This window comes from Polyodon spathula, chromosome 1, assembly GCF_017654505.1.
Source record: "Polyodon spathula isolate WHYD16114869_AA chromosome 1, ASM1765450v1, whole genome shotgun sequence".
Lineage (NCBI taxonomy): Eukaryota > Metazoa > Chordata > Actinopteri > Acipenseriformes > Polyodontidae > Polyodon > Polyodon spathula.
Genome location: NC_054534.1, coordinates 103,173,110 through 103,313,805, shown reverse-complemented (window position 1 = coordinate 103,313,805; position 140,696 = coordinate 103,173,110). Strand labels below are relative to the sequence as shown.

The window sequence follows — 140,696 nt, the reverse complement described above, 5'->3', positions numbered from 1 at the left end:
CAAAACATTGAAAACAAAATCTTATCGTGGTACAATTATACATGCAGGCAGTCTAGAAATATGAGTAAAAAATGGTATTGCTGACCTCTGCAGTATCAATGGCTAATGCATGCAGCCTTTTAGGGTTTACTTGGTTTTCCATCACACAGCCCTGAACTGCAGTTGTTCTTGGCAAGAGATTGTCCCTTTACTGATTACATTGCCTACTAAAGTCATTCAAGTCAAATATTTTACATTTTAAAATGTCAACACCTTTTCCATCGAAATAGAATAAAAAATTAAAAAAATCCCCCATTGTGCAATAAGAGCCAGTGAGCAGAAGAGAATGTTTTTACTGAATTGTCATTTTCCTCTTGCAGAGTCTTGTTCGTTGATTTGTCATTTTTTGTATTTGGTTCAGAGGAATTTGTATTGAAACCGTATGTAACAGAATCATTGGCTACCTGAATTATAGTGGCACTGGAACTGAAGCCGGCAGGAATTACCAGCTGGGATTGACAAGTGAGAATCTTAGTTTATGAAAAGTGAATAAATTAAATACACGATTAGTACATACTGCTGTCTCTTGCAGAAGTAAAATATGTTACTGTTAAAGCTGATTATGCTATTATGGTTGAAGTTAATCAGTTTCTTTAATAACCTTTTTTGAGTAAATCAGGGACTTTTATGTATGTATGTATGTATGTATGTATGTACTATGAGATTTGGGCAACAGTAATCACTAAATGCAGAAAAAAAAAATTAGCTTTGTCAGGCAATATAGGAAATCTTCAATATTGTTTCCAAAAAGCTAATAATTCGATTATTGATCTTTTTTTATTGTGATGAGAATCGTTTCCCAAACCAAAGAACCAACCAAGACCTGGGGTAGCATGTAACCCTTCTTGTAAATGCTGACACCTACTGGACGATTAAAACTAGTGCAGGCACATTCCGTACAGAGCAGCCTCATAATCCCATAATAAACCTACAGTAGGTGAAAGGTTATTGTCAAATGCAATCTTATATCGGAAGCTAAGAGGGTATTATAAAAGTTTGGTGTGTTCATGCTCACCATATAGAGTGTGACAGCCAGGTGGGTCAGTTAAATAGTTAAATTAAGTGTATAATGTAAATTATAGTAATACTAAACATAAGTTATAGTAGATGCTGGCTTTATACTGTAAAACACGGATTATATCCACATAACACTTTAAATATAGATGCATCATATTCATTGATGTGGACTATGTGGGAATTTTAATATAAATTAAGTGGAGCGACCAGGGCAGTGAAATCAACTGATGGCGCACAACTCTACCAAATTCTTTATCAATTAAAATAAACAAACAAAAACAAAAATTCAATACAGCTTTTGTAGCAGAAATCTGTAGGTGATTTCAGTCCAGTCTAGAATGCTGGCAGGCAGTCCTTCAGTTCATCAACAGCAGTGCTTTGCTCTGTGCTGGGACATGTTTGGTGATTTTGGATTCAAATTAGAGGCAGGGATTATTTGTGATTGCTGTTTGAAAGGCAATAGGAACCAGGTTTATACCTAACTGTAACCTTACAAAAGTTTATCCAGGTTAGATCATCAACTCTGTGTGAAAAACATAAACTTCGGGTCAATTGAGCTTTAGCTGGGTTAAAGCTTTTTACTAGTGCTTTGTCCTACTCCTAATGACTTTCCCAGGACTGATGATGTCATCTGCAACATCTTTGTTTTCTGCTGACGTTTAGGTATAAATCACTTCGCAAAACAAAAAAAAACAATGGAGAGATTTTTTTTTTACGAGAGTACGAGAAACAAGAAAACAGGTATGCCCAATACGAGAAACAAGAAAACAGGTATGCCCAAGTCAGCAGGGTACATCCTTGTCCAGGGCTTTCTTATTAGAAGCTTGTGCTCTGGGGTTTTCCACTCCTCCCTCTCCAGCAGGGGTAGGAAAGTGTCTGGCTGGAAGCTGGAATATGATAATGGGCCCTGGGGAAATAGTTCACACAGTGTTTCTAATGAGAAGTCCAAGGTCTGATATATTTAAAGCTAGTTATACTTTTGTCTCACTCTTGCCTCATGGAGTCAGGTGTTCACAGTGCTCAGATGGAGAAATCTGATCTGTTTGGATCAAGATGAAAGTTTCCTTCTGGGTTACTGATTCTACACCCCAGGCAATGTGGTACACTCCTGGCAATGTGGTTATTTAAAGCTGTATTCACACTGGGGGCATTAGAGGGGTTTGTTCCACACTCAGTACAATTCAGTTTGTTCAGAGTGTAGTGTGAACAAAAAGATTCACTTGGCAAATAAACCAAACTGAGTCCACCTGATGATTCCATTCTGGATGCTGAATAAACAAGTTAAAGGCTGACCTGTTTCCTGCTAGTACTTACCTTAAACATACACACACACATAATACTGACGACGAAGCAGATTTTTGAGATGAGCACCAAGCCAATCGAAAACTCAAATAAAAAGAGGAAATGTCTCCAGCCACAGCTAAAAGTAGGACTACCTATGGGATTCATGAGCTGTGAGAACACAACTTCCCCAGCTCTATCTCACTTTGTGTGTACAGAGTTCTTTTCAGTGCTTAAAAAACCCTGCTGTACTAACTGTGCATCATGGCAGAGTTGGGCCTTATAGAAGCATTTAATAGTGACAAGACAAGCTCCTGCCAGGAACATACTGAGAGGCTTGAGTGTTTTTTTCATGCAAATAACATTGCAGAGCCAGAAAAGAAGCGCTCTGGGCTACTGAGTGTGTGTGTCCCTGCTGCATACTCTACCTTGCGTTCTCTCGCAGTGCCCCCCTTGCATACACAGCTGCCTTATAATGATTTAGTGGACTGTTTGCAATGCCATTTTAACCCTTATCCATCCGCAATTGTGCAGCGCTTTCATTTTCACCAGTGTAAACAACAGCCAAGTCAGACTGGCAAGTTACATTGCTGAACTGAGAGAATTATCACAGTGCACTGTAAGTTTGGTAGGCGGTTGGAAAACATGCTGCATGATAGGATAGTCTGTGGTGGACAGAATGAAGCCCTATAGCACCGCTTGCTGGCTGAACTTCAGCAGACCAGCATCTGAAATAGGATCAATGAATGCCCATATCTGAAACAGCATCAATGAATGCCTGTATGAAACAGCATCAATGAATGCCCATATGAAACAGGATCAATGAATGCCTATATGAAACAGCATCAATGAATGCCCATATGAAACAGCATCAATGAATGCCTGTATCTGAAACATCATCAATGAATGCCTGTATGAAACAGCATCAATGAATGCATGTATGAAACAGCATCAATGAATGCCTGTATGAAACAATGAATGTCCATATCTGAAACAGGATCAATGAATGCCCATATGAAACAGCATCAATGAATGCCTGTATCTGAAACATCATCAATGAATGCCCCTATGAAACAACATCAATGAATGCCTGTATGAAACAGCATCAATGAATGCCCATATGAAACAGGATCAATGAATGCCTATATGAAACAGCATCAATGAATGCCCATATGAAACAGCATCAATGAATGCCCATATGAAACAGGATCAATGAATGCCTGTATCTGAAACATCATCAATGAATACCCCTATGAAACAACATCAATGAATGCCTGTATGAAACAGCATCAATGAATGCCTGTATGAAACAGCATCAATGAATGCCTGTATGAAACAGCATCAATGAATGCATGTATGAAACAGCATCAATGAATGCATGTATGAAACAGCATCAATGAATGCATGTATGAAACAGCATCAATGAATGCCTGTATGAAACAGCATCAATGAATGCTCTTATGAAACAGCATCAATGAATGCCTGTATGAAACAGCATCAATGAATGCTCTTATGAAACAGCATCAATGAATGCCTATATGAAACAGCATCAATGAATGCCCATATGAAACAGCATCAATGAATGCCTGTATGAAACATCATCAATGAATGCCCCTATGAAACAACATCAATGAATGCCTGTATGAAACAGCATCAATGAATGCCTGTATGAAACAGCATCAATGAATGCCTGTATGAAACAGCATCAATGAATACATGTATGAAACAGCATCAATGAATGCATGTATGAAACAGCATCAATGAATGCATGTATGAAACAGCATCAATGAATGCATGTATGAAACAGCATCAATGAATGCCTGTATGAAACAGCATCAATGAATGCATGTATGAAACAGCATCAATGAATGCCTGTATGAAACAGCATCAATGAATGCTCTTATGAAACAGCATCAATGAATGCCTATATGAAACAGCATCAATGAATGCCCATATGAAACAGCATCAATGAATGCCCATATGAAACAGCATCAATGAATGCCTGTATCTGAAACATCATCAATGAATGCCCCTATGAAACAACATCAATGAATGCCTGTATGAAACAGCATCAATGAATGCCTGTATGAAACAGCATCAATGAATGCCTGTATGAAACAGCATCAATGAATGCATGTATGAAACAGCATCAATGAATGCATGTATGAAACAGCATCAATGAATGCATGTATGAAACAGCATCAATGAATACCTGTATGAAACAGCATCAATGAATGCCTGTATGAAACAGCATCAATGAATGCTCTTATGAAACAGCATCAATGAATGCCTATATGAAACAGCATCAATGAATGCATGTATGAAACAGCATCAATGAATGCATGTATGAAACAGCATCAGTGAATGCCCGTATCTGAAACAGCATCAGTGAATGCCCATATCTGAAACAGCATCAGTGAATGCCCATATCTGAAACAGCATCAGTGAATGCCCATATCTGAAACAGCATCAGTGAATGCCCGTATCTGAAACAGCATTAATGAATGCCCATATACACTGTATACTCAAGCAGAAGAGACACTAACACCCAATCAACAGGCACACACTGTCAGCATGGATGATAATCAAGAGTATGTGCTCAACACTTTAAAAGAAGAAAGGACACAGCAAAGAAAGGTGCCATACCATGCTGAGGTCATCACAGATTGGAACATAACACAAGATGGAAGTTGACTCCAGCTCAGTTTGTTCACTCATCAATGATGACACATATCACCAACTATGGCCAGACAAGCCACCGAAATTCAGCCATGACAACTGCACACTGTGCCAATGGTCTCAAGCATCACTCAAGGTTTGGGGCAGAATTTTTGTGACGGTTGAGTAACATGAAGTAGAGATGGAGTGTCCAACAAGCAGCTTGCGAGCCATATGTTGCTAGCAAAGCAGTTTGATGTTGCTCTCAAGAGCCTACTGAAGACATAGGCTACAAGTATGTAGTTTAGCACTGACAGTTTATTCACTGATCTTAAAATGCGCATCATCTAAGCGTCAGCTCAGCAAAAAAAAAACCCCAAAAAACAAACAAGAAGCTTCAGCTCGGCATGCGTGTGCGATGTGAGTTAATCCTTCGCATGCACAGTGGCTATTTGTCTGGTCACGTAAGCAGCATGTTCATCGAGTATGTAGATTAGAATAAAGGTCCTTTCACACCAAGCGCTTTGTGTCAAAGTGTTAGCGTCCAGCGTAACAATTGTTTAGAATAATGTACAACTTGAAACCTTGTGTTTTTGTAGGTGCACGTTATATGTTGACCATATTACCAGTGCAGGTCTGCAGTACCAAACTGGAGGGGAAATGACTTTTCCAGCAAGGGAACGTTGAGGAACCTGTAAAATAGGATCAGAAACATTACTAACTGCTCTGTGGAATATTTTCCAACAAGCAGATTACAAACTAATGATTCAGAGGCTTGCCTCCAGGGGGCCCTAGACACACTGTTCAGGAGAACAGCGCCGCCTACTAGATTACCTATCACACTTACCCAAGTTTCTACAACTGTTCAGGAGCACAGTGCCCTCTGCTGGACTTGCTATAAGCCTTACTGGAGCTCCTACACTGTTCAGAGCAACAGTGCCACCTGTTGGACTGAACTTAGTACAACCTAGTGGAAGTAAAATAATTTGAGTTATGAGTGTTACTTACTGGGCAGCCCCAGTTCACTGAAGGACTTGGGCAAAACCAGACACATAGTCTGGGAAGGATTTTATGAAAGTTTATTAGTTTCTTTCTGCCACAAATATATTTTGTGTTGTGTAAAAATAAAAGTTTCATTTGACTTCTGGTGTCCTGCCAATTCACTAACTCGCACTCAATTACGTCTTGGATGTGTGTATGGTACAAGCCTCACGGTGAAATCTATTCTTGTGGCTTGCGTCTTAGTCTGAAATTTAAGAGGTTCATGCCAAGAAAAGGTTGGACACCCCTGAAGTAGAGCATATTGCCATTGTTCGTGATTGAAGGACAAGAGGCAAGTCTACTTAGACGTGATTGGTTCAACACCCTAGGCATCGCTCTTACAGGAGTACACCAAGTCCGTCAGCAGTCCATCAGCAGTCCGTTGCTTCAGTTTTGGAAAAGTACGCTGAAGTTTTCAAGGAGGAGTTGGGAGCCTGCCGCGTTCACCAGTCACCACTGAAGTGGACCCTACTGTCACTCCCAAATTCCTGAAGGCATGCCCTGACCCATTTGCATTGCGTCCCAAGGTAATTGAGGCTTTGGATCAACTTGTGAAGTAAGGAGTTTTATAGCTAGTGATCCATTCAAGATGGGCTACATCGATAGTTCCTGTCCCCAAGAAGAACGGTAGCCTGAGGTTCTGTGGGGATTATCGTTGCAGTGTCAACACAGCAGGCAGATGAGGTGCTGGCCCACTGTGATGAGAAGAAGCCTTTTGTGCTCGAATGCACCCTGTGGAGTAGCAGAAGTGCAGAGTCATGAGGAGCAAGCGGACAGGATGCACCAACCAGCTTTGCGTCACGAGCACTCATCTCAGCTGAAAGAAACCACGCCCACACTGATAAACAGGCCCTTGCTGTCATCTTTGCCATGAAGAAATTTCACCAATATTTTCTGGGACGTCATTTTGCCATGCTAGGAGCCTGGATTGAAAGTGCTGATAGCATTTGGGGGACAGGTTTATGTGATAGCTGCAACGCCCCTGACATGCACTTCAGAGTTAATGTTGAAACTCATGGAGCTGCAACTGTTCACTTGCATGCTCATTCTGGATGCGGAATAAACAAGTTAAAGGCTGACCTGTTTCCTTCCGAGTGCTTACCTTAAACATACACACACAAGACATAAAATATCCTGTCAAATAATAATAATGTGAACACAAATGAAAAAACATGGAAATGAACCAAAAAACAAACTCCATTTCATAAGTTCATACCCAAAACAACTCAGCAACATTGTGGTTCCAGGTAAGTGTGAACAGCATGCAAATTGATTCTTTATTTTAACCCAAAGAAACAGAAACGGGACTGTTTGTCACAAACCTACTGTGAACACGACCTACGTTTCTTGACTAATTTATTTAATTCTGGTTCCAATAAACTAGTGGAGTGGGCATTAAAAAATTATGTACTTGTAACCAGGTGCTAAAGAGTATTGAAAATCTATGGTGTCTTCTTTGACTTAATGAAATCTCAGTGTGTATGTATGGATTCCAGTTTTTACAGTATCAGCATCTTGGAACACGCAAGGACTCACACAGTATAGTGTTTTACAAATCCATGTAAAGTTTTGTTGAAACAGAAGCACAGCAAAAAAAAAAAAAAACACAGAATTACTGTGCACCTTTAAACTCTTATAGGGTAATGGTCAGCTGTTTTGTGTTGATAAACCTACCTTTATGTTTCAGAGAAAGGCTTCAAAATCACATACAGTATACAAGTGCTGTAAATCTTGATGGCTGAGAGCACATGATGCTAATATTCAATGGTTCATGCCACGTAATTAAACCCTTTTTTAAAAGAGATGTGTCAATATGTGTACTGTAACGTCTAAAAATACCTTAAAAAACTAAAACAAACAAAAAAGAACACATTGGTGGAAAGTTTGAATGTTGCAATAGAACCGTTTTTTCCTTTCTTTAATTTTGTCTCATTCATAAAAAGGTACAATGACATGCTGCTGCATACCGTTTCAAATCAGGCCTCAGCTTTCCCTGTTCCAAGATTTTTTAGAGTTATATCTTTCTTTGACCGAATGTGTGATAAATAGAGTACATGACTGAGCTACACATGAACTAGCCTAGGCAGTGCTATACTGCCCTCTGTGGGTGAGACATTGTACTACCGAAAAGTTTGTCAAGAACGTAGTTTTTCTTCAGAATTAATGATTTAGTGTTTAAAGTTATGGATAAACCTATGTTAAAAAAAAAAAAAAAAAAAAAGAATACAAAATAAAGCACAACCATATGATCAAGGCTCTGCAACAAGATAGGAAGGAGGGTCGTGACTCATCTGAAGAAAAAGCCTTGGAAGGAGTTTCAGATGCCTAGAAGCATTACAAATAAGATGTTCGGGAGATTCATTTACTGATATCCAAAATGATAAGCAGGGATGACACCCAGAGGGCACTGGTATGGGTGGTAGTCACACAGATATGGTATGTAATGGCTGTAGGTACAGGGGACCCATGTATCCCAATGTAATCCATGCATAACACCTAAGGGACGTTGTTTAAATTATATAGGCTTCTGTCAGGAAGATTTATCAGCCCCAGCTGGGCATGCACATCCCTGTAGATGGTGATATAGTTACAGTTTTAGATATGTCTAAAGAAACCCTTACCCAAATGTGATGGAAACTTTTGATAAAACTTGATTAGGTCAATCTTTAGTGCAAAGTATTAAGAATATCAGAATGTATGGTACACATTATAAGGAGATTCTTGTCTTTACATATGTACATTTGTCAGCTTCGATTTTCATTCACATATTATGAAACTGGGTTTGGTCATTCTTTAGCACAAGTTATTGAGCATTAAGTATATGGATAAGTCAGGCTGTCCTTATATATGCACACGCCTCACTGGCTTCCGCTGCCTCCTTAAGACTCACCCGTTTAAACTGCACTGTTAGCTCTCTTGATCTATCCCTTCACTATGTACTGTAAATAGCCTGACCGAAGCACCACATTGCTGTATCCTCTGCTAATGCACACTATTCTGTCTTTGTAGATATACATTGTTGGAATCCTAACTTGCTCCATCTTATTTCATATTGGACTTGAGTAGTATAATTTGCACTTACTGTAAACTATACAGAATTTAAATATTGATTTGACATTGTAACCCTGTACTACCTGCAAGTTACCTTGGATAAAGGTGTCTGCCAAATAATAATAATAATAACTACTTAGATTTTTACATTTCTCATCAGTCTGATTTATTAACGTCTATGAATTTTTCAAAAGGTCAATGAGTCTTATACAAAGCAGCAGCCACAAAACAACAAGTTTTGGATGAAAAAGCCAAAACCCAAGCCAGGTACCCTCTCAGCTCACTGATGGGATAATCTAAAACAATATCTTGTTAAAAAATCAAAACACATTTCTAATTTCTATTACAGGCTTTTGCCATAAAAGGCAAACATTATTTGTGTCACTTATATTAGCCTTTGACGGTAATTCCACTCTATGCCAAATGTTGTTGCATACAGTGTATTATAGCTGTGTAATTTTAGGCTTTGATAGGTCTGTGAATATCTGTTCTTGCAAACAGTTGTAACAACCTTGTATTCAAAAAGCATTTCGAATGATGGCACTGATGCAAGACACAGGGATACAACGAGGTACGAATGTGCAAATGTCTTCTGAATGGATAAAGTGTGTGACAAAGTCATAGTACAGCTATTATATGACAATTGCTTTGGTTGTGCCTTATTTTAAAGTCCTGTTTATTTAATAGAAAAGTCAAGTGCCTCTTTTCCTCTTGAGTTTCACTTACCAATCAGTCTGCTATTGCTGTGCTGAAAATAGACACGATAAAGAAACATTGCACCGCTGATCTCTCTATCTCTATTGCACTCGAATCCACCACCCTCTCTCCCTCCTCATCTACCAAGAACCTTGGTGTCACCCTCGACCCTCCCTCTCCTATTCTCAGCACCTCTACTCTGGCACGCTCCTCTTGCTTTTTCCTCAGCAACATACACAGCTCCTAGTTCAGGCCCTGGTACTGTCCCGCCTTGACTACTGCAACTCCCTCCTGGCTGGCGTCGCTACCTCTGCTATCCATTTTCTCCAGCTCATCCAAAACTCTGCTGCTTGCCTTGTCTTTTCCCTTCCTTGTTTCTCCCACGCTACACCGCTGCTCCACTATCTGCACCGGCTCCCTATCGCTGCTCACATCCAATTCCAAACTCCGGTACTCGCCTATCGCTGTCTTGACCTTTCTGCTCCCTCCTATCATTTCTCTATACACCCCCTTCTCGACCACCAGCAGATTAACTGAACCTCCCCTCCGCTCCCCTGCTTCCAGAGCCTCCACCCTTGCCCCTTGCTCTTATTGGGAAATCATTCTCATTCGTTTATCATACTTACTACATGTTCTTACTGGGCTTTACTCATATAAGCAAATATTTACTATAAGTTATAACTGCTCTTAGTCAAACTCGCTCTTATTTATACCTCAATGTATTCTTTATTTTGCTATTACTTAAATTTGTTCTTATTGTACTTTCATATCTGCTCTTCTCTGTATTATGATATTCTGTAATGTGATATTTTATAATGCAATACTTTGTACTGTGATATTTTGGAACAATTGTAAGTCACCCTGGATAAGGGCGTCTGCTAGAAACCTGTGTTACCTGGTTCCAGGGGACCTATTCACCGCAGAGATCCACACAAGAAATTATTAATAATAATAATAATAAAATAATAATAAGAAGAAGAAGAAGAAGAAGAAGAAGAAGAAGAAGAAGAAGAAGAAGAAGAAGAAGAAGAAGAAGAAGAAGAAGAAGAAGAAGAAGAAGAAGAAGAAGAAGAAGAAGAAGAAGAAGAAGATTTGGAATCCCAGTGAAAGTGAATGACAGAGAGATTGAATTTCCTGTGCACTACACAATGTAGAGTTCACAATACACCTTTGAGCAGGGATAGACGAAGCCTGGTATTAAGACTATTCTTGCTGTATTACGGTGCTCTTGTTTTATCATCATCAACTTAGACAGCAAACCCATAGAAAACCTGTGTGCAGCAGATCACTCATTTGGCCCCTCATTTACTAATTCAAGTAATAATTGGCTGAACCTATTTTTCTTCTGATTGTTCATTCACACAGGGGCCCATCCCTCCCACATTAGATCCCAAAACATCTCAAAGTAGCCTAGAGATCTGAGAAGCTGGAAAGAGTGTGGTCTTTGACATGTAAGACCAGATGCTGCCCAGAGAGGTTTGCCTGAGGTCTTGGCCTTGGAAAGCTTCTCTGCAGACAAGCCCTACTAAGAGGTGGGCGGTGGCTGAAAAGAGGAACTCTTGGAACATTGGAATGGCTGTGGAACAGTGCTGCGACACGGATTACCTCATTTAAGGCATGGCATAAAGGCAGTTTTGTAGAGTTGAACGCAAACAGACTGAATAAATAATAAAAAAAAAAAAAAAAAAATTAAAACACAGTGACAAATACAAAGAATAAACTGGAAGTAAAATAGATTTTTAATCCTCCCAGTAACACAAACCAGTGGGTTTAAAGAATGCAGTAAATAGTATGCTCACTTGAGGGCGCCAAAACATAAAAAAAAAGAAAAAACAGTCATCAGGTCAACAGAGCAACAGTTTATTAAACAGTAAATAGCTCCCGTTGTTCCTTTATTGTGTTGAATGGTTTTGTTTATAGGTGTCTCAATCTATGTTCCTGCTAAATTCACATCTGAGTGGACAGCTATCTGACTGTAAGTGTGGGCGATAGCTGTGGTCTGGGGCAGCAAAACAGGATAGATGTGAGCCAAACTGTCTGGTTCTGCACTCCTGCTCCAGATTGCAGCCCTTAGCCTTCTGAACAATGGAAGCTTGGGTGGTCTGAAAAAAGCATCCCTAGGTAAATAAAACAATCGTATATCCACTTACACTATAAGACACAGACTGTATTACAATGTGTTCAGTGATACCAGTGCATACTTTCTGTAGGAACCTGGGAATTTCCCACATTGTTTCAAACAGCGACTTGTTATACAAACCACCAGTGAGTGATGGTTCTATATTGGCATGTCTAAGCGTTGTCAGAAAATATTCCTCATATAAAAATGATACACTGTTATTATGCTGACAGCATGGAAAACTTCTGCGGTGCCAGCTTTGTTGCAGCAACCTTTAGAAAACATTGCCAAAAAAAATAATCTGAGACTTCAAAAGGTTTTGTGAAATGGGGAAACTTCTGTTGTAGCTTTACGTAGATTTGCAATGGTTTCAAAATAAAAGGCGATCCCATACGTTTTTATTATTGAAGACCCGAGCGAAGTCCAATAGGAACTGGGATGAAAGCACCAGAGATAATTTCACATTGGGCAAAAAGAAGATGGAAATGATTTCCTTTGCTCAAGGGCACATGCATTTGTGAGTCGGCTTTACTAACTAGCAGTGCCCACAGAGTGACAAAGAGTGGGGCAGCACAGGGGTAGCGAGTGCCAGTCTCCAGGCACTGTATAAAGAAATCTAAATAAACACTGTATACCCACTACTTCACAGCACATCCTGACTAGGCCTGTGATTGTAAGTTGCTGATTACTGCTGGGAATTCCTTAGGTAGCGTTGTGTTGCTCTGGAGGTAAAATAATCAGGTACTGTTTCTCACTGTGCTACAGCAGCAGGGTGTAAAGCGGCCACTGACTTGGTCATGGTGTAATGAATTTGCATCTCAGCCCTTTGAGTTGAACTGAAATGGCAAGGGCTGGATGTGAACCATATGGTTCAAAGGCGAACGTCTTGCCATTACGGGACGTGTCTTATGCTGATATGAATACTAGTAAATCAGAAAAATTAGATGGAGATGATCCATTATAATCTCCCCCTGCTTTGTCAAAGCCCATCCCCAAAAGCAAACTAAAGTGATCCTCCACCTGGGCTCAGGGTGTTTCGATGCTGGGCTTGTAACCACGACCACTTGCTGTCTCCATGGACTCTGGGCCACTTTTACAATCACGTGTGTTGCAAGGCAGCATATATGCGATAGCATAATAGTGCCAAGGTCCACAGATATCAAATGACCTGTTTTAACCACAGGACTCAGGATTTCTTCCTGTTGGGCGCCACTGTAATTAACTTGCATCTCAGTACATTGAATTTAATGGAAAAGAAAGGGCTGGAAGCGAAAGGCATACAGTTCAAAGACTAAAGTCTTGCTATTCAACTCGAGCTGAGAGTTAAGTAATTGAACAGTTTAAATTGGAGAGAAAAACAGGGCTAATATAATTAGGCAGTAACATGAGGCTCACAACTAACCCCATAAAAAGTTAAAGGAGAGGTTTTAAAAAACGACAGCAGCAACACAATTAATATAAATGTGAAGTTTTCTTTACCATTTAGGCCTTCATGGGTTACTCAAACTCGATCAAATCAAGCTAGACGAATTCCTGGCATGGCATTTCTTACTATTTTTTTTTTTTTTTAAATTAACAAGGGGTGCCAGACATTTTGTACAAAAGAACATTTTCAAGCAAGAGGAGTCTGTTTAGCCAATCAATGCCTGTCCAGTTCCTATAACTGACTGATATTCATTTGGTTCTTAAACGATCTCAATTATTTAACGCAAACATTGTGGCTTGCTAACACATTCTCCTCCCCTCTGTCCTGGGCTAACACATTCTCCTTCCCTCTGTCCTGTGCTAACACATTCTCCTACCCTCTGTCCTATGCTAACACATTCTCCTTAACCTCTGTCCTGTGCTAACATATTCTCCTCCCCTCTGTCCTGTGCTAACCCATTCTCCTCCCCTCTGTCCGGTGCTAACACATTCTCCTTACCCTCTGTCCTGTGCTAACACATTCTCCTGCCCTCTGTCCTGTGCTAACCCATTCTCCTTCCCTCTGTCCTGTACTAACACATTCTCCTCCCCTCTGTCCTGTGCTAACACATTCTCCTTACCCTCTGTCCTGTGCTAACACATTCTCCTCCCCTCTGTCCTGTGCTAACACATTCTCCTCCCCTCTGTCCTGTGCTAACACATTCTCCTTCCCTCTGTCCTGTACTAACACATTCTCCTCCCCTCTGTCCTGTGCTAACACATTCTCCTTACCCTCTGTCCTGTGCTAACACATTCTCCTTACCCTCTGTCCTGTGCTAACACATTCTCCTTACCCTCTGTCCTGTGCTAACACATTCTCCTCTGTCCTGTGCTAACACATTCTCCTACCCTCTGTCCTGTGCTAACCCATTCTCCTTACCCTCTGTCCGGTGCTAACACATTCTCCTCTGTCCGGGGCTAACACATTCTCCTACCCTCTGTCCTGTGCTAACACATTCTCCTTACCCTCTGTCCGGTGCTAACACATTCTCCTACCCTCTGTCCTGTGCTAACACATTCTCCTCCCCTCTGTCCTGTGCTAACACATTCTCCTCCCCTCTGTCCTGTGCTAACACATTCTCCTTCCCTCTGTCCTGTAATAACACATTCTCCTTACCCTCTGCCCGGAGCTAACACATTCTCCTTACCCTATGTCCTGTGCTAACACATTCTCCTTACCCTCTGTCCTGTGGTAACACATTCTCCTACCCTATGTCCTGTGCTAACACATTCTCTTCCCCTCTGTCCTGTGCTAACCCATTCTCCTTCCCTCTGTCCTGTACTAACACATTCTCCTACCCTATGTCCTGTGCTAACACATTCTCCTCCCCTCTGTCCTGTGCTAACCCATTCTCCTTACCCTCTGTCCTGTGGTAACACATTCTCCTCCCCTCTGTCCTGTGCTAACCCATTCTCCTACCGTCTGTCCTGTGCTAACACATTCTCCTCCCCTCTGTCCTGTGCTAACCCATTCTCCTTCCCTCTGTCCTGTGCTAACACATTCTCCTCCCCTCTGTCCTGTGCTAACACATTCTCCTACCCTCTGTCCTGTGCTAACACATTCTCCTTCCCTCTGTCCTGTGCTAACACATTCTCCTTACCCTCTGTCCTGTGCTAACACATTCTCCTTCCCTCTGTCCTGTGCTAACACATTCTCCTTCCCTCTGTCCTGTGCTAACACATTCTCCTTCCCTCTGTCCTGTGCTAACACATTCTCCTCCCCTCTGTCCAGTGCTAACACATTCTCCTTACCCTCTGCCCGGTGCTAACACATTCTCCTTACCCTCTGTCCGGTGCTAACACATTCTCCTTCCCTCTGTCCTGTACAAACACATTCTCCTTCCCTCTGTCCTGTGCTAACACATTCTCCTTACCCTCTGTCCTGTGCTAACACATTCTCTTCCCCTCTGTCCTGTGCTAACACATTCTCCTCCCCTCTGTCCTATGCTAACACATTCTCCTTTCCTCTGTCCGGTGCTAACACATTCTCCTCTCCTCTGTCCCGTGCTAACCCAATCTCCTCCCCTCTGTCCCGTGCTAACCCATTCTCCTTACCCTCTGTCCCGTGCTAACCCATTCTCCTTACCCTCTGTCCCGTGCTAACCCATTTTCCTTACCCTCTGTCCCGTGCAAACCCATTCTCCTCCCCTCTGTCCTGTGCAAACCCATTCTCCTCCCCTCTGTCCTGTGCTAACCCATTCTCCTTACCCTCTGTCCTGTGCTAACCCATTCTCCTTACCCTCTGTCCTGTGCTAACCCATTCTCCTACCTGCTGTCCTAAGTTAGTCGTCACCTAATTGTTTCTTCTGGTCCTGCAGAGTTGAAAGTATTGCCTAGGATTAACTTTGTAAACTGGTTGTAGGATTTTTCAAACTTCAATCAAGCCCCTCTTGCCCCTTTTTTGATCTATTTTAAATGTACTTCAAAAGCAGTCATTAAAGACTAATTTCAACAAGAACAAAAGCTACATTTACATTATTATATATATATATATATATATATATATATATATATATATATATATATATATATATATATTGATAATAAGTCATTAATAGTTTAAGTGAGTAACTGAAACCAGTGCACACACATACCAAGGGTGCTCATAATCGTATAATAATCACATACAATCTGGAAGCTTGTAAAGAAATGCAATCTAAAACATCTACTGTATAAGAGACTAGGAGTGATAAAAGGTTTTGTGTTCACCATGTAGAGTGTAGCAAACAGACAGATTTATATGGATTACAGACTATTAAAAATATATGATGCACCATAAATTTTCAACATACAAATTAAATATATGGATTACGGACTAAAATATATATTTAAATATATCCCATATCTATCTATCTATCTATCTATCTATCTATCTATCTATCTATCTATCTATCTATCTATCTATATATAAAGGGGCCAATTTCTATATGTGAAAAATATATGGTATAAAAATATATATCATACTTTCCTACCTTATATTAAAAATATATGTTTTTTCCATAAGGGGAAAGACATAATCGTTGTACAAGGGTCCCCAAGTATAGTAACTGAATATGAATTTGAGCAGAAATATTAACATTTCTATATATACTTTTGTCCTCACAACATAATGGCTTTAACTAATAAGTGATTTTCTAGATTTAAACTATTTTCAGCTATTAAAATGCAATATACTTTGTATAACCTTATGCAGAGTGATGTCTAAAATAGAAGATTATACTCTACAATGCTTCTTATATTATTTGGCATACCTGACCTACACATTTCATTAAGGTCCCCAATGTTTTCATTATGATTGTTACAGCACAATCATGCTCAGAAAGAAATTGGACATATTTTTGCTGAAATTGTCAGCTGTAAAAATTGAATGAGCCCTCTCAAAAATAAAATGTTCATAAACTAATTTTGATTTTTTTTTTACCAAACATTAACCATCTCTAAATCTTCAATGGTTCTTCAATGTTAATCCTCTCTAAATCTTCAATAGTTCTTCAATGTTAACCCTCTCTAAATCTCAATGGTTCTTCAATGTTAATTCTCTCTAAATCTTCAATAGTTCTTCAATGTTAATCCTCTCTAAATCTCAATGGTTCTTCAATGTTAATCCTCTCTAAATCTTCAATGGTTCTTCAATGTTAACCCTCTCTAAATCTTCAACGGTTCTTCAGTGTTAATCCTCTCTAAATCTTCAATGGTTATTTAATGTTAATCCTCTCTAAATCTTCAACGGTTCTTCAATGTTAATCCTCTTTAAATCATCAATGGTTATTCTATGTTAATCCTCTCTAAATCTCAATGGTTCTTTCAGTGTTAATCCTCTCTAAATCTCAATGGTTCTTCAATGTTAGCCCTCTCTAAATCTTCAATGGTTCTTCAATGTTAATCCTCTCTAAATCTTCAATGGTTCTTCAATGTTAATCCTCTCTAAATCTCAATGGTTCTTCAGTGTTAATCCTCTCTAAATCTCAATGGTTGTTCAATGTTAATCCTCTCTAAATCTCAATGGTTCTTCAATGTTAGCCCTCTCTAAATCTTCAATGGTTCTTCAGTGTTAATCCTCTCTAAATCTCAATGGTTCTTCAATGTTAACCCTCTCTAAATCTCAATGGTTCTTCAATGTTAATCCTCTCTAAATCTCAATGGTTCTTCAATGTAAATCCTCTCTAAATATCAATGGTTGTTCAATGTTAACCCTCTCTGAATCTTCAACAGTTCTTCAATGTTAATCCTCTCTAAATCTCAATGGTCCTTCAATGTTAACCCTTTCTAAATCTTAATGGTTCTTCAATGTTAATCCTCTCTAAATCTTCAATAGTTCTTCAATGTTAATCCTCTCTATATCTCAATGGTTCTTCAATGTTAATCCTCTCTAAATCGTCAATGGTTCTTCAATGTTAACCCTCTCTAAATCTTCAATGGTTCTTCAATGTTAATCCTCTCTAAATCTTCAACGGTTCTTCAATGTTAATCCTCTCTAAATCTCAATGGTTCTTCAGTGTTAATCCTCTCTAAATCTCAATGGTTCTTCAATGTTAATCCTCTCTAAATCTCAATGGTTCTTCAGTGTAAACCCTCTCTAAATCTTCAATGGTTCTTCAGTGTTAACCCTAACCCTAAATCTTCAATGATACTTGAAGAAAGATAAATAATATCATAAATGGATACAAAATGTGCACCATTTTGCAAACACACACACGTTTGCTTGCGCTTTATTAAGTCTTTAAAATGAAGCTCCTGCAAGTTATATAACAACTTTTTCAGAAGTCAAAAGTATGTGTGTGAAATGCTTTATGTCATTAACTTTATGTCTTATGCAGCAGGTAAAATTCTTATTTAGTTTTTTTTTTTTAATCCCTTGCTACAGGGAACTTGCTAACAGATGGAGTTGTTAACTCACCATGGTGCCAGACTACACCATTTTTGGTTTAGGTAAAATAAAACTGATAGTTTTACTAGTAGTTTACTAGTTACTAGTAGTAATTAACTCAAAGTGAATGAAGGACTCACAGGTAACAGTTTTATGTTTCTAGCACAGTATATAATACACAATGCCCTTTGGGGTAAAGCCCTTGATAAATCCTGCACATGGTATCTTCCCCAGGACCAGGTCCAGGTAAGTACAGCCTGTGTAAGGACTCCAGTCAAGGTTATACGTGTGTCATAAAGTTACATCAAGTTGCATCGTTGCATATCCGACCCCCTTGGACTGGGGTATTAGCGGATATGTGAAAAAGTCAGATTTGCGACATCTATAGAAAAATAGGTTAGTGAATAAAAACAACACGCAAACATTTTTTGCTTTAAAAGTAAGCAAACGTAAACGAGATTAACTAGGCTACAAATGCACAGTGTTGCTATGCAAAGCTTTAAAAAAAAAAAAGCAAAGAAACAAACAAACAAAAAAAACAAACGGTAAATGTACATTAACCTGCAACTGATGGCTTCTTTCTTCACTCTAGAAGTCCCTGCCTCCCTGGTTCTGCTTTCTTAATATCTCTGTCACGGTACTTTGCGCTCTTTCTTGATATTGCCAACAGCTGATGAGCAGCTTGGTTTGAATATTGCTTCACCTATTTTAAACCAAGGGCCGTTAAGCATTGCATTTATGAAGCTTGCTTTGTTTAATTCAAATGTATTTAAAAGCTACAACAATACACTACGAATATCTGCAAGCGTGCGCTTTACCATATAAACAAATTGCAAAAAAAAAAACATTCTCGACTTGTGTATTGAAACGTCACTGCTTCACGCCAATGCCATTACTCTCATAGCCTACTTTTAATATTTATTTGTTTAGCGAGGCAGTTAATTGATCAGGGCGGTTATGTGATGGTTGGATATGCGACATTCCACTGTGTGTGTGTGTGTGTGTGTGTGTATATATATATCTATATATCTATCTATCTATCTATATATATATATATATATATATATATCTATATATATATATATATATATATATATATATCTATATATATATATATATATATATATACAGTGGCTCTCAAAAGTCTTCAACTTTGGACTTTTCCACACTACTGTGTTACAACATGGAATCAAAATTGATTTAATTGGGAGTTTTTGCCACTGATCAACACAAAAAAGTCCTTAATGTCAAAGTGAAAAATAAAATCTACAAATTGTTCTAAATTAATTACAAATATAAAACAGAAAATAATTGGTTGCATAAGTATTCACCCCCTTTGCTATGACACACTGTGGCAGGCTGGCGAGTGGATAGAGGCCCAGAGACAGACTGCAGTTCAAAAAAATAACTATTTTATTATAAATAAACAAAAATAAAGTGCACAAGGGCAAAATAACAGATACTCAAACACAAATAAAGCAAAAACAAAACTCACAAAAATAAAGTTTCCAGGCTGGGCAATGCCTTCACTGGATTTAGAAAATTCAAAAACCACAAAACAAACACCAACCTGCTTCCTCAGCTCCCTCTCCCCAAATGAGAAGCAGAGGCCTCCTTTTATATCAGGTGGCTGGGCGCTGATTGATCGTTAATCAACCTAATCAACTAATCAACCCCAGCCACCTGAACATAATAAACCCAGGCAGGCAGGGGAAGTTAACCCCATCCCTGCCAATTTAAAGGGCAGAGCTTTGCTCTGCCACACACACCTAAATAAGCTCTGGTGCAACCAATTGTCTTTAGAAGTCACATAATTAGTTGAATGGAGTCCACCTGTGTGCAATTAAGGTGTTTCACTTGATTTCAGGTTAAATACACCTGTCTCTGGGAGGTCCCACCGTTGTTTATTACATTTCCTAACAAAAACTACATCATGAAGACGAAGGAAAATTCAAAGCAAATCTGGAATAAGGGTCTTCAAAAGCACCAATCAGGGGTAGGATATAAGAACATTTCCAAGGTATTGAATGTCCCCTGGAGCACAGTAAAGTCCATTATTAAGAAACAGAGAGAATATGGCACAACTGTGAATCTGTCTAGACCAGGCCGTCCTCAAAAACTGAGTATACAGGTGAGAAGGGCACTAGTCACGGAGGCCGCCAAGAGGCCTATGGCAACTCTAACGGAGTTACAGTCTTCCATCCCTGAGCTGGGAGACAGTGTGCATACAGAACATAGGAAAGGGAGATCGTGTCTAACTAACTTGCTTGATTTTTTTGAGGATGCAACATCGATAATGGATAATAGCAAAGCATATGACATGGTTTATTTAGATTTCCAGAAAGCTTTTGACAAAGTCCCGCACAAAAGATTAATTCTCAAACTGAATGCAGTTGGGATTCAAAGAAACACATGTACATGGATTAGGGAGTGGTTAACATGTAGAAAACAGAAAGTACTTATTAGAGGAAAAACCTCAGAATGGAGTGTGGTAACCAGTGGTGTACCACAGGGATCAGTATTAGGTCCTCTGCTATTCCTAATCTACATTAATGATTTAGATTCTGGTATAGTAAGCAAACTTGTTAAATTTGCAGACGACACAAAAGTAGGAGGAGTGGCAAACACTGTTGCAGCAGCAAAGGTCATTCAAAATGATCTAGACAAGATTCAGAACTGGGCAGACACATGGCAAATGACATTTAATAGAGAAAAGTGTAAGGTACTGCACGCAGGAAATAAAAATGTACATTATAAATATCATATGGGAGATACTGACATTGGAGAAGGAATCTATGAAAAAGACCTAGGAGTTTTTGTTGACTCAGAAATGTCTTCATCTAGACAATGTGGGGAAGCTATAAAAAAGGCTAACAAGATGCTCAGATACATTGTGAAAAGTGTTGAATTTAAATCAAGGGAAGTAATGTTAAAACTGTACAATGCACTAGTAAGACCTCATCTTGAATATTGTGTGCAGTTGTGGTCATCTCGCTATAAAAAAGATATTGCTGCTCTAGAAAGAGGGCAAAGAAGAGCGACCAGAATTATTCCGGGCTTAAAAGGTATGTCATATGCAGACAGGCTAAAAGAATTTAATCTGTTCAATCTTGAACAAAGAAGACTATGTGGCGACCTAATTCAAGCATTCAAAATTCTAAAAGGTATTGACAGTGTCGACCCAAGGGACTTTTTCAGCCTGAAAAAAGAAACAAGGACCAGGGGTCACAAATGGAGATTAGACAAAGGGGCATTCAGAACAGAAAATAGGAGACACTTTTTTACACAGAGAATTGTGAGGGTCTGGAATCAACTCCGCAGTAATGTTGTTGAAGCTGACACCCTGGGATCCTTCAAGAGGCTGCTTGATGAGATTTTGGGATCAATAAGCTACTAACAACCAAACGAACAAGATGGGCCGAATGGCTTCCTCTCGTTTGTAAACTTTCTTATGTTCTTATGTTCACAAAACTATCTTTATGGGAGAGTGGCAAAAAGAAAGCCATTGTTGAAAAAAACTGACTTCAAATCTCAGCTAGAGCTTGCCAGAAGGTATGTGGGAGACCCTGAGACCAAGTGGAAGAAGATTCTATGGTCTGATGAGACCAAAATAGAGCTTTTTGGCCTCAACGCTAAATGCTATGTTTGGCGCAAGCCTAGCACCGTACATCATCCTGAGAACACCATCCCTACCGTGAAGCATGGTGGTGGCAGCATCATGCTATGGTGATGCATCTCTGCGTCAGGGCCTGGAAAGCTTGTTAAGTTAGAGGGCAAAATGGATACAGCAAAGTATAGACAAATCCTAGAGGAAAACCTGCTGAAGTCTGCAAGAGACCTGGGACTTGGGAGAAGATTCATCTTCCAGCAGGACAATGACCCCAAACATATAGCCAAAGCCACACTGAAGTGGCTTAAAAACAAAAAGGTCAATGTCCTGGAGTGGCCCAGTCAAAGACTGGACCTCAATCCAATTGAGAATATATGTGGAAAGAGTTGAAAATTGCTTTTCACCAAAGGTCCCCATCCAGCTTGACGGAACTTGAGCAATTTTGCAAAGAAGAATGGGCAAAAATTGTCCAGATGTGCAAAAGTGTCCAGATGTGCAAAACTGGTAGAGACTTATCCAAATAGAGTCATGGCTGTAATTGCTGCCAAAGGTACATCTACCAAATATTGACTCAAGGGAGTGAATACTTTGTAATTAATTTAGAACAATTTATAGATTTTATTTTTCACTTTGACATTATGGAATTTTATTGTGTTGATCAGTGGCAAAAACTCCTAATTAAATCCATTTTGATTCCATATTGTAACACAATAAAATGTGGAAAAGTCCAAGGAGTATATATAATGTATATATACAGTGCCTTGCAAAAGTATCCAGACCCCTGACCAATTCTCTCATATTACTGAATTACAAATGGTACATTGAAATTTCGTTCCCTTCGATATTTTATTTTAAAACACTTAAACTCAAGATCAATTATTGTAAGGTGACATTGGTTTTATAATGGGAAATATTTTTAAGAAAAATAAAAAACTGAAATATCTTGCTTGCATAAGTATTCAACCCCCACACATTAATATTTGGTAGAGCCACCTTTCAATGCAATATCAGCTTGAACTCTTTTGGGGTAAGTATGTACCAGCTTTGCACACAGTGTCAGGGTGATTTTGGCCCATTCTTCTTGGCAGATTTGCTCCAGGTTGTTCAGGTTGGTTGGACGTTGCTTGTGGACCGCAATTTTCAAATAGTGCCACAGATTCTCAATGGGATTGGGATCAGGACTTTGACTGGGCTACTGTAGGACATTCACCTTTTTGTTCTTGAGCCACTCCAGTGTTGCTTTGGCCTTGTGCTTGGGATCATTGTCCTGCTGAAAGGTGAATTTCCTCCCAAGCTTCAGTTTTTTAACGGTCGGAAGCAGATTCTCTTGCAGTATTTTCCTGTATTTTGCTCCATCCATTCTTCCTTCAATTGTAACAAGATGCCCATCCCCTCAGCATGATGCTGCCACCACCATACTTACTATACAAACACTTGGATATTCTTTTGTACCCTTTCCCTAACCTATGCATTTGTATTACTTTATCTCTAACTTCTGTAGAATGCTCTTTGGTCTTCATTTTCCTTCAGATTCACAGCCTTACCAATGATCCTTCAACAGTGGGGTTTTGATCCAGAAAATGTGACAGCAACTTTAATGGTTCACAGGTGGAGGCCAATGGTAAGGTAATTGTGTCCTCGTTAGGGCAATTTCTTTCATCGGTGCAAACTGGGAACTTCCACAGCACAAGGGTTAAATACTTATGCAAGCAAGATATTTCAGTTTTTTATTTTTCTTAAAAATATTTCCCAAAATAAAACCAATGTCATCTTACAATAATTGATTCTGAGTTTCAGTGTTTAAAAATAAAATATCAAACAGAACGAAATTTCAATGTACCATTTGTAATTCGGTAATATGAGAGAATTGGTCAGGGGTCTGAATACTTTTGCAAGGCACTGTATATATATATACACACACACACACACACACACACACACACACACACACACAGTGGAACGTCGCATATCCGACCGTCACATAACCGCCCTGATCAATTAACTGCCTCGCTAAACAGATAAATATTAAAAGTAGGCTATGAGAGTAATGGTGTTGGCAGCAAACAGCTTCTGCGATAAAACAGAGGGAGCATTATGACAGTATCAGGAGTCCTGCACTTCTTCATAACAGAAACAATAGTTGAAATTGTGATAACCAATTGCTTGGAAATCTTCTTGTATCCTTCTCCAGCTTTATGACAATAAATAATTTTCTGCCTGTCGTATTCAGATAGCTCTTTACTTTTTCCCATATTGACTTATTGGTAATGACAGCAATCATCCTATGCCTAACCCTTTTATACTCCCTAAGACTGTTCACCTACAATCCAGCATTGTCTAGACTTTTCTAGAATTAGGTTCTGCATTGAAATTTCTAGAGCCTTGTAGACAATAGTATTATAGCATCAAGGGTATGAATATTTTTTGAATTAGCACTTTTGGAGTTTTGCAAAAAAAACAAAACAAAACAAAAAAATTGCCGAAATAAATAATTATAGACACCTATTTCTTGTAACTTTGTTTCCTCATCCATCATCCATATATATGTGTATACTATATATATATATATATATATATATATATATATATATATATATATATATATATGAAAAGGTTATTTTTTTACAGGTACACATAAGGTTTAAACTTTGTAACCACTTGGAACAAATATTCCTTTTTGACATAATCATGACATCATCCACAGACTTTCTGAAAATTAACAACTTTACTGCACTGTGTTTAAGATACTTTTCTTTTTACACAGCTGAAGAAGAGCTTTTGTCGGAAACGTCTTGCAAAAAAGAAAAAACCTTTTCATTTTTTTCATTTCTGTACACTGTGTGACAGGTAAGTTAAATCACCAATCAAAGTGTCATCAGTCAGATGGCCATTAGAATTCCCATTTCATGAATTCCACTGCTTTTCATTGTATGGATAAAACCCTACACAGGTCAGCTGGTGTCTGGAATCTGGAGGAGCTACTTAGCTGCATTATTTGTTTTTGTTCTTGATAAATGATCATCAGTGTTACAACCTCATGGCAGAAAAATGTTAATGACAGAACAACATACAGCAGGTTTCAGGTACAACAGTTAATGTTTACTATCGGGAGATTTAGGGTGGATTGAAAACTGGACAGCAGTCAATATAAATTAGGAAATTACATCCAACCCATAAAATAAAGAAGTTATTTATCAGTTTTAGAGGCGCCCTTATCCCCACTGGCCTTTGTTTCTTCTAAAGAGTTGACATGAAGGATCCTACAGTGGAAAAGGCGGATATAAAGCACGGTAGCTAGTCCACAAGGAAATTGGATAGTTTCTTCTAGCGTGTCCCTTTTTTGAGTAGCAGTTTTCAAACTGAGGGGAAGAGGGACATAAATATACACAAATATGAAATAGATCAGCAAATGACCTGGCTGCTTTTACATCAAGATCCACTCCACCTGGACCAGGTGCATTTATTACACAATCTATGGAGCACACAAAGAACCTCTGTGCATTCATAGCTTACTAATATGAATAAAGGTGGAATGCATTTATTAAAATCTGGTATGCACGCATTGGTAAAAAAAAAAAATACTATTATAGTAATCACCACTAACCGTTGATCAACTATGACACAGCCACCCACGTCTAACATTCAGAAGTCAGCTTCAGCTTTAACGGGTTTCCGGCTCTGTGTTGGATATTTAGCCTCTACATCACCTATAGTGGTTTGTGACTTTGTTAATATATATGTTACATCTCTACAGTCCTATCCCTGTTAACAAACTCAATACAAATAAATATACTAAGATTTCCCAGGAAAGCCAGGCTTTAATGGTTTTCTGCCAGAGGTTTCCTGTTTTTTATTCAGGGATTTTATGCCGATTGATGGTGAGCTTCATGGTGGGATTAGTATGGGCTTGCTGGAGGATATTTTGATAATAATGAGACTGGAATGTACTGCAGTGTACTGATGATTACACTTCAAAACAGGTGACAGCTAGCTTAACGTATATTTAAAAACATGCAGCGCAGTTAAACAGAAGTCTTTAAATTGAGACAATAGTGAAGACCGTGTGTGTATGTGGTTAGATTACTTATTATAGTTATTTAATCAGAGGCTGTAACCCTCAACTCCACAAACTACTTTGGGCTGTTTTAATTTTTTTATAACAGGTTTTAAATAAACATAACAAAAATGATGACTACTGAATCCTCAGACAAATGTTGTAAGACAGTATGTGAAAGTTATATGAGATGAGGTTGTGACTGTCAGATTAATTGTAAACCTGAGAGGTTCCATTTACAATTTGAATGAGATCCTACTGTACTTGATGATGAGCAGGGTCACGGACCCTACAGTAGCAGCCCGGTTAAAATGGCTAACTTGGCTACCTCTCACGGCGAAACATCATCACACTATAACAGCTGCCTATGAAGCCTGTGATGGAAATGTGATCATTGTGATAACTGCTGTTCAGTCTCCCAGTGGGGCAACAGCAATAATATTCTCTATCTAACAGATGGTCTCGGAGCATAAAGTTCTAGACAAAGTGACAACCTACTACTTCCCCAAGAGACTTCACATTTATACAAGATCAATAATAATACATACATAAATAAAAACAGTTGAAAGAGCTTTACAACAAACATGTATGTTCCAGCTAGTATATGTTTATTCTCATTTATATTAAACGCTGTCTAAATGACATGTGAGCAACATGTGTTGAAAACTTGATTATTTAGGCTGTATGAATAAGGTATTTGCTGATCATGAAGGTATCTTAAATATTAGATTGTACTGTCTGCAATACTATATAATGTAATGTAATAGGGCTTTATAAAGCACCTTTGATGGAGCATCTCAGCATGCGGTCAGTCAGGGTTTTTGTTTGAGATCACCTGGAAATGAGTTACAGCTGGTTTTGTTAAATCAATTTAAACAGAGAAAAAGAAACAAGACTACATTATACGGCAGATAACAAATTCTAAACGCAGCCGTGAATCAAAAGGCAACATTAATGAAATTCTGAAGGGCCCAGCTTGAATGTCAATGCTGAAATGACTAACATTTCTTCCGATTAAGCAAAGACAGACCGAGTGGGCTACACTAACAGGATAAACACTGACTTTAACACATACCAAAAAAAGATTAACACATTGGCTTCTTAAATCAAGACCACACCATAACACACAAGGGCAACACTTTCAGTTGCAGTGCATCTACACATCAATGTACGTAATTACTGGGTTATTGGAATCAATAAGACAAGTGAAAAGTGATCAAGTGCAGTACCAGAGGCGAAAATGCAGAGAGAAATAACATCATTTTAACAATATAAAACTCATAAGAAACAGCTCAGGATTCATCCTTCATGCGACATTGTTTTTTCTTAGCACTTTATACAATCCACAAGGATTGCATCAACTGCTTCATTTCAGGATAACAACAGAAAGGAGAGTGATTCCCTAGTGGTATAAAATGCTCTAAGCTGTGGCTTAGCCTGGTTGATCAAATCACAACCCCTCTGTGTCTCTGTTTGAACATTTGGCTGATTTCACTGACGTCTATGTGTTGCAAATCCTGACGAAGGTTCACAGCACCGAAACGTTAACTTGTGTTCACTTTTTAACCTCGATGTTGCACAAATAAAAGTAAATCCGAGGTCGGATAATCTCTGTTGCATGCATATTTATTTTATCCAGTGAACAGTGGAAGGTACTGTACCTGGACTTTACTGAATGTTGTCTCCCAAATGTACATAGCTGTACACACTGACTCACAAGTTATGTTGGAAGTTTCATAGAATAAAAAGTAAAAGGTCCTGCAGAGCCTTTCTAATGATTCTTTTGAACTGGAATAGTCATTTAATAACTGATGACATGCAGTACCATTGTATGATATTTTTTAGTCTAGCAAATGGATGTTTTCTAAGTTATGTCAAATAATTATAAATGACCAAAAAAAAAATGTATTTACCTAATGTTTAAGTTGTCAATATTAGTTTAAATATATTAAATATATTAATACATCATTAATTTTATTTCCCTGAACTATTTAAATCGACATGGTAACTGGCAATGTTATGTCACGTTAATGTGTATTTAATGAAAGAAGAGTGATAAGATAAAGGTTTTTTTTTGTGTGTTTGGTAATTTTACTCTCAAATGTATTTAAGTTATAATCATAATTTGAATGGGATAAATAAAATGTAGATACAAATATCACTAAAATGTAAATGTCATCTGCAATGAAATCCTTATATAAGGTATAATTCAAGTTTTAAAACAATTACAAAATGAGCTTTGAGAATCTAAACTTTGGCACCCTAAGACAGGAGGCCTAGCTTAGTTAGTAGGTCTAGACCACTTAGACAGGCTCCTAATGAAATCTGTCGGAACTTAATAATATCACCACAGACTGGAAGAATTTAGAAAGCTCCTTTTTATCTGCCAGAATTGATTTGTTTCGTTCACCTCCAGTAGCAGACAAAGCTACTTACCAAACTTGACGAGAAACAAAAACAAATCCCTCAGCCAGCCCTAGAAATGAAACTCAAGACCTGCTTATCTAGAAGCAGAATCCGCGTGGGCAACTAAATATCCCAATGATTAAGAACAACAAGTGTACAGAAACTGTGCTGAAATAGAACTGGAAACGCTAGTGTTGTCAGCACTGTGGCAAGGGAGAAGCCCTTCTGCTGTAAATAGGGTGTGCGTGGGAATTTAAGGTTGGCAGGGATAGGGTTAAATCTGTCCCTGCCAGCAATCACAGGTGTGGCCAATCCCCAGTTAGGTAATTGATGCTAACTGGGGAGTGGCCACATGTATATAAGGAAGGAGAAGTCCTTCGCCTGGTGGAGGGAATTAGGTGCGTTGGTGCGTTGGTGCGTTGGTGCGTTGGTGCGTGCGACAACTTGTAGTGAAGGCGATTGCCCAGCCTGCAGCTGGTTAGTCTGTTGTTTGAACCTATACTTTGGCCCTCGTGCCAGTTTGTTTGTTTTTGTTTATTTGTTGTTTTGTTTATTAAATATGCACTCTAGTGCTTAAACTGCGGCTTCCTTGTCTCTGAGCCTCTTTCCTGCCCTTCTCCAGCCTTGGCCGTGATGCAATCTTTTCACAGGACCCTAAATCACTGTGGACAGATCCAGAGTAATTAGAGAAAGTTCTATGTAACAAAATACACTTTATCACACTGCCACAGTTCTGTAAGAACTTAGTCCACTACCCGAGACACTTCATTTCCTTTGCCGTTAGACTGGTTCTAGTGTTAGAGTTAGGGTTAGGGTAATTTCCTTAGCCATTGGACTGGTTCTAGTGTTAGAGTTAGGGTTAGGGTAATTTCCTTAGCCTTTAGAGTGGTTCTAGTGTTAGAGTTAGGGTTAGGGTAATTTCCTTAGCCGTTGGACTGGTTCTAGTGTTAGAGTTAGGGTTAGGGTAATTTCCTTAGCCTTTAGAGTGGTTCTAGTGTTAGAGTTAGGGTTAGGGTAATTTCCTTAGCCGTTGGACTGGTTCTAGTGTTAAAGTTAGGGTTAGGGTCATTTTCTTTGCCATTGGACTGGTTCTATTGTTAGAGTTAGGGTTAGGGTCATTTTCTTTGCCGTTGGACTGGTTCTATTGTTAGAGTTAGGGTTAGGGTCATTTTCTTTGCCGTTGGACTGGTTCTATTGTTAGAGTTAGGGTTAGGGTCATTTTCTTTGCCGTTGGACTGGTTCTAGTGTTAGAGTTAGGGTTAGGGTCATTTTCTTTGCCGTTGGACTGGTTCTAGTGTTAGAGTTAGGGTTAGGGTCATTTTCTTTGCCGTTGGACTGGTTCTAGTGTTAGAGTTAGGGTTAGGGTCATTTTCTTTGCCGTTGGACTGGTTCTAGTGTTAGAGTTAGGGTTAGGGTCATTTCCTTAGCCATTGGACTGGTTCTAGGCTGTGCCTACTTTACAAATATTTGCAGGGTAATACAACACAAAGAGCATGAAAATGACTGCATTATTAAACTCAATCAGGTTAATTTGCTGTAGGGATGTTACCATACCGAAATGCCTATTAGTCATAATGCAGTACTTTAAGTACAATGGAACTGTGTAAAGATCTGTGCCAGATCTAGTTCACATCATACTTATCAGTAGCAAACCCAATACAAGATAAGAAAGTGTATATTTAAGTATGTAGCAGCACTGTGTTGAAATGTCCAATTAACCATCAAAGTCTAGCATGCAGCATCTGCATGTACAGTGGCTCTCAAAAGTATTCACCCCCCTTGGACTTTTCCACATTTTATTGTGTTACAACATGGAATCAAAATGGATTTAATTAGGAGTTTTTGCCACTGACAAACACAAAAAAAGTCCATAATGTCAAAGTGAAAAATAAAATCAACAAATTGTTCTAAATGAATTACAAAGTAAGTATTCACGCCCTTGAGTCAATATTTGGTAGATGCACCTTTGGCAGCAATTACAGCCATGAGTCTATTTGGATAAGTCTCTACCAGCTTTACAAATCTTGACACTACAATGTTTGCCCATTCTTCTTTGCAAAATTGCTCAAGCTCCGTCAAGTTGGATGGGGACCTTTGGTGAACAGCAATTTTCAACTCTTTCCACATATTCTCAATTGGATTGAGGTCCAGGCTTTGACTTGGCCACTCCAGGACATTGACCTTTTTGTTTTTAAGCCACTCCAGTGTGGCTTTGGCTGTATGTTTGGGATCATTGTCCTGCTGGAAGATAAATCTTCTCCCAAGTCCCAGGTCTCTTGCAGACTTCAGCAGGTTTTCCTCCAGGATTTATTTGTACTTTGCTGCATCCATTTTGCCTTCTATCTTCATGAGCTTTCCAAGCCCCGACGCAGAGAAGCATCCCCATAGCATGATGCTGCCATCACCATGCTTCACGGTAGGGATGGTATTCTCAGGATGATGTGCGGTGTTAGGCTTGCGCCAAACAGACCAAAAAGCTCTATTTTGGTCTCATCAGACCGTAGAATCTTCTTCCACTTGGTCTCAGAGTCTCCTACATGCCTTCTGGCAAACTCTAGCCGAGGTTTGATGTGAGTTTTTTTCAAAAATGGCTTTATTTTTGCCACTCTCCCATAAAGGCCAGTTGTGTGAAGCACCCGGGCTATTGCTGCCGTATGCATAATGTCTCCCAGCTCAGTCGTGGAAGACTGTAACTCCTTTAGGGTTGCCATAGGCCTCTTGGTGGCCTCCTTGACTAGTGCCCTTCTCCCTTCTAGACAGATTCACAGTTATGACATATTCTCTCCATTTCTTAATAATGGACTTTACTGTGCTAGGGGGATATTCAATGCCTTGGAAATGTTCTTATATTATACCCCTAATTAGTGCTTTTGAAGAACCTTATTTTGGATTTGCTTTGAATGTTCATTCATCTTCATGTTGTAGTTTTTGTTAGGAAATGTACTAACCAACTGTGGGACCTCCCAGAGACAGGTGTATTTAACCTAAAATTATGTGAAACACCTTAATTGCACACAGATGGACTCCATTCAACTAATTATGTGACTTCTAAAGACAATTGTTTGCACCAGAGATTATTTGGGTGTGCCATAGCAAACGGGGTGAAAACTTATGCAATCAATTATTTTCTGTTTTATATTTGTAATTAATTTTGAACAATTTGTAGATTTTATTTTTCACTTTGACATTATGGACTTTTTTTGTGTTGATCAGTGGCAAAAATTAAATCCTAATTAAATAATTACATCCATTTTGATTCCATGTTGAAGCACAATAAAATGTGGAAAAGTCCAAGGGGGGTGAATACTTTTGAGAGCCACTGTATGCTTGCCATTTGTTTTACAGTATGTTTAGTTTTTTTTCTTCATTGTAAACGTTTTACATGTACAGTATATTATACTGTTCTAATTGCAAATAAGATGTATTATTGAATACTATTGTAATCAATGCACTACCTAAAACTATATTATTATCAATACAATACTTTAAACTATATATGAACTGTTATTGGTGAGCTCCTGATGAAGTCAGCTTTGCTTATTGTCCCCATAGTTACTCAGTCTCTTTGAAGTGATATGAAAAGGGGTTGATTGCACTGCCGTGTAATAAAGCACTTTGAAACAGACACATACAGCCATCCGGAGTGTGACACATACTATATATTTCATGGGATGCCATCAGGTGGCAGTATGGAGCCATTAGGACCTAATTCTGTAACAGCTGATTCATGCATGGCTACTGCTCTGCTATAAACCTGGTACAAACAGCACAACATTCACTGACATGAAAATGTCTTTAGAAAAGTTTTGAATATGATTGCAGTTTTGTTTTAATCTACCATTTTGCATTTCTCAAGTTAAGTTTTAGTTTTACTTTCTGGGAAGCTATTTCGTGACAATTTTTTCTTTCTTTTCTTTCTTTCTTGCACTATAAATCAAATGTTTAAGACTTAACCATAAATCTTACCCAACAGACTTTTTTATATATTTACACTGCAATGTTAAACTTGCATTTTTGTGGGTTTGTATAGTCTAAAACTATTTAAACAAAAACTAAATTATTTTAATAATTTGTTATATTAATGTGTTCCAAACATCTGGTATTACAGTTTAGAGACACTCAGTGAAATATAGTCATTAATGGTCTGAATAAAACACACACACACACACACACACACACACACACACACACACACACACACACACACACACACACACACACACACACACACACACACATATATATATATATATATATGTACACATGTGCTGTATGTGAAAAATTCTGCAAGTATATATATATGGGCTAGGCAGGTGCTTAAAAGTGTTGTTGGTTTTTGAAAGGAGCTAACAAATGTATAGACGCTCGTTTTCTCCAATCTCGCTCTACAACACTCACTGCCACGCACTCAGCAGACTCTCCTCAACACAGACAGACAGACGCACAACACAGCATGAAAGTGAACACAGCACACAACTATTTACAAGCAAGTCCCACCCCTGAACAATTCAATGCAGCACCAAAGCATCCCATTCATAAGTCCTGCGGGACCTGACGCCCCCCGCTTAAACACTTCCCAGCCTAGGAAGAACCTGCTTCAGTCTATTAGCGATGGGTTTTGAGAGTGACGCAATGCAGAGTCCCTCTGGGATCTGGGCTCCCTTGGATCGCTATCCCTCGAGGCAGAGGCTATCCAGAGCAACCCAACAGCAACCTCAGAACCTGGCTGTTGTTTGGAGAGAGCTGGGTGCTGCAGCCATAGTGCTGGGTACTTTCTCTAAGCCGCGGCTCTCTCTCAGGTAGCGGCGGGGACTCTCTCTCAGGTAGAGGCGGTGTCTCTTTCAGGTAGCGGCGGAGACTCTCTCTCAGGCAGCGGCGGTGTCTCTCTCTCAGGAAGCGGCGGTGTCTCTTTCAGGTAGCGGCGGAGACTCTCTCTCAGACAGCGGCGGTGTCTCTCTCAGGCAGCGGTGGTGTGGCTCTCTCAGGCAGCGGCGGTGTCTCTTTCAGGAAGCGGCGGTGTGTCTCTCTCAGGCAGCGGCGGTGTCTCTCTCTCAGGCAGCGGCGGTGTCTCTCTCTCAGGCAGCGGCGGTGTCTCTCTCAGGCAGCGGCGGTGTCTCTCTCAGGCAGCGGCGGTGTGTCTCTCTCAGGCAGCGGCGGTGTCTCTCTCAGGCAGCGGCGGTGTGTCTCTCTCAGGCAGCGGCGGTGTGTCTCTCTCAGGCAGCGGCGGTGTGTCTCTCTCAGGCAGCGGCGGTGTGGCTCTCAGGCAGCGGCGGTGTGTCTCTCTCAGGAAGCGGCGGTGTGTCTCTCTCAGGCAGCGGCGGTGTGGCTCTCTCAGGCAGCGGCGGTGTCTCTCTCTCAGGCAGCGGCGGTGTCTCTCTCAGGCAGCGGCGGTGTCTCTCTCAGGCAGCGGCGGTGTGTCTCTCTCAGGCAGCGGCGGTGTGTCTCTCTCAGGTAGCGGCGGAGACTCTCTCTCAGGCAGCGGCGGTGTCTCTCTCAGGCAGCGGCGGTGTGTCTCTCTCAGGCAGCGGCGGTGTCTCTCTCAGGCAGCGGCGGTGTGTCTCTTTCAGGCAGCGGCGGTGTCTCTTTCAGGCAGCGGCGGTGTCTCTCTCAGGCAGCGGCGGTGTCTCTCTCTCAGGCAGCGGCGGTGGACTCTCTCTCAGGCAGCGGCGGTGTGTCTCTCTCAGGCATCGGCGGGGACTCTCTCTCAGGCAGCGGCGGGGACTCTCTCAGGCAGCGGCAGTGTGTTTCTCTCAGGCAGCGGCGGGGAATCTCTCTCAGGCAGCGGCAGTGTGTCTCTTTCAGGCAGCGGCGGTGTCTCTCTCAGGCAGCGGCGGTGTGTCTCTCTCAGGCAGCGGCGGTGTGTCTCTCTCAGGCAGCGGCGGTGGCTCTCTCTCAGGCAGCGGCGGTGTGTCTCTCTCAGGCAGCGGCGGTGTGTCTCTCTCAGGCAGCGGCGGTGTCTCTCTCAGGCAGCGGCGGTGTGTCTCTCTCAGGCAGCGGCGGTGTGTCTCTCTCAGGCAGCGGCGGTGTCTCTCTCAGGAAGCGGCGGTGTGTCTCTCTCAGGCAGCGGCGGTGTGTCTCTCTCAGGCAGCGGCGGTGTCTCTCTCAGGCAGCGGCGGTGTCTCTCTCAGGCAGCGGCGGTGTGTCTCTTTCAGGCAGCGGCGGTGTCTCTCTCTCAGGCAGCGGCGGTGTCTCTCTCTCAGGCAGCGGCGGTGTGTCTCTCTCAGGCAGCGGCGGTGTGTCTCTCTCAGGCAGCGGCGGTGTGTCTCTCTCAGGCAGCGGCGGTGTGTCTCTCTCAGGCAGCGGCGGTGTCTCTCTCTCAGGCAGCGGCGGTGTCTCTCTCAGGCAGCGGCGGTGTCTCTCTCAGGCAGCGGCGGTGTGTCTCTCTCAGGCAGCGGCGGTGTCTCTCTCAGGCAGCGGCGGTGTGTCTCTCTCAGGCAGCGGCGGTGTGTCTCTCTCAGGCAGCGGCGGTGTGTCTCTCTCAGGCAGCGGCGGTGTGTCTCTCTCAGGCAGCGGCGGTGTGTCTCTCTCAGGCAGCGGCGGTGTCTCTCTCAGGCAGCGGCGGTGTCTCTCTCTCAGGCAGCGGCGGTGTGTCTCTCTCAGGCAGCGGCGGTGTGTCTCTCTCAGGCAGCGGCGGTGTCTCTCTCAGGCAGCGGCGGTGTGTCTCTCTCAGGCAGCGGCGGTGTGTCTCTCTCAGGCAGCGGCGGTGTGTCTCTCTCAGGCAGCGGCGGTGTGTCTCTCTCAGGCAGCGGCGGTGTCTCTCTCAGGCAGCGGCGGTGTCTCTCTCAGGCAGCGGCGGTGTGTCTCTCTCAGGCAGCGGCGGTGTGTCTCTCTCAGGCAGCGGCGGTGTGTCTCTTTCAGGCAGCGGCGGTCTCTCTCAGGCAGCGGCGGTGTGTCTCTCTCAGGCAGCGGCGGTGTGTCTCTCTCAGGCAGCGGCGGTGTCTCTCTCAGGCAGCGGCGGTGTCTCTCTCAGGCAGCGGCGGTGTCTCTCTCAGGCAGCGGCGGTGTCTCTCTCTCAGGCAGCGGCGGTGTCTCTCTCAGGCAGCGGCGGTGTGTCTCTCTCAGGCAGCGGCGGTGTCTCTCTCAGGCAGCGGCGGTGTCTCTCTCAGGCAGCGGCGGTGTGTCTCTCTCAGGCAGCGGCGGTGTCTCTCTCAGGCAGCGGCGGTGTCTCTCTCAGGCAGCGGCGGTGTCTCTCTCTCAGGCAGCGGCGGTGTGTCTCTCAGGTAGCGGCGGAGACTCTCTCTCAGACAGCGGCAGCGGCGGTCTCTCTTTCAGGCAGCGGCGGTGTCTCTCTCAGGCAGCGGCGGTGTGTCTCTCTCAGGCAGCGGCGGTGTGTCTCTCTCAGGCAGCGGCGGTGTCTCTCTCAGGCAGCGGCGGTGTGTCTCTCTCAGGCAGCGGCGGTGTGTCTCTCTCAGGCAGCGGCGGTGTCTCTCTCAGGCAGCGGCGGTGTGTCTCTCTCAGGCAGCGGCGGTGTCTCTCTCAGGCAGCTCTCTCTCTCAGGCAGCGGCGGTGTCTCTCTCTCAGGCAGCGGCGGTGTCTCTCTCAGGCAGCGGCGGTGTCTCTCTCAGGCAGCGGCGGTGTCTCTCTCTCAGGCAGCGGCGGGGTCTCTCTCTCAGGCAGCGGCAGTGTGTCTCTTTCAGGCAGCGGCGGTGTTTCTCTTTCAGGCAGCGGCGGTCTCTCTTTCAGGCAGCGGCGGAGACTCTCTCAGGCAGCGGCAGAGACTTTCTCTCAGGCAGCGGCGGTGGCTCTCTCAGGAAGCGGTGGTGGCTCCTCTCAGGAAGCGGCGGTGTCTCTTTCAGGTAGCGGAGGAGACTCTCTCTCAGGCAGCGGCGGTGTCTCTCTCAGGCAGCGGCGGTGTGTCTCTCTCAGGCAGCGGCGGTGTGTCTCTCTCAGGCAGCGGCGGTGTGTCTCTCTCAGGCAGCGGCGGTGTCTCTCTCAGGCAGCGGCGGTGTCTCTCTCTCAGGCAGCGGCGGTGTCTCTCTCAGGCAGCGGCGGTGTGTCTCTCTCAGGCAGCGGCGGTGTCTCTCTCTCAGGCAGCGGCGGTGTCTCTTTCAGGCAGCGGCGGTGGCTCTCTCTCAGGCAGCGGCGGTGTGTCTCTCTCAGGCAGCGGCGGTGTGTCTCTCTCAGGCAGCGGCGGTGTCTCTCTCAGGCAGCGGCGGTGTCTCTCTCAGGCAGCGGCGGTGACTCTCTCTCAGGCAGCGGCGGTGTGTCTCTCTCAGGCAGCGGCGGTGTCTCTCTCAGGCGGCGGCGGTGTCTCTCTCTCAGGCAGGCGGGCGGTGTGTCTCTCTCAGGCAGCGGCGGTGTCTCTCAGGCAGTGACAGCGTCTCTCTCTCAGGCAGAGGCGGTGTCTCTCTTTCAGGCAGCGGCAGGGGCTCTCTCTCAAGCAGCAGCGGTGTGTCTCTCTCAGGAAGCGGCGGTGGCTCTCTCTCAGGCAGTGACGGGGACTCTCTCTCAGGAAGCGGCGGTGTGTCTCTCTTAGGCAGTGACGGTGGACTCTCAGGAAGCGGCGGTGTGTCTCTCTCAGGCAGCGGCGGTGTGTCTCTCTCAGGCAGCGGCGGTGTGTCTCTCTCAGGCAGCGGCGGTGTGTCTCTTTCAGGCAGCGGCGGTGTGTCTCTCTCAGGCAGCGGCGGTGTGTCTCTTTCAGGCAGCGGCGGTGTCTCTCTTTCAGGCAGCGGCGGTGTGTCTCTCTCAGGCAGCGGCGGTGTGTCTCTTTCAGGCAGCGCCGGTGTCTCTCTCTCAGGCAGTGGCGACACCTCAGCACCTCAGCCTTAACTTGCACGGACTCAGCACTGTTGCTCTGCTGCTGATGGAGCTCGTCGCCCAGTTGGGTCTCGCTCACCTCAGTTGGAAGCTCCTCACTGCCGGCTGCTGTTGGGTCCCGTTGATGGAGGGGGCACATGCTGTCTCCGTACCACCATGCACTCGTCAGTGCCTTGCTACTGGCCCAGCTCTGCTCTCTCCCAACTCGAGTGCTTATGGGGAGTTCCATCGAGGTGTTCGCTTAATGCTTTAGGCATTATTCCCCACAAGAACTGTCCGCGAACAAGAACTGTCCATGCCCTTTTCCTCGAGGTCCCACAGGAATTCCTCGATGGTCTGCCCCAGCTTCCTGTATTCACCTGCAAACACAAGCTGTTTTTTCTTCAAATCTCCTTCTGAGGTCTCCATATCCTGCTTACTTCTGACAGCAGTGTGACGACGGCTTGCCATGGGTTGAACGGGAAGAAAGAGACACTGCAACAGGATTTATTTGGTGCTAAAAAGTCTGTTTATTGCTCCAGCTACGGGCTAGGCTGGCGATTAAAAGTATCGTTGATTTTTGAAAGGAAGGTAATAAGTAGATAGACAGTCGTTCTCTCGACTCTCGTTCTCCAACACTCACTGCCACTCACTCAGCAGACTCTCCTCAACAGAGTCCTTAGGCGTGAAAGAGAGGACCTGGTTGGAACCAGGCTGCAGCAGCTACACAGACAGACAGACACACAACACAGCACGAAAGTGAACACAGCATACACCTATTTACAAGCAAATCCAGCCCCCCAGCAGTTCAATGCAGCACCAAAACGTCTCATTCATAAGTCCTGCAGGACCCGACACTACACTATATGCAGTGGCTACAGAAAGTCTACACCCCCTTGAACTTTTTTCTCATTTTGTTGTGTCAGTGCCTCAGAGTTTCATGCATTTGATTTTTTTTTCAACTTATCTACACACTATACTCCACACTGTTAAGGGGAAAAAGGTTTTATTGAGAAAGAAATTGTATATTAAAAATACAAAACTGAAAGATCATAATTGAATAAGTCTCCACCCCCCTAAGTTAATACTTGGTGGAAGCACCTTTGGCAGCAATTACAGCTGTGAGTCTGTTGGGATATGTCTTTATCAACTTTGCTCACCTAGATTTGACAATATTTGATCATTTCAAGCTCTGTCTAGTTCCTTGGGGAGCATTGATGGACAGCAATCTTCAAGTAATGCCACAAATTTTAGATTAGATTCAGGTCGAGGCTCTGACTGGGCCACTCAAGGAGATTTGCCTTTTTGTTTCTTAGCCACTCCAGTGTAGCTTTGGCTGTGTTCTGGGTCGTTGTCATGCTGAAAGGAGAACTTCCGTCCCAGTTTCAGCTTTCTTGCAGAGGGCAGCAGGTTTTCCTCAAGGACTTCTCTGTACTTTGCTCCATTCATTTTCCCTTCTATCCTGACAAGTGCCCCAGTCCCTGCCTATGAGAAACATCCCCATAACACGATGCTGCCACCACCATGCTTCACAGTAGGGATGGTGTTCTTTGGGTGATGCGCTGTTTTGGGTTTGCGCCAAACATAACGTTTTGCATTTAGGCCAAAAAGTTCCATTTTAGTTTTGTCAGACCACAAAACTTTTTGCCACATGGCTACAGAATCTCCTGAGTGTTTTTTTTTTTGCATAGTTGAAAAAGGGATTCAAGATGGGCTTTTTTGAGAAATGGCTTCCTTCTTGCCACCATAGCATAAAGAGCAGATGTGTGGAGCGCTTGGGACATTGTTGTCACATGCAAACTTTGACCAGTCTTGGCCATAGGAGCCTGTAGCTCTTGCAAAGTTGCCATTGGCCTCTTGGTAGCCTCTCTGATCAGTCTCCTTGCTCGGTCATCCAGTTTGATGGGACGGCCTAATATAGGCAGGGTCTTGGTGGTGCCATACACCTTCCACTTCTTAATAATTGTCTTGACTGTGCACCAAGGGATATTCAAGACCTGATATTTTTTTATACCCATCCCCTGATCTGTGCCTTTGCTTAACTTCATCTCGAAGTTCTTTTGAAAGCGCCTTGATGCTCATGGTTGAGTCTTTGCTTTTAAATGCACTACCCAGCAAAGGGAACCTACAGGAACTGCTGAATCTATTGTGAAATCATGTGAATCACTACAATTTAACACATGTGGAAGCCACTTAACTTGGTGTGTGATTTTAAAGGCCATTAAAAACAGTTGTTTAAACTTTTTATTTTTCAAATATTTTTATAATTGCACTAGTAGGCCTACTAGTCTCTCCCGAGTCAACGCAGGACTGGCAGCGATAAACCAGGTTGAAAAAAAAAAAAAAAGGCGATTTCAGATTAAAAATTTTGATCTGCGTCGAGGAGAACCCTGTATGCAACGATGCTCCACACCTTCCACTTCCTCACCCTTGTCTCCTGCCAAGACACCGCTTGGCGGGAGCCCCTCCAACCACCGGAGGGCGTCAGTCCCCAGTGGGAGGCCTTGTACTCCTTGCTGGTCCCAAGAGGGGCTGGGGACTTGGGATGGAGGGTGCTGCACGGAGCGCTTGCGTCAGGAGAGATCCTGTGTCACTTTACCCACTCGGATGCCGCCTGCCCTTTCTGCAGTCTGTCCGAGTCGGTATTTATTACTTGTGCGCCAGGCTACAGCCTTTCTTCTTGCTTTTGAAGAATCTCCTGCTGCAGTTCTGGCTGCATTTTTCCCCAACCCTGTTAATTTTTTGGCACATTGTTCGTGGCTCTACCAAGGTGAGAGACCAACTGGTGAATCTGCTCCTGGCTCTTGCTAGACTGGCCATCTACAAGACCAGGAAGCGTAAGATCATCGCGGAGGGTCTCTTTGATTGCAGGGCCATGTTCAGGGCCCTGGTCCGGTCCTGGGTTTCTTTGGAGCACGCCCATGCGGAGTCTGCTGGTGACATGTTGACCTTTGTCGACCAGTGGGCTCAGGGTGGCGTGCTCTGCACCACCCCACCTTTTTCTCTGAATATTTAATTTACAGTCTTTTGACTGTTTTTTCTTTAAATTAGTTAAATGCCAAGCTATTTAGTATCCTATTTTACGAGGATGCTAATTTGAATTTTTTTCTCCAGCCGTCTCTTGACTACTGCTACTGCTACTGCTACTACTACTACTACTACTACTAATAATAATAATAATAATAATAATAATAATAATAATAATAATAATGTGATGTGATGGACAGTAAATGTAATAAAATGAAAACAAAATATTTTTTTTATGACATCTTATTTCTTTTAACTTTTATCTGCAATTATTGTACTTGTTTAAGAAACCACATTACATTCTATCAAATGGAATGTAATAAAAGTTCATGTTCATGAAGACAAACTCTATTGCATTTTGATACCAACTTCTAACATCAATTGAGAATTTTTTTCTAATTAGGATATATATATATATATATGTATGTGTGTGTGTGTGTGTGTGTGTGTAAATGTGTATAGCATTTTTTTGTTAAAAGGGGTTATCACATATACAGTAGGCTAAGTAAAATGTGTACAGCTTAGCCCATTTATTTTGATTTAGCATCCCTTAGAAAAGCATGTCTTACATCTTATTTGCTATCATTTTCTCACCCTCGTTTGTTTCACCCATTTGACCAAAGCCTTGGGACGGCGCATTTACTCAACACCTCACACAAATTCCCAGCAACTGCCTCCCTTAACTGACGGACAAATGCAAGCGATCCAGCCGGAACATATTGTAGGGAGACACCATCGTTTGGTACCCACTGAGCGGAATGCCGCACTGTATGCATATTCCAAAAGACTTGGGTTCTTCCATACGCACAGTAGACGTACAGTACTTAATAATTTGAAGTCGCTGTAAAAAGACAACGCAAAGGTTCTACCTCCAGAATGTAAACGTATATCAAATTTAATGAAGCACGTCGAACATTTAAACATACGACTAGTAACCTACGCGATTAAATAGCACGATACAGATGAAAATGCAGCTTTAGTGAAACACACACTGTATGACTTCAGGCTTGCCAAAATAAATAAAAAAATAAAAAAATAAATATCTCTATTTTATTGTCTTACTTTGCACCTTGCCCTGTACAGTAGCGCAACTTAAAAGCGATATGTATGTAAACAATAATATCTAATTGGTATTGTTTATATTTCTAAATGATTGTATCAAACGACCCTAATTGTAGAAAATTGCTATGAAAATAAAACATTTTTTTTATTTCATTGTAAACCCTACTTGTAGCATATTGTATAATATATTATATATAAACTATCTAATATATATACTATATATATATATATATATATATATAATATATATATATATATATATATATATATGAAAAAACAAAACAAAAAACAAAAAACATGCCTAGCACTGTTCTCCAGACAAAACACTTGGCTGAATTTAATCTGTAGACGAATTTCAATACTCCAACAGAAACTGTAGAGTTAAATTGTGACTCTACGCTTCAGATCGCTGAGTTCTGATTGGGCAGAAGTTTTGAGCGGGGCTGGGCTGCAATCATATGCCGCTCTCCTGGAAGCAGAGTCTGCTGCTGATATTCCTGGAATTACTACAACACCTTTAACTTGATTTCGTCTCAAACACACACGCACGCGGGCGGAGGGAAAGGTGCACCAGTTTACACTCAAGAGAGCAGCTGGAATTCACGGAGATCTGACACGACTATTCCCACAGTGGGAATACTGCGGACCTCTGATTATCAGCACTGATGGAGGAGTGCACTGCACATTGGAAACGCATCCAGAAGCAGTTTTAAAGGAATTTGACTTTCAATAGGGGCTGCTTTAGCACTTTCACCTTGTGTTTTTACGATTCTGAGATCCCACAAGTACTGTACATTACGTATTTTAAACCTTTTAACTGTGATACAGCTGCAAGCAGAATAATTCAGCCTGCAGTAACCGCACGAGTTTGTGTTCAGCGACTCCAGGGACTAAGAATCAGCGGGAAGCATATGTATCTACTGGACTTAATGGATTTATTTTAAGTAACACAAGGAATGTAATTTAAATATGGAAATTGCAGAAGGACTGTAAGCGTGCACCGAGTGGATCTGCAGGTATGCGGTCCGTACATTCTTGTGCTGCGGTTTTACCCTAACTATTAGGTCAATGTTTTTTATTTACCGTGAAGCCTTTACCACACGTGTCGTTCACATTTGTGTTTTAAACAAAGCATGATTGTTTGACAACAGTAATCGTGTTGTTTATTAATGTACTACAATTGAATCTTGTCCTTGGTTGTCGGTGTATTTTATTAACCCTAATTTGACGGGTTATGTGATGGACATGCATGCAATTTGATGGATACGCAATAGTGGTCACCTGTTTACGTTGTATCATTAATAAAACAAAATGCGTGTTTCTGAAAGCAACGAAAGGGTCTTTGAGCTTACCTTGTAATATTGGCGAATGATGGAATGTGAAATAGCTTGTTGACTGTACACAAACTTAAGACTGAAGCGCTACCATACTGATGACAGACAGTTCATGCAACAGTTGGCTAACTGTTGACAAACCTAACAGGTTATGAAATAGTATTTTGGTATGTATGAAAGAAAATATGTATGCCATTTACAATTTTGTTTTTTAATGTTGTTAAAAAAAGTTTTACATGTAATTGCTTTATTTTATCTATTCTTCTGAGTTGTATAACCAGAACAATATCCATTACCGTATAGGGTGTATGTTTTACATATTTCAGACTCCCTGTTACAGGATATCAACAGGTGAGGGTATAGCCAGTTTGCTGTGTCTTTTCAGCAGGCGATGCTTTTCCTTGAAATATGTTATAATCACTTTAACCTATACAGTAGATGGACATAACATTGTTTCATGCATTTAGAATAGTGTGTGTGTGTGTGTGTGTGTGTGTGTGTGTGTGTGTGTGTGTGTGTGTGTGTGTGTGTGTGTCTGTTCCTCTGATAAATATAGCCAGCATTTGGCACAAAAGATACTCAAAGTGTAGGCTGTTGCATAAAGCAAATGTCCTGAAGGAGGATTATACATTTTTTTAACGCATTTCTATTAAGAGCTTTCGTTGCAAATTAGCAGCCAGTGACAATGTGTAATTACTGTACTTGCTGGGTTGCTTTGTGTCCTCGGGGCACGAAGACTGAAACACGGAGTTTACAAGAGGCAGGAATTCGGACTATGTTTCAAAAGCGGGTGTTTTAACGAAGAGCAGCTCATACTGATGTATCAATATTGCACAGTGTATCAGAGGGAATTGATTAAAAACGAAAGCTTTATGTTTGCATCTAAAACATTTGGATAGAGTTTTAAATGCGTGCCCAATGTTCTCACAAAGCAAGAAATAGCACATGAAGATGTAGATTTTGTACAGTGTACAAAATCTACATCTTCATGTGTTATTTACAGCCTACCAAAGTAGAAAAAAAAAATCTAACAAATGGGATTATATTTGTGCTAAGGAATATCTAAACAATATATTATTATTATTATTATTATTATTATTATTATTATTATTATTATTATTATTATTATTATTATTATTATTAATCTACTGTACTTCACATTACCCTCTATTATTATACTCAGTTTCATGTCTCTAGTCTGTTGCAGTAGGGATTTACAGATTAATATATGTAAATATAGCACTCGTGAAACTGTTGTTTTGCTCGCTGCATCCATGTATATAATAATAATAATAATAATAATAATAATAATAATAATAATAATAATAATAATAATAATGCAAAGTAACGTCATAAGTACACTAAAGAAAACGAATGCGTTCTGCATTGTAAAGAAAATCGAAAAGAATAACTTCCATAAGTAGAAACAGAAGATCATATGGATAAAGTAAGCGAGTCATTGGAATGAGGTTTTGTGAATAAAGCAGAATCTGTTGCTAGAAAGAGGTCTTCTTGGCACACGAATCTAAAGTTAACAGTGTAAGGATACATGACAAGTTTAGCGTGTTAGATTATTAAATACCGCGTGTATTGTTACAGTTTTCCGTGTCCTGAAAGGCTTTTTAACCGGTGACTTAACATTTGGAAAGTCATGCTAACACCCAGGTTCATTCAAATGTATTGTTTTTATTTTTATTTTAGATTAGAAAATCGGAAGTTTCTCAGTGTCAGGATGGAATTTGTACAGATTGCCCTTCTCGTTTTGGAGATAATTGCATTCACAGACTGCGCCAGGGGTGAGTAAAACATGAATGGCTATTTGAATATCCCTGCATATAGAAAGTGTTTATTGTTGCAAATTAGACACTCCGGAGCCCCTCTCTCTGCTTTCCTAATTGCGGAGATTTGTGGAGATTTTGTGGAGATTTGTTTGGAGATTTGTGCACCCCCCCCCCCCCCCCCCCCCCCCCCCCCCCCCCCCCCCCCCCCCCCCCCCCCCCCCCCCCCCCCCCCCCCCAAAAAAAAAAACCCACCTGTTTATTGTTTAGCAAGATCACTAATATGATACTTTTTTCTTAGTTCATTAAATCTGATTTCAAAATTGCCTTCATAGTAATATGCCCACAATTGTAGCGTGCAAAAAGTTGGGTGTCCATTGAGGTTACCCGTGAGCTGTGAACACATGGAAGGTTATGGAAATGTTCAGTGTTCTTGAACCAGATGTGAAGATTTCTAGCCAAGAAGACCAAAGAGTTGACTTCTCAAACTTATTTACTCCACAATGTCATTAACATCTTTATGAGAAGGATAAAACACACCTGATTCAGTTACCAGAGCAGAAATGAATGACATTTAACTGATCATTAGTCCTAAATTGTTTTGTAATTAGTAATTTGTAATTAGTGTTTTTACTTTAAAAAAAATGAAAATCTGGCCCAAAGTCTTTTCATTTTAAATTTGTGTGTATATATATATATATATATATATATATATATATATATATATATATATATATATATATGCAGACAGAAAAACATGTGCGGTTTTCACAATTTATAAAAAAAAAAAAAAAAAACATCCCTTATTCCACTTTAAGAAATAATGAGGGATTATATAAAACAGCAGGTACATCAGTTACTTGAAATATGTACTCGGGGACATAGTCACAAAATCTTTCTATCTCTCTGGCTACTTCATCTGTGTACCTCAGACATAACATATCCTTTGCAATATTGTGCTGTGGTGCCTAAACAGATTCAATCTGAAATGATTGAACAATGCTGCATTTACTAGAAAGGCAACCCTTTATTTTATTATTGCTTAACTGAATTTAAACAAAAAGTGAAATCTAATAGCGCAGGGTATTAGATTTTAAAAAAATTCATGAGTAAAAGAAAAAGTAGGGGAAAAATAATCCCAAAACAAAGGAGTCTTTTGCTAACTAAATCTGTTTTGAACTACCCAACCCCAAGAAAAGTGGCCTGGGTTATTGTTCCTTCCACTCTGGACTGGAGATACTGTATTTGAATATGCAGGTTTTAGTGCTTTAACATATTGCTGTAATGTAAGCATACCGGATACTAGCTATTAATAAAGGTGCTTTCGAGACAACATTGGAAAGATCCTTCTGCCTTGACTTTTATTCTGTACTCTAAGCTACACTCGCTCCGTCATTGAAATGGCTATAACCAAAGCACCCCCCCACTGAGACTAACATCTGTTGTCAACTACATAAAGCCAAGCATACAGGAAGCTGATTTGTGGCTGCTATGTGAAGCAGTCTAAAGTCATGCTTGCAGGGACATTTGTAGACTTGTCAAAAGGTCTTATTTATGGTTGTCTACATGGCAGAACCAAGAAGATGCAGTTAAGGGAAGGGACTCAGCTCATTTCAATTGTGGATATCTAAGCTATCATGCTGGCTTTGACTTTTTCTGTATGTGACGTACAGCGTGGGTGATATAGGGGACATATAGATCATTAAAATGTATTGCAGTATATAATGCAACACTGTAAAAGGCTGGTTCAAGGGAGGTAATAGCAGGTAAGATATACGTGTAGTATATGAGATTAGTGTGTTGACTCACATTCAGTTGTTGCTGTGAATTCCATGGTCTTTGGTTAAAAAATGAGAAATCTCCGTGGACTTTGAAACGCTCAAACAAAATACAAAGTAACGCTTTAAAAAAAATTAACGTCAAGGCCAGTCAAGGCTGTGTGTAAATGACAAAGTTTATTCTAGGTTTTACCTAATAAGAAGAAAAACAAGGGGTCATGATTTTCCTTCTTTAGTTAAAGCATCTCTAGATGGTGTCATTGGACTTGAGTTTGAGTGAAATCATAAAGAAGTTGTTCAAATAAACTCACGAAGAAGGGAAGAGAAGTATACATGTTTGCGGAGTTCAGAAGAAATGTTGGCTGCCACAGTAGCAAGTTAACCCTTCCTCTATTCCAAGTCAAATAAACACAGGCTGCTAGAAGCTTTTGGAGTCATGTTGATTACACAGTCCTGCCATTGTATCTTCTGTCCAGTACGACAACCCCTGTGTGCTGTACACAACCTAACTTCATTATTTAATTAAAATATTTCCAATTCTTCAGGAAGGAACAAATCCAGGCTATTTCCTCAGTGTAGCATTTGAACTTCACACACACACACACACACACGCACACACCAATATACACAAACACACACAAACATACATACACACACACGCACACACACGCAAACATGCACACACAAGCAAACACACACACGCATACACAAACACACACACACACACATGTGTACGCACACACACACACACACACACAAACACACACACACACACACACACACAAGAGCAGAGCAGAGAGATGCTTTAGGGGTTTTTTTTTGCATAAGAGTAGAAGTTGGCATTTTTTTTTGGTCTTGGCATGGCATCTTTTCCCTCATGCAAGTGAATATACTTAATGGAACATGTGTAAGGTTTGGATGTCTTATCCAGTGGTTTTTGAGGAATGAGTAATGCAAGTGTAACTAACTACTGTAGATTTGTCTTGGCTCCACAGGCGTTAGGGCGCATTTCTGAGATGACAGTGAGTGTAAAAATAATGGATGTTGCCTAAGACTAATTTCCCAGGATCAGGCTCATGTAATATCAGTCAATATCAATATCATTTATTATTATTTTTGCTCTCATGGTTATTTGGTATATTTAATAAAATCATAGCATATTTTACCTTTACCTGAGCAAGCCTGAGCAAGGTGGGATTTCTGTAACAAGATATTTATACCAATGGTGTAGTCCTAAATCTGAATGTACCGGAAGCCCACTAAAATATAGATTGTCTTACAAAGAATTATTATATGAATTCACCTTTTATTTGTAAACTGGACTTCTAGTAACACATATACTAGGAAATGCATTTATCTCACTTCTAAAAGCGTTTTCACAAAGTGTCTTTCTCCATCTTGTCAGAATGCTTTACTTCACGTGTCATCGTGTCAGTGGCAGCTTCACTGCCGTTCTGGGAGTTTTGTTTGTGTTTGAGTCCACTGTGGTAATTGATGCACTGTTGCTGTCATCTTTGTCAGCATTTGCAGCCTTCATAAAAAAGTTGTTTGTAATAGAAGAAGTTCCTGATTCTCTTTTCATTGCATTGAGAGGACTACTGAATCAGACAGTTGTGCGGGAGATGGGAGTCATGTGACTTAGCTTGCCTATATGCAAGTTGCAGCTCAACTACACCACTGCTTTAGACTCAGTAGAACGACTTGAATGATATGAGTAGACTAAATACTCATATTTCGGTTTAAGTTTAAATACTATTATTCTTGTGCATTTACAGAACTTTGTATTCCAAAAAAATATTATTTTAGTGAATTAGTTAAGGTATTTTTGTGTGCAGAACACGGTAAAAGTGCCTCAGCAGTTATAACTTTAAATGTGTCCTACTAAAACTTAACAGCTGATGTAGAATATCACTGATGACAGCAACTCAAATGTATTGGAATGGATAGCCTAGGCTGCACGCTAAATGAAACAAACCTTTCCCGGTTTCAAATATTTCACCTCAAAGCAGGGCATTTTGCTGTAAATCATTTACTCCCTTCACCCTAAAAACAACAGCGAAAAAGCAGTCCATGCCCTGTAAAGGCTTACTCGTTCTTCAAGATTTCTTCCCTTTACTCTTGTGTTTAGAATCACTTTTAAGCAGATGTGCTTTATCCTGTTGTTCTTAGTCTTTTGTTGTCTCCGTGTAGAGAGTTTTGACAACCTGTGAATTAACTCACTTTTGTGATTCTGACAGCTCTACAAAGCAGACCACAAAGACAGCGTCTGGGGACGATTCCTGGCTGTTCCTCAGTTAAAAGCAGCTGATATTTTAAAGAAGGGAGCCTCTTCTTTGCAGCAGCCTATGTTCAAGCCTCAGGCAATCCTACCACTTTGAACAGAAGGCTGACACTTTTCTTGGCTTGTATGTGAGACGTGAAGGGCCACAACCTTTAGTGCCATTGATTCAAGTGTTCAAAGTGTCCTCTATTTACAGCAGTACACAGTGTGTACAGACATTTCACCACACCCCCTGATGATCATTACCGTGTCAATAAACACATCAACCATTGTTCTCCACACCTACAAGTGGATTGACCCCATTTCAATATGCAGGTAGAATCATTGTCAACATCGTACAGTAGAGTCGGGCATCATGTGAGATAAATTTATGCAATAGTTATTAGCTAAATCAAATGACTGATCAGGGTCTTTTCACTGAGCTGGGATACAAGCCCAGCTTTCATCTCAATTTTAAAACAGAGCATTTGCTGAATAAATACAGTTGAAAATTACCTGAAAGACTAGTCCTTTCATTATGTAACTTTCTTTCTTTCTTTCTTTCTTTCTTTCTTTCTTTCTTTCTTTCTTAATAGACTGTGGACCTCATGATAATTTTGTCAGAGAACTTTTCTGTTGCCCACCAGAATGTAAACAGGGTGCCCCATCAACAAAGCATATAAATAATCAGGCTAATCAGACACACAGTGGAGGAATACCTTTTTGTCTGCTAGCCAAGTTCTCATCCGGGTGGGGGGTGGGGGGGTTAAGCTCAGCTTGTGAAAGCCGAAATATGTTTACCAGATCTCAGTTTCAATTTCAGTGTTTGTCTGTGTTTCTGCAGGGTTGTTGTGTTGGCTTTCTAATTAAATTCAGTTTTAGAGTAGTTTCTGTTCTTGACATGATTGATTTAGTCTGGCCAGTGCAGAATATCTTCTATTTATACTGTATGTTACTCTAATTTAACCCTTTAACTTCTGGAATCAGAAATACCATGTTTCCGATAACTGTACGGAATCTACACACGTGGTAAACCTGGACCAAACTGAATGCCATGTCAAATGGCTTTGAAGCTTTATTGTTGTTGCATGGTTCTGGACACCTTCATCACAAATAGTTTGGTTGGTAAGGAATTAAAGAAGTTAATCATTCAATAATTTCATCTTATTGTCCATGTGTACTTTGTGTATTTGTTTTTACTCTACTGTTAATGTAAATCTGAGGGGACATTGGGAACTTAATTTGTTCTCAAAGTGAGACACATTAGTACGGAAGTAAGTGCAGAAGATGTTTACTGTGATCTTTGTCTAAGTGTAAGTGCAGTGTGCAGTACAATGCAAGCCATTTCTAGGTTGTGGCCCTGTACTGCGTGCATGTAATGTATTTTTGTGTTAATCGCCGTCTGACCAACTTCTCCCCTTCCCCTTGGCAAAGGTATGTAAACATACTGAAACGGTGGGAAGTTGGCTCTTTTGAGCAAAAACATTTATTATTAAAGTATGGTTTTGTAATTTTTGTTTTTTGAAATAGTCAACAAATCTAACCACGATACAATAAGGATAAACAAAACAAATGTTTTGCATTTATGAAATCTTTCGCTGATGCTTCAAAATAGGGGTTGGAGTTGATTCTAATGTAACCTAAAGGCAGTAAAATGGAAGACCGCTTTCGGTCTACGCTTTCTGGCAACTAAATAAAGCGTGAGTTTAAGTTTAGTGAATTAGGCCTAATGTTTCTATATAAGGTGCAACATAAAGGCATTTTTTAATGATTTCTGGCATACTCCAGGAGGATTTGTTTTAGAATGGCCCCAAAAAAAAAAAAAAAAAAAAAAAAAGCGCCACATGTCTTTGCCTTGTTCTTGGTGTGTAGCGACTCACACACGATGATGTAAGTGTAATGGTCCCTGTGACATGCACGCAACACAGAGCAGGCACACACTGCCTCCATTGTGTTTAAACACTGCAAAAACTCACTAAGGAATCGGAAGGAAATCTTTTTTTTTTCCTCCCCCTGGAAGCATTGGTTCCTAATTACAGTATGTAGCTACATTTGGGCTTCTCAGGTCCGTCATGCAGTACTTTATGTTCCCATGGTGCAAACAACTTTTTAAGGGAAGCGCTTAGTTAACCAATAAGTTCAATAATTATTTTGCCCTCTCGTCTCATTTCTACGTGACTTGGAACAAAATAATGCTATTGAAAAAACAAAAAACAACAAAACACCCCCCACCTCAGCAGCACCTCCCCAGCCAGTCATTGTAAGATCTGTTTGGCAGTGATTGTTTTTCAGAGGGAAGCTCTGCTCTGCTGAAGACATGTGACATTTTAATGTATTTTAGGGGTTTTGCTGGGGATGCTTATACCACCAACGACAGGGTACCTCTTTGAAACAGATGTTTCATCCCAGGAGGGCATCCTGTATAAAAGTTCTTTGAAGAAATAAATACAAACAAGGATGGTACCTCCTTAGCCAAGCTAGAAGAATGGTAACTTCAATAAGCACCTTCAATAAAAGACAGTTGAGAGAGAGACTGAGAGAGAGAGAGAGAGAGAGAGAGAGAGAGAGAGAGAGAGAGAGAGTCATTTATTTGACTCCTGATATGACTCATGTTTACACGTCTTTCTGATATTCCTTCCCTCCCTCCCTCAAGTTTATTACCGCTGTTTGTGCAGAGGAAATGTATTAACATACTTTACCCCCCTCCCCTCCTCCTTCTTCCCCCTCCAGTATTGCAGGCCATGTTTACAGAATCTGGGTCCATTTAGAGAGAACAATGGGCTGATTATTAAGCCCTGCCCTCCTCTATTAGTCTGACACACCAGAGGTCATTAGTATTAAACACTTGCTCTCCCTTTAAAGAAGCTTTCTGCAGTTGGTTATTTATTTTCTCCCTGGTGCAGTTTTAGTCTCCGGCTGTAAAGTTCAATTTTTTAGGACCATGAAGTCCAGTGATTTTACTCTGCCACTGCACAGATGAAACCTGCATTGCAGAGTCCTGTTTTAGTATTCAGTCAGCACATTTAAACACTTCCTTTTCCCTAAAACCCAGGTAACCAAAAGCTGGGTCTTTAAAGGGTTAACATGAATCTGAATTAAACCACAAAAAGAGGAAATGCCCATGTTACTTTCCCATGAGCTTAGAAATAAAAGCAGTTAAGAAAATGGACAGGAAAGCTGAATCAGTGACAATAATGAGTTTGAAGTTTGATCTCTTTTTTTCCTGCTAGTGCCTGGAAATAACTCCAGCATTCATATTATAATGCTTTCATCTCAATCTGGGTTAATACACCTTTAAGACCCCCCCCCCCCCGCGTGAGCTGTGACTGACAAATGCACACTTTAATATCTGGGGTAACAAACACACACCATTGTTCTCAGAGGAAGTCTGTATGTGTGTATTAACTGTTTTGTTGTTGTTATTGTTATCTAATTTGGGTGCCAACAAATACAAGATAATTTTATTTTGCCGGCATGTAAATCATTGTTACAATTCCTTAATCTAATTTCCTAGAGTAAATAACACAGCAAAGACCATGTGGGGGAAGCGACTTGTTGCCTAGTAATCCACAGGATTTTCAGACCTGTGAAGCCAGGAACCACAACACGCAAAGCACCGAGGCCAGTGTATACAAACACACTGCAACCATCTGTATTACAATACAAGGCAGAACAGCAGAGGGAAAATATAAAGAGCACAGCAAGAGATGTGTTGAAACGTCCCCGTGTCAGGTAGTCCTGAAATAGTGTGATTGTCATTAAAAGCGTAATCCATAAATTAGTTATTTGTTCAGTTGGTGTTTATATTGTAACAGTTAGCATGCTAGCAGGTTCATTAGCGTACTTGTGGTAAACTAGAGAGTAAAAGTGTTAAATGCATTTGTATTGGCTCATTAGACAAGCTGTGAAGCTTTCTTTTTATTATTGCAATAAAGCTTCATTTACTGCGACCTAAACCAAGCAAGTTTGTCTGTCTGCCTGTCACACATACAGGTTTACTTCTGTCTAGAGAACTTCTTATCAAATTGTGACAAAACTTGGTTTCACATTTGGTAACATTCTTTTCCATCATTTCTCGAGGGAATCGGAGGATATTTGGAGCAACCTCTGCTTGTGTGCCTGTCTGTCTATTCATAAGAACACAAGAACATGAGAATTTCCGAAAGAGAAGTGGTCACTCAATTCAATACTGCATTTTTGGTTCCTAGTAGCTGACTGATCTCAAAATCTCACAACTGAATGCATTTCTTGGATTTTTTTTCTAACCAGCCATGATTTAAGTGTGGAAACGGAGGCAGGAGACGATCATTTGAATTCTCAGATGAGGACAATGAGCAGGGAAATGAGATTGCAGTTCACCCAATTCTGATCAGTTTAAAACTTGGATCAGAAGAGTAGCCAAGGGTTTAAATGACATTATTCTCCTTCCAAAAATAGTACAAATGTTCTGAACCCTCCCAGACTGAACAAACCAGCAACAAAAGAATTCCATAGTTGTGTCACTTTGTTTTTACTACTAGTTCAGCATTCGATTATAGTTCCAGTAACACTGCATAAAAAATTGCTTAATCAAACTTGAAGCTGCCTCTACCCTCTGGTAATTTGACAGTCTATTCCAAGATGCTGCAGTGTCATAAATTTTCTTTTGTAATAATTGTTTGCACAGGCTAGCTGATTTACAGATTGCAGAGAAGCTGGAAGGCAAGCTTTGTAAGCCTGGCTTATACAGTATGTAGACACCCATTGCTTCTGTTGCCTGTTTATCCCACGGTCACTGATGTGTTCTTTGTGTGGGCCTGCTCCAGAGTGAAGCCCTGCATTGCTGCCTCCCATTAGAAAGGAACGAGGTCAGGTCAGAGTTAGCGCCCTGCACAACCCCTAATCAGAGGCCAGTACAATAACATGTCAGGTCCACAGTGGGGGCTGTGGTTTCTTCCACAGCTCTCCCTTATCTTTTTTGTTTCCTCTTCCTTTCAATTGAGAAAAGCCACACCACCTCCCTCAGCTGTTCTCTCAGTCAAGTTACAAATGAGATGTTGAAAAGTGACCCTCAGACTTCAGACAGCGTCTTTTGTTGGCCTTTCGCTTTTGCTGTCGAGCTGATGATTTTTATAGCTGGTGGTTTTTTAGGCTTTTTCTGAGCTTGACTTTGTGAAGTGATTTGAACCCAGTTTAAGTCTTAACAAGAAATACGTTTTGGAACTGTCGCACTGTAGATGAAACGTATTCTGTTGTGAAACATGTCAACAAGATTATGTCAGCATATTTGATATAAAGCTAGCATCATGAACTTGTCTGTTTCATTTCTGTGAGTACAAGCCCCAAACTCTCATTCCTGTTATAACATAAAATGGGGGTCCTTCATGGTGGAGACAGCAATCCATTTTCTTTTATGTTTTCTATTTGGGCCCCCTTTTAACAGCTCTGTAATTGGTAGGTTAGTTTGTAGCTGTCCTTCCTAAGAGTAACTGTTAAAGAAACATTCCCTTAATGTATTCAACTGGTTTGCTGAAAAGCGTGTTTTATTTTTCAATTGTTTAAGGGTAAAGCTAGTACAGTATAAATGTGCTGTTGTTGTTTTTTTATGTAAGACAGCAAGCTTTACATAGTCCACGTGAAACACACTACACTTTGTATCAGGACCCTCCGCTCAGTTTGAACTACTGCATGAATTCAAAGTAAGGAGCGCTTACTCATTACAGGGCTGAAGCATTCCATACGTACAGATTCACATATGGATGGTCTCTGTTAACTGTTTGATTGCTGGGATCGTGACCTTTTACTTTCAGGAAACATCAGAGCACTTTTTGGCTTGCAGGTGCTTGATGATTCATTTTCATTCAGATTGCCTTATAATACAGTATTGCGGCAATTGAAAGAGACATGCATTTTAAAATAGTTGTGGAGCTTTTCGCCCGACCATGCTTTAGTTTGTGTGTGGAGTTATTTTAATCTTGCAAAACAAACCACACAATTATGCTTTGTTGGTTTACACATGTTTCTGAGGCAAAGATATTTTCATTTGTTGTTTTAAAACCTGGTTATTCAATTGCTAATCTACCTGCTAACTGCTTCTGGCTCTCGTCTTCTTGTGACATTTACTTTTTAAAGAAGTAAAAAATAAATACAAAAAAAAACTGTAATGGCTTTGACATCTGTAAGCTACAAATGCCCAGTTCCTCCACATTCACAGTGATAGTCTTCCCTGGAGGCAGACAGTCTGTGTTTTTTTAGCAAGTCGAGGCAAGATCTAGAGGAAGTGTTCCAAAATGATTCCAAGAACCCGGCACAGTGAAAGATTTAGGATAAAGGCTTCACTGAGAATAAAGAACAGGAGAACTAACCCTATTGAGTAATTTAAGCTGTAGTATTTGTATTATGGGTTAATATATCTACACAGTATATTCACATACGGCTATAGACAGTAAAGTTTTGCAATACCGAGAATTTTAGGATTGAGACATAATAAAAAATAAAAAATAAACTATATAAACATAATTTTAATCTTTTATTTAATATCACATAATCAAAGAAATTAGAAAATGATATTGCAAAAGTTGTAATAGTATAATATTTCATGTTAGATTTTGAAATGCCACATTTTTCCATTTTTGTCAGTTTTTCATTACGTATATGGAAAATTACAAAGCAGTAATTAAATATGTTAATGTGTTTAAAATGTTGTTCAGCAGGTTTCAAACCACTTTATGAAGAATATGACAGTTTTAAATGGGTGATGCAAAACGTCTGGCCATAGCTGTACATACAAACATACATAAATGCCTACATACATACAGTACACGCATACACACACACGTACACACATACACAATATCAACCCCTACCAAAATGAACATGACTAATAATGTAAACTGAAGCATTATTGTAAACTTAAATTTAAAAAAAAACTACACTGACAAACTTTATTTAAACTCAGTCTTTGCTGTGGACAGATCATTGTAACTCTCACATAGTCACGCTAATCAATTCCTCTGTATTGAAACAGTTTAACTTCTGTAATAAACTTGAGTGCTAATTGCCCTTCTACTTTAAATCTCTCTGAATGACATATTGTTCTCTAATTAAGTCATTTTAGAAGTCTAGTATTTTGTGGCTTAAACTGCATCTCCCATTATTTTGAAGAACAATTACGTAATTTATTGGATTATTTTTGCTTTCCACAATACTGGTAAAACAAGAAGGTTTGTCTACTTGTTTTAATGCATTTACCTCAGTATTTAGTCAGTAATATTGCTTGTCAGGCTGCAATGATAATATGCAACAGGTACATTAAACAGCCCACACAGGGGTCTTCTGACAGCTTCATCAAATCATTGTAAAACAATGGAGAGAGTCTTTTTAGGTCTTAAGGGCTGAGAGGGTTAAATGTTTGTCAGAACACAAATAAAAGGCTTGACTAGCCTCAGCAGAGGCTTACTCTAAAGAAGGGTGCCAAAAAGAGTTATTTCCATGGAGTTTGCAGAAAAGAATTTTTTTTCAACACGTCTTTTTTTCTTTCTGAATTATTCATTGGAAGTCTCCAGTGGTTTTGACTTCTTCCTCGTTTTTTGTTCCGTATTAAAAGGTTGATTGAAAGCGGCTAAGGCAGTGGTAATGCCTGGCTGAGTTTTAAGAAAACAAGCTCAGAGCTGGCTTAGATAACTTCACTGAATGGACCTTGCGTTATCACCCTGGCAAACCCCCATTAAGCTGGACGTTGGAAACCCAGCATTGTCTGCAGAGATTTTCTCTGTATAAGCCCTACATATCTGTGTGTGCCTTGCTTTCAGTCAGTTTCCTTGAAGAATTGAAAATATTTCCAGTTAGGCCGTGTATTTTAATGAGCATAACTTTTTAAGTCAATATGTCAATTACGGAACGTGTGGCTCAGTACTACTATGTTAAAAGAAGACTGAAAATGCTTTTTAATGACAAACCCCCTGCATACCCCATTTGAGTTGTGGGCAAAGGCATGTGTAACTTGCACCCTAACACTAGGCAGTCTTGGAAGCTAGCAGTGTAATGTGTGATGTAAGCTAGCAGTGTAATGTGTGATGTAAGCTAGCAGTGTAATGTGTGATGTGGAAAGGATCATGCTTCCTCAATGGCTACAGGTGTCAGTAGGTCATAATTAGTTGAACAAAGCCATAGTAGAGAGGTTGAACAATTACATTTTTTTTTTTTTTGGTTGGGATGTGAGGTGTTCACTGATCAATACTGGGATCAATTGCAATTTTTTTTTTTTTTGCTGGGAAGTAGGATAGAAATCGGCCACATAACAGAGAAACAACAGTGATCTAAAAGTATCTGCTGTGTTTGTGATTGAATCCCCCTCCCCCAGTCCCTCTATTTGTCCTACTCAACTTCATGACAAATCAGCTGTTTATGCAAAGCAATTCACCACCAGGTCCAGCTGTTGCTTATTTTCCTCAGCCTTAGGTTTTCCGCGAGGCCTACAGCTGTGCGGAGGTCAGGCCTGTAGCTTGCCTGCCTCCCTACACTCCCAGAAGGGAAGAGATAAGGGGACATCTTTTAGCTCACATACCTGCGGCCTCCGTGTAAATATGTCTTTGATTAAACTTTGAAGGGCAGAGACAGTGGCATACGTGCTTGGACTAGCTTCTGTACCAGCCAGTCCTGAGATTTCCTGGCTTAATATCTGTTTGAAAGAGCCACCACTTTCAGAAAGCAGGGGTGCCCATCTTAGCCCTGCATATACAAGAAAACACATTTGTTCTTCAATTATTTCAAGGAAACATTTTCTAGAAATGTATAATAATAATAATCTTTATTTTTATATAGCGCCTTTCATAGTGGACCACCATCACAAACAGCTTTACAAGATACAAGACTTGGGTGTGTGAACTATACATCATCTGCAAGTCACTTACAACAATGTCTCACCTGAAAGACAGAGCACAAGGAGGAAAAGTGACTTGCTCAGGGTCACACAATGAGTCAGTGGCTGAGCTGGGATTTGAACCGGGTTAGAGTTAGGTTAGGGTTCAAACCTGAAGATTATGTTAAAATATGGCTAGGCAAGGGTGGGCATGCAGCTCTCAACACCAACAACAAGCCACGAAACCCCCCTGATCCACAAGCAGAGGAGAACTTGAAGCATATATGGAGGCTACTGTAAATCGTTTCAGTACATTAGCTCTAGAAACAAAAATGCTGTCCCTCTTCTTTCATTGTAAGATCTGGGACCTTTTTGTTTACAGATTAACCCCTGGTGGTGCCACTAGGATGATAAGTTGTATAGAAGCACTTTATCTGCTGGTTGTGGTAGGTCTTGTTTTTTTGTGTTTTTACTCAGAGGTCATCAATTGTGCAAGTGTTTAATTTGGTAGCAGTTTAATTCAAACCAGCTGTTTTGTACATGCTGATGAGTCAGCATGAACAGCATGAGGGTTGGTTTTCTGGCTTTTACCCAGTTTTTTTGCAAGAGGAAATTTACTATTACTTAAAAAATTCAGTGTATGCATTTTTCATGGCAAGGTCTCATACTGGTCGTTGTTACTGTTTGCACAGGCCAGCGTGAGGCAGCCTGCTTCACAGCTGTCTGCCCTCCTCCTGATCTCAAGATACGCAGAAGGATTACAGGCACCTGAGTCACTAGCCATTGAGCGTTCCTTTATTTCATGTTGTTTATAAAAGCAAGCTACCGCTGGAATGCCCTGCAACATTTCAAGGATACTTGTAAGCAGACAACAAGAACGGAAACACAAAATTAAATACGATGGATTTATTACAAGTCAGGGCTGGAAGTGTGATATAATGTCTGTAAATTGTTAAGTCTGCTTACTGTAGGTCTCCTGTTTTCAGGCCAAAACAACAGATACACTTTGTTGAAAGGTTGATTGGCAACTGTTTGACATTTCAAGCCAAGAAAAAATTGAAGATCCAGTTAACTGTATGCTAACCGGTTTTACATTCTTGCTACATCATTGGATTCATTTAAAATATTCATATTAATTCATACAAAAATACAGAGCTGCCTTATATACATATGGCATCAAGCAATCGGGTGAAAGCACCAGAGCTTTCACATACGGTCTTTATTTGAATAGCGCCATACAATTAACAAATTAAATACAAAAGACGCAGGTCATGTAATTCTATTAGGGTTAGATGGAATGCGGCCCTAGGCCTAGGTAGCCTGATAGCCGTCTTTAACAAGTGTGCCTTGCTGCCATTCCTTCAGCTCGAGCACGACCGGCCTGTCCTGGAGTAGAAGTTAAAAAAAGATTGCATCTGCTAGGCCGTCGAGATTGTGTGCAGTTTGTCCTTGTCACTTCTTCCCTCCGCCGGGCTGTTTAAGATAAGCAGGCTGTGAAAAGCTGTGCTTAGCACCGTGTCGGTCTAATCAGAGGATGAGGGAGGAACTAGATGTGCTCCGCTGGCAGAGACACCAAGCTAAGCAGAGGAGTTGATTTGACTGATCCCTTCATGGGAGTTACCAACCTTCACATGCCACAAAGCTGCCTGCCTAACTAGTCCTGAATCATCAGGAAAACTTCCAATTCATTTTTAAGTCAAGAAATGTGTAATCATGCAGTCTGTTTTAACAATAAGTGAACAAGCTGAAGGTAATAGCTTTAGTGCCTTGAGATGAATGCGTGTATAGGGGTTCTGAGAACACACACTGATAACATGCCTGGCTCAAAGAGAACAAAGTCATTGTTATTGTTCATTTAAAGCAAACAAGCTAAGACGAAGTGTGAGGAATAGAACACTACTAGACAAAAACAATTCAAAACAGGAGTTCTGTTATAACAGCATATTGCAGCATTTCATTTACTGCATTCGTGTCTGATTGTTTGCGGCTGTTATCTCCAGGGCATCTTTGAAGATGTGTTGCATTATTTTAAAGAACTGATTTTCTTAATTACACTAGTTATTTTATCCCTAGCCACCTTTTCTTGTGTTATAAGTTAATAAGTACAGTTGATCCTGTCTGTTTTAGTATAAGAGTTTATTCTCATGAGCTAAATAAAAAGACACTCTTGTATCCTGAGACAGGGTGTACTTATTATATATCATTAAATGAAATGGTCAAGTTGCAGTCAGACCTTGTCATTCAGTGCTTGAATTGATTTTTTAAATTTGTCAATAAAATTGTATTTGAAAAATCTGGACAGCTTTACATGTACTGAATTAAAGTAAAACAGCAAAAACAAATGATAAAAAACCCAAGAACCAAAATAATTGTATCACAATGAAAGGGGGATAAGTAATATGGCTGCTCACAAAAAAAGAGTTTGTTCAGGTCAAATCAATGAGAAAGAAATAGCTAAAAAGGGGCATTTTTGTGCATGGCTTTTTTATCTCCAATTATTTTACCCATGATTTTTCCCAATTTAGAATGCCCAATTATTATTTTTCCCAAGCTCACTCTGCGCTTTGCGTATAGGGGTCGCTGCAGAGCAGTGAAGAGAAACAGTGTAAGCCAGATCTCACCTTCTCAACCCCAGGAGCGCCAAGGCCAATTGTTTTTAACCTCTGAACATATTGTATTCAATAATACATATTTTGCCATTTTACTTCATGTGTACATTTATCCTGATATGCAAGACCCCTTCACCACTGGGGATACTTTGTTTTTGTTCACAAAAACTCCCACCTCTAATTGTACTTACCTGGCAGGGATCATCCACTAGTTGATAAAAACACTTGAGAACACTGCACACACTACACCTATCTAGGCCTAGAAATCAGCGCGTCAGGGAGTTTCAACCTGACAGTGAATGCACTAAATGAGTTGGGGGGGGGGGGGGGGGGGGGGGGAGAAATTGTCACTTGGTAGAGCGGATGCCGGGATGTAATGACAGGTAGAACTGTGCAATGATGACAGATTTATTTCAGACAATATTCCCAGATAGTCTGAGAGCCCTTAGGCTGTCATCAGACATGTTGCAGGCCCTGTCTCTCTGCAGCAAATGAATGCGCACTGCTCAGCCCTGTGATAGGCAATAATAATATTATTACTGAACATCAATGTAAACCAGCTTAGTACCCTTATAAAAGTTCACCGTGGTAAAAGCACAGCAAAGTGTAATAAAGCATTGTAAAGGATAGTGAGGTACAGTATGGTAAACCCATATTAATAAACATGGCAAACCAGGGTAAACTAAAGTAAATAGAACCATAGGAAAAGCATGCTATAAATAAATAATGTATATAGAAAATAAATACTTTGTGCAGTGTTAAGGTTCCCATTGCATAGGAGTTAATCCATTCAGGTTTCACTGTGAAAGTAATTATGTGCTGTGTATGTACAGGCAGCAATCTCAGGTATTCCTGGAATTGCCCTAAGTGCTTTGCAACATAGTTTAATTTGGCATACCTGGTGCAGTATGCTTCCCTGCATTTCTCCTCTGTGAAGAATAGTGCTTTCACATATTCATATTGTAATCTTTGCATGTACATAATGTATGTTAAAGTAACTATCCCAATGCCTGCATGAGCTAAGGTAGCTGTGGGGCTGGGATTGCAACACCTCAATGATCTAGTTTGATTGGTGACAGAAGGCTATGCCACAGAACCCTAACTGGTACAGTGTACTTGGGCACTAACTGGCTATCTTGCTGTTGGGCTTCGGCACAAGTATGTCAAACATTAACTTACAGGGCGACAAACGCACAGACAGGCGTCCTTGCAGTATGAAAGTTACCTTTCCAAAGAGGCCTTAGTGTGGTGATACAGCCACTTGAAATGTCTTTGTATCCTGTATCCCGTTGTTTGTATTAGGCTTGTGCATGATGGAAATGCTGTCACAATAAGATTAGCTTCACTGCTTTATTCTTATTTACTCACATATCATATAGAGAAGCACGCTTATTTGAACCCCACTCAGAGGCCAGTGGGGTACATTGGGTAGGGATATGTATTATCACTGTTTGTTTTTTTCATTATGATAGACTGTGGAAGATGCAGAAGGTAAAAGGCTTTTTTTTTAAAACATGTATAAATACAATGTGCTCATCATAACAAATTCTGTGATTTAATTATCAATGTACTGCTGGTTTCTGGATTTAGGGAAGCAAAAAATAGTCTGATTTCTAGATAACTATTGTGTCCGCAGCTATCTTGGTTTCCCACAAATTATCTGCCTGGTAAATATTTACAAATACAAGCATGCAGGAGCACAGGGAGCTGACTCTCAGACTAAAACACCTTGTTCTGGATTGATAATAAAAGGCAAAAGCATTCGACCCCAGAATCAGTCATCCTGTTATCAGTGTAATGGAGGCAGTGCCTTTTAATGATTAAACAGTCTGCAGTTTATCTGAGTTGTTGTGACACAGCTTAGCCATGCACATTCATAGCTGGCAACAACCCTTACAATATATTACTTAGTTAGGCTCTTCATTTTATATTATGAAGCAATGTAGTAATGTATGTAATCAGTAACAGAAAAGGAAACTCAAATAGATGCTGAGATTACCTTGGCAGTAAGTGCCTGCTCTAAAAAAGAAAACCCCGGAAAACACCTAGACTTTGATACCGCCCATTGCGTTGTATTTTTTAATTTATGATATTAACATTTCTTTAGTGTGCAGGTGTCGCAACAGAATGGCAGCATGACTGTCAGTTTGATTACTTTGACAATCAGGCATGCATTTGGAAAGGAGCAGTTAAAGTCTGAAATGTGAAAATATTCAACAAAGACTTTGGAACAACTTTACAAGTTTATGCAATCTAAAGGAGACAGTGGCCACCTTTGTTCCGTGATGACCCCATGCAAAGCTTGATTCAGGGGCCCCTATTCCCCATTTTTACCAGTATAATGCGCAAAGATACTATGACATTCAAACAGGGCAACAGCAGCACTATTAAATTGCATTTTACTACAGCGATTGCAAAAAAACACTCTCACAGAGACAGTTAGAAGTTAACCTTTTGTGCTTTTGCAGCGACAACGTCTGCAGTTATAGCTGAATAATCCTGTTTTCAGCAAATCTGGTGCATGGTTGACATCTGCCCGATTCCAGTCAAACATTCTGCGACATTGTAGAAAGTAAATAGTTTTTTTTAATTAATTTCATGTTTAGGCAAGAAAAGCTTCTCTACCCTGACGCTGCTGTGACAGGCACAGTCTATAGAATGAAACAAAGCAATACTGAGGTTAGGATACAGGTCCAGCAGATTTCTCTTGTAGATGTAGTCGGGCATCACAAGAGGCAAGGACGATACATCGGCTGGAAATGCATTTATTTAAATCTGTTTCCAGGTTCATTCAAGCACGCAGCCCTACGTGTGGGAGACATTTATTCCCCTCAAGTTTGCAGCATTAATGGCACACGCAAGCAAACTTTGTAGTGTGTTGACATTTGTTTGTCTTTTTAAATGCCTTACCATTTTTAGCTTAAATCGTGGGTTACATGATTATATGGGACATACTGACATAACTTGCACACAGCTTTAAACTCCTACACGTTGTGTTTTTTTTTCTGTTTATGGCTTGTGGCATATAGATACAAATAACTGTAAAATGGCTGGTGCAGACTTGAGGTGAATAAAAAAAAAGTATAATAACTGAGCCATGACAACAGGGGCCCCCTTTCTGCCTCGGGGGCCCCATGCAATTGCATGGGTTGCATGTGCCTAAAACCGTTACTGACAGGAGAACAAACGGCCCAAGGCTGTAACTTTTCCTTCTCTCTTGATGCCTCTTTTCCTTAGGTTTTAGTCTGGCACGCTGATTATCAGAGATAACAGAAGTCTGTTTTGTTTTCATTCTTTTCCTCCAAAGGAAGTGCCTTGCTTTTTCTTGTGCAAGTTTCAGAGTGCGGAACAAGGATTGCAACCTAGATTTCATGGAAGGCTGGGTTTCTTTGCTTCTTTTGGGATGCAAGTTGAAGGTTTTTTCCTCCCCCTTCCCGTTCCCAGCAGCCGTGTTTTCACAGCTGACATGGGTCTGTGCTGTGAACCTTAGGTACCAGAAGGGAATCATTGCTCCAACCCCATCTAGGCCCCGCACACTCTCTCCCACTCTCCTATTCAGCTGTGACTGTCCAAGCTGAAAACCGGTTTGGTTTCACTTGGTATTCAGTAAACAATTATTACATAAAACCCCAAAAAGAGACAGTGAGTGTGTAAGAGCTGACAGCCACTTTCGTCAATTCACAGCTTTGCTACTCACTCATTGTACAGTGTGGGCCACGGACAAGCCACATGACCATCTTCCCCCACATTTGGCAAAATCTTGAGAACTAATCCTGTACCCAACTCATTCACTGGCAAAATCATAGCATTGCATAAGGAAATTATGTTGACCATATGCCTTTCCTCAGCTAAGTAATCAATACCCTTATTTGAAATTGCACCACTGCTGTAAGTTGGTTGCCTCTTTAACCTCATCTCAGAATATCAGGGGTTAAACACCTGGCAGAGTGTTACATGGCGCTTTCTATTAAACAACCTGCACGCACAGAGCGCTTCCGAACTGTAGCTGTAGTCAAGCTCAGAGCTGCCTCGCTGGAGGTACAAAATGGCCGAACTGCATTATCAGTGTGGTGGCTGCAGAGGCATTTTTTCAAATATGGATTTGTATGACCACATTAACACATGTGTGATAAGTAATATTTTGGTAACGCTTTATATTGCATGGCATAAATTAATATTAAATAGATATGCAATTACATATTAAATTAAGGTTAAATTAATATTTAATAAATATGTGTGGCAGAAAATGGCTGAGCGTTGCCCTCAGACCAGAAGAAAGCACACACAGGTCAGGTAGCTGCAGTTTCAACAAAAGAAAAGACGTGGCTTGCGCCGTTTATTAAATAACAAAAGTAAACTCTTGCTCACAGAGCACAAAAATAAAATAATAAACAAAACAAGTCACAGACACAAAATACGATCAGGCTGGGCAATAGCCTTCACTGATCTTTTAAATTGACTCTCCTCTCCTCTCCTCTCCTCTCCTCTCCTCTCTCCTCACATTCAGAGGAATTTACATTCCTCTGAATGTAAATTTAATATCAGTTGCTTATCTATTCAACATTAATTTAACATTAATTTAATATGCAATTGTATATCTATTTAATATTCATTTATGCCACGCAATATAAAGCGTTACCAATATTTTTGTTGTCATTTTCGCTTTTTCAAACTAATTATGGTAATTGTTTTAAAGTGACGATTATATTAGAAAAGGAAACATGTTTCTAACTTGATAAATCTGACTTGCGCAACAAGATGTTAAACCAAAACAAGTATACAGTAGTAGTAATTACATTTGAAAAAAATATACAAAAACTGCAAAACTCGCCCAAGGCAACTGTTTTAATACACACAGCGATGTCTTGCCTGCTATTGTGAAACAGCTCGCTCCTTACACACCATTCGATAACTACTAGCATACTTTACCGGTGCCATGAGAGTGCTCTGCTTGTTGAACGTACACCAGCTTGTGTGTAGCAGCTTGCAATGTAAAATGCTATGCATCTAGGAATTGCCAGAGGAATGATAAGGCAATGATAAACAGGAGCAAATATGCAAGGTCTCTTCACCCCCCTCCCCACCACTTCTTCGCAATAAAACAATGCCCTTGCCCTTAGTTAATATATCTAGAATCGGGGGATATCGCAGAAGTAATGCTCGGTGGGAGAGAACACGCTTTGCTTTATCACGTCATGCTGTTGAATTGCTGACATGGTTGGTGCACTCGGCCTAGTCCATGCCTAATCTCCCTCTGCCTGCCTTCTTTGTGTTCCTGAAGGTTTGAACGAATTCCCAGGCCTTGCTCTTTCTGGGCTCTTGATAACCAGCAAGAGTTAAAATACCACAGGCTTCAGTTATTAACTAATGGAACGTGATAAGCCGGGAAAGCTTGTGGTCAGAATCTGCAGTAATTTAGATAGGACGGCTCTATGGGGTAAAGCTGGCTCTCTGTTGCAAAAGTTTCTTCTCAAGTGTAATGGAATGTCTAAGCATGCTCGTCAAGGTGCTTATGCAGCGAGCCATGCGGGGAATTGCTACAGTGAGGAGAAAAGCGATTGGGCATTCCAATTGGGAGAAAATTGGGGGAAAAATTATAATTGGACATATTAAATACAAAATAAAAAATAAAGACTTTGGAATCTACAGGAGAGCAAGCTTCCCAAGGATGTAGCTTTCCCCTCTCGATACCTCTGTTCTACAGTTGTAGTCTCACCATCTCAGACATTGCAAAAGAAAAAAACCACTTCCATTTTACTTCATGTTGCTGCAGCTGGCTCTATTAGAGAAGAACGTCTTTGGAGTGCATGCATTAGGGAGCAATAGAAGGAATGGTTATTACTGCAGTTAAATCGTACATTAACTGTTTACATGCAGTTCTTGATGCAGTCATTTAAACGACCACTAAAGAGGGGGGAAAAGCGGTCTTTATAAAGAGCTGGTTTCCAGTCCTGGAGTTTTAACAGAGAAATATGTAACACAGGGATTCATCAGAGTGGTCACTTGTACAGATTATCATTACAACAAGTTTGACTGTATTTAAAGGTAAATTGTAATCTACACTCTACAAATGAATTTACTGTTTTCACTGCAGGCAGACTGAAGTTGCTGTTTTCTTTTATTGCATCAGTGGCGTGGTTTACATGCACTTGAAAATCGACTCTACAGTCATGACCAAGGGTGCAGTGCTAGCGGGTCACGGGAGAGCACCACTTCCGTAATTCACATATAGATTAGTGTGACTAATGTAAAGAGGTGAAGGGAACCTGCATTAACACTGTGCTGAGGTGTCAGCGTTTTACAATTAGATGGGATAATTGGAACAGTTTAGATTTTTAGACTCATATGTAAGAAATAGTGTAGATAAAACAAACTAAACATTTATTTAAAAGATAAAACTCAATCGCAACAAACAAATAAAGGGTACCTATGGCCTTGCACATTTTTTTTTTTTTTTTTGCAAACAGATTCACTTCTGTTTCAAAACCTCAGTCTCATTCGCTCTTAATCGACTGCAATAGGACAGTGAGCCGAGCTGATTCTGAACCAAACCATTTAATATATGAGAAGGGAGAGTGGGGGAGTGTTACACATAGGATTAATAATATAATGACAGCGCTTTAATCATGTGTGTATCTTTTAATATAAATCTAGTGTCTTCACAATAACACCTCAATACCTGATTGTCTGAATTTGTAATCAATTGGTACACTTGTTAGCCATTTCATATTTCGTAACTATTAGTGATAAACTGTGGTTCTGTGGAGTGTATGGGGAAACGGGAAACACAGGCTGCATGGTAGGGTAGAAAATAGCGACCTCTCACTTCTGTATATAGCACTACACCACTGGTCATGACTGCGGGACGTTGTCAGGCGAATGCATCGTGAACAGCAAAAGTACCCTTTTGGCAGCGCGACTTTAAGTGCAAGGTCAGTTGCTTTCTCACAATAAAAATAGCTGTAAAAGCCCATGTAAACTGGAGCAGGAATCGTGCTTGTGGCTCACGAGATTTCAGCAGTCAAGATCCAGTTCTTCTGACTTAATCTCCAGCTTTGCAGTTTTCTGATCAACATGTTTCTGCCAAAGCTCCATGGCTAGCGTCAAGATGAAATCTCTCCTACTAATATTTTCCCCGGTTCATTCCTTTTACAAAACGAAGGAATTGATGGCTGCCAGGTCCAGTAGAGATAACAACAAGCTTGTATATAAAAATAAATTTGAATATTGTAGGTTATATTCAAAATAAAAACATGTAGCCTATTGTAAAAGGCAGTTCAAGTGTTAATGAAATGTAACTTTGTCCCACAAACACGTACACACACACAAAAATACAAATTCTAAGTAGTAAAACGTGTATTTAGTAGAAATTATATTTTATATAATTGAATTAAATAACTTGAATTGAGTAATCTGCATTGGTGCGGCTGATTTTCTTCCTACATTTCCTGAAAACTACAGCAAACACGTCGTAAGGAAAACTATCATGACTTGTGCGTGTAAACGCCGCCATTGTCTGCCTTTAACCCGGTATGATTCTGCCAAAGAAGCATAAATAGGCATCAAAACAGCCTCTAATATATTCCCAACATCATAGCAGGAACAATTTAATCATACAGGATATCCAAGCACATTATATTTTAGCAGCTCTGAACATGTTATTCATGGAAAGATTGGAAAAATTTTGGAACGAGTAGAAGAAAGTCAATCATGAAATGCCTTGAGATTTCAATTTGTGTCTGGAAAGAGGCAAACATAAATATTAGTAATGCAAGTCTTTCCACTGAAGCAATTTTGCATGAAACCTTAAATCAAACTTTACTGTCCCTGAAAAAAAGGTGCGCATGTGCACAGAACATCTTGTTTTCTGGAAGTCTGCAGCAGTAGGTCACAGCATGCTGTTGTTTTAACCCATCCACCCTCACTGATGAATCCTGGCTTCAACACGCAGCCACACACATTATGCTGCTTTTGACAGGCATACTTGAGTCAAGCCATGATTTTACACAGAAAGACAACAAAACCCCGGAGCTTCCTGTCAGTGTGCGATTGTTGGTTTAGTCTCCATTCCAGCTCAACATCCTCTATCCCTGCTTAATGTCACCTAGGCAAATTTGCTTTACCTTTTGTGTGTATTGGGTCACCCTGTCTTCAGTTCAGGAGAATCCCACTGCTCTGACTAAATGTAAAAAACACCAAAACAGGAACTAAAAAACAATACAGCCTGTTTTAATAATCTGCAACAAATTGCAAAACACATAAAGGTATTTAAAAATACAAAGGTCAAGCTATAAGAAATTAAGTTAAGTGAAATATAAAAAAAATACAGGCAAACAGATTGGTTTATTCGTCACCCTTCCCAGATCACAGTCTCAGCCTCTAAAAAGCTAAATGATTTCCCTCCTGCGTCATTTGGTTAGAGTATTTTAATAATTGTCAACTGACTTTAACAAAAAAAAAAAAAAAAAAAAAGTCATAGAAATGTTGCATTCTAAACTGATTTACTGGAGTGTTGAAAGCTTTGAAATGCACAAATGTGCAAAGTTTAAGATAATACTAAAATAGTTCTAAAAAGTACAGATTGCCAGCTCTAACCCCATGGGCCTAGAAAGATGTACTAGAAAAGAAACATTTTGTGTGTCCTTGGAGGGAGTTGGTGATGGGAAATGTGTGGTTTGGCTTCTCGTGTTTCCTACACGCGTATCCCTTCTGGAGCAGCTGTTTTTATTCTTTCCAATATTTATGTCTGCAAGTCAACTTACTCCTGCAGGTTCAAAGTCTCTGCAGTAGAACCTATTAAAATGTTACGGCAGCAAAATGCATTAATTTCCCAGAAGTTTATGGTGGTGCTATGTCGTTTTCAAACAAGTTCAAGGATCCCTGGTTTTTAGGGCAATTAAGGAGAGCCAAGTAAATTGATTCACTAAGCTCTATCATAACGAGCAGCAAAAAAAAAAAAAAAAAGGGGATTTTCAAAGACTTTGAACTTCCACAGAGCTGTTTGTTGAAGCGACTCACTAGTGTTTTTGTCAGCGCCGCTGTCAGCATGGCCTCACAAAACACAGACTTGAGATCCTTGCTGTAACTTATTATCTTTGAATCTCTTCTATCGTGTCTTAACAACTTGTTCTGATTAATCGAATCACTTATTGTGGGTCTTTATGGCACAGTATCAAACTTGACTACGCAGTGCACATCAATGGCCAGATGTATTGCCTGACAAACAGACCACACTATGTTTTATGCACGAGCCGTCATTCCACCATCGCAGTCCTGCTTTATAAGGCCTAATGGGTTCCACTGACAAACTCAATGACTGGTTGCAAATTGTGTCACCCCCCCGTCACTTCTCTCCCCTTCTGAAACATCTTTTCTTCGCTCCCCTTTGTTAAACCATCAGTAACACTGTCAGCTTTTCTGTGTTCTGGTTGCTGTTGAAAGATTCAAGTGATTGCAGAAACCAACAAGACACACATTTCCATTAAGCACGCTCATCAATCTCCCTGCATGTTTACCAATCCTCATGGCAGGAGAAGGCGGCTTTTTTGGCAGGGTTTTTTTTTTTTATTTATCAAATCCAGACTCTGCAAACAGGCATGTTTATATATACAGAGTTTGTTTATGTGGTATTTAGTACTTATTTATCAATGTATACTCAATTAATCATTAGATTTGGTTTGCAAACTCTAAATTAAAGTGTTACATATATCTTTAAAATGAAATGTCAGGTTTACTAGAAATCTGAAATGTGAATTTTGCGAATTTTTTTTTAAAAAGGTCGCAGTTTAAAGTTAAACTAATATTTAATGGTTACATTCAACATTTTTAATGGAATACTTTAAAACAATGCATTAAAGTGAAAACAACAATGTAGAGTCAGACACGGATTGGCTAGCTTTGTTAGTGAGAAAGAAGGTGCATTTCAGAGTAAATGTAAGTTCATGTTGAAAAATGTTTTTGTTGTTGTCCATTCCAAGCACAAGTTGAAACCTCTTAGTCTTATCTATCCTTTGTTTGAGTGCCTATAGAGTTCTCCTATTCTTCACTGGCCTGTGTGCCTCATTGAAGCATCAGAGTCTGTATTCTGGGGGCCTGAAACATTAGCGTTACCTGATAGGCCTCACTTCCTGCTCCACCTCGGTCTTCCCAGCGAATCAGGTTCGATATTGAATGTACATCTGGTGCACCAGAAGAAAGGCTCATTGTCCCTTTCCTTGTTCTTTTCTTATCTATCGATTAGGAGGAGAAGAAAAAGGTATTGATTACGTTGTGGTCCCAGGCTGATAGCCACGAATCTGTATGAAGAAGGCAGACTTTTTTTATTGTGCGTTTCCGAGCTCGCAGTCGTGGTAATCGCTTGGAAGTGATTTTATCTCTTCGCTCTGAAATGTATAGCTCTTGCGGCAGATTCCTCTAATGGAAGTAGTGGCCTTTCACACACTCTCTGCTCATGTTTGGTGCCTCAGTTTTCTGCACTTTCTTTCTTTCTTTCTTTCTTTCTTTCTTCTTAGTTTACTAAGGCAGAGGTCTATCTGTTGAAAACCCGAATACCCTTGCTTTCTCCCCTTCCTTCAATTTCCGACACCCACAGCAGAACCGCTAGAAGTTCATCCAGATTCCTTGCCTTCCAGTCATGGTTCTCTTCCTAGTCAGAAGCAGAATCTGGCTACTTACAACGGTGATAGACAACCTTGGCCCTTTCATACTAGTCTTATTATAATGAACCTTACATCAGTTATTCTTTCAAAAAAAATAAATAGAAAAACAATCTAATGTGAGAATGGAAAATAACAACTAAACTGTAGTAGTACTGTTACACTGCATATTGCATATTGTGAAGCAAAACAGCTTCAATCAAATGCCTTCCCTGTTAAAAGTGAGCTTTGTGAGGACCACCAGTTCCAGTTACAAAGATAGCCCGGTCTGATAGTAAAAAGCTGATTTCAAACCTTTTACAAACCTATCTCCCCTCAAGCTCAGGTAACCCCAGATTTCCTAATGGGGCCTTCCACCCCCACCTCATCCATTCAAAAGTTTATAGACATATTTGTTCAGCATTCAAAGCCAGTTCTTCCTTGTCAATGTAACCTTGACAGGTCTTAAAAAAGGAATGTCTGTTATTATTATATATTGGGCGAGTTTAGCCTAACATGCCTTTTAACACTTCCATTCTTTTTTTGCTTGAGCTGCATGCCATAGTTTACCTTCTCAAGAAAAAAAAAAAAAATTAAACACCTCCAAGAATCTGCTGACAGGCCTTTGGGTTCATTTGAACCAAGACAACCCCCAGGAGATGCCTAACCATTTTAGAGTGGGCTCCTGCTTGGCTGAGAACTGAGAACTACTGGCGGAGGGGAATATTTGGGGAGAAAGATATATATATATATATATATATATATTTGGCACCCTCATGTGATCAACCCAGTCAGTGGTCAAGAACTAGTCAAAACCTGGTCAAATGGAACTGTAAATTAAAAAAAAAAGGCTGTGATGAAAATAAAAACTATAGAAGATTCCTTCATGTCATCCTATGTGTTTCTCTCTCTCTCTCTCTCTCTCTCTCTCTCTCTCTCTCTCTGTATGTGGCCTTCCTCATTTTAACCCACTGGATACTTTCTATTTCTAAGTGGCTGGAGGAGACACCATGACATGTGTTGAAACTTCAGAGTGGTTGTCAACTTTGTGTCAGTAATTACAGAAGTGAAAAAAAAGAACAAATCTGACTTGAACCATGTTTTATCTTTGAGGTTTAGAATTAATTCCAACAGGAGTTTTACACTTTCTGTCTTAGGATACCAGGAACTACCATTGTTAGGCAATGCCTTATTCTGACAGTCCCTGTAATTACATGCTATATCAAACTGTCTGGAACTTTAAACCAAACTTCTTCTTATTAGCTGTTATGCCACTTTTTTCATGGGTGCACAACTGAGGAAAGAAACACTACCTGCCCTACGATTTGTTAATAAATGATATACAGGTCTAATTGCAAACCAGTTTCATTTGTCTTTAATGTTATTATTACATCTGTAAAGTATGGATCAAAAATGTAAAGAAAAGCGAGTTACGGTAAAGATTACGAAGAAATATGGCTAACCGGGGCAAACTATGAAAAACGCATAGTATAGCCTTGGGAAAAGCAGTGAAAAACTGCAAAAAAAAAAACCTGCATAAATACAGTGGTAACATTTTGTAAGGATCTGGTTTCTGCACATGAGGTTTGGTGCCTGGGGCAGTTTGTTAATAGCTGTGGTTTATGAATTGTAAGCAATTGACCTATTGACAGCACTTGTCAGTGTGTGTCGTTGTTTGCAGTGTGCAGTTGTCAATCCAGCAAGGTCACCTTGGGCACTATCTCCAGTTTCTGCTGCTACATTCAAGGCCTGTGCGTGGGTATGTGTGCGTGTATTGCCTGGGTTTAAATTGCCTAATCTGATGAGGAATAAACATGGGACAACAGCACTTGAAGTTCAAATCTCGCATAACAAGAACATATTGAACCAAACAGAACTAGCTTCACTGTTGATTGCTAAGTGGTTAGAAATGTTGACCAACTGATACCTCTTCTCTATAGCATCGTAGCAGAATCAAAGGTCACGAAAAGGTTTTCCACCTTTTTAAAAGGGTAGTGCCTGATGAAAGATGGTGAGCAGTTAATGTTGAATACAGTTTCAAAGTCCAGGTGCATTCTGTTTCATTGAGACATGTTTAAGTTGAAATACTAAATACAAAACAAAATCCTGATGTACAGTAGTGATGCTGCTTTCTTATTATTTAAATGTCTCTTGGAAATTTGAGCATGGTCAGTCCCTTTTAAAAGTTTCCCGTACTAAAAGGATAACATAATGAAGTGTAATAAAGCGTAGTCAAAGCCTGTTAAAGCATAGGTAAGTATTGTAAAAGAATAATAAGGTATGGTAAAGCATATTAATAAACATGGCAAACCAAGGTAAACTGTGGGAAATGCATAGTACTATATGACCATGGGAAAAGCCTGGTAAAACTACAGAAATACCATGGTAAACTTTTATAAGGGGACGCTCAGAAATATTAAGACAGCTGCCTGAGTCATGTAAGCAGACCACAAAAATCACAGTTGCTGTGAACGGGACGCTAACAGAATAAAGGTGATTTGGTAATATCTAGCATCTAGCTGGAGAATCACCCCAAGGGAATTCATATCGATTACTTAAAGAAAACAAACCCCAGGCCTTTATTACGGCACAGTAACTTGTTTTCAATGCCACATGAAATCTCCACGTCACAGAGGTCATAATCAAAAGTGAGAGTAGCATGGTGGTCCATTCTAAAAGAATCTGGGGTGCTGATGTTGGCAGTTTATATACTAGGAGACAACCTCCCCCCCCAAAGGGCTGGCATTAGGCAGCGTGTGAATTCATAGGTGGCTATGCACTTTCTCTGCTCTCACTGACATGTGCAGGTCTTTTGAGCTGTTTCAGTAAACACTTTGTAGAGTTTGTAGAGCCGTGCCAGAAGATCTATAAATTACACAAACATTGTTTTAACTGCATTTGCGTTTCATTTTAGGTTATTCAAACACTGCTTGGTTTCCATAGAATCTAGACCTCTTGCCAGTGTTTTAAAGCACGTATAGGCAAACAAAAACATTTCTGGCTTGGAAAAAAGGAAATGTAGCCTACATTTTAACATCAGCATTCTTGCGGCTCTCATGCCACAATGGTGCCACTAACAGTTTAGAACAATAACCTGTTTACACTAACAGCTAGCACTGGAATACATATTTAAAATTAAAAAGTTTAGATAACCCCTGATGTTCATACAAGGTCCCTAATTAGTGGGAATCAATTCCTTTAGTTATGAAATATGTCTTTAACATTTCTGCTGTCCTTGTAATGGTTATGTATAGTACTTGTTGATTTTTCTCTGTTGTATCCCTTATAAAAGGTCAGTATGGCAAAAGCATAGCGAGCTGTATAAAGCATAGTAAACACATGGTAAGGCATACAGTAAGTATCTTGTATAATGGATGTTGTTTGGAATTACTCTAATGCCAGTGGTATAACAACAAACCCAGCTAAAACCATGCCAGTGTTCTTATAAAAACATACAAAACTCTAAAGAGATAAATGACATGTGTTCAGAGCATCTTTGTATTTCCCAGTGAGCACAGCTATAAATAAAAGTTATTTAAAAAAAAAAAAGGCTCCTGGTTCTAACTATGTGGACATTTCTTTCTGCTCTGGTTTCAAGGTTAGCTAAACCTTGTCCTTGAAAAGCTGGAGAAGAAGAGAGGGAGCATGGGGGCTGGGGGAGAGAAGGGGTTTTAGCTTTCAGATTCAATGCTGGTAACGTGACCTCGGTTTTGATTGCCGTTGCACTTCACACATAATGCTTCCAAGAAAGTTCAAAGCGTTTGCCTTGATGGAGAGGGAGGAAATCTCATATTCTTAATGTGAACTCCTAATGCCAGTCAGCCAGCCAGCAGAATGGGTCAGGAGCAGCTTCTTGTGGGCCTCCAGACAGCTTTAATATTCTAAGAACTAGAATGACCTTTGTGTTGTTTTTTATTTTTGTTATCAAACCAAATCAAGTGAAAGTTTATTTATATAGCGCCCTTCATACAGGTGTATCTCAAAGCACTTTACAGGACAAAAATAGTCACATTTAGATAGAGTTTCAGCTTCCTTCACACGTTCTGGTAGCTCATTCCAAAGTTTGGGGGATCTATAACAAAAAGCCCTTCCTCCCTATTTAACGTGCTTTATTTTAGGGATTACCAGCAATCCCATATTCAGGGATCTAAGGCTATGAGTGGGGATACATGGGGTAAGCAGTTCTCTAAATAGGTTGGTGCCAAGTTATTTAGGGCCTTATAAGTTAATAACAGTATTTTAAAATCAACTCTAAAATGTACAGGCAGCCAATGCAAAGAAGCCAGCTCTGGGGTGGTATGTTCCCTTTCTCTGGTTTTAGTCAAGATTCTAGCAGCAGAATTTTCTAAGCAGTTGCAAATGAGACAATAAACATTTTGGGATGCCAGAAAATAGCGCATTACAATAATCAATTCTGGATGGAGAGGTAGGGCAGCAACATTAATTCAGTGGGCTAGATTCTTAAACACAGAATCTGGAAAGGGCTCTATGATGGGGGTATTGTTGTACCATTATCTCAATACCTATTCTAAGTTTTTCGCAATTGTCAGTAAAATGTTTAATCAATCTGTAAATGTGTAAAAGTGCTACATATTTCACAGCTGTTGTTACTTTAGAACCCTGAGTAGGATTTTCAAAGGTTCATAAATGATCACCCTAATGTGATTTCCGAAATTATGTTGATTTACGAAATAATGTTAATATCTTAACGACCGGTTCTTCTTGCGACTATTTATTTTGTTTGTGTGGGAATTTAAAAGCAAATCCGTGTTTATTATCATCATTTATCAGGAGTTAATTTACTCACCTTGAAATTGACATTTAACAGACCATATCTGTGACGCTAACGATACAGAGAGAGAGTGTACAGGACCAGGGTTAATTTCTTAAAGCCTGCCTCAATAATTCAATATTTGTAGTTTTGAAAATATTTTAGCCTTTTCTATACTTTGTAGTTATGAAAAGAAATTATCAATGCAACTGTAGCCTATTTGAGCTCTGAATACGTACATTATATGACAGCTGACCTCTACTGTGGATTGTATTTGAATTATACAACTGCAATCTTGGTATAGAAAACGACACATTAGATATTACAATAAAGTTTCCTTAGGTGATTGCAGATTTGCAATGTGCCCTTATTGGCTTTTAACAGCGTGTCTTATCCACACAAGAACGAAGAACAGGCGTCAAGGACACACAGCGATGCACGAGGAGTGTGATCATTGACATGGATTTTGCCTAAACATGTTTCGTAATGTTGTCAGACTTCTCCCACACTGTATGTACAATGTACACTTTCACCTTCGCACATTTGTATGCATATAAAATGTTCTTATAATACTGTAAGTGTTCGGTGGCTACTTCTAATCATGTTGAGTTTATTTATCACAGAGATGAGCAAAGAGTACCAGAGAAATTAGTCTAATTCACAGAAGAATTAATTATAAACAAATTGTTTATTAGGTTAGGGAATTCTATCAAACACCAGTGGCACTTGAAACGTATGTGTCCATCTACTGGTGCGCTGTTAGCTGCTTGCTTTGCAGACATAAATAAAGTGTTGGATGTCACAGAATTTTTCTGATATTGAATTCTAATAAAACGGAGGTCATCCTTGTGGGTTCACTGCACCAATTAAAAAATGTTGATTTATATAAAATAGATCTTAGCAGCCTTTCCTCAGAACTAAAACTTGAAGCAAGAAATTCGGGGCTCATTTTTTATCCTCGTCTATCATTTGAGTCCAATATTAGGGAAATTACTAAAGCATCTTTTCATCATTTGAGAAATAAAGCTACACTTAGATCTGTTATTTCTTTATCTGATGCTGAGAGGCTAATGCATGCCTTTGTTTCATCGAGAATCGACTATCGTAATGCACTTTTTTCTGGGATTCCAAAGTATGTGGTGTCTCGCTTGCAGCTTATTTAGAATGCTGCTGCAAGAATTCTAACTGAAACCAGAAAAGGTGAACATATTACTCCTGTCTTGGCCTCCTTACACTGGCTTCCTGTGCAGTTTTGAATTGATTTTAAGATTCTATTTTTAGCTTATAAAGCCCTTAATGGATTAGCACCCAGTTATCTACCAGAGCTGTTGATCCCATACATTCCTTAGAGGATTCTTAGATCTCAGGATGCAGGGTGCTTGGTTATTCCAAGGGTAAATACAAATAGTATGGGAGGAAGGGTCTTTTCTTATAAGACTCCTACATTATGGAACGCTCTGCCTTTTTTGTCAGAGAATCTAGGAGTCTTGATGTTTTTAAGACAAGATTGAAGACTTATTTATATGCACATGCCTTTTTACTATAGTCTTTTTATTATTACTGTTTTTTATATAAATATGATTGGCAATGTATTTACTTTTATTTGAAGTAGTCTTTTTATTATCTTTATGCTATTTTAATGTTTTACTATGTTTTCTGTAAAGTACCTTGGGGTCTAGGATGAAAAGTGCTATATAAATGAAATAAATAAATACATTTATAGCCTACAGTCATACATTCTAAAATTCATGCAAAAGTAGATGTCATCATAAGAAAATAAATTCCAACCAAAATACCGAGATGGCTTATGGTATTATTTTTTCTTTTTAACCAAAATGCACAATTTTTATACACAACATAGATATTCCCATTATTTTTCATTTCCATTTGGCTGCTGCTCGCTGGTGGGAAAGCCATCTCCCTGTACGCTAGTAGTTTCTATAACAGCGAATTATGCTTCCATTTATTTTTCTTAATCTCGTTAACATGCATTTTGATTAACAAGTTCCTCTTATCTGGTTGTTGAGAAAGGGAGTGATGTAGTTGACCTGTGACAATTAGCTTTTTAACAAGAAATGCATTTGTTCACGACCTCATCAACTCAATTTCAAAGCATTAACGGATTGATTTAATGAACACATTTCGATTGAAGATCACTTGCTGCTAAAGCTCTCGTTGCTATACCATGAGTTCAAGACAGTAACACTGGCTTTGAAAATCCTACCCCTGGTGTCTTATCAGTTGTCAGGTTTAAATTAAGGCTGTAAAAATAAGCGAAAATAACTTGTTAATATCAGTATGTTTAACCAGAAATTAGTTTTGCACAGATTGTTTTCAGAAAGTTTTATGCAGTGTAAGCCTGTGTAATTGCATGCTGTTTGGGGGAATATATCAAATATAACATTATGACTACAAATAAAAAAAAATACTTTTTTCGTTGAAAATGTTGTATGATAGATTAAACAGCAGGCGACTGTTTACACAGAAGTGATTAATCCATGAATTAAGTATGGATTTACAGCCTTATTTTAAGTTGGAATATTGGAATATTGTTTGTTTGTTGTATGATGATGATAATAATGCACAAAAAAAGACCAAATAAATAATTAACAGATTTCTATCCTAGCTGGTAGTCGGGTTCAGCGCTCTGGTCCAAGGATATGATTTACAGAGCTGTTCCATCCTGCTATTTCCTTGTACAGTTTCCAGCAGGGAGGTGAAGTCCCTTGGCAGGATTCCATCCATTCTCCACTAGTCCTGTGTGTGTGTTGACAGGACACAAGGGTTTTGCTCACAGATTCCAATGTAAGCATTTTTTTTCCCAGTTATGTACTGGGATGTGTTTAATGGAGAGCCGTGCTTTGATCTCCACATTGGGGGTTCTCAGCCTAGAGAAACTAAACAGGACAGGCAGTTGTGCTTCAGGTTTCAGCTGCATGCTCTAGTAAAATGTGTTGATGTCAAGGCCCATGTCTGGCTCTTACTAGCGTGTCTGAGAGCTAGTGGGCCAGATTTTTTATTGCCTTTTCTTCCTACCTTTCCATAATGATAAGCATGTGTGACATTTTAGCGAGCCCTTAAGAAGGTTTATATTCATGAAATATAAGCATCCCTTTTACATTTCGCTACACAGTACTTACACAAAACTGCATATTACTTTATCCAGAAAGTTTTATTACAATATAAAAGGTTGAAGAAGGTAAGGAAATTTGTATTTTGGAAAGCTTTTCACAATTGTATTCTATATTGATTAAATACTGCCACTACTTGAATCATAAACATAGGCCTAGATACAAATTCCCATTTTGCACATTTAGCACAATCACTGGTACTGTACATACATGTTTATTGTGTATCAAATTCCTTTTATTTATTTTTTTGGCCTACTCAAATAATGTCCCACTAATCAGGGCTTTTAATAATAAGCACCCCTTTGTTGCACCAGTAGTACGTACAGTGGTAAGACTATACATCATGCGTTCCTTTTCCCCTTCCCCCTGTGAAAGCTTATAAGCTGCAGAGCAGACTCCTGACTGGTGACATCAGGATGGGCAGGGCTGTGTGTTTAATAATCGTGAAGGTAAGACGACTGTGTTCTGGGTGCCAGCTGGTGTTTACTTGCTGCTGATAAAGTGATACAATGCGTGTTCAGGGCTTTCGAAGGTTCATCAGAACACTTGTTTTCATTGGCACTTCATTTAACCCCTTCAGTCCTTATCTCAGAGTTCTTAAAGTACTGACAGGACTATTTCACTCAATGCTTTCCTTTCTTTATGCAAGCCAAGGTTGTTATAATAGTAGAAAACACTAGTGGAGGCTTTGAGTAAATTGTTGATGCTCATAATGCATCATAGTAGAAAAATGCAACATGTCTAAGACTTTTGTGTGTGTGTGTGTGTGTGTGTGTGTGTGTGTGTGTGTGTGTGTGTGTGTGTGTGTGTGTGTGTTTGAGTGTATGTATTTTTAAATTGTATAATCCACACAATCCCCATCCACACAAAAAACCTTGTGCAGAAGGTGATCATCCCCCAAGCTAATATATTGATTAATTGTTGCTAATCGGGAGATGATCACCTATATAAAACAAAAGCCTGCAGTTTTCTGCGCTCTGGCTGGGTGTTCGACAGGAGGAACGGGAGCAAGAGAGGAGACAGGCCTTTAGTTATCATCAATAACAGTGCAACTGTTTGATTGGCACAGGATCAATCTGATGGTGGGAGTGTGTATTGAAATAGAAGTCTGAACACATAACACATTGAAATATTTTGTGTGATGGAAATTTTACATTCCAAAGTTTTTGGAACTGTATTTTTGTTTTTTTTTACAAGATTACATTTTCAAACCAATTGGTCAGCTAAATCTATAGCTGCTTAATAGTCATAGCACAGCCTTTTTAAAATACAGCAGCGTGCACATTTATTAGAACACGTCATTGTTCTGTGGTTTTGATGTGCATATGAAATCAAACCACTGGAACTGAACATCTTGGAAATTTGTCAAAATAGACAAATTAGTGATTGTCTAATTTAGCTGATGACTTTAATAGGCCACACATGCAATTAATTTAAAATAGTAAGAGAAAAGGAACACCTAGACACACATAATAAAATGCATGAGATTTTTTAGAAGTTATTTTTGGAATGCCTAATCAAAGCACAAAGTGGTGATCTTTTAAAAGTATTTAAAGAAATAAAGTTAAACCATGTGAAGGATTTAGCAAAGCAGTTTCTTCTTCTTCTTCTTCTTCTTCTTCTTCTTCTTCTTCTTCTTCTTGTTCTTCTTATTTCATGTTCCTTCACATTTTTAAATACTCAGTCATGAACTATGAGGTGAAACTATAATAAACAATCATCAGTTTGACTTACTGAAGCTTCTGGCAAAAACCAATGAGCCTGGAGCTCAACAGATTTTCTGTTTCTATGAAGGTGCTACTGCTGGAAGGTTTTTATACCAGTAACAGCTTCATTTCTTACTGTCATTTAAACAGTAGTTCTCTTAACACTATATTTCATATAAAGATATTGATTTAATAATGCAAGATACAGCAATAATAATATGATAATTTTCTGCTTCATTTAAGATGAGTCATATGGATGTGGGTATTCGTGTTAGAAATGTCTGCCTCGCATGTAAAAACCCTTCAAATTGAAAGTACAGAAGTTGCCTTCCTTATAAGGCGATAATGCTATGCAACACTGACAGAAAAATTATATGACGAAGATTTGGCTGATTGATTTTGTAGATATAACAACAACTAGGGGGGCTGTGGGGGGGGGGGGGGGGGGGGGGGGGGGGTAGAAATAGACTTACAAAATGAAAGCATCAAGTTTAATACAGAAATAATGTCAGTTGGGGGCAGTGCAGGGGCATATTGTTAGATGTTTGGGTAAACTTTTCATAAAAACAAAACAACAAAGCCAGCTAGAACAAGAATGCTGATCAACTAAAAGATGTAATTCATCATGAACTAAATGTCTATTGGCACTGGTTACCTCAGAGTGGGGCTCTATGTTATTTATGGGCTTGTTGCCCTGGTAGTACTGTCAACCAAGGAAAACAAAGGGGATGCGATAAAACATTAACCAGCCCAGCCGTGAAGAAAGTGGCACAGAGTCAAGTGCAGCGGTTACAGTCTCCCCGCAGACATAAACAACGACACTTACAATTTCCTGCTTGTGCGCTCGCATTGAGATGTCTGTCTAAAATCAAAGGAAAAGCAATTACTTATTATACTGTCTACCTTCTTAAAATGCAGCATTAAAATTTGATGAGCAGCTGTTTAAGAGAATCCAGGTTAATCTGTAAAGTGAGGGCATATTTGAGTCCTGGAGTCATTAAATGAGAGCCAGAGAGAGCTGTTGTTAGTGTAATATTATTACAGGCCTCTTCATGTTGTGCTTTTGATCATTTTGTTTTTCAGTCTTTATTTTCAATTTGACAACGCTTTAGGGTTAATGAAAGTACCTGGTTTCCTCACCCCCTTCACTCCCTGTGTTACAGGTAATAAAATCTGTATAAAGCTCAGGTGCTGTCCAATTACCTATAACACAGAAAATGAACAGGCTGGAATTTTTTTTTTACATTAAGTACACTTAGAACCATTCACTTGTCATTGTGGAATTTTAATTTTTTATGATGCTTTTAAAAAAATAAATTCTAAGTAATGTATTCAAATTGCATCCCCTTTTCCTTCAGAAAGTCCTGCTCACAGTAGATCAATATACCTCTGCCCAGTTTGTTTGACATTTTTGCCTAATTGAAAATTAAGGTTGGCTGTTCGCTACCGTGCAGCTTTTAGCTTTTGAAAATGTAATCCTGTAATTGCATCATTTTAGGAAAGTAATGGGCTTCTTTTTTAATGTTTTTTTTTTTTTTACATATGCATAACATTTATGATGGACACGTACATGGATAAATAAATGACTTTCATTTTCAAAAACTGTCCAAGACATTTCACCTTTCTTGGAATTTTTTCTTTGTAAATATACTTAATGTGTTAATAAATGTCTCTTTGAATTGTATCTCAGAAATTGGTCTCTTAGGACATGGGTCAGAGAGCAGTGTGCTTGCCATATGTGTGTATCCTCAAAACTAATGAAGGGTTAAGCCAGGGAATTAGGACCAGAAAAAAAATTGACTGAACATTTAAAACAGCACATGAAGCATCTCAACTCACCATTCAGTATTTGTAAGGTTTAAAAACCAGGCAGATGTAAAATGAAAAGAATTTAAGAATGTGGCCTCGCTTGGATTTTCCTTTCCTGAACACAACCTTGTTTACTCCTAGACTCTCCTCCATCTCTGTACAGTGCAGTACATTGTTATAACCCTGCTTCTCTTCTTCCTGCTTCTCTTCTTCGGGCTCTGTCATACAGTCAGAGGAGCACAGGTTCGCGTCCTAGCTGTTTGAAGTTGCTGGGTGTTCCGGAGAGAGTGTCGTATTAGCTCTGGCGCTCCTTGGTTTAGAGAGGCAAAACCAGCAGGGATTGTTTCTCCTCTCGCTCTACAGCAGGTCCTACTGGCCAGGTGCGTAGCGAGCTCCAGAGGACACCTGCTGGGCTGGCCTTTGTCTTCTGAAGGCTGGTAGCTCGCTGACATCCATTCTTGAGTTTCTGTGTCTAAAAGAGGAAGAGTTTTTAGCGGCAAGCAATCCCAAGGTACCTTGGAAACCAACTACAATAACAAGAGTTTACAACACCTAGAAAATACTTACACTGAGATGCTCATTGGAGCTAAAATAATCTGAAGCTTGCCAGTTAAAACAAGAAAACTTTTTTTTTTTGCTTTCATAGACAGTAATTTCACTTTGATCTCTTCCACATAGACAAAAAGAGAAAATGTTGCTTGAGTGGACTATCCAATTATTGCAATCTGCTTTCCAGATTTCTGCCCAATCAAACACTAACTTAATGAATTAAATCAGCACCCCCTCATGCAGCTGTTCTCTTACTGCCAGCAGGCTGTGATCTTGCTTTGTGTAAGGTGCAGTGATTCCTTTATGATGCAAATAACTTAGCATCCATGTTCATAAATCTCTGGTAATGCTCCTTTAAATAATTTGGAAGTTGCCAGGTTTCCTGCTCTTAAACAACTTCCAGTTGACTTCCAGGCAGCTCCGCAAAGCTTTCAGCTAAGGGTGCCTGCCAGCTACGTGAGGCTTGGTTGTTGACATTGTTTTGAAAAGGGGGTAAAAGTTTAAATGCATGCCACGGAGATCTGCCAATGCTGTTCAGGCAGAATAGAGACCTTTTCTCCGCCAACAAAGATTTTGACATTTCAGTTTGTTTTTCTTAGATTAACCTCATCTGCAGCACCAATTAACTGTTGCATGTTAGTCAAGCCGAAATTATTGAATATAATTTGGGAAAAAACTAACGGCAACAATGGTAGACACACACACACTTTCACTAACTTTATCCTCCAGAGGCCGGTAGCTCACTGACATCTGTTCTTGAGTTCCTGGGTGTAAAAGAGGAACTAACTATTATTGCTGGTTATTTGTCAGTTCCTCACTCCTTCCCTAGTAGAAAGCTTACTTCCATAGGCACCATTTATCTGGGGCCCCTTGTTTCAGGCTTATAATCAAGGAGGAGTTGATGTGGCCTAATGACGGCTCATTACAAGTGTTCAGTAGGATCAGCGGCATGTAAATGCTAGCACAGATGGCTTGCATCACTGGAACTATAGAAAGATGATAACCCTGCCTAGAGGTCTACATTTTCTATTCATCTACTCCTCCCCCTGCCTTATAACAGAAAACCCTGACAGACTAGCCTGGCATGCTCATTCCTATATGTGGGTGTGCTGTCAAATAACCACATCTTTGAAGTGGCAAGTAACTGGATTCACCCACAGGAAAGATACAGCTTTTTTTTTTCTTCAAATGTATTAATTTGTTATTTAGTGGTGCAAACAAGAAAAAAAAGTCCCTGGAGTTTCCCCTCCTGCTAAATTAGAAACAGTTTTAAATTGCACTGAGAACTTGTTGGATGTTGTTGCTTATTCTTTTACTCTGCTTGCAGTCTTACTCTTTCCCTGCTTGTCCATGGTGCTGCTGTTTAGGCTAGGTACCTATGTTCAGCCTCTACTAACACCCAGTCCTGTCACAAGTAACAGAGAAAGGCTGAAAAAAGTGAAGCTTGTAAGCAGATATTTATGACATAGCACTTGGTCCTCCCTGAGGGGGAATTGATGAACTAAATGTATCTACAGCACAGGTGGATCTGATGTTTCTTATTCAAAGCCTGCTTACCTCTAGTAGTTTCCTATAAGCCAAATTTAATACACAGTACTGGTTGACCATGTTGTTTAATGGGTCTAGTGTGAAATGTGAAACACAATTTGATTTTTTTATTGTATAAATGTTTTGGATGATCCATGTTGGATGTTAAAGAATCCTCTTTCGTTTGGTTGTATTTAGGTCCGCCGAGAATTGCAGACAAGGTAATCCATCGCCAGACGGTAAGAACTGGCCGAACCATGAAGTTGCTGTGCCCAGTTGAAGGAGACCCCCCGCCACTCACCATGTGGACCAAAGACGGGCGCACCATCCATAGCGGCTGGACGAGGTTCCGTGTGCTCCGGCAGGGGCTCAAGATCAAGGAGGTGGAGGTGGAAGATGCCGGGACCTACATCTGTAAGGCTACCAATGGCTTCGGCAGCATCAACATCAACTATACACTCATTGTGATTGGTGAGTCTGTTAGGATTTCATCTCTAAAGGACAGCCTTTCTGTGAGTGCGTTAAGTAACTGATCTGAGTGAGCAGAAAAATTCTTCGTCTGGCCACGCATTTACTTAATGCACCTGCTGAAAAGCATGTGCTGCATGAATCAGAGAGCCAGTGTTACCTGTTAGGTCAGAGTAGGGCTTTGATACTAACTACATTGGGCAATACTTCAATTGGAAATTAGAAAAGTCCAAAGTTATTCCATCTGTTTGCAGTTTTTTTGTTTGTATTTACGGTTGGTGTCTAGGGAATACCACGTGCTTTAGGTTCTGATTGGCTCCAACTCACATAGTCTGGACAAATCATTATAATCCACAGCTTCACTAATAGCATGTCCCTCTCAGGAACATTCCTACAAAGATAGATGTCTGACCTGTCTCAACTGACAGTGACGTTATTGGTTTGAATGCCGTATAAGAACTATAGTTTAATAAGAAAAATTAATCAAGTTTTACTGAAAAGGAAAGGGCCCAAGTGCAGCCAGAGTGTTAAATGCCAAAGCCCTTTTTCTTTATAAAGAGGCCTGTACTTAAACAGTCAGTGCATCCCCTGGCCTTGAGGATACAGGGATATCTATGTTGATCTAGGCTTTCTTCACAGTGGCAAGATAATCAGGAATGAAGTAAAAGACAAAAGGAAGCTTAGATTAACGGGTGTAAAAAAATTTTACAGAACCCCTTTGAAAAGGTTGACTGCAGCCCTCTTCATTTCCCATTATTCTGATGATCTTGCTATTAAAGTCCAGGGTCATAGAACTGCTTGCTTTACAAGCCTTGGATTTGCTAACAAAAAAATGTGTACTGCCCCATCACCCTTTTAGAGAAGACCTGCTATTACAGTTGGGCAGACTTAAACAGAATTAAGTTTAAATTATTTGTCAAAAGTTCAATTTTGTTTAAATCCTGCTTTAGCTACTCTGAGTAGCTAAAGCAGGATTTAAACAAAATCTCAGAGAACCATCCTTGAGCTCTAAGTTGGGATTCAAATCCTGGATCTCTAGGACCTCTGCTTTAACAAACCTAAGACACAACTGCCTTTTACAGTAGTAAAAAAAAAGAAAAATCTGAAATCTGTATGAGAAATAGTGCTCATTTTTTCAATTAATACTTTTTTTACTCTTTTTTGGATGCCTGTAGTGAGCAGGAGAATATAATATGACTTTAGTGTGTTAGACTAAATAAACAGACTATGTGATTGTCTGTTCTGTGCCAACAAACCGGGCGCTATCCTGATGCACAGCCATTACCTTAATTAATTGGTGACTAATTGAGGCCCTACCCGGCAGGGCTCGTGTTGCCCCAGGGACGATGTTTATCTTGTTATCCCTCAGTCTCGCACCACACCTGATCCTTGATAACACAAGTGTCTCGATGCTGCCCTGGTTCTTTTCTTGTTTTAACTTCCCCTGTGGAGAGGAGGATTATTTTGTTTAGTTTTGCGGATGACTCAGCTGGCTGATAACATCAACTGGCTGTCAATGCGCAGTGTGTTGAGACAAGCTAACCAGTCATTTTTGGGTTACACCCTACAAATGACAGCTATTCAGGTGGAGCAGAGCCATGCCTAATAATTCAAGCTGAAAAAAGGGTTATTTGGTTGGTTGAATAGAAAACCCTTATATATATATATATATATATATATATATATATATATATATATATATATATATATATATATACATACACACACACATACACACACACACACACACACACACACATATATATATATATATATATATATATATATATATATATATATATATATATATATCTATTTGTGGTTTTAGAAAAAAATTAAATGAGATAATATACAGTATAGAAAATAAATGGACACATAGACAATACCATGATGCATGAAGGTTGAAATACAATGGAATAGTAGATCGTTACAACTTTAACTATGTAGTAAATTATATCACAAATACAGTAATAGATAGATAAGTGAGTGCACAGTCATTACCTTGGCATCATACACTTATACATACTTCCATTGTTTACTTTCAAACACACTTTTCCTTGACAAAGGTATGTTAAATGTTGGCAAGATGTATATATATACAGTACTGTGCAAAAGTTTTAGGCAGGTGTGAAAAAATGCTGTAAAGTAAGAATGCTTTCAAAAATAGACATGTTAATAGATTACATTTACCAATTAATACAAAGTGAGTGAACAGAAGAAAAATCTACATCAAATCAATATTTGCCTTCAAAACAACATCAATTTTTCTAGGTACACTTGCACACAGTTTTTGAAGGAACTTGACAGGTAGGTTGGCCCAAACATCTTGGAGAACTAACCACAGTTCTTCTGTGGATTTAGGCAGCCTCAGTTGCTTCGCTCTCTTCATGTAATCCCAGACAGATTCGATGATGTTGAGATCAGGGCTCTGTGGGGGCCATACCATCACTTCCAGGACTCCTTGTTCTTCTTTACGCTGAAGATAATTCTTAATGACTTTCGCTGTATGTTTGGGGTCGTTGTCAGAATATATTTGGGGCCAATCAGATGCCTCCCTGATGGTATTGCATGATGGATAAGTATCTGCCTGTACTTCTTAGCATTGAGGAGACCATTAATTCTGACCAAATCCCCAACTCCATTTGCAGAAGTGGAGCCAAAAAAACTTGCAAGGAACCTCCACCATGCTTCACTGTTGCCTGCAGACACTCATTCGTGTACCGCTCTCCAGCCCTTCGGCGAACAAACTGCCTTCCGCTACAGCCAAATATTTCAAATTTTGACTCATCAGTCCAGAGCACCTGCTGCCATTTTTCTGCACCCCAGTTCCTGTGTTTTCATGCATAGTTGAGTCGCTTGGCCTTGTTTCCACGTCGGAGGTATGGCTTTTTGGCCGCAAGTCTTCCATGAAGCCCACTTCTGACCAGATTTCTCCGGAGAGTAGATGGGTGTATCAGGGTCCCACTGTTTTCTGCCAATTCTGAGCTGATGGCATTGCTGGACATGTTCCGATTGCGAAGGGAAGTAAGCATGATGTGTCTTTCATCTGCTGCAGTAAGTTTCCTTGGCCGACCACCACGTCTAAGGTCCTCAACGTTGCCCGTTTCTTTGTGCTTCTTCAAAAGAGCTTGGACAGCACATCTGGAAACCCCTGTCTGCCTTGAAATTTCTGCCTGGGAGAGACCTTGCTGATGCAGTATAACTACCTTGTGTCTTGTTGCTGTGCTCAGTCTTGCCATGGTGTATGACTTTTGACAGTAAACTGTCTTCAGCAACCTCACCTTGTTAGCTGAGTTTGGCTGTTCCTCACCCAGTTTTATTCCTCTACACAGCTGTTTCTGTTTCAGTTAATGATTGTGTTTCAACCTACATATTGAATTGATGATCATTAGCACCTGTTTGGTATAATTGTTTAATCATACACCTGCCTATATGCCTACAAAATCCCTGACTTTGTGCAAGTGTACCTAGAAGAATTGATGCTGTTTTGAAGGCACAGGGTGGTCACACCAAATATGGATTTGATTTAGATTTTTCTTCTGTTCACTCACTTTGCATTTAGTTAATTGATAAATATAATCTATTAACATATAATAATATATTAAATATATATATATATATATATATATATATATATATATATATATATATATATATATATATATATGTTCTACTCAGTCCTAAGCCATTTTAGTGGTTGTTTTTTATTGACGACATATTTGTTTTGGGAAGGAGGAAATAAAAACAACCCTTTCACCTTATTGGTGTTTTTCTACTTTTAATTTAAAAAACATTCAAATACATGTTTACCTAATGAAATCTGTCTTCTAAAAGAGTATCTCATTTACAGTAACTCGTTATAGCATCTACAATGCCACTGCAGCAACTTGGATAAGAACAAAAAAGGCCTTCTAAAAAGTAGCAGCATTAGAGTAACAGCATTATCGTTATATAGTCGTTAATTTTAAGATACCAGTAATTGGAAAGGATTAGTAGCTGCAGGACACTTTAACGGTAGGCATTTGCTAACTCTCAGTTTTAAAACATAGCTGTGTTCACTAACATAGCACAGTGGAATGATCACAATATCATTTAGTAATTGTAGGACAGTATTGCCACATGTGAAAACTTTAGCAATAAAGCCAAAACAAAAAAAAAAAAACTAGCAAGCATTGGCAAAATCAGCTAATTTTTATACGGTGCAAAACTAATTTATTTTAACAATTGTTTAGGGACGTTGCGATACCTGCATGGTGGGTGTCCTAATAGTAGCATCTACAACGAATTGACAATCCAAAGCAAATTTGCTTTTGTTACAGACTTTCTAAGAAGTCTGGAATAAACTAGTTTGGCTGTCACAGTACTTAATTAACCCCTTGTTAAAAAATAGCACAAAACTGCTTAACATAAAAAAATAAAACCAGTCGTACAGATACCACAGTAGCAGACACAGTTTACACTGCATCGGAGTTCCTGATCGCATCATACATTCCAGATTTTCTCAATCCGTTGATGGAACTGTCCGGTCTGCTTTTAATTTTTTTAAACAAATTGGCTTCAACACTCACTGCCATTCTCATATTCTCATATTCACTTTGACATCCAACACATTCTTTCCCATGCCCAGCCCAATCAGTGCTGCATACCAGTCTGTCAGTGGCCGGGATCACTCACGGTATGCCACACTGATTGGTGGAAGAATTATTGGTGATCCAATCAAAACTGCCAATAAAGCCAAAATAAATTCCCTGCCATTTCCCATTATAAGGTATTTTGCAATTTGAGCATTTACAAATTTACAAAGAAGAGACAGCTTCTTCTGTCTTTCAGTAAAGCGATATAATCAAATTGTGAAATGTGCTTTGAGCAATGCACAGTTGCCAAACAGATTTTAAAGATGCTGCTCAATCTATGAATAGTAATTAATTGCAGGGTTTAAAAATGGGCATCAAGTGAAATACAAACTTTAATACAATATTTTTTTTATTGAATGAACATAAAATCAGTACATTATTTTTATCAGATACATGTCTGATTCATTATTTATGCAGGAAGTTAACTGTATTTGCAAAGGGGGTTGTGGTCAGCAATGTAGGAGGTCAGTGAGTTTGAAATAACATTTGTAATGTTCTCACCTTGTTTTTTAGAAAATATAGTTTTAGAGGAAAAAACTAACACAATTAAACATGTATTATTCATATTGTAACATGCATGGTATCAGTGATATGCTTTAGTGCGAGAGGTCCCGGGTTCACGCTTGCCCTCCGCCTGTGTGTGGATTGCCTCGCCCTGTGTGATACGCCTGCCTGCGGGAACAGAGATCGCTACAATATTATAAGACTACTGTATACACTGTATTTAAACTGAAAAGTCAATGTTTGTCTAATCACTGTTTTGTAAGTGAAAGAAAGAAAGAAAGAAAGAAGTATGGTTATTAAACATTTATAATATTCTCATAAATCATAGGAAGGGGTCAACTGCCACTTTTTAGAAAACAGGTTTTGCAGATCTGATCAGCAGCAGCCAGTGGCATGCCTGTGGAATAAAGAGATTTTTTGACAACAAGAAAACCTTCATAACTGTTTTTATTTTAGATGAGGACAACTTTGGTAAATTAACATTTTCAAAATAAACCATATTGAGAGCTCCACTGGACTACTGAGCCTCAATTTAAAACACTGTTTTGATTGTTTAGATAATAACAGTCAGGTAACATTAAAGTAGTTCAATCAAGTAAGATACGTATAAAGAAACCATAATGAGAGCTCATTAAAAAAAAAAATCACAATTTACTGTATTTGTTTTTGCAAGGCTTGCTGCTGTGGCATCTAGAATTGCACTGAACTCTTTTACGCACACAGAAGCTGTTCGTTTTTTGACAAAAATGAAACCTTGCATAGTCCCAGAATCAGCTGCTGCTGCTGTACGAAGAGAGAGTTAGTTTTCTTTGGGTACTTCGTCCAAATTAGGAATTAACTGTCGGACAATTGAAATTCATTCCGACTGTAAAGGCGTTCCAGAGAGCCTCCAGCAGACCGAAGACCGAAGAAGCTGTCTCTTCTTTTATGTTTCATTCTTTGCTTTTTTGGTATTTTACATTTTGCAATTTGATTATATCGTTTTGCTCAAAGACCAAAGAAGCTGTCTCTTCTTTTGCGTTTCCATTTCGCAATTTGAGAAACAACCTTTCATTTTGTTCTCTGATAATTTGTAGACGCTCAAATCGCGAAATGGTTATTATTGCTTGTGATTGACCAAATCCTGACTATGAGTGTAACACACACACACACACACACACACACACGCATATATATATATAATATATATATATATATATATATATATATATATATATATATATATATATATATATATATATATATATATATATATATACGTCTAAGAGGTGGATGTTTGTGGACTTTCAAATACCCAAGTTTATATTTTCAGGTATTACACACTTTGTAGAAGTAAAAACATTGTACCGTGCTTGCAGAAAATTTATATAAAAAATTCAGTTGAAAGGAAATTAACTGGCACTGAAACGGATGGCAGTGATCCCGATCATTTTTTTGTTTTTTTGCTAACTTCAACAGGACATTATGTCAGTGGAAACTGCTGTACTAAACTTATTCATAAAAAAAAGTCTTTTATGTTTCGTCAAACCTAACAAAGCATCAAATAAAAGACACCGTCTGTGTGCAAGATAATTTGAAAGTAATCTAAAAGTCTTCGACAAAAAATTTTATAAATAACTTTTACAAAAAATGATGACTTTCTAAAATAAACAGAACAATTAACTACTAGATAAATTACGACTCAAATAGAATCGAATCTTAGCTTAAAAGCTAATTTAACCATGAATTGTCATACCTGGCAAAGAGTTTGGGTCGTTTCTCAACAGTCATTATACGGAAATATCTCAGTCAACTGGTTTTCTGTCATCGGAATTAACACAAATTGACATAGCCTCATCTGTCCTCCGGACCTCCGTCCTGACTGAAATTAATGGGGTACACGACCTCATTTAAATAACTAATGTAATGTAAAAACATATCAATCCAAACACACTGTTGGGTAGGGTGGGGGTTGTGAACGGGTACTAGAGAGGGTACGACTGTTTAGACTTAATAGACCTTCGACGGACAAGTGACGAAAGGAAGTCTTAAACGGAGTTGACCCGTTATGCTGAAATTTAGAAGTTGTTTGATATTGATGAGAACTATAAAACTCTTGTTGAACGACGGTGCTACTAGACTAGGACAGTTCTGTCGACCAGCTGCGTCTCTCCAAAGGTTTCCATGGTACCAATGGTCGAATTGCAACTAAATTTTTTTCAACCGCTGGTCCCTAAATCAAAACATTTCATAAGCTCCTTTCCTTTTTTCTGTCTTTTTTTTGTTTGGCGCAGATCTCTCTCCGTAACTCAATCATGTCCAGGTACTGCCATGCTGTTTATCTCTGCAGGGGCCACAGACAACGATTTCAAATCCAGGGTGAAATTTGCTATAAAGTACAGCATGTTTTACATTACAGCCTTGGAGATGAAGTCATCAGGAGGGGCCTGAGAAGCCATTTACAGTAGGGGAGCTGTGAAAAGGATCTTGAGTGGCTGGTCAGGTGTTAGTGGGCACAGTGAGTCCTGTGACTAACTGATTTATAATTGAACTGCAGCATCCAGACAAGCTTATTAGAGCTTGGCAAGATAAGATCTGTAGCAGTTTTCACGCAAACTTAGAATTGAGTTACAGCAATGTAGTGTACTGTACACCTGGAAGGAAAGCTCAGCTGAACTGAATCGGCATCACAAAGCAAGAATTTTGGCAGCGAAACTCCAAGAGCTTGGTAGGTCAGTCAGTACACAAAGAATAAGTGCAGGAAACCTGCAAGTTGCACAAACAAAACACTATCTGTACCTTTAAAAAAGTACTACAGTAGAAAAATCCTTCAGCTGTCAATCAAATATCGTGGTAGTAGATTGTCTTGAAGAAGCCAATATAGGGGTCTTTGCATTGAGTTTCTTGTATGACATGTTTGAGGCTGCTATATGAGACCCACTTATGGTTTCCACTGGTAAGGTGACCCATAAACTTTGATGAGACTGGAAGGTTCAGATTTTGTCACCACTAGCAAAAACTGGCAAGCGCAACGTGCCGAACCATGAGAATATGACCTGTCAAGACATCCGATACTGTCAAGGGTGTAGCGTATCCTAGAAGTTAACAGAAATTAACTGGTGCCTTTTTGAAGGTATGCATTATTAAACTGAGGAACTGATAGAATGACTAGACAGTACTGTAAATGGAGACACAGTACATTCACGTTGGTACTTTCTTGGTACAGATAATTAATTGAAACAAAGCTATTGGGGCTTAATTACATTTTTATTATTAAAATTGCACGAACAACCATAGTGTCACAATCTACTGTTAGTAGTACTATAGCTGGTGGTTGTAGGTTTTTAATTTTAATAGGTATAGAAAGGCCTATTGGGAAAAATGTAAAGTTATAGTCCCTTTAAATAGAGCAGCTCCGTAGCTTAATAGGGCTCGTGAAAGGGTAATGACAGGAGGGAGACTCAGAGAGCTTCGGTCAACGTGTGGAGATGCACGCTTCTTTACAAAAAAAAAACACAAAAAGAACAAATGAACAAGTTACTGAGACCAAAATAAAGAATTAAACAGTACACAACATATCAAATGACACCCAAGCAATGCTGTCACAGTGTGTTACTTATTTTTGTTTGCGGCTGGGCGTTCACCTTCGCTGAACTCGCCTTTTCCCAAACAAATGATTTGGGTCCCTTTTATGCCGTTTGCCTGGGATTTTATTGATGATCAATTTATCAATCAAGACCCGGCCACATTGCACACAGGCATTTGCCAAGGATGGAATTAACCCCATCCCTGTCAAACTTAAATACAATCTTTATTTACACAGAACACACACTATTTACACACATGGCTTTTTCACCCTGTCACAGGCTCATAAAGAAAACAGCATGTCTAAACAGTTTATACAGTTATATGGAGGAAAGGATTTCTGACTGTTTAAATATAGATTGAAAGCCTTTGTACAGGCCTACTGTAGTAAATGTGCCTTTGATAGAGTATTAAGGGGTTAGTATTGCTCTGGAATGGAAAAAGGTGCTGTGGAACTCGCACATGAAACATGAATTCCATTCTGTAAAGCACTCTCCGCACATCTGTAAGGTGTTACTACTAAACCTAGCATTTCCTTTCTGTAAAGCAAGCTTAGCAAATGGTTAACCAGACTCAAGAAACTACTTTGGAGATCCTTAGATGTCACTTATAGTGATGACGGAAATCTAGGAACTTATTGAATATGGATGCAGTTGAGATGAAGCTTTAGATTACACAAAAAAAAAAAAAAAAACCTTAATTTCCAGTTTCAAATTTTGTATGCTTTATAGACTGTTCTTCAAAAGCTTTCCTGCAATGACACATTTTTGGCACTGTGCTGTACTTCAACAAAAATCTTGTTCAAATAAAGCATAATTTAAGCATTTGAACACAGAGTGATAATACAAATAAAGGCAAAAGGGTATCATTTTACTCATATATCTTGTACTTTGTGTGGCCAGAGGCTTGTTCTGGACCACAGACGTGCCTCTCAATTGCACTACAATGCCAAAAGCAGTCTCAAGAATCTTAAGAAGAGAGAAAGTTAAGTGATATTGGCACATTATTACATCCCTCCCTCCCTTCTTATCCCTCCTAATTTTGTTTGGCTAAATGTTTTTACAGTCTCAATTTTCAGGCTATCGTTTCAAATCAAACAAAAGATCTCCTGTCTCGCGGAGGCCAGTTTTGGTAAAACAGTTAAACAGAAGCCAGTTTAGGGAAGGTGACGACACCTGTTCACAATTTAAAGGAAATGAGAAGTTTTTCCCCCCACTTTTTTTTTTTCATTAACATTTTTACTTCAGGCCTAACCTTGCTGCAGACATCTGCAGGTTGGACGTATACTCTGTGCAAATTCGAGGCATGGAGAACATATGGATGTGTTTAGCCCACAATCCTTTGGTTGGTGGTTCATAGTGTGTCCCGTGCGAATATCAAAATGTGCCCAGATCACTTTTGTGCTGATTGATATAGAATGAAAAACAATGCTCAAGTGTCAAGTGTTCTGGGATTTTGTTCACTGTCATTTTGGCTGCCTAAGTTATTCTATTCTAATAAAATGTGTCTGCTGGTGTAACCACGTTTATGCAATGCCAGGTTTGTGTCCTGTTTTGTAATGTCCTTCACTGGGGAAAACTGGTGTAACTTATTTTTTGTTAAGGTCCTATTTTGGTTAGATCAGTGTCAGAGGTTAACCCCACAGTTATTTTTTTTCACTGCTGATGTATTCAGAGGAAGAAAGTGTCAGGTTAAACATTTTGCAGTGACTGTGTGTGATAAAACAGTCCATTGCATATTTTCACATACTACATTATGTTGCCCTGTTCATATAAATAAATGATTAACATATTTTGATTTTGAAAACATTTGCTGTAGTCTGTTTTGAAAAGAAGTCAAAATACACCACGAAGTAGATTTGTGAGAAAAGATTGTGTTATTTTATTTCTTCGATTCATCCCTTGGTAAAGTACATACTGCTGCGTACGTATTTATTTATTTTCTTCGCACCTTCACCTCGTCAGTTCTTCATTAGAAAGTGCTTCAGACCATTATCTTGGCAGGAGGTGCTAGATGTTAATGGAAGAGGGCTTATTAATCCCTGAGCTGTGAAAGAGCCCTTCCATTCCAGGCCTCTCCACTGGTAAAGACATTAACTTCCATGCTAACATCCATCTATCAGCAGCAGCCGCGGCTTTGTGAAAGGCCTGCTCTGTTCTGAATCTCGGGGCCCGCTGATTACTCGCTGGGTCCTTTCTGGTGTGTGTAAAGGCGACCCCTTGGCCCTGTAATAATGACAGATTTATGTTTTTTAACACTACAGAAGCTGCTCTATTTGTAAGTCCAGCCAGACTCTAGCCGTGCTACACCGGTTGTTTGTTTTTGTTGGTAATTGTACCTTGGGGGGGCGGGTTCCTTAAGGATGACTTTCACCTCCTCTGTTGTTCAAGAGTATTTCTGGACATTCGATAAGAGAGCATTTTTAGTCCCTCTATGTCTAAGCACAGCTTTTGAGTAAAAACCCAGGTTCATCTTTGTTTTCTTTGTATATACTGAGCTTCTACTATTTCCTTATGAAGAGTCAAAGTAAAACAGAAGAGTTTGGTCTCTGGATGTATGAGAAGTGCTTAGAGCCAGGTGAAGAATCTTAGCAAAGTCACTGACCTGCACTGTGCACTTTGACCTTGGGGCAAGCCACTTAACCTCCCTTGGTCTGCCAGTAGATAAACTGGGTAGAAGTACAGTCAAATACATGTTGCTTCTTTTTGTTGAGTTAAACTAGTTTATATATTGAATGAATGAGTCAAGAGTTTATCCTGGTGTGAACTTAAAAAACAAACAAACAAGAAACAACTAACCAGCATACAACCTTGCTGAAAAACCAAGTACCGCTGGTTTATTAGTTTTGTAGACAGTTATCAGTTTAACTGCAGGATTTAACTGCAGGAGCAGTGAAGGGGATTTTAGTCAGCTCTTGAACCAGTATGGCCAACTGAGAAACCACCTTAATTAATGTAACGTGAGTGTGAGTCATAGCTGGGATCAGGGAGACCACTTTTCACACACATTATTTATTGTTAATTAACTACTCGCAATGCCAGAGGGAAGTAAATAGAGCATGGTTTCTTGTTTTCTAAATGTCAATCCTTCTGACTTTGCTTGGAACATAAAGTCCCTGGCTTGTGGCAAGCTTAGGGAGTGAACAGACATTCCCAGAGTAGCTTTGCTGGCAGGCCTGTCCGAACTTCAGGTATATCAACAGCAGCTTCAGCTGCAACCGTCTGAAAAAAAGAATAATTGCAAATTGTGAAAGTGCATCAGAATAAAACTGTGAGGTACGAAATAATATATGCAGAAACTATTCTTTTTTAAATTTTTAGAAGTAACGTTATTCTTCAGTCTTGAGACGAACGTGTGAAAAACCTGTTAGGTATTTGTGCAGGGCTGACAGAGGCGAGGGCAGCAGCGAGTGCTTCAGCAGAAAGGGGGCTCGCACCTCGGAAGGAGTGTGGCATTCCCAGTCCTGCCTGTCGCTCTCTCCAGAGATATCCCAGGAATCTAGCAGAGGAGTGAGATGGCGCCTGCACAATCCCTCACAGCCTGCTGTTTGTGTTCTGTTTGGAGCCGTTTCTTGACAACTGTGGGTCCACATTGACTCTCATTTGTTTGCCATTGTGCCTGTTTTCCAACCAGGAATCATACTGTCCTGCACAGTTTTTGTTGTGGTAGACTTCAGCACCAATTCTAAAAGATTTGTTTGGGAGGAGATGATTTAATGTATTTGTTTGACCCTTTAAGGTACAAGGGACATATGTGTCCCACAAATAAAATTCTGCTAACTTTCTTATTTTTGGAATGAGGGGCACGAAACAGGGTTTCAAATTTACTGACAGGTTGGATCTGGTCATCCAAATTGTAAGTTTCCGCCTCGTTATTACTTGAGTTACTCTCAAATGTATTTCAAGAACAAACCATTTGAACAGCCGCTCAGTTCCTTGTGCACCTTAAGCGGTTTATTCATTTTTTAGCACCATAAAGTAATACTGGTGTTCCAGGTACTAAGTTATTGTATCAGAATACATTTATACCAATGCAAGTAAGTAACAAAATGGGTGTAAATTGGCAAGGACCATTGTACAAAGAAGTCAGGCTCTTTTTCACAAGCTGTTATGGAGACTGAGCCTTGTTCACCTGCAGTGTCAAGAGCTCTCCGAGGCTTCCTTCCACAGATCCCAGTGTAGATCACTCAAAGTTAATAATCCAAATAAATGAAAAACAAAAATTCCAACACTACCATAAATATAAGAAAAAGTGGCTGACAAACACTTCCTTTCAATGGAACATTTTTTTATAGTGATTTCTGCAGCCTGTTGATTAAAAGGATTTTCTGTGAAAAGTCTTGAGTTACTGTAAGACTGTGGACACACACTGCAAGATTGAGCCGAGGTTAATGTACAAAAAGCGGTTTCAAGGCTGACGGATTGATTTAAGATGATTACGCCTCGTTTGAGCCCCTGGAACGCAGAACCCAGTGGACAACGAGAGACGCCAACATCTGGAGTGCATTGCGGCTCAGGTCATAAGAAAACACTGACTGAAAAGTCCATTTCCTTTGCAATGAATTCTTCCTGTTTTACTGCTGCATTACTGGTGTCACCCTGTCAGATCGAGCTAATGGTGGTAACAGATTGCTGTGATTCTCGAAGGCTGCTGAAGTGAGAGAACTAGTTGGGACACTCTCGTCCAAGTCTGTGTCTTGATGATGTACAGCATACTCAAGGGAATTATTTCCAGTCAAAAGATTTGAAATAAAGACTTTATTGTGGAACTATTATTTTGGATTGTTTGGAATTTTACACAATCAAAATTACTGAAATTAGATTCCGTTTTTCATTGAAAGGTGCAGCAGCAATATAAATTGTACTTCTGTCATTGAATGTTTGGGAAAGCATGGGCTTTTCTGTGTAACTTCTTATGTTAGCTTAGCGAGATTCAGGGGGCGGGAGCTGGGGCTGCTTAATTAATGTCTGTCATTATTAACCTCCTATTGAAACCCCATTCTCATGCTCCTTCTCTGTCTAATGTTTTCCTTTCGCCTCTTTCCTTTCTCCTGCCTTTGCATCGGTCTCCTCTGGGGGGGTAAGTCCTGATTAACTCCCCCGACCTCAGGTCAGCCACACTACCTCGTCCTCGCACTAGGGGGTTCTCACCAGAGTCAGTCAGAGAGGAGCCCCGGCCACACTGTCCTTGCCATGTGAGACACTGTTCTTCTTTCGCTCAGGTCGCGGCCCGCTTTACAATGTTAGTGCCTGAGTCCCAGACTAATCCATCTCTAACCCATCCTTCCCGCTCCTGTTTTCTGAGGCCTGTGCCTCACCCCATTCAAGGTCAGCACCAGGCCAGTCAAGGAACCATTTACTATCTCTCCTTTCAGGTCCTAATGTAACTGGACTATTCCTATCACCCCGAGAGGCGCCTCTGCCGAGCAGAGCCCTTTTATATGTTTCAGATCCCCAGGAACGTGACCTTCGACCAAGCTTGGTCCTCGCGGAAAGGACAGCTCATCGGTCGGGATCTCTTTTCTGTCTTAATTTCAAGCCCGGGCCTCTCTAAGACTGCTCCTAATTCCGGCAGTGCAGCTCGCCAGTCTTACTAACAGCTTGTTTCTGCTTCCTCTGCTCTATCCTTACAGCCACAGCAAATGCCTCATGAAATACTGTAGGTGTACCTCATAAAATGTTAAACCTTCCCTGCATAATCTCCTGTGCTTTGTTGCCCCTCTACTGTTAAACTTTACCAGTGAGTTTTTATTGTATTTTATTTAAAACCCCTTGCCATATAGACATTAGTCTATGATTTATAACAAACAATAACTAGCTGGTAAAAAATGTAGTGACATAATGTTCTCATATGCAATTCATTGCTTGTTGTAACAGACTTAAACGGGGAAACATTCCAGTTATTGCACTCTTATTTATTACTATGTGCTTTTTTCTGTCCAGGTTTTGTAGACTTCTATTAGTCCTTTTCCTAAAGCAGGAAATGGGTCAAACATGATCCCCCCAAAAGTCTGCTATGAAATTTAAAGCAGGCCTGCTGGAATCTCATTGTAACAGTTTTCAAAAGCTGCTGTTGCTTTGAGAAGTGTTTAGTTTTATATGAGAACCCAAGCAGGCCACCTGCCATCCCATGTGGTTCTTGTCAGTCATTGCTCTGCTGTTCATTTGATAAATAGCTACCATTTCCATTCCATGGGACATGTTCATAGGACTCTACTCAGGTCTGACAATTACATTCGCAGCACACCCAGCAATAACAATGCCATTTGCCAAAGACCTGGTGCAGTCTCCTGGACTTCATCTCTGTCCTCTATAACCAAAGTTATAAAATAAAAAAAAAATAAAAAAAATCACTCATGAATGAATTGCAGCTTTGTGCTGAAGCCCCCCAAAAACTGAAAGGCTGTGTTCTGTTTGGACTGAGAAGCTCTGCTGATTTAATGGAATGTGAACTCTGTTTTGCGCCAGAAAAAGAATTTTCTACAGTGGAGTTCACTTTTTTTAAGGAATGGTTATTATGGTCAGCCCATTAATCCCAGAATAACAATGAAGTCATGCCTCAGCCCAGTGCTAAATTGAAACACAAAGAATGTTTTGTAGCTTTAGAGAACAAAACAGGCTAGCTGGCTAGTGCAGTGCTAGGATGCTCTGTAATGCAACAGTACCTGATATCTACTGTGCATCTACCCACAACTTCTGTCCTTGAGAGAATTCACAGATTTTTGAGGTATCAATAAATGGTATCAAGCAAACATAGACATTGTGTACACTTATACTCAACATTGTAATCAGAACAGAGTATTGCATTCTGATGAACAGAGCAAATCCATTCATGGGACTCAGAGCGACCATCATCATGTTAATGTCTAGTATTGGAATGAGTGATTTCACATTCCCTGGCTCCTCAGCTGTAGAAACTGGGTAGTGTATGAGGCACAGGGATAACTGCAGGAGGACCAAGCTTTCATGATAGAATGTTGTGCCATGACATTTGAAAGGGCGAAGTCAAATGGAAGGAGGCTAGAGTTTTGATTTTGGCTCTGTGTTTGGACAGGGAGGATGACATAGTCTGGTTTCAGGGTCTGCAGCCGTTGTCATGTGGGATTTAGCTCTTCATTATAACATTAATTAACAGTGAGGTCATATATCAGAGATCCATGGTATTGAGGTGATCTGTGAGTGGGTTAGATTAGCACTTGCAGCTCATGAACCGACTCACTGTTGTACATTTACTTAAAATCAGACAAAGAAGCCTGTGGGTTTTCATAAAACGTTTGTCTTATTTTATAGCCAAGTTTTTTTTTAAAGATTAACTGCAGGGTTTATCATGATGAAATATGTGTCCGTTGTACATGGGCAAACCAAAGGGATTAGATTTTGGTGGAAGTGTAAAACATCTCTGGCCATAAAAGCCCAACTCCACTTCTCAAAAAGGACATGACAACATCTGTAACTCAAAATGCTGCTGCAAACCTTGTCTTCGATCCATGCCAGGAAAGCCTCCCTCTCCCAAGCATTCTAATTTGAGCTGCAACAAAAATGGCAGAAACACTGCCATCTTGATATTCTTTTATAAGCTGTAGAAACAAGTTTAAATGTGTCAGGTTTGGGCCTGTGTTTGGTTAAGTGCTTTCCCCCCACTATCTGCTTTTTAGGTCCACCCAAAAACACAACCTGTGTACAATATAACCACACAATTGGATTATACAGTAACTCTTGAAGGTAAATGGCAAAGGTTCAGATTTAATTGTGTAAGAGCACAGTGGTCATCAATCCAGGATCATTTCCACACTAATACATTTGAAATAATAACCTTATTCTGTGCCTAATTCCCACAGATAGCAACTTGTTTGAACACCTTTTTAAGGTTACTAATTAATATTTAAGGACATGTTTTTTTTTTCCTTTCTTTGTCTAACATTAAACTATTCTTAATATATGAAAATAACGACCAGACACTACTGTAAACTAGTACAAGTGTCCCCACAGAGATTTACATATCATGCGAGTTCCAATAGGAACGCATGTCATGTATGCCGCTCAACACCGTAAAAAAAAAAAAAAAAAATATATATATATATATATATATATATATATATATATATATATATATATATATATATACAGTGGTTTGCAGAAATATTCACCCCCCTGCAAAGTTTTCACATTTTGTTTGCACCTGAGCATACTCCACGACACTTTCAAATTAGACTTTACATGTAGAATCTACACAAACTTCTCCACATTGATAAAGTTAAAAAATGCACATAGAATATCAATAAGTAAGCTTTACAGAGAAAAAAAGATTCATCTCAGCTGCATAAGTATTCAAACTCTTTGCTACTGCAGCACTAAATCAGCTCAGGTGCAAATGATTTGTTTGAAATGTCACAAAATTAGTGAAATGGTTTCAGCCTGTGTGTACTCAAAGTGGTTTAACTTGTAAGTTGCAGTTGCAGCTTGAAAGTCTTTATATACCTGAGGGAAATTATTTACATAAGAACATAAGAAAGTTTACAAACGAGAGGAGGCCATTCGGCCCATCTTGCTCGTTTGGTTGTTAGTAGCTTATTGATCCCAAAATCTCATCAAACAGCTTCTTGAAGGATCTCAGGGTGTCAGCTTCAACAACATTACAGCACCTTAAAATTCTCTGTGTAAAAAAGTGCCTCCTATTTTCTGTTCTGAATGCCCCTTTGAACAGAAAATAGGAGGCACTTTTTTACACAGAGAATTGTGAGGGTCTGGAATCAACTCCCCAGTAATGTTGTTGAAGCTGACACCCTGGGATCCTTCAAGAAGCTGCTTGATGAGATTTTGGGACCAATAAGCTACTAACAACCAAACGAGCAAGATGGGCCGAATGGCCTCCTCTCGTTTGTAAACTTTCTTATGTTCTTATGTAAATAATTTCCCTCAGGTATATAAAGACTTTCAAACTGCAGCTCACATAGTGATCCAACAAAGCAACCATAAAGACCAAGGAGCTTTCGAAACAAGTCAGGGATAAAGTGATAGAGAGGCACAGAGCAGGAGAAGGATACAGGAAAATTTCAAATGCGCTGACTAGCCCTTTCAGCACAGTGAAAGAAGTAGAAGATGCGTCATGCCACCGAGACACTACCCAGATCAGGTCGCCCTCCCAAACTCAGCAGCCGAGCAAACAGGAAACTGGTTCGGGATGTCACTCTAAAGCCAACAATGACCTTGAGAGATCTGCAAAGTTCTGTGTCTGAGATGGGAGTCAGTCTTCACACATCAACAGTCAACACGTGGGCTGTAATGAATAAACAAGTACATCATAAGCATATCAATGCCCTTACGCAACACAAGCAATTTCTGACTGTATTATAGCCATCAATTAAATTAGACAATCACTAACTTGCCTATGTTGATAATTCTCCAAGATTTTCAGTTACAGTAGTTTGATTTCACATGCACAACAAATCAAAACTAACTCCTTAGACTACAATAATATATCTGTTTCTAATTTATTAAGCCACCATTAACATAATTGGATACACTTCAATAAATGACACTGTTGCTACACTGTGTTTACACTTGTGTTACAATTATTTAATACCTGCACTAATTATATGATAAGAAAAATAACTGGCAAATACTTCAGAATTGTGTGTTATAAATATTATTACATTCTACCTGTAGTGTAACTAGCTAATGTACCAGTGTTTGAAGTGTATCCAAATAATTAATATTGATTATATAACCAAAAAAAAACCCATCCAATAGCCTGCTCTGCTTAACTAATTACAGCAACAGAAAGTGCCCAGCGCTCAACAGCAACCACCAGCAATTGCTTAAAGTGCTTCAAACACAGGTTGCAGCCCAGTGTCATAAATCCATTGTCAAGGTACATCCCCTGTCTGATTGAATGATTTGTTGACTTTTCCAGAGGTGAACTCGTTGCTGGGTTGATATTTATTGTGTATGGGCTACAGATTAAAGAAATGCAGCGGCGCCCACCTCGTGTTAATCAGCTTCGTCATGAAGATAAATGCTATTAAAAGAAAATGAGAGCCTGACTTGCTGCTTTCGGCTCCCTTTGTTGCTCGATTTGAATCTGCAGATTGATTGGATTGCCTCTAACTTGCAATTCAAGGGCTGTATCACCGTGTTATTTTAACAAAGCTAACAAATAAAAAAAAGCTGGCTTGTTTCATTATGAGGCACAATATTAGATTAATCAGGAGAGCCACACTGGAAGAAGAAAGGAACTATTCAGGGTCCTGGACTGTAGTTCCCCTTTTTTTGATTTCGTAAAAGATGTAGACAGTGTGCTATATTGGAAATTCATTTTCTTACAACAAATTAAATATTTCTTTAAAGACTTTGCAGGTAGTCCACCGTCCCGTCCCATCCCATCCTGCAACGATATCCTGGCAATCCAGCAGACCCTCCCCCAAGAAAGGAAACCCTGGCTATATTATTAGCCATCTGCAAAAAAATCTCCATCACACCCCGAAACGGAATCAGTGCCTGACAGTGCGTTTCACTTTTTTTTCCAACCTCTAACTTTTTTAATATCTTCACCACATGCAGTTAAAGATAAATGCTGCAGCTGTCCTGCTGCTGGACCTAAGAAAACTGATCATCTTACTCCAGTGTTGCATGAATTTAATGGATTTGCGTACAGAATATCCTATAAAATATTAAATAGTCTTGCCGCCCTTTAAAGTGTTTTGTCTTGGTTCTCCAGTTTAATGATCAAGTCTCGGACCTGCCCATTCCACTGTCTTCCCCACTGATGGGGGGGGGGGGGGGGGGCAACCAGGGGTGTATCATTGCTCAACCCATCCTTTCTTCATCACTTTCAGTCAATGTTTAAGACTGCGTAGATGTATTTAGGCACATGCTGTTTGTTTGACTGGCGTGACTGCCCCACAACTAGAGCCTGTCTCTTTAAACATATCAATCAGCTTTCTGTTTCTGTAAGATGTTAAATAGACTTAAGGTACTGTACTTTCCCAGCAGTTCCTTTGATTAGTATGGCTTTAATATATGTATTCCTTTGTAAACGGTCCTTCAGGAAACATGCACAATATTAAGGTCCTGGGTAGTCAACTTAATTTCTAGAAAGGATGGTAGTGAAGTAAATTTGATCTTGTAGCTGTTGGGATACCGGGCCTAGGTTAAACACGATGATTTTTACGAACTATTATAAAAGTAGATGCCAAAGCATGTCTCAAAGATTTGCATTCTAATGAAGCTCCTTTAAATGGTGGCCCATCCAGGGCTGGCTAAAGAGAGGCGTTTTATTGTCTACACCCAAGCTTAATAGTGACTTAATGTTCTTGATCTTGAACAGCTGGTACAGTGTTCTTCAGTTGGCTTAGTAATAACCATTTTACAGTGCATGTACAGAGTACAGTATGTATTGCAGTTTGCTAATGATCTGCGGGGTTTGGTAAATGAGGCTTTACATTCCCTGTAACTGTAAGAGAGTTGCATATTTATTTTTCTGTCTGGTGGTCACAGTCTGCTAGCAGGCATTTGTAAAGTTTATAACAAAACTGAGGCAGTGCCCACATGCATGGTAATGTATTGCTTATTTCAAGCAAACCTGATCCCAAATAGACAGGCTGATCTTCCCTTAACGATACCTAGCGCTTTAGTTCACTGGGGGATATGTGATTTATTTATTCACTTCAAAGGAGGGATTAGTGTACTGTAGTCACCCATCTGTCTCCTGTCATGATACCATATTTGTTTACGTTAAATCAAAGGTAGTTGTGGGTTATTATCTTTATCCTTCTCACCATAAACAAAATACAAGTTTTATTAACTGGGACAATGCTCACCTGGCTGTGACACATGGTTAATAGGTATTCCTGGCCACACTGATATTGTCCTCTCCTTTCTGTGGAAAAAAAAAAAAGTAATTAGAGAGACACCATGTTCTCAGCTTCAAAGAAACAGAGGCCACAATCCCTGTGAATTGAAAATGGCCGGTGTCGTGAGTGAGGAAGGCAGTGAGCGAATGAGCTCTCAGCTACCCTCCTGTGATCTGGACACCACCTGTTCAGAGGATTGGAAGCGAGCCAAAGCTGGATTGCTCGAAACCTCCGAGAGCCTTTCATGTGTTAACGAAGGCATTGTGAGGCCCGGCTTGGTAAATTTGCCTTTACTTGTACTTCACTGACCCTCAATAGGCCTGTGTCCACGGGCAACCTGATGTAGGAGGGACTGCCCTGCAATGATTGGCTTAAAAAAAAAGAAAAAAATGAACCTGCTTGACCGTGCAACTGGTTAAACCCTGAGAGAGGGGTTTCGTGTTAGAGTTAAGAAGAAATAGAAACACAACTTACAGTTAAAGCTAAAGTGTGTTAAACTGTTTTTATTTGTGTAATAATAATAATAATAATAATAATAATAATAATAATAATAATAATAATAATAAAAAGACAACTATTTGAACATAATTTATATATTTTGTTTAACATCATGTAATCAAAGAAATTACAAAATGATATTGGAAAAGTCTTCAGGAAGCCAGAATAGTAGTACAGTATGTCTTGTTAGATTTGAAAATGTGACGTTCCCATATGTAATTCAATAAATTAACGTAACATTATTCAGCAGGTTTCATTCGACTTTATGAAGCAAAATTTGTAAATTCTATAGGGTAATGCAAAACATCTAAGAAATATTGGTAGCGCTGTATTTTGAGTGATACAAATACAAATAATATGCAACTAACCATTTTCTGAAGTTTGGTCACATGTTATTAAACAGCTAATAGATATGACATGCATGTTTGTATCTATCATTAGAAAATGATTGAGTGTGAACAGCCAATCAGCTTCCAGATTTAGCGGGGTTCTATTTTGCAGAGATGCCCACTGGAACGTTGAAGTGCTTAACTGTAAATTAAATTTTAAGTCAATCCGCCATTGATTACCACCTTTTCCCCTTAATGTTCAACTAATCTACAACTAATCTGATAACATAAAAATCTACTTAAACATACTTTCTAATGTTGGTCTAGACAAGCAAAATCATGTCTGTGACAGGGCACTGTAATGAAGGCTCAATTTGCAGCTACTGGACAGCAAATCAACAGGAAAAACATGATTGATCCACAATTCTGTCATTGGCTGGATCCAAACAACACTCTCCCTCAAAACTAGCCAGTCAAACTCCTAACCCTGTTTCAGTTCTTTCCGCACCAGCCAATCCACTCCCTGCCTGCTTGAATGATGCCCCGCCTCCAACAACAGGTTTCGAGTCTGACTCAATACTACACAGACTATTCAACAATTGTACATGTCCAGAGAAATTATAATAAGAAAGAGTAAGACCCAAATAAATAAATATGTTAGCCAATAATAATAATAATAATAATAATAATAATAATAATAATAATAATAATAATAATAATGTGTATGTCATTTTATATTCAAATTATGTTAGGGACTATTTTCCTCAGTGGAATGTTACCTGGTGAAATATCAGAAATTCAAGGTAAATATAGGTTTTAAAGTTTTTTGAAAGAGAAAATAAAGAAATAAATCGTTTTCTAATAGCGGCAGAGCCCTCTCAATGCGGGCTCTACCGTGTGGTAGATGACCTTGACTTCCGTTAACTACCACATAGTAGAGCCTGCATCGATCGCTTAGTAAGACTGCCATTTAGGGTCATATTTCTTATGTATGTTGTTAAATATGTTTTTGGATACTTGGTAGTTTCCTGCTCCAGTAAATAAAAGGGGCACAAAGACTGGTGTGTAGCGTTACCAAAATTATTCTATAAGCTGTCCACACTACCTAAATAATATGCATTTAAACCACTTGATTGCCATTCACAGTCACATTTTCAAATGGTGGTGATCGTGTGAATAGGGAGTTAATAGCTTTATATACAAGTCTTTGCATGTCTTTTTTTTACTGGAGCAGAAAACTACCAAGTCTCAAAAAACATACTTAACATACATATGAAATAGGAGCTCAAATTGCACTCTAATGATAGATATGCACATGCATGACATATCTATTGCGTATCTATTGACATGTAACTAAACTTCAGCAAATGGCTAATTGCATGTTAATTAAATTTTTATTTATGCCACTCAAAATAAAGCATTAGTGGAATATTTAACAAGAATGCTGGTATGCTGCATTACAAGACACAAATAACTTCAAGCAATCTTAAAAGTCTGTTTTCAGGAATGATACAAAGTTCCTGATCATTTTTATGCAGTTTTATATGCTGAGCTCATAGTCTTATCCCAAATTTGCATAGCACATTAAGTAGTCATGTCTGCAAAAAGTGTGTACAGCACATGTGTTTCATTTTTTTTGCTGTCCAAGAGTTCTGTATGTATAGTGAAAACATAAACAAAAAACTGTTAGAATACCTACCAGCTGTTTCCGTTTCTTCATCTTTCAGGCTGGTACTACACACAATTTACAATTTCAGGAAATAAAACAAGTTGTATAAATTATCCATAAAAACCAACAAAAATAAAAACATGTACATTTAAATTAGTTTATGGTTTATTTCGGGCAGGCAAAAACGCTTTCTCACATTAAATTTAGTTTCAATTTCCCCTTTATTTAATTTTGTTTATGCAGCAGTCACATCCCTCAGCCAGCATTTAACAACAAGCAACTGACAAGGCTTCCTAAGCAATGCAAATCACTAGCCATTGGACTGGGTTTAGACTGCCAGTGAAAGGCTGAAGTCAATAAACATTTCACACATAATAATGTATAACAGACAGGATAGCCATTCGTTCCCAATGCCAAATATATTTTTGTCTTTCTGCCGCACAGCATTGAACTAAATATTCTGGCGTTGCTTTATTTCAAGTAAGTACAAAATTAATGCTCTAGAGGAAGGTATTACATGCCCATCTTGCCAAATAAAAATAAAAAACAGGAAAGGTTTAAACTGTTTTCAAGCCCCTTGGCTTTTTATGGGGATTGATTGAGTGTAAGGAACATAAAGCAGTTTCTCTCTCAGAGCAGACCTTTAACGAGAATAGACATCGAATATCAGCCCACCACTGGGACAAAATTAGTATTGAGAGGTCACAAGATTAATGAATGCTGGCCCTGCAGAAAACCTAATAACATGAGGGAGGACATATTGTCACTTTATAACTGAGCACTGAATGTTTACCTGAAAACAAACTAATTTTCATTTTACTTATAGGGGGAAAACTTGTTTGCTTTTGTCGAGTGCCAAAAATACTGCAATGAGTCATTCACCTTAGAGGCCTTTAAGGCTGGCATTTGTTTTGAGATGACGGGCTCTTCATTTAAACATTATCATGCAACCTGCTGATTGTGGAACAAGTTTCAGAGGCTTTGATGTGATTACTTTCAATGCATTGTTTGTGTATGATCAGCTGCATTCAACACTTTTTATCTCTGCTCACTCAGTCAGGTATTGTTTAATGCAGCGGATCAGATTTGAATCATACATAAGGAGGTTCATAGTTTGAGTCTTGTGTCCGAACTTGTCTTCAGGAGCTACCAGACAAAAAGGTTTGCTTGGTAACTGATTGAAGGGGGTGGAGCATACAAAAGAAATACCGTAACAAATAAAGTACAACACAAATACTGTAGTTAAAAATGATTACTACACGCACAAGTACATGCACACAAATAGTACAGGATGAGTCATTTTGTACGTGGTGTGAAGTCACCATTGTCCCACACATGTCAAGCCCCAGGAAGAGTTCACAAGTCATGTTTTCCAAGGGCATTTTGAACTAAAGAAGAACATGATAGAACTTTGGCAGTAATTACTTTTCCTCATAAAAGTTTGTTGGGCAGCATGTTTGTAACCAACATTTTTGTGGCTGTTTCTACAATGTTTGGGTCTGGAAAAGTGTTCTTGTGCCATGCATATCCAAACAGTCACTCATGTTCAAATTTTTTTTTTATCTCTCTTATTTGATCCTTTTTTCTTGTAATTTTGGTTAACACAATACACTGATCAGTTTTATTATTAAGTTGTTAGTAACCGGTGCTTAGAGACATCTTGAGACACTCAGTTGATTTGAACTCTTCTGCTCTTACTGCATTGCCAAATATGTTGTTAAGTGAATCTACAACTACAGATTCTGCTCTCTGCCAGTGATGTGAGGTTAAAAACTCTATGAAAACAAGCCTGGATCTTTCTGCAGTGGTTAAGATTATTGATGGTATTGTGCATGCACTCCAGTTTGTGACTAGCCTCCACCCTGTTATGTACTGGAAGTACAATGTGCAACTGGACAACAGCTTACAGTTATCCCAAATTGTTTACAAAGGTATGCTATGATAAAAGAATAATGTAACAAAATGGTATAAAGCATTGGAAAGCATAATATGCAGGAACAAAAGTATAGCAAGGCATGGTGAACTATAGTAAATGCACAACCTGTTTAGTTTATCCATTTCCATTGCTTGTCTGTGTCTGCAATACAAAGACTGTGGTTCCTGTACTATCCTGTCTTGAAAAGTGCCACATTCTCAAAAGTCTTCCGGAAAGACGACCCCTGTCCCCGTCCCCGTCCCCACACTCTTCCCACCTTTGCTCTCAGGGTTTGGTTTACTAAAGTGCTGCTGCTGTCGCAATAGTCGCAAACCAGTTGCAAACGAGTCGGCAGTCTAGGATGAAATTACTAAACCAGCGCAATGCTGTTAGCAACTTTTTTGAGAACTTTCGAAAGGATGTTTTAAACAGTCGCTTTGTTGCTGACATTTCCCAGTCCGCCTTTTCTTGTACGTTGCCAATTGTGCTCAATGAATTTTTGAGACGAATAGCGAAATACCTAAAACCAGGGAAAAATAGACTGCACAACCCCTGCAGCTCATTCTGAGCGTCTGTATAGGACTAGGAAACACACCTATTCTATTAATGTGCAGGTGGTTTGTAATTGTGCACAATTTAGCACTGCATCCCTGACTAACTTAAATAAAAATGGACAGTATACATTTGGCTTATAGGCTACTAATGATAATACTAATTAGTGGTATAATGCACAGTTTTAATGTGTAGCCTACCCAAAACACATTGGTGTTATTGCAGCGCAATGATTTACATTTAAAATACATTGAGCACTATAAAGGTATGTGTGTGTGTGATTTTTATTTTATTTTTTTTAAACCCGACACCTCCTAATGTCAGACAGACATATTCGGTTTAGCAAGGGGCTACTCCTGTAAGATTATGAAAAGCTTTTTGATAGAAACACATTTTTTATTTGGGAATTAGGTTGGGGCCCCACAAAAGATTCAGATGGGATTAAACTGTGTAGTATTATATAGTATTAAAATAGGTAAAATGAAGATGAGGTTTACATTTAACAAAAACTATGTTACTTTAATTGTTGCACCCTTGCATGCATAGACGTTATCCTTCGGGCACCCTCTGCTGCAGCAAACCCCAACTCAACTCCCACTTATTATTTGAACAATGTCGCACGACTCTCACAATGTATAGCACTAGAGATCTCACTAAAAAGACGCAACAAATATTTAAATAAGTATATTGCATCTGTCTTCATTAACATACTTTCTCTTAATACATACAAAACGAAAATGCTAATTGCAGTATGTTTGCTGCAACTGGCCCTTCTTTTTAAACCTACCCCTCAGTGTCATAAAACAGTTTTGTTATTTTATAAAGTTAAGCAACTGAAAAACTGATGAAACCAAACACATGTATAAGCATGAAAAAGAATGGTTGACTGCAAAATTACAAATGTACCACACACAACTTTTACCTTACAGCATATGGGATGCAAACCGCTCTATATTCTTCAGGTGATTTTGTGTTGCAGCAGTTTTTGAGTTGCTTACCTTTAGAAAACAACAGCAATGGAATAGGATAAACTAAACAGGTCTGGCAACATTAGTTAATTCCACTGAGATGTCAGCATTTTTCTTGCAGGAAAATACAAAAATAATCAGCTTTTATTTTTCAAGGAAGATACCATCTTTTTACTTTCCGAACCTGTCTGGGAAATTGTTGTCAGTATTATATTGCAGAGCCTTAGAGAAGACCGAAAAGTGTCTTTTTCATTGCATCTTACCTGAAATCTTTTCAACACATCACAAAAACTATTGATCTAAAGGCCGGCAGGATACATTACCAAATAAATCACACAAATGTGTGCTCCCGAGTTTTATCCCCTTTAATGTTTTCATTCTTAAACATAGCTGCAGTTGAGGAGCCCTGGGGCTCAATGTAATCCTTTTTGTTATTTGTTCAAGATGTGTTCTGTACTCAGAAGGATTTATCTAAACCTGTGCATCATGCTTGAAGTGCTGACTGACGTGTAGACAGGTCTAGGTCTTAAGGTTCCCTTTACTGGAAAGTAGGGAATGTTCCCTTAAAGTTACAGTGTGCCTTTTTCCCTACTGTATACACATTTTGGAGAACAGAAGCATGCATTTTGATTTTTTCAAGTGAATATTATTTTATTTTATTTTATTCTCACAGCAGATAAAAATGATAAAAAATTTTGTTTTAAAATCTATAACTGATCTTTTCTGGATTCAGACTTGCAACCTAAAAGTAGCAGAGGTATTCACATTTCTTACTGCTTTATATTGAGCCTACCTTTCCTAATATGATATATTATATATATAAATTATTTTTTGCAAAGAATGCAGTTGCTTGTGGCATGCCCCATTTTCTTCTTAACAACTGTTGAAACAATTTGCTGGTCTCAAGAGCAGTGTAGAAGAAAACTACTACAGCATGTGACTGTAATGCATTAAGTAGTGCCCCGCTTTAAAAGGTTTAATCGCTAACATCTTTCCCATATGGGACTGACCAAAAGGTTATACATTCATTGGCAATTACACATTTAATAGCCATGAAGTACATTCCTGAAGTCCATGTCTTGTCCTGCTTTACTAATTGTTCACCTAATTAAAAGGGGCAGTGCATCATTTTGAGTACAATCCAAGCTGGCACTTATTTGTGTTAAGTCTGGTGATTTTCTCATTGGTAAAAAGCACCTTGACACCAAATAACAAAAGCAATATAAAATAACTTGATTTTGTATCTGTGGAGGGCCTTGTGCCCTGCTGGGAGTCCTGTAGCCGAGGGTCTGATAGCTTCAACACAATTTAATTCAACTGTATGGGCACTGATAATGACATTAAAATAACAATACTGAGGTCAAGTGCAATGCTAGAAGACTACCTTCTACTGCTGCTGTTGTGACAGAAATGTCCACCACATAGCAATGCAATTTGGCAGATGGAAACCCAGAAAAATGGCCAAGACCCTGCACCTGATACCTACACAGGATAACTGTTGTTGCTTATAGTGAGAACATGGCGACCATATTGGATTCCATGGATGGGTTCCATTGCTATTAAAACAACAGAAAAAGGCAGCATTAACTCAGGGGTTTGGTTAGGAAAGATGGCTTTACTTTTTAAATTCAGGGTTGAAACTCACAGTTTATTTAACAAAGTGCTTCAATGCTCTTTTCATTGGTAAAAAGATTGCTGCAGTATCAAAACCTAAAGTTGCAGAGAAGGCATGGATGGCATCCCCAACACAGGCAACAGAAATCATGTTTCACTGGGATGCGACATTCTGGTGATCCCCTGGAGAGTGGCGGTGACCATTTCGAACACAGGGATGAAGAATGCTATCAGTATGAAGCGTGGTGAAAAGAAGATAAATCACGGTAGTGCAGTTAATGTGTTCCAGCTGGCTTCTGGAAGAATGCTGCGTTTGTTGTGTTCATTAAGGCTGGCACACAGGCCCTGGGGATTGGGCCAGGCCTCAGACCAACAGTTGGGACAAAACAGGCCGTGCCGATCAGAGGAGCCTCATGCTGGTAAAGCAGGTTCACGCTAACTCCTAATTACAGCCTTTAATCAAATCTGTACTGCACTGCTGTATCTTTTAATGAGCTGCTTGCCTGGAAATCATAGGGCCGTCAGCTCACAGTTCATCAAGAGTGTTCCAGTCCTGCTGCTAATTGCAACCTTTTTATGGAAGAAAGTATTGATTTCTGGACTCTCTTTTTTCTTTTTTTTTTTTTTTTTGAGTTGCCAACGTGTACAGCCTGCTGGAAGTCCAATACTTTGTAACATTTTTATCTTAACTTTTGTGTCGGTATAGCTTGTAAGGTGTGTTATATACTGCAGTAAACACCACACAACAATAGCCTGATAAGACACCTATTCAAATACTGTCAACATGTGTAAGGAAATGTCAGTGCAGTTCAATACAAACATTGTCTCTCAATTGTCTCACAAAAATCCAGTGCCATTCTCATTAGCAACATTCCTTCCTCACCTGCGTGTAGAGCCTATCTATGCATGTGGGGCCTCCTGACTTCCAACCCAACAAGTGTCTTCTAATCTGTGTTTCCCAAGGCTTCACCATTACCAACAGAAATGTGCAGGGATACACATGTAAAGTGTACAACTGAGAGTTTTGCTCCTGGGACTGTTCTTGGTACAGGCACCCATACACCCAAGCATTTATTTTCATGATTAAGCCACTAAGTACTTCCACACCTGGAAATCAATATGCTGTTGAAAAGCTTTAGCTGACCCTTTTTCTTAAATAACCTCTTTTATAGCTAAAGCTTTACAGGTTTATGCCTTCCTAATTTCAATCCAAAAGTGTATATAGCTTTTAACCCTGCTTTGTAGATGTAGTTGTAAGTTAGAACAAAAAAGTAGGGTCATTATTAAAATATATTGAATTATTAATACATTTTAAAATCTTTATACTATTCCACCTTATATAAAACCCTGCTGACACTAATGATGTTAAACAGATATGTATTTTAAACTGTATGTGTACAGTATGTATAGGGCTCTATGTTTTAGTTTTTTATTTTATAATAATGTCACTTTTTTGGAGCTGACTGTTAAATTAAACTCTTGGAATAGTTTTTTCTCCTGTAACTTGATTGAGACTATGATTCTGTTTCATTGTGAAAAAAAGTCTGCCTTCATTTTAATTCAACTACAAACAGCGAGTGAAGTTAAATTGATTTCATTAAATCATAATTAAAAGGAAACTATTAAATTCAGGGAAATCAATTTGATTGAACTCGATTTTTGCGTTCAGTCTGAATTAAATATATGGAGCTGCCTTTTTTTGTTTACATTGTCAATGAAACAGAATCATCGTCTCATTCAAGTTACAGGAGAAAAAACAAAAGTGATCTTTTTACACAATCAACACTTTTCCAAAAGTTTAATTAAGAAACAGTGTTGGCTCAACTTTACTTTAAAGGGAAATCACGTGACCGAAACTAAAACCGAAAACGAAGAGCCCTAAGTAGATATCAAAAGGGGTTCTTTCAGTTGTTTCTGTTATCAACAAATCCCTTATTAGAACCACAGGAAGCAATGGCTGTGCAGGCCTATTATACGTTACATGTCACAGTAACATTAAGGCCTCTGTTAATCTTGTTAACAGTTACTTAAACAGCTGGAAAAAAACAAAAACAAACCCTGACATGCAGCAGGCATAGAGAAGGCCTCAGCCGTACAGATGCGGGATTACATTTCACGCTTGCTTGTTTGTTGAATTGGGGCGGTGGGGTGGGGGGGGGGGGGGGGGGGTATTTCTGAGGGACTGTCGGGGCTGGGCCCTCAGTTGCTGTTACACACTATTTCCCATTTTAGAAAATCTTCTACAGTACAATGCAGCTAGGTGACTGTTGTGAATTATGTGATAATGCCAAAACCTGATAACTCAGCCTTTGTGTTTTTATCAGTCATACTTTTTGCTAATGCGTTTTTAAGTCTTACTATCATGAGGTCTGGATTTCATTTTTAGACACCATGCCTCAGTTAACTTGGAAATGAATGCATGCCTTCTCAGATCTAAGGAAAGAACCACATCTATCGATTAGTCTAAGTTACTGTGAAATACTTTTTTATGGTTCTTTCAAAGTGCTCCAGACAATTTATCTGATCAGAAACAAAAGCCATTTGCTTCCCAATGCCAATGGCTTTGGAATTACATGGTGTCCCTCTTAGAAAGGAAATGTCTGGTTTAATTTAGTGCAATGTTATCTTTACGTCTCCCTGCCAAATTGTTTCTTTTTGTTTTTCCTTTAGTGTATGTATTATGTGCTTTAAAATCCCATTCAAAGATAGTAGGTATAGTTTACAGTACAGCAGTCTGCAGTTACTAAACATTTTTTTATCTAGCAGAAAGGGACCAGAGCCTGTGAAGGAACAGTTTGGTAAAGCAATTAGGATTAGTATGTGACATGAATGGGCATCTAGCAATTTGTCAACCCATTGCGTATAATACCCCTGATAGTTAGGTAAAAAGGTAGATGGATATATAGATAGAAACATACTGGTACTACTTTCTTAGACTACTTAATAAATAGCTCTACTTTACACTCTGTACCACGGATTTCAGATTTCAAATTGTGTTTGTTTGATAGAGGGACCCTGAAAATATGGACCATATTCCCTCATCTCAGCCACTGGTCTGGTTCTGACACCCTACCTTATTATGACTCTCAGAGGCCATACGTCAAACCAACATGGCAAAAGCAAACAAAAAATAAATTAAAAAATTCTGAACCCTTTTCTTGTTTGGGTCTGTTTATACCTGGTTTAAACATGTATCTTACTGGGTTTTTTGTTCTGGGGTTGAATTTCTTGTTTAATCAGCCCTGGGGTTATGCAAAGAGTCTGCAGCGTTAAAACATGATAAGAGCGAGGGATGAAATGGCTGTGGTTTTCTGACTAAATCATTCCTTTCTTTTGCGGTCTTGTAAAAGGGGTGTGTGACTGGGAGGGCCAATTTGGAAGGAAGTTTGTTTTGAGGTGGAGAACAAGGAAGGTGTTGAACCTGGGAAACGGGGAAACAGGGAAACGGGGAAACGGGGAAACGGGGAACCCCCCCCCCCCCCCCCCCCCCCCCACAATTGCTGGTGGTTGCAGATGTACAGGTAGCAGTAAATCTTCCTGGCTGACCCACAGTAGTGCAGTAACCTAAGAAAAGGAGATTAAAGAGAGTTAGCAGTACAGCAGGTGAAAGGAGACTTCTCTCTTCTCAGAACAGAAACTCTCTATCATGTCTTCCTGCAAGGAGATTTGTTTCTCATTGTCAGGAGAGTAGATAAACACAATTACATGCAAGGACTCGCTAATCTGAAGTTTTAGGTTACACCAGTTTTCTTTTTTCTTTTTTCTTTGTGGTTTTACAAACACCACGCTCTTCACTGAGATGAACCTTCACATTTCTTATTGGTTCCTGTAACTTTCTTTTTTTCTTGCATTGATTTGTTCACCTTTCTTTCTTTCTTTCTTTCTTTCTTTCTTTCTTTCTTTCTTTCTTTCTTTCTTCGTTTTTTCTTTCTGTTAGGTCTGGCGCTGCCTGAGACATAATGCTTCAGTTCTAAAGTTTCCAAAGCTAAACCGGAATGTCAGTCAGTCACGGTTCTTGTTCTGTCTATATTGGTTTCAGGTTCAGTGTCATCGTGCCAACAATAAAGACAAAACAATGATTAAATTGCCTGGGGCACTGCTAGTAAATACAAAATAATAATAATATGAAGATGTTGTAGTTTTGTACTCTAAAATGGTACACCCTTTTGTGCTAAGCTGTGCTGTATTGTTATGCATTTTGCTGTGCAGTGCATGCTTAGTCTACACTGAAATCTGGAAAGAGAAATAGGTTAGCTGGTGATGTTTCAAGAATCGAGTGGCAGTAAAAGAAAGCATCCTTACAGTGTGCTGTTCGAATTTTTATTTTTACAATTTTGTGGAAGAAACCTTGTTTTTTTGCAGATGCATGCTGATGAAATACCACCTTAAGGCATCATAATTAGCTCTGGCAATGTAATAATAATAATAATAATAATAATAATAATAATAATATAATAATAATAATAATAATAATAATAATAATAATAATAATAATAAATAAATAAATAAATAAATCTGCAATAATTTTGTTAAGAACTCCACCGCTGGCCTTTCTCAAGCCTCAGGTATAGTGCTTCTTGTTGAGCAGATACAGCACGGGCCAAAGGAACACTGTCAGTGGGTCTAAGGAAAACAAAACAGTCCTTCAAACAACATCAAGCAACTTCTCTTGGATGATTGTAGCTTGGAGGATGTCTGGCTTATTAATTTGTGTCGGTTAATTGTCCTATCATCCCTTGAGTGGTTTTGCTTTTGTCTTGCACTATAGGGATCTGGGGATCCCACCAAGAGCTTAACTGTAATATGACGTTTGGGGCCCAGAAAGGCATTCATTTTTACTGGCCGTGAAACATTCGTCTAAGCTGATTAGCTACCATTTCGGTTTAATGTATTCTTCATACATCCCCGTGCTCACCACTCCAAAGGAAACAAAGGATTCTGGGAGAAAGCTACATGCCTCTTTTGTGGTTTAAACAACTTGCCAACTTTTTATAATGTAAATGGATTTCAGAAGGGTTTTCCTTTTGAGACTAAAGTCTAAATATATATGTAAAATATATATAAATAAAGTGATTTTCTACTCAATTATATTTCCTGCTCTCTGTGTAATCAGTACTCCCTGTTGAGGTAAAGCTGAAAGTGTACCCGAATGTGCATTTCATTATGTCCTTACTGATCCATTCAAACTTTTCAAATGTAATTTACAAAGAAGGTACTGTATACAGGCCAAGCTGTATGTCTGGCTCAAAAGATCTGTAAGTTGGTGTATTATTGTATACACATAAAACAGTGTAGATTGATAATAGTGTTCTCTCAAAGCTACCACCTTTATGTGTATGTACATGGAGTGTGTGTCGTGACATGTATATAACAGTGTTAGAATCCAAAAATGGATAGCTATGTTTTACAGCAGATTAGTTAATTAGCTTATTGCTTTTATCCCATTTTGTTATTTTATATTAATGGTAGAGGTGTAGAGATAAACGGCACCTCTGAAAGTAGCAGAACATATTCTTCCACTAAAGAATATATAGAGATCGAGATGAAGAGAGAACAGGGATTGCCTCTTTTCCCACATAGCGCAAAACAACACATGCATTAACCCTTTCAGTCAGCCGTGCTTTACTTGTTTTGGTTGGAGGGACAAGTGCGCGTTCTATGCAGTTTTCAATGTCAGCAGCGACAACGTAAGTGGGTAGCAGGGAAACGTTCCCATCAGAGTGCCAAAAGAAGCCCTTGGAAGGCCCATTGTGAGGTGAGCAGAAAAAAGGTGATGGACAGATGCATAGAAGAAAATGATCACAGCAGTGAAAGAACAGTGAAGGGCAATTGTCACATATTATGGGTAGAATTGTTCTACCAACACCCAATTTCCAGACCATTTCCAGACTAAGCTAAAAAAAAAAATGCAAAAATTAAATAAATAAATAACCTTCCTCAGCCTGCTATTTGCCAGTCTCAGTGAAAAAAAAAATAAATAAAAATCGGAATGAGATCTTAACAGGCGGTATGGCAGGGAGCATTTGTCCTTGATTAGGGCACTAAACGAGGGAGCGAACTGTTGTATGAGTGAAAAGAAAGCTTGTAGCTCATTAAGTGGCAGTGGGGATTATCCATGTCGATCATTGTGTTCTGAAAAGGTACCAGAGTTGGGCTATAGAAGGTAAGGCCAGTTCTTAAGACTGCCGCCTTCCCACCCGCATTCTCCTCTGTTTCTAAGGTCTTTAAAGGCCTTCCTACTCCCTGCGGTGGGTTAGTTGTAAACTAGAGGAATCTTTTCTAATTAGAGGATTTCTTCTTTCTCCAGCACATTCTTTTGTGTTCCTGCCAGGCCATTGTGAGATTTTGAACCAGGGTTTCGGCTCAGGCCGAGCGGCAGAGAATTGACAAACCAATTCAATGAGAGGTATTTGAAGCCTGTATTGAATGCTGGCCCTTCTTAAGATGCTCCTTTAGAAGGAATACCAAACTTTTTTTTTTCCTGTTTTGAACAATGAAGGCTTTTTTTTTTTTGTTCCAAGCCGCAGTTGGCTAAAGTCTTTTATTTTTCTTCTCATTCTCCAATTTGTTTTAGTAAATTCTTGTTGTATAGATATGTTGGACACTTTGATATCCTTTGATCAGGGCTGCATATTGTTAGAGGGTTGCATGTATTCAGATGACATTCCTTTATCTGTTGATCCCGTCTTTGTATTGTCTCTTTATCAGATGAGTACCGCAGCCCATCATTGCCTATTTTAAAGGATGCCCATGGCCATGTTACCGGCAATAGTATTATAAATAAAAAGCTCCTATGTCTTCAATGGAGTGCCAAAGGCTTTAGTTGTAGTGAACTGTATTTGTATTTGTATTATACTGTACACCTGTTCACTGTTTGTCGAGTTATGTACAAACATGTATTAAAACAATGAAAACAAGACTCTTGCTAGGTCTTTTTGCTAGGATATCACAGCACAATCGTTTGATAGATTGTTATATAAGTAGTTGTGTGTTTAATGGCACCTGTAATTATCGAGCAGAATTGCTGTTTGTAGGAAGTTGTGTTTGTAAAAGGTAGCTAATGTCAATAGGGTTAGAATAATGTATTTAAAGCTGCTTATTGTCTGTGTGTAGATTAAGTACTTCATACTGTATATTGCCCAGGACATATTTCCCCTTAGAGAGGTTGTCATGCTTACAAATGGAATACGATCTTTACAGGAATAGTATAGGAATTTTAGAGACAGGTAAATGCATATACTGTATGTTCAAGGCACCTACGTAGTGCACTATGAATGTGAACCTACCTTGAATGTAACTGCCGTCAAACCGACTTGAAATTTCACCTTGTGTTACTACCAGAGCCACTCTGTGTGCTGTAAATAAATGTTTAATTAATAGTGAACTTCTGTCCGAATTTCTTGCCAAAAATTAATAAACTAAATAAATCAAATCATTGCTGATAAGAACAAACTGTACAATTGATCTAATCTTTTGTTGTTCCTTATAAATTAAAATAACCCCCATTCATGTTCTCTGTAAACATTGAAGCAATATTATTCAATGTTTTTTTTTTTTTTAACTTTTGCAATTTTTTTAAAAATTGCATTTGAAATGAACACAGCAGTGTAAAAATGACAGTTGAGTGAGTTAATATGCTTTACTTTTAAATCAGATGTGCATCGAACTTAAAGCAATGTCAGAATGTTTACATGCCTCTAAGATATGTATGCTTCTCTTATGTTTTTAAAGCAAATAAGAGCCTTTCAAAAACACATTACCTTCTGTGAATGTGTGGTTTGGCTAGCTGCTTTTTACATGTGACTCAATGCTCACTGCGAGTGACCACTACAAATTGGAAACTAATCCGAGAACGGTCTGTCATATAATTACATCGTATTTGACTTGTTCTGTCTAAGCATATAGTCCTAGAAAAGTCATGATTTTTCCACATTAGAACTCATACACTAGGCATTTTGTACGTCATTTCTAGTTTCTGTTTTTACTTGACTGCCCTGGAATCTTTGTTTCTGTGACCAGAAAGAATTGACTACAGCAAAGCCAAAGCAGTGACAACTAATACCTTCATAGTTTCATGTGTCAAAGCTGGACAGCTGAAGGTCCAAGCTTTCAGTGACTGGAGTTACAAATATGTATTTATTCTGAAGGGGGGCAGAGATGTCTATTAATTATATGATAATGAGTATTTGCGTGTATTTGTGTTTTTATATGAATGACTGAATTTGGTTCTACGCAAATAGCTTTACAAATATTGGTGAATCACAATTTAAAAATAGAACCGTCATGGACTACCAACATATATCGATTCATAGATACATATTTAAAACATTTCTCCCTTCTCATACCCTTTCTTTTAAAAAGGAAATGTCATGTCAAGTTTACATTATAAATACCAGCAGCTGCCTTGTTCGTGGTTGTAACACAATCTTGGGGTTTGAATGGGTTTAAAACCCACTTTAGCTATGCTCTCAAGGGTGATGATGCATTCGAGACCCCTTGTTCATGTTGCAGCTTTGCTGGCCGCTAATGCACTTAAAGCCAGCTGCTATTCAGTATAACAGTGTTGTAAACACTATAAATATACATGTATACAGAGACATGTCAGAATTAAATGGGCAAATATCAGGCATACAATACGTGTCTAATGAAAAGCTATGAAAATAATGTATTATTACTAAAACAAGGTGCGATACAGTGTCAAAATGTGAAGTATACATTTAGATGAATAGGGCTGAAGTAAGCCCCTTGGCCACTATGCCATAAACGGTGTCCTCTTTGTAGCATGTACTGTATTTACCCATGTTTTCTTAAGATATATTGTGTTTGCATGCACAATATTGCCTATTGCACCATAATAAATTTGAATGACCTATATTTACACACCTCTGAAATACCCTCTCTCTGTCTGTCTGTCTGTCAGCAGTGGATGAGTGGAGACATTATTCTGTGCCCATTAAACAAAGCTAGGATCCAGTCCCTTTAATGGCCCGTTTTCTTTTAAAGACCTTGGCAAGCTTCAATAGAGTTAAACTCCAGTGGGGTATAGGTTTCAAAGGGTACGATGAGTCGCCAGTATGTGAGATATTTTAATTTGGTAAAGCCCTATGCTTTCCTTGATGTTTCCTAATGTTACAGTAAAGCAGCTGTGCAGGGGAATTGTTGATATGGAAGGAGACCAAAGAAAACTCATGCGATGGGTTTTGGTTTCATTATGATTTTTTAACGTAGTAAATCTCACTGAACCCTTCAAATCACTGGAACAATTAGTTAGGCGAGATATACGCATGTGTTAAACAATCCATTTTGACAGTCGGATAGAGCATGTGAAATCAGCATGCACTGTTGATTGCATTTTTGTGGCATCGTTCCCCTTCACTAATGAAAATAAAGCCAGTCTGTTTTTTTTCTATATGTCAGACCAGACATCTGTCGTTTTCTTGTTTGTTTTGGATCAGAACAGTCACGCCAACCAGCTCTTTCTTTTTCAGACCGAGGCGGGTACCCTACAAGATTTATTCTTGGTTTTTTTTTTACCCGGGATAAATACCGCATGAGAAATAACTGCATGGCATGAGAAATAAGGTCTTAATGTGATGTTAAATCAAACTAATGTACACCACGTTGCTCAAAGACAAAGAATTGGCTCAATACTTAATAATATCTGTAGCAAAAAAGTATGACATGCTGTTTCTTCGACCAAAACTAACTCTGTTGTAGCCCTGTCTTCAATATATATATATATATATATATATATATATATATATATATATATATATATATATATTGAAGACAGGGCTACAACAGAGTTAGTTTTGGTCGAATATTCTATGGTTAAGTTTTTTTTTTAATAACATGGGTGACATTCTACTGCATCAGAGCAATATAAGCCTCTTTTGCAGTAGATTATGTCACCACACACTGTGCAACTGTTTTGCTGTGGTGTGTGAAATGGAATTAGTCTAAGTTGAACAAACAAAACAAATAAATTATGGACCATACAAACCTTTTCTTTTGTCTCAGACGGTATTTAATTACCTTCCTATAAAATATAATTAACCTGCCGCATGAAGGCTCTGTAGCATGTAATACACTGCAATGAATATTTTATTAAAACAGGACAAGAATCATGCCTAATCCATTAATTACACACATGAAATAATAAGGGATTACTTCTAGTAAACCACAAGCAATGGACATTTTAAAAGAATTAAGGAGACATTAAAGTGAACCTGTACAGAGATACAGGGATTCACAAACCCCAATCAGTACTAATCTTGAGGTATCTTACTTCACTTTATGTGAAGCAGTCTAAAATGAGTGCTATTCAGGGCTCTGTGAAAACAGATGAAAATTTTATTGTTGTTGTCAAGCTGGCTTTATATCCAACTTTAACATTTCATCCATATCATCAAACATAGAGCAATCTTAGTTTGCAGCAAAACTGCAGAAAAGCACAGCATTTACCATTGTGACACATCAGCTTTGCCATGACGATGAAATCCCATGTGTGTGTTCATCTGGGTGCTGTCTCATGTTCACATTCTTCAGAGCTTGAAAATAAATCTCACACTCCCGTCTGCTGACTGGAATGAAGGGAACTCAGTTACAGGAAAACCACTTCTGCACATGAGACAGGAATTTACTGCACTAAAAGAAATACTTGCACTGGTTAAAGTGGTGCTTTGAGATCAATAAGATGGAGGTATAGTACAGAACAGTTAACCAGATTGTGTATACCGCACTAATGATTTGCTTCCTGTGCAACAGATATTAGGACCCCACCTTAAAGAGCAATATGGTAAAGTTATTTTATCTTCTTCTTGTTACGACTCAAGTATATCTGGTACAGCAGAGTATAACCATTAGTTGTTCCACCTGCAACCCTCTGCCTCTTGTGGATGTAAGAAATACATTAGTAAGAAGTACCATTAAGAACAAACATGTTATTTGTTGCAGGGGGACAGGTTAATGGTTACACTCTGGTGTACCAGATAGACTTGGAAGTTAGACATGATTCTGAGAGCTGCTGTGTATTGAGGTACTGTCACAACATTTAGATACAAGCAGTAGATAATGCTCAGCTACACTGCATGCTCCACTTGCTGTAACCATTAGCTTCAACCTTTTCCTCTAGCTAGAAACTGAATGTTAATATTCTGTCTCACCAGGACACATCCAATGGTTGGTTTCACTGTGTGAATGCAGTTACTGGTAGAAATGTATGATTAACTGGTTAAAAGCATGGTAAAGCAGGGTAAACTATAGGAAATGTATATTGCAAGCATGTAAAGGCATGGGAGAAGTGCAAATTTACCATGCAAACTGCTAATGTGATCTGCAGAGATTACAAATCCAAAGCTTTCTCTGTAATGCAAAGCCTCCATCTTGAATCCCTTGAACAGAAATGATTGGTTGCAAACCACTTGCCCACACAGACAAGTGTTCAGCAAGCAAACAAGCATCTGTTCCACATAACAGCTGCTGTTCCATCCTTCATTACACTGCAAGCTCCATAAAGTCCATCCTGGATCCTGACAAAGGAGAATTGCCTACGGTTACAAAGTATGCTTCCCTAGTGAGTTGTTTTAAAGTTATTTAAGCACAGAATGTGCCTGTTGCTGTATGTTATTTTTATTCCTGTTTTTAAAAGAGAGACTCACATCTTATTCCACACATCCCCAGAAACCAGTTTTGTTTATTTTAGTTATTTGCATCTGAATTATTTCTGGGTACTTGTCCTTGGTACAATGGATTCTTGTTTTTCCTTGTCAGTGCAGGGGGTTTTACCTGCAGAAGAGACAGGTGTACAGATGGCAAATGCCGTGCATAAACAATGTAATCATTTTGTTACAGCAAGCTGCTGATAAAACACATGGAGTACAATAACTCCAGGAATGTCCAGTATTGTCACTGGAAAATGTGATAAGAGGGTTGACGCCAGTTGGTGGGGAGGTGTGTTACGGCAGTTAAATAGAAGGAATACTGATGTTTATGCAGGGTTATTGTAAAAATAAACCAAAAATAAAAAGCAGGCAGATTGACGGCTTTCCCCTGGTGCCATTCTGACCACTGTTGTTGAATGAAAGAGGCATTGTCAGATATGAGCAGCCAGCTAAAGTGAATGTAATCATAAACATATGGAAACACTACTGTTATAGTAATTGTTGAAATTGAAGCTTCTTAGTCTAAAGGGGCATTAATCCAGTATTCATGGGAGGAAGTTTAGGCCAGTGGTTACAGCTCAGGGCTTGGCTTTGAATCTCTGATTTAAATAAGTGCTGTGGAGGACTGGGGAATTGGTATACTGCTATACTGTAAATACCAGGCTATAGTTTAACTCGCACTGTTAGAATTGTATTATTAATTGCATATATAGTGGGGTTAAGTAAAGTACTGCACTTTCACTAAATATAGGAAGTGTTTTCTGTCCTTGGGCAAGTCACTTTACTTCAAACCTACTTTTGCTTCGACCCTACCAAGGCTCCAGGATCATAAATGACCTACAATGTGTAAACAACAGATATAAATCAAAATCAAACAGTATGTAGGACTACTTTGTGTTTTGCAATATTTATTGCAAACCAATGGACTGAAGCTTTAATATTGTAGTACTAAAGAGTAATACTACGGTAGAGCCAATATCAGATACAGTAATAAAGCATTTATGTTCGATGTAGTCTACTGATCTAGTAATAATTGAATAATGCTGCTTTAATCTAAGCCAACCCTACCGGGGGTCTATAGTGGGATAATTGCTTTTATTTCTCAATAGTTTATTCATATAATCACTAGTGTCTCCACTATGACCCAGCGGAACCAAGGCAGTGTTGGTACACAATGCATTGTGGGTGATTTCGAGCAGAGAAGAGAAAGCAGGGCCCGGTAGTAAATATCTAAGTCATTTTTTTTTTCTTTTCACTGAGAAATTTCTCAATCGTGACAACATTTCTGTTGGTCTCAATAATATAACAATCTTTTCTATTGATCATTGGGATCTTATTGTGGTAGAGTAGCTGTGAAATACACTCCTGTCCTCCAGAGAGGGAGTTCATAACTGCAGAGGCGCGAATCTGAATGAAATGAATGTTTATTTTAAATTGATTGCTATATGCCCAGGTACTGTGTCCCCCCACACTTTTGAAACCAAAGTTACTCCATGCTGACATTGTTTTGAGAAAATGCATTCAACTATAACTAAATTGTTACACATATAATGTGTGCTCATAGAGTTCACAATTTATTTTTTTTAAATTGCAGATTCCATTTTTTTTTCCTCTGTTGTTTTTTTCCTGAGTTTATTTTTGTAGCTTTGGGTTGTTATATTTTCTTATTAAAATGATAGAGCATTTGCACTTACCTGCCTGATTGTGTCTATCCGCTTGCAATGCACTTTCATTAAACCAAAGTCAACTTTGTAACTTTTAAAACCAAACATTTTTTCTTTTACTTGAGCAAATCAAGCGATATTATCTACTTCCCTTTCTCCTTAATCTTCTAAGCTTAGTAGTCTCCATTTCAACTGTGGCAGGGATGGGGTTTATGTTTCTGCCAGCAATCACAGGTATGGCCACTCTCCAGTTGACTGCAAGTTGGTGCTAATTGGGTAGTGGCCACCTGCATAAAAATAACCAGAAATCCTCTGTCTGGGAGAAGAGTGGGTGAGTGATCTGTGATCTGTGATCTGTGATGCTAGGGTAGATATATGTAACTTCCTTGCCTCTGAGTCTCTTTCTTGCCGCGACCCTGCTACATATGGTGTCTGAGTGGGATACGCTTGAGAGGCTCAGAGGCAAGGAAGCTGCAGTTTAAGAGCTAAAGCACACTTTAATAAACAAAACAGGACACAATCAAAAGCCCAAATAAAGGTTTAACAAAAAGAAACACGATGTCAGGATGAGGCATTCATCTTCACTGAACATGCATATATACACATACAAACTCGAACAAATGGACTCGTACTGTAAATAGAATCACTGATGAAAGACTTGACATTTTGGACACACTGAATTTGAAGACTAGCATTAGAATTATGTAACAACCTGACTTGCAGGTTTATTTGTCAATATGAGAAATAGTGGTGTGTGTGTTCCACTTTGCCCAGTCATTCTCACTGAATTGCAAGCCTCAGTGTGATTGCCCAAGCCTGACTTTTGCATTTCATCCAGGTCCTGTTTTTATCACACGCAGCCCCTCTTTCCCCATCCCATCCAACCTCCCATCTGTACGTACTCCACAAGCTGTCTGCTCCAGTGCGCCATTGTGCAGGGCGGCCCTAATGATGCATGCTGATCACTTCATCCCTCCCGTCGCTTTGAAGTGCGCTCAGGTCTCAGGCTCCAGTTCAAAGGTCACTGTGTTTATTTATGCAAAGCTGGATCATCTGTGAAACAGGGTTTTCAAGGCCCCTGGACTTCAAAGATTGCAAATCAGACCACGCCAAGGCAAAGCAGACAGGGACTGGTCCTTTCTTTTGAGCAAATTAAAGAAACTATGCACCGCAGAGCCTCAGAGTCCTGGGTTTGGGTGTATTTCTACATCTCGTAGGCAGAGTACTAATTGACAGAGGAGCCAGGAACACATATACAGGGCTTCTGTTTTTCAGGGTTTATGTATTCCCTATTTCTCCAGGATTTTTTGCCCTGTTTTTCTGTAGATGGCCAAAAATCGTGTAATCTGCACCATGAAGAAGGAAAGTGAACACAAGAAAAATGTTTTTTCAATGTCTTTTTATCTGTTTATAAGCAGAAAATAAGGAACAAATATGGAATTTCACACAAAGAACGTACGTTGATTCACACATTACCAAAGAAGGTGAGGGAAAGAACATTTAAAACCAATCAAGATGCGTTTCAGATAAGGAGGATGGAGGAGTACTATTAGAACAGAAATCAAATGGGCTGGTTGGCCTTAGCTGTAGTCTTTTTCACTTCCTGAAATGTCTTATTTTTTTCTCAGGAGGGAGACCTTTAATGTCCGCAAAAGATATGTTTCTTGTAGGCCAGGCTGGCTTTGGTGGTTAGTGTCAGAGGATGTGTTCAGAGGGGCTCTGGAGATCAAACAGAAACAAAATGAATTGCAAGCTCGGGCAAGCCAGTCCAGTATCCCAGACTCCTCTGCAACTTCAACAAGAATGATACTGAGATAAAAGATAAAGAACACATGGACCGTTCTCTTACAGTAAATGTGTTTGTTCTTTAAAATCTTGTGAAAACTGCATGGCACACCTCCATTTTCAGTCATATAGTTTTCAACAGCTGTAGCTGCACCCAGCAATCATAACTGTGTGTGTGATGAGGTCAGAATAATAGGGATCAGCCGAGTCTTCTGTGTGCTGTATGATGTTAGTAGTTACACTTTTAAAAGCTGAGAATGGGATTTGTTCACCGCGATTTTTGTCACCATATGTTTTGTTTGGTGGCAGAAGGACCACATTAATTTTAAAGATTGTTTACTAAGCTAATGAGCAGGGGCACCCAATAACAACCAGGTTTATTTATAGATTTTCTCAAATGCTGGCTGTGGGTATTTAATCTACTGACTTTCTGTAGACTACCTGGCTACATACCAGCATGTTATAGACACACATATGGGTTAATATCCCTAGTGTAATCTTCCCTTGGTAAATATGCCTCAGGATTTCAGAACTGTTTGAACTTAACCATTGCAATATTTTACAGGGTCACAGAACAAAGGCAGTTGATGGATTCTAAAACCCCATGGTATAATTACCATGCTATATCATGGTTATCTTTTATATGAAGTATGGGCCGACAGCTGCAGCTAACTTGTCGCTCATGCTCCAGGGACTGCTGGAAGGGAATATTTCTTCATTTTTTTGGCATTCGTATTTCAGAATTTCTAATTCAGATTTTCAGTTCTACTGCGGTCTTTATTTTAAACAGACTTTGTTCACATAGTTTACGTCTGCATTCAGATTTAAATATAAGTGGTAATACTATCAATGCAACTTAGAGCATTTTGTATTAAAAAGATTGGAGGGTGTCAATACATGTATATAGATACCCTTATAAAAGTATCCCACGGTAAAAGCATGGCAAAGTGTAATAAAATATTGTGAATTCACAATAAAACATAGGAAAGCATTGTTCATCCCAGAGATGTGCAGTATGGTAAAACATATTTAAAAACAAGGCAAAGCAGGGTAAACTATGGTAAATGTATAGTATAAGCATAGGAAAAGTATGGGAAAACTGCAAAGTTATCACTCAAAATGACTGTTGTAAACTCTTCTAGGAGTAGGCACGGCAAGATTTAGGAGTGGACGTGCTAAAATGGGCCAGTCATAGTGAAAAAAAAAACACAATTTGCGTTTTTGTTGTGACAGTTCGCAAAGTATAAATATTTTCGTATGTACGAAGAGAAAATGTGTTAATGAAGAGAGCCACAGTATACTAATTTAAATATTTGTTGCAGGATCTTAACGAGATCTCATAAATCTTTTTGAATATATAATGAAAGTCAGTTTAATCCAATCAGATTATATAGTGGGGCCCCCACTTCACCCCCAAATGAAAAATGTGTTTCTATCAAAAAGTTTTTCATAATCATACAGTAGCCCCTTCCTAAACCGGACATGTTTAAGGAGTTGTTGGGTTTAAAAAAATACAATAAATTCACACACACACACACACACACATTTATAGTTTTCAATGTATTTAAATGTATAAATAATTGTGCTGAAATAATGTGAATAAAAGGTTATTTTAAATTGAAACTAAATGATTTTAGCATTTTTTAAAAAAAATATTATTTTTAACTAGGTCTTCTTAGTAGTCTAGACTGTTAACACAAAATAGATCATGGTGCCGCATTGACAAGCTATGATACTTACAGCAGGACAATCAATTCTCGTTAATGCATTGTACCACTAATTCGTATTATCATTAGTAGCCTATAAACCAAATGTATACTGTCAGTTTTTATTTAAGTTAGTCAGGGTGCAGTGCTAAATTGTGCACAATTACAAACCACCTGCACATTAATAGAATAGGTGTGTTTCCAATTCCTATACAGATGCTCAGAATGAGCTGGAGGGGTTAGCGGCACATGTGTGCAATCTATTGCTCCCAGAACATTGGGGAAAACAGAAACGGCAACTGGCAGCGCACAATAAAAAGCAGACTGGAAAATGCCAGCAACACAGTCCCCTGAAAGGACCCAGAGGCAAGATAATGCAGGGTGGACAATAGTTTGACGACTGCAGGGATAGCATAGCCTTCTCTAGGTGACAGGCTCATCTTTTAAATCAGACAGCAGCTCAAGAATTATGTGGCTGCCGTGCCTGTACCTGTGCTAAATTTGGTCTTCATTTCTCTTCTCATCCTACAAATCACTTGTTCTTGCTGAAGACCATATCTCCTTGCTGTAATCACAGCGGCCATGTGTAGGGGATAGTGTTCTGCTTTTTAAAGGCTTGCTAATTGCTACAGTTTAAAAATGTGCATTCAAAGGTTCTTAACAAATTGATGCAATTGTAAGTGTTGCAATTGCCGACAGCTTTAATACATCTCATTATAATGTTTGAGAACCCTCATCTCCACCCCATTTTTGCAAATTTATGCAGGAACGCCCATTATTACATATTCACATGAGGCTGAACCGCAAAGAGAAACTGCTGCCGCAAAGCATTCCGCTGGTTTAGTACATTTCCCTAGACTTCTGACTTGTTTGCAACTGGTTTGCGACTATTGAAACAGCCACGGCACTTTAGCACATCTACTCCTTAAAGTACAGCATGTGAGTCTGGGTAGTGTTTGTTTAATCTTTTTGTACAAACATGACAATACAACTTTAAGGTCACAGTGGTTCAGCTTTACGTAACCCCTTTGAGAACCATCCAGGTGGCTTTTGTACTTGTCTAAAAGCTAATGTAGATGCACATGCTGTGCACTTTGTAAATTGTTGTGCTTTTAAAATGTTTGAGTGATCTTCTGTCGCTGTGGTGATCTGTCCAGGATGATTTTGGAACAGTGTTATTTTTGAGGTGTGGTATAATACTCTGACAAGTAACTATTAACACTGCCTTGACTGAAAACACGGCATTAAAAAAAAAAGAAATGGGGAACATGAAGTGATAAGAATCACATTTCTTACTGCAACATCATGCTTTCATAGCCTTCAATGTTATAAACAGTAGGGTAAAATATAGGACAGAGGTTACAATAACATGCTGTAATTTAGAGGTTGCTTGAAACAAGGCGAGTTTATAATTCCTGATAAGGCAGTTGTTTCACTGAAGGTTGCCACTAAATATTTGAAAGGCAAGTCGATAGTAGCTCGTGGCACTGATAAAAGTGTGTTGTCTGAAGTATGTTTTTCTAAAGAACACTGACTTATCTAATAGAGTATTTTATTATTAATTAGTTGTTTAGCAGACACTTTTATCCAAAGCAATTTACAGAGACTAAGGGGTGAACTACGCATCAACAGCTGCTGCAGAGCCACTTCCAATAGGACCTGGGTTTTACATCTCATCCAAAGGACGGAGCACAAGGAGGTCAAGTGACTTTCTCTGGGTCACACACAGTTAGTCAGTGGCTGAGCAGGGATTAGAACTGGGGACCTCCTGGTATCAAGCCCCCCTTTTTTTAACCACTGGAACATCCAACCTCTCCAGTAATAACATTTTTTGTGTTTAGCAAGTAAGTTTCAGTGGAACAAGGTTGGAACAGGAATAATATAAATAGAAGCAAGAAAGAAAGCAAGCTACCTTCCCCAGCCTTTGCTGGATGCTAGTTTCTTTGAAGCTGCCCCTGCACCGTCAGTAACTGCCCAGGTTTGAGACCACGCTGGATAAAACGCAAAGCTGCATCTACAAGAGATCAAACAGATTTACAGCAATTCGAATGACTTCAAAGAGCTGGCTGGGAGTCAGGCAGCTCTTAAAATGCCATTCATTTGGTGTATGTGTGAACTGCGCTAACTTAGTGTAACATGAGGCAAACAGCATAGGGTTTCCACACTGTAAGCAGGGGGGTTTATGTGTCTTTTGGCACCAAGTGTTATTTTGTTTAAAAACACCTTTCTGAAGTTAATATTTAGCATGTTAGCATGTTTTTTATGAACAGAATTCAGCCGAAGTTGGCGGTTCTCCCTTGGCTTTTGTTTTCTGGGGGGCATTTGGTAAAGATTTCAAGTGTCTGCATCTCCCATTTCAGCTAACCCTTCTGTACTGTTCCTGTGACGGCTGAGTCTTTATTATTATTATTATTATTATTATTATTATTATTATTATTATTATTATTATTATTGTAGTAGTAGTAGTAGTATTATTATGTATTTCTTAGCAGACACGTTCAGTGCAAGTACAAGCTGATGCAAGAACTGGTACAAATGGTTGAGATATAGACCAGCATGGTCGAGAGTTGTAATATATACAGTCTGTATGTATTTTGTGTATGAGTCTTTAACATTGCTGGTCCTATTAACTTCTGAATGGCTTGTTGGATTAATCTGAAAATTCGTATACAGTTTCATAATCTTTTTATTTTAAGAAACACTGAAAAAAAAACTTTTTTTAGTATCACTACTATATATTCAATCATTGACTGTTTCATAGTTATGGGTGAACTTTATTTAGACGTGCCTTTCATATTTCAGTTCTCAGAAGATTTTATTATTTTGTTGCTGATAGCGTACAATATACCAATAAAATACTCAGGGTGTCAGGACATCCAGTACATCCCTAATGTGCATTTTGAGTTTTTTTTTACCCCCAGCTATCGTTTTAATGTTATACACACAGAACAGCTATATACTGTTACAGTAGGTACTGTTTTTGTATAATAGAATGGGACTCGTTTATTAGCAGTGAAAGGGTCTTATCATGTGTGTTGCAGCGTGAGCTGCTAAACTGGGACTTTAGAAACCGAAGGTGTCCTTTCTTGCCACTGGGTCACACTGCCCCTTGTGGAGAATTCATCATCTGCAGCACTAAACTCATTAAGTGCAGTGACTGGGTCCACTCAGCACCTCAGTGGCTGAACTGGAATAGAAATCACATACCCATGTGAAAACACAAACATATATAGCATGTTGAATATATAGGCAGGCTGCATATTGAAAATCAAGCCATGTATGTTTCATTTTTCAAAACAGTATGTGTATTTAACAGATCTTCTAGATAAAACAGTACGGTACATGCAACACATATCAAACTATTATTAAATAGTGACAAACCAATAAAAAAACCTCATCCCCTGAAGTTTCATTTGTGGTGACAGAAAGACATGCATTAAAGAAGCTTACTTGCAGTGTGGTTGTCATTAAGCTGTACTTTTTGAATGTTAAGACCCGTGACTGTTTAGATCTATTCAATATACCATGTAAGCTGTACCATGTTTTCTATGGGAAGCACATATGCCTGTACCGCATGGGAACCAAAGTGCAAAATCCAAACTGAAAGAAGGCAATGAGTGCCATTCAATTATGAAACTTATACGCTCTCCCTTATCTCTGCAGATGACTCAAACTCAGGAAAGGATGGTGCCGGGATCCCAGAAGGGGGTGAAGCAGAGTATACAAATGAGGACATGTCAGGGAAACAATGGGGTAAGACAGGGGGGATAATGGATAGCCTTGCGGAGTAGGGCTTTTGAAGTGAATGGGTTCAGGAACAAAAAAAAAAAAGAGTGAGAGACGCTACAGATAGCTGGGTAGTGGGAATGCTTGGACCTGTATTGTGAAGCCAGAATAGATCTTGACCCCTTTGGTCAAGCCACTTCAAGTCCAGGTTTCAAGTGGATTCTTGTGACTAACCGCAATGGTGCCTACAACAAGCTCATTATGAGAGCTTTTTTAACTCACACCATGGGATTCAATCTGTTTCCCTGAGTGACTCATGAACACAATTATAATTACCTATGCTTAGGTTCCGAGGTATTGCAGTATGCTTTACAGGATTACATTATAATTTGAATGCATTACCCAGAAAAAACCTTACCAGAACTATAAGCAGACCAAGATCACAGCATTACCTGCTATGGTTTGCAACAGGCATTGTCCAGTGACTCGGCAGCACACAGGTACTCATTTGGTACTATGAGAATCCCAATAGAGTTCCAGTCCGTATTGGATCAAACTGTTTTTTCAAAATATTAAGAAAATGTACAACTTGTGCTCATATCATTGTATTTTGTTTTAAAACATTAGAATGTGTTTATTTTTTCATTTTTTTATAAATACACAATGTCCAATAAGTCAGACCTCATAGGTAGTATTATGCATTATGCCGATTAAGCCAAAACCGATTGACTGTCTGCACCGTCACATGAAAATGATCTGAATTTGTTCCTCTTTGCTTAAAAAAAACGTAAGACACTGTAGATGGTTCCTGTGCAATGTGTGAAACAATGTTATTGAGTTAGTTAATTTTACTTTTGCAGTGCGTCCGAGGTTCACTCAGCCTGCAAAGATGCGACGGAGGGTGATTGCGCGGCCTGTGGGGAGCTCGATCCGACTGAAGTGTGCGGCGAGCGGGAACCCGCGGCCCGAAATTGCCTGGCTGAAGGACAGCAAGCCACTGACAGCCCAGGAGGTCGGGGAAAGCCGCAAGAAGAAGTGGACACTGAGCCTCAAGAACCTGGAACCCGAGGACAGCGGCAAGTACACCTGCCGAGTCTTCAACCGCGCTGGGGAGATCAACGCCACCTACAAGGTGGAAGTTATTCGTAAGTGTTGCCTCTGCAGAATAAGTGTTTTGAAGAAAAGGGCTGTGATTATTGGCTATGGACAATTATGTTTTTACATTCCAGCATAAGTATTTTTTTTTATAAATATGAAAGAATATAAGAATATAAGGTTATTTACAAACATGAGAGGTCAATCAGTGATTTGTCAGGTCTTAAAGGATTCCAGTGATTCAGTATCAATAGCATGGCTAGGTGGTAACCCATTCTATACACTCTGTGTACTTGCATTCATTTTTTTTCTTCTGCTTTGCTCTGGAGAAGCACACAGATTTGTCACTGTACAGTTCAAATGACAAGAAGTCTTGTCAATGTCTTTTGTAGTATGCAGAACTGCTCTGTTACAGTCTATTTTTAAATCTGAACACTGCTTTAAAAATGGTTGGAACATGTGTTAATTAAAGTCTTCCCAATAAAACATAATTGTGAAACCATATGCCTGGGGATGGGTCTGGATTGTACCCTGCTTAATAGCTAAGTTGGTCTGAGTCATGAGCAGGAATGCGTGTTAAATGTGTATTAATGACTAACCTGGTATTCCACACATGTAATCTCCAGGAGCCGTCTCCAGTGCTCTATATGTTAGGCCACATTGACAGCTGTGAAGATTAGAGGCAGAGAGTAATAGGGATAGAGAGCAAGGAGATGTAATAATTTATAACAATCAATTGATCAATCTTTGTATAGCGCCTTTCATAGTGGACCACCATCACAAAACGTTTTACAAGATACAGTAGCACCAAAATCCACAATACTTTAAATACAGAGTAGTGCATAATACATGATATACAGTAAAAAACAATGCCTAGTACAATACAGTGAAAAATGCATAATTCATGATATAGTAGCATAATACATGAAATAGTAGCAACAACACAGCAGCTATTAGTAGATATCAGGCTTAAAGAGCTTGGGAAGCAAGAGAGAACAAGTGGGTCTTGAGAGTTGATTTAAAGCGAGCAACGGTGGGCTCATCACGCACCAAAGCTGGGAGAGAATTCCAAAGAGTCGGAGCCATAAAATTAAATGAGCGTTTTCCAAGTGTGGTGCACTTCTGCTTGGAGTGTAACAAGCAGGCCAGAGTCGGAGGACCTCGGCTTGCGGGCAGGGACATGGCGGGTCAGCAGGTTGAGGAGGTACTCAGGACCTGTGTGATGAAGGGCATTGTAGGTGAGCAGGAGAGTTTTGAACAGAATCCTGAACTTAACAGGTAGCCAGTGCAGCTGGGCAAGACGGGGGGTGATGTGATCACATTACATATGGTAAGGATCCTGGAAGGGGCATTCTGAACTAGCTGCAGTCGGTTTATGGTGCGTGCCGGGAGACCACCATATAGAGACATTGTGGGTCTTTCTGAATAGAAAGCTCCAACCTGTCCGACATCTGGTCCTGATCAAGTTACAGCTGTGTGCAGACTCCGAAAACATGTGTTTACACTAAAACCAGGAGCAGAGCCGGTGGAAATGAATCAAACATCATCCCATTGTCAGATGTGGCATTTTCCCTTTTATCAAAGCCAGACATAGACGGGAGCAACATTGTTTCAGTTCCCTTGGCTTCCCGCATCGATATTCAGTCAAAACAATCATCTAACACGTGAGAAACTGGGAGCGATAGATCTCTCGCTTAACATAGGACAGCCCACTGCTTGGGTTCCACTTCCAAGTATGAACCAGTAGCTGTGCTGGAATTTGCACACGAACCAGTGGGGTTTAAGAGAGAAATATGGCAGTAGTAACATTAGACCTACATGGGAAGTATATAGTGAGAGAACAAACCACAATGTTTTCTTTTAACACAGGGCAAAGCTGTAGATTCTCAACTCTTTGGAAGCATGTAAGAAAAAGGATAAAAAAGACAAAAATGTGAATGAACAATAAGCTTTATTCACCAATGCTGTATTATTGCTTAACGCTTTTCTCCTGCTTCGCCCATTTCAGAGCGCACAAGGTCGAAACCCATCCTGACTGGCACCCACCCTGTGAACACGACTGTGGACTTTGGCGGGACCACCTCGTTCCAGTGCAAGGTCCGTAGCGACGTCAAGCCCGTCATCCAGTGGCTCAAGCGCGTGGAGAACGGCAACGAGAACAAATACAACTCCACTATCGACGTGGGCGAATACAAGTTTGTGGTGCTGCCCACAGGGGAAGTGTGGTCTCGCCCTGACGGCTCTTATTTGAACAAGTTGATGATAACCCGGGCCAAGGAGGAAGACGCCGGGATGTACATCTGTCTGGGAGCCAACACTATGGGCTACAGCTTCCGTAGCGCCTTCCTCACTGTCCTGCCAGGTGGGATTGAAACTCAGTATCACATATACACTTTAGGATGGGTCTTGTAGACTTTTTTAAAGAGATAATATGTTGTACAGCTTTGGGTGTCCTATTTTAAATGAGGGAATCTCAGCTTTGGTCTCTGGCTTTTCCAAGAATATTATTTTTATTTCTCAAAGGAGGAATGTTAGTGCAAGTTGTAAAAATAACAAGATTGATAAATAATAAATATTGATAGTAAAGCTAACTTTAAAACAATAAATCCACCGAATCATGCATCTCTAACACTAGAGAAAACCAACAGCAGCACTGAAACAAAACAGAGTACATAGTGTCACCAACATAACCTAGACCACTCAAAAGCTAGGCTTTAAAAAAGACAATATTTCCTCTTCAACAAATTAAACTACACTTTAGCTCACTGTTAGACTTTTAGAGATTTATGTAGGCAGATTAAATGGCCTGTCCATTTATAAGCCTCGATGTGACATCCCATGAAATACGACACACATGGCCAGGGCCCTGTAATAATGGAATGTGCTTTTAATTATACATTTCTTTTCAGTGTTTTTAACGTCATCTTTATATTGTTCTGTCTTTTTTTTTTGTTCCTGTTAACAGACCCGAAGCCGCACGTTCCACCTGTGGTGGCCTCCCCGTCCAGCAGCCTTCCCTGGCCCGTCATCATCGGGATCCCTGCCGGGGCCGTTTTCATCTTGGGGACGATCCTGCTGTGGCTCTGCCAGACCAAGAAGAAGCCCTGCTCTTCCCCATCCTCAGCAGCTGCAGTGGCAGCTCAGTCCGTCCACCGCCAGCCCCCCCCGAGAGAGCGTATCTGCCTGCCGCAGGTGCCTGACAAAGACTGTGGGAGCTCCATGCACTACGAGGAGTATTTAGCCCAGCAGCAGCATCTGCTAACCCAAGGACCTATCCTAGCCCCGACCACAGCTCCTAAAATGTACCCAAAGATTTATACAGACATCCACACGCATACTCATCAGCATGTGGACGGGAAGATTCACCAACACCAGCACATTCATTATCAGTGTTAGGTGATGCTTCTTAAAAATAAAAAGGCCTTAACTGCATCCCTCTACCCCCTCTCTCCGCAGTGTCCCTCCTTGTGTGATACCTCAAACAGACAAGTACAAGGCCAGCCACCAGCAGGCCATGAGCTGGACAAATAAGACTATGTGAATATATTTGCATTGAGGGTGGCAGGGATGCAGGGGATGGGATAATGAAGGAAGTCATATCTGGGAAAGAAAAGAAAAATGTAATTTGCTGAAATTACACTTTACACATTTTAATGCTTTTGTAATTCAAGGAGCAACCAAAAGCTGTGGCTTATATTAAACACACATATTTTTGGCTCAGCAGAATCTTGGTGAAATGGAGATCTTATACAGCACAGGTTTGTTTGGCATAAATGTTTGTTTTTATGGCATAGAGTTGATCTAAAAAAAAAAGAAAAAATAAACTGCCCTTCTTGAGAAGCCATTTTTACCCTTTGAAGGCAACACAAATTCAATGAGCAACTAAGGGATTATGCCAAAAAATTATAAAGTTGTTTTGGAAAGTATATGCAGAAATATTTTCCCTTACAACACACCCACACACAGGCACACACACACACACACGCACACACACACACACACACACGCACACACACGCACGCACACACACACACACACACACACACACACACACACACACACACACACACACACACACACACACACATGCACACACACACGCACACACACACACACACACACACACACACACACACACACACACACGCACGCACACACACACGCACACACACACGCACACACACACACACACACACACACACACACACACACACACACACACACACACACACACACACACACACACACACACACACACACACACACACACACACGCACACACACACACACACACACACACACACACACACACACACACACACACACACACACGCGCACGCACACACACACACACACACACGCACACACACACACACACGCACACACACACACACATATCCCTGACCACTATTAATGCGAACACGTAACTGCGTAAATTATTTGCCATTGACTGCTGTATCCCAGTGTCCCATTTCAGACTAAAAATGTACAAAAAATGGCTCCATAACGCCACCTGCTAGTCACCAAACTACTTTCGTTCCACTGATTGAACTGCCACGAAGAAGGAATATAAACACCTGAATATGCTTTAATGTGATCTGCTTAACAGCCTTCTAGCAAGATTCGCCAGTCATTAAGTGACTAGCCACTTGTCAAGGCTAGGACGGACTGCCAAGTTTAAATGTCTCTTGGATATGCAGTTATGCTGAGTGTTTTGAATAAAAAGTTATATTTTCAAACTGTTCTTTACAGTACAGTTACATTTCACTGCCTTTTGGGGGGGAGGACCATGATAGTGCCTATGTGGACTAGAATTAAATGTAACCACAAAATATAAAGATTTAGTAGTTATATATATATATATATATATATATATATATATATATATATATATATAGATAGAGAGAGAGAGAGAGAGAGAGAGAGAGAGAGAGAGAGAGAGAGAGAGATTTTAAACAGAAGTCATGTATATTTAATTTATTTTGTTAAGCAAGAAATAATGTATAATGTTTTCATCAAAGCAGGCATTTCTATACATATTTTGATCCAAAATGCAGTGCAAGCAAATATTAAAAAGTCTAATGTTTTTTTTTTAATAGTTGCTTTGTAAGCTATATAGCATATACTCAATACTTTTTGAACGAGTTGTAAGTCATATATTTGTATGCGCTGTTCGAAAATCCAAATTTTAATTCTTAATATCTTTGTAATGACAATCCTGTACAGTCTGCGCTTCTTGTTAAGTTGAAAATGTTTTCAAAGTTTATTAATGTGGAGACATTTTAATTATTTTACTGTGGTTATTAAAAAAAAAAGAAACACGAAAGACTTATTATTATTGTTGTTGTTGTTATTGTTGTTGTGCTTCTCGCATGCAAAATGTTTTGAAAGAAACTTTTTGTCTGAATTAATGTTTGAATGGAAATAGGTAAATGCATTGATCCCGGTGCATTGTGCATAGTGTGATTGTTTGAGTAGAAACAGGTAAATGCATTGATCCTGGTGCATTGCGTGACTGAGTGGAAACAGGAAAATGCATTGATCCTGGTGCATTGTGCATTGTGTAATTGTTTGAGTGGAAACAGGTAAATGCGTTGATCCCGTGCATTGTGTGGTTGTAGACTGGCCGGCCGCCTGCATGCCTGCCTGTAAGCTGCCCAGAGCTGCATGGTCCTCTGGCGCTGAGCTCTGAGGTGGCTGCACGGCAGGGCTGCAGAGTGAAAAGAGGCGGGCGGCTGAAGGCACATGTGTGTCCGTCTTCGTCCCTACTGAGTCAACACTGGGGTGGCAGCGGTGAGCTGGGTTGAAATACAATAATTGGGCTTACCAAATTATGGAGGAAAATACAAAATATATATATTTTTTTTTAAAAAAGAAGTTATGACAAAATGTGTGCAAGTATATATTCTACTAGAAATATATTACCTAAGGATGTTGAGCACTTCATAATAGACCACATCAAAATAAAACATTTTATCAGGTAAAATGAAAGAACAAATAGTGCACATTTTTTTAAAAGGAAACTTTGCTAAAAACAAGGCCACGTTGAGGCTAGTAGCCCAGCACATGGACAAGCTATTGAAAAACAAGTAGTGTTTGAATAGAGTAATGAATATTGGTTCCCCCGAATAGTTGTTCCCACAGGAACACATTTTCAGCTAACATTTGTACCCCTTGTGAACAAATATTTGTTCCCACCAGTGAACATTTGTTCACCCTACATGAATGTTTGTTATTTATTCTAATTGTATGTCAATAATGCATGTATATAGTAAATATCAGTAATGTTTGCAGGATGTTATCATGTATTATATTTAGTTGAGAGTGCATGGATATAGACTTATATGCAAAGAAAGATTTCTTTGTTAAAAAAAAAAAATAAGGAGGTACAAATATTTGGAAGGGGAATCTATATCCCTGAATATGCGTTCCTGGGGGAACAGATATTATATGACACCAGTTACTTACAGAATCTCTGCTAACTTTCTGTCAGATATTACTCCATGGATACCTCCAAAGCACCAGTTTCTCTGGGGATAACACTTAAGTTTATATATACATATAGGAGGCTGTGTGGTCCAGTGGTTAAAGAATTGAGCTTGTAAACAGGAGGTTCCCGACTCAGCCACCATGCTTGA

At 39.4% G+C, this 140,696-nt stretch overlaps 1 protein-coding gene across 2 annotated transcripts; it reads left to right on the top strand.

Moving 5' to 3' along the window:
- Positions 1-41,613: 41,613 nt before the first annotated feature.
- Positions 41,614-138,082, top strand: LOC121325684 (fibroblast growth factor receptor-like 1). Of its 2 annotated transcripts, XM_041268545.1 has the most exons (7): positions 41,614-42,144; positions 44,164-44,258; positions 84,052-84,324; positions 132,901-132,990; positions 133,824-134,108; positions 136,067-136,420; positions 137,024-138,082. In XM_041268545.1, the coding sequence occupies exons 2-7, from the start codon at positions 44,195-44,197 to the stop codon at positions 137,452-137,454; spliced, it is 1,497 nt and encodes a 498-aa protein (XP_041124479.1). In that variant the 5' UTR covers positions 41,614-42,144; positions 44,164-44,194; the 3' UTR covers positions 137,455-138,082. The 2 variants fall into 2 exon arrangements, with proteins under 2 accessions (XP_041124479.1, XP_041124486.1); XM_041268552.1 differs by lacking the exon at positions 44,164-44,258 and having other exon boundaries at positions 41,615-42,144.
- The last annotated feature ends 2,614 nt before the right edge of the window (positions 138,083-140,696 follow it).

Bases quoted from the DNA above. Each gene is read 5' to 3' on its own strand.
- LOC121325684 (XM_041268545.1), top strand. From the start codon at position 44,195: ATGGAATTTGTACAGATTGCCCTTCTCGTTTTGGAGATAATTGCATTC. The intron at 44,259-84,051 runs GTGAGTAAAACA...GGTTGTATTTAG, and splicing joins ATTCACAGACTGCGCCAGGG to GTCCGCCGAGAATTGCAGAC. The intron at 84,325-132,900 runs GTGAGTCTGTTA...TTATCTCTGCAG, and splicing joins CTATACACTCATTGTGATTG to ATGACTCAAACTCAGGAAAG.